This window comes from Haliotis rubra, unplaced genomic scaffold (genome assembly GCF_003918875.1).
Source record: "Haliotis rubra isolate DU_JTF1 unplaced genomic scaffold, ASM391887v1 Scf383, whole genome shotgun sequence".
In the NCBI taxonomy this organism is placed as follows: Eukaryota; Metazoa; Mollusca; class Gastropoda; order Lepetellida; family Haliotidae; genus Haliotis; species Haliotis rubra.
Genome location: NW_025767061.1, coordinates 1 through 114,460, shown reverse-complemented (window position 1 = coordinate 114,460; position 114,460 = coordinate 1). Strand labels below are relative to the sequence as shown.

General features: G+C 39.3%; 3 protein-coding genes and 1 long non-coding RNA gene across 4 annotated transcripts; 2 read left to right on the top strand and 2 right to left on the bottom strand.

Annotated features, from left to right (window-relative positions):
• The first annotated feature begins 22,522 nt into the window (after nt 1-22,522).
• LOC124286432 lies at nt 22,523-24,646 on the top strand. Its single transcript, XM_046722809.1, has 2 exons — nt 22,523-22,831; nt 24,297-24,646. Exons 1-2 carry the CDS (start codon nt 22,523-22,525, stop codon nt 24,315-24,317), a joined length of 330 nt encoding a protein of 109 aa, XP_046578765.1. The 3' UTR covers nt 24,318-24,646.
• A 13,279-nt stretch (nt 24,647-37,925) lies between these two features.
• LOC124286453 lies at nt 37,926-44,404 on the bottom strand. Its single transcript, XR_006901034.1, has 5 exons — nt 43,824-44,404; nt 42,376-43,223; nt 41,783-41,867; nt 39,552-39,650; nt 37,926-39,254 (listed from the first exon to the last, which is right to left on the bottom strand). It is a non-coding gene; the product is annotated as an uncharacterized LOC124286453 (long non-coding RNA).
• Nucleotides 44,405-64,322: 19,918 nt separating this feature from the next.
• Nucleotides 64,323-68,613, top strand: LOC124286456 (carbohydrate sulfotransferase 15-like). The gene is made up of 3 exons (XM_046722833.1): nt 64,323-64,646; nt 65,695-65,980; nt 68,453-68,613. The coding sequence occupies exons 1-3, from the start codon at nt 64,323-64,325 to the stop codon at nt 68,611-68,613; spliced, it is 771 nt and encodes a 256-aa protein (XP_046578789.1).
• A 5,337-nt stretch (nt 68,614-73,950) lies between these two features.
• On the bottom strand, nt 73,951-108,695 carry LOC124286445 (toll-like receptor 4). The gene is made up of 4 exons (XM_046722824.1): nt 108,584-108,695; nt 107,247-107,349; nt 78,150-79,363; nt 73,951-78,080 (listed from the first exon to the last, which is right to left on the bottom strand). The coding sequence occupies exons 1-4, from the start codon at nt 108,632-108,634 to the stop codon at nt 76,731-76,733; spliced, it is 2,718 nt and encodes a 905-aa protein (XP_046578780.1). The 5' UTR covers nt 108,635-108,695; the 3' UTR covers nt 73,951-76,730.
• Between the last annotated feature and the right edge of the window lie 5,765 nt (nt 108,696-114,460).

Sequence of the window (114,460 nt, the reverse complement as noted above, 5' to 3'; positions counted from 1 at the left end):
TTTTACATGATAAAAATATATTACATATCATCTTAGTAAAAAACCCGAAAAATAACAAAATTAATTTTGAAAAAGACGGTAGTGCAGTATAGCAATCAATATATAGACCTACAGAAACATTCACTTCATATATTTTCCATAGACTTACATGTTAATTTAGTGAAGCAGAAATAATTTTCATTCAGGTGATTTCACATTTGACTATGATCGAAAGTAACTTCATGAAAATTGTTTTATTAATTAGTCAATGGAAATTACATGACAACGACACGAGTCTGTGATTATATTCAAAATATATTTTACATATTTATACCATGAAAATATATAAGTTCGGATTAGATTTTTGTCAAAGTATATATTGAAAATATATACAGTCAGTTATTCATTTGGGTTCCCAGTTTTGGCCGTGTGAAACCATACTATCATGCTCCACCAAACCAAGAATCAGAATCGGTTGGCCGTATTTGATACGGACTATAGCGGTTCCACATGCTAATCACAAAATGACTTATGTTCTTCGATGTAGCTGGCGAAATGATGTAATATTTTACAGTTTCGTTTTAGGAACCTTTATCTAGTTTTTCTAATTCATAAAATATCTTATAGCAAGACATATGAAGAATAAAAATCATTTTCACTTACCAACCGCAGGAGTCAAACTTTCATCCGCCATTTTGGAATTGGGCAGCGCATGCGCAGTCACATCGTGATGCACTTCGAGTCTTTCGGAACGCGTCCTCGATTCTTTAAATTTGCAGATCGTCGTATTTTTATGCAGTTTCTATGCTTTCTATTCCGCATCGCTATGTTTGTATGCACATTCGCCTCTTAATGTGTACATTTCTATGCTTTTCCTCGCAATTCGTTTTTTTCTTTGGTAGGCCTGTCCATGGAATATCCCGAGCTAGTGTGTTAAGAATAGTGCTCTGGCCGTGTATCTGGACTTGATTAAAAACCCCTGGGTGCCACAGGGACATATGTCCTTCCTCTTCAACCCTCACTTTGAAGTCCAATAAAATTCTAAATATATCAGACACACAAATATACTTCACAGTTTTGACAAAGCTAAAAGACAAAGCTAAAGTGCTTAAATAACCTTTCAAAATAGGCTTCATCGTAAATGTCGCCATTTTATACACAATACGAAATCACGATTCACAGCATTATTTGCTGTACAGTGTAGACAGTATGTTTTCAAATGTGAAAATTGGATAATTACTGGATGTACTGAATTTCAAAAATAACATATTAATGATAACTGAAATCAGTTTTTCATGATATCACTAATGATAATCTGAAACGCTGCCGATGAACCTAGAATCGGTTTGGATGTTTTCGAAAATATACTTACACGAACGCCGAAGTGCGCTTTCCGCCTTATTGGATAGTGTTTACAAAATCACGTCTCGCAAAGGCCGGTATTGAGACGCCTATTACATCACGCATATTTCATAGTCAGCTGCGACAAATGCATCAATGAATTCCCCATACATTTTAAAATCAAATCACAGTTGGTCTTTGTTACCAATACCAACTGGATATTGGGGTGTGAAAACAAACGCTGTGCTCGGAAGACTGCGCTACTGTAGTTTGAAATGTAAACAAAGAAAAGATTCGATTTATACTGCGTAGCAGCCGGCTATTCATTGCTTGCAATGGCTCAATACCTTTAGAATATGTATGGAAAGAGTATCATAGCAAGAAAGAGGAAATTAAAAATAGATACAATGCAATGATTTGATTTGATACTTCATAAGAAATTGTCAAAGTTTCCGTGCAGCGTGACGCCATAACAGACGCAAAATCACGCAGAACGACAACGGTAATTATCAGCATTTCTGGCTTCTTCTCTTACTTACAAAGAAAACATATAACAATACACAGATAGTCAGAGTCACTCTGATTACTTACATTTCATATTTATGTACAAACGATCCCTGAAGCAAGGGAAGAGTCCTCGCAAAATCCTGTGTACCCTTGTCAGCGAAGCCGCCATTTTGTAAGAAATCGGTCATCGGTTGTGATGTCACACGTCAACATTGTTGTAGTACTACATATTAGGCAATATCTTTGAGGTGAAGGTCGGATGAAAAAAAAGTAAACACAATCGTCCTATCCTTCTGATTACACTTTCAGTACTATGATGTATATTTTGCGTATCATTCAGATATTTTTTTTCATGAAACCAATTTCAGTAGATTCTACCTACATTTAGCCTTGTTCAATATCATATCATACGTGGATACAGGGTATACGTTTTTATTCTTTGAAAGTTTTTGATTGTTTGAATAAAAGTTACAAAAGAAATTGACACATTTAGAGTATCACACCACATTTTAAACCTTTACACAAGTGTTAGTAGATCAAGCGTAGCCATAACTGCAACATTGACTTTAGGTCCTATAGTGTGCAATATTCAATACATTGGGACTAATATTGCAGTTTCATATGAACAAGTTAATGGACAGCGATTTAATTCAAACCTTATAAGTAAAACTGATAATATTAATGGAAATGATTTATACATTTTATCTTGTAATTTTCAATGAAATTTAGTGAGAGAATCCAAAATAATTCATTTATTGATATTTTTTACCATAAGATAACCTGTACATTGAATTAAAAACATAACATTTGCATTGTTATTCAAACTGTTTTTCTATTTTGAAATACTTTGGGAATAACAAGATAAGCAGGTGCCCGTTCGGTCTCGCTTTATGCGTTGCTATGCAACAAAGTACCTCTTATACAATGTACGACATGGATTTAGGACCGCGTCGTACGACATGGATATGACGTCTTTGTGAAACGGTCGTAAAGGAGGTCGGAAGAGGGTCGTAAACAAGGTCGTAGGGTCTACAACCTCCTAAATTTAGGAGGCTTTTGTGAAACGCGGGCCAGGAATTTTAGACATTATGTCGTTCAATGTTGAGACTGTTGCTCTGCAGTCTTTCTGACTGCATCTCCATGAGATCCATTCTCTCCTTCTCTCTTGTTCAGAATGAACATATACCGGTAACCATTTACACATAGATATCTTCAACCACGAAAAGTAGGAAGAAACTTCTAGTCTAACTGTGCATTTACCATAACTGAATTTGTGGAAATAATGGTGAAAACTGTCATTTCCAAAATTCTTATAGCAAGTTTCTGCAAGAAAATGAATAACTCACAACTTATGAATTGAGTGAACTAATTTATAAATCAAAGTGACTGTGTGAACTCACTAACATGGATTCAATCTCATACTGGTAGTCTGGTATACATGTCTTATTTCTTTCCTTGAGTGAACACGTTTTTTTTCATTTTGTAGAATCCCTTAAAACAACACCGTTGTCAAAACATCAAACATCAAACGATTTTTACCTTGACCCAAATGTCTAACCTACCCTTTATCTCGATAATGATACAAGAATGAATATGGGAACCCTTCTCTATGCATCGACAAGAATACCTATCAAACAAGCATGGAGTTGCTATTGGCGTGGCGTCGTGTTCTCATTGCAGGTTTTAACATTTTCAAACGTATATAATTGTCACCACAGCGACAAACCTATTTTACAGTTTAGTAGAAAACTTAACAGAAGCATCCAACCTGACCTTACAATGAGCGGTGTGATAATTCAAGACATAGATAATCACAAGCATCTAGACTTGACCCTTCAAAATAACTGTAACTGGGATATTAACATAAAGTCTATTGGCTGGCTTATTATGAAATTAATGTCTTGTCTAAACTGGAATCTTTCAAATGTATATTTGTCTCTGGAATCATCTGTGAGCTTGTGGGCTGATTTCTCTTGATCTATAATGAATGTTTTATTAAAACATTCTGTAACGTACTTCTTGTAAATGATCAAATTAATCTAGATACACTTATGATTCAGTAAAAAGGGAATTCATTTGAGTATTTGCTTCAATCCGCACATGTTTGGACAACACAACCAATTTTCTATTGACAAGTTCATGAGATTTTCGTGAATACGCAAATTGCACAAACTCAAATGGCCTCTCCCTTGTGACAGGTGTTAATTGGAGAATGTATTCTACTACGGTTAGTTCCCATGAAGCAGAATTGTAAAAACATAGGGTGATTACCTCCAAGACCTGGTGATCTCGAACAAAGGCCAGTTAATGTTTTAACAGGCACAAGGTTGATACGAAAAGTTGAAGGGGTAAAGAAATGAAATAAGCCTAAACTGATATTTGACATTTTCATGACATAATATATTTGGTGTTGCCACAATTAATCATCACAAGATGAAACATATCATGTGAAATATATCTCAACTATCATTTGGAGGGCCTTTTCAACTATCTTCTTAAATCTGCCATGCCAACACGCCAAGTAATAATAAGATACATAATTTGCAAATCATGTATGACCTATGATCAAATTACTGACCCTACGAAGGTCACCCACTCTAGCACTTTGTTAGATCATGTAGTAGAGTAGATTAATCAATAACTTTGGCGAGACGTAGAACGTATCATCCCCGTAGACGTTGAGTGAACACATGAATCAGTATCATTATAATCTCAGTGAGCTAAACTCAGTAAATTAACTCAGTAAATTCGATCATATTTCAAAACAAGTTCAGAATTTTATAGCACCCAGTGTCTTAATCCCGTATAACAACACCGACGCAACATGAACGAGATTATACTGTAATAACAAAATCCTACTTCACGGGAATACCCCATTACGCCATGGCACAGGTTCACTTTTATGGCATGTAATACACTCAGTCAGTCAGTATATCTGTACACTGTTATATAGTCCATATAGCGTAGGTGTATGGAATTTGTATTCATACGAACATTGAGAGGGGGGAAAAATTAAACATATTTGCGCTTTTGTGGATAACAACTAAAACATACACTTGAAACTGACTTTTGAAAATGCTCGCCATACTAGCGGTAAATAGAACAGTCAATATCAATTTTTGACACATAGAACAAGAAGAATGCAGATGAGTGAAGTTAAACTAATATATAGAATTGGTTCCGAGTTGGTCGCATAGGACGGCGAATAGTAAACACTTAATCTAAACATAATCCCAAAATGTATCACTTCAAGCGTGAGACGCAGTTGCATTGATATCAAGCACAAAGGGATAATATGAAAATATGGCTTATTCCTGCAGTTTTCATGAATAAACATGTCACATGCAAGATGCATTATGTATATCAACAATAAGAACTCTAACAGATCAAAAGATTCGTGAAATAGTTCAGTCTATACACTCATGGGCCGGGGATCCTTGGGAAAAAGGAGAAATTGAAAGAAGTAGTGGTAAAATCCTTCCTAAATTTCCAAAAGTTTCAAAGCCTTGGAAACATCATCTTTCCTATTTTTGAAATTTTTGGAAATATGATATTTCCAAATTGGATTTTTTTGGAAATCACCATTTTTTTTCTTCTGTTAACAACAACATACATTCTGGTATGTGATGGTGGAGCACAGTGTGACGTGATGGTTTAATAACAACATACATTCTGGTATGTGATGGTGGAGCACAGTGTGACGTGATGGTTTAACAACAACATACATTCTGGTATGTGATGGTGGAGCACAGCGTGAGCGTGATGGTTTAACAACAACATACATTCTGGTATGTGATGGTGGAACACAGTGTGACGGGTGATGGTTTAACAACAACATAAATTCTGGTATGTGATGGTGGAGCACAGTGTGACGTGATGGTTTAACAACAACATACATTCTGGTATGTGATGGTGAAACACAGTGTGTCGTGATGGTTTAACAACAACATATATTCTGGTATGTGATGGTGGAGCACAGTGTGAGCGTGATGGTTTAACAACAACATACATTTTGGTATGTGGAGGTGGAAAACAGTGTTACGTGATGGTTTAACACCAACATACATTCTAGTATGTGATGGTGGAGCACAGTGTGACGTGATGGTTTAACAACAACATACATTCTGGTATGTGGTGGTGGAGCACTGTGTGACGTGATGGTTTAACAACAACATACATTCTGGTATGTGATGGTGAAACACAGTGTGTCGTGATGGTTTAACAACAACATACATTCTGGTATGTGATGGTGGAGCACAGTGTGAGCGTGATGGTTTAACAACAACATACATTCTGGTATGTGATGGTGGAAAACAGTGTTACGTGATGGTTTAACAACAACATACATTCTGGTATGTCGTGGTGGAGCACAGTGTGAGCGTGATGGTTTAACAACAACATACATTCTGGTATGTGATGGTCGAGCACAGTGTGACGTGATGGTTTAATAACAACATACATTCTGGTATGTGATGGTGGAGCACAGTGTGACCTGATGGTTTAACAACAACATACATTCTGGTATGTGATGGTGGAGCACAGTGTGACGGGTGCACGTGATGGTTTAACAACAACATAACTTCTGGTATGTGATGGTGGAGCACAGTGTGATGTGATGGTGGAGCACAGTTTTAGGGGCGCACGTGATGGTTTAATAACAACATACATTCTGGTATGTGATGGTGGAGCACAATGTGACGGGTGCTCGTGATGGTTTAACAACAACATACATTCTGGTATGTGATGGTGGAGCACAGTGTGATGTGATGGTGGAGCACAGTGTGACGGGTGCACGTGATGGTTTAACAACAACATACATTCTGGTATGTGATGGTGGAGCACAGTGTGATGTGATGGTGGAGCACAGTGTGACGGGTGCTCGTGATGGTTTAACAACAACATACATTCTGGTACGTGATGGTGGAGCACAGTGTGATGTGATGGTGGAGCACAGTGTGACGGGTGCACGTGATGGTTTAATAACAACATACATTCTGGTATGTGATGGTGGAGCACAGTGTGATGTGATGGTTTAACAACAACATACATTCTGGTATGTGATGGTGGAGCACAGTGTGACGGGTGCACGTGATGGTTTAATAACAACATACATTCTGGTATGTGATGGTGGAGCACAGTGTGACGGGTGCACGTGATGGTTTAATAACAACATAACTTCTGGTATGTGATGGTGGAGCACAGTGTGATGTGATGGTGGAGCACAGTTTTAGGGGCGCACGTGATGGTTTAACAACAACATACATTCTGGTATGTGATGGTGGAGCACAGTGTGAAGGGTGCACGTGATGGTTTAACAACAACATACATTCTGGTATGTGATGGTGGAGCACAGTGTGACGGGTGCACGTGATGGTTTAACAACAACATACATTCTGGTACGTGATGGTGGAGCACAGTGTGATGTGATGGTGGAGCACAATGTGACGGGTGCTCGTGATGGTTTAACAACAACATACATTCTGGTACGTGATGGTGGAGCACAGTGTGATGTGATGGTGGAGCACAGTGTGACGGGTGCACGTGATGGTTTAATAACAACATACATTCTGGTATGTGATGGTGGAGCACAGTGTGATGTGATGGTTTAACAACAACATACATTCTGGTATGTGATGGTGGAGCACAGTGTGACGGGTGCACGTGATGGTTTAATAACAACATACATTCTGGTATGTGATGGTGGAGCACAGTGTGATGTTATGGTTTAACAAAAAAATAACTTCTCGTATGTGATGGTGGAGCACAGCGTGAGCGTGATGGTTTAACAACAACATACATTCTGGTATGTGATGGTCGAGCACAGTGTGACGTGATGGTTTAATAACAACATACATTCTGGTATGTGATGGTGGAGCACAGTGTGATGTGATGGTTTAACAACAACATACATTCTGGTATGTGATGGTCGAGCACAGTGTGACGTGATGGTTTAATAACAACATACATTCTGGTATGTGATGGTGGAGCACAGTGTGACGTGATGGTTTAATAACAACATACATTCTGGTATGTGATGGTGGAGCACAGTGTGACGGGTGCACGTGATGGTTTAACAACAACATACATTCTGGTATGTGATGGTGGAGCACAGTTTTAGGGGTGCATGTGATGGTTTAATAACAACATACATTCTGGTATGTGATGGTGGAGCACAGTGCGATGGGTGCACGTGATGGTTTAATAACATCATACATTCTGGTATGTGATGGTGGAGCACAGTGTGATGTGATAGTTTAATAACAACATACATTCTGGTATGTGATGGTGGAGCACAGTGTGACGGGTGCACGTGATGGTTTAATAACAACATACATTCTGGTATGTGATGGTGGAGCACAGTGTGATGTGATGGTTTAACAACAACATACATTCTGGTATGTGACGCTGGAGCACAGTGTGAGCGTGATGGTTTAACAACAACATACATTCTGGTATGTGATGATGGAGCACAGTGTGACGGGTGATGGTTTAACAACAACATAACTTCTGGTATGTGATGGTAGAGCACAGTGTGAGCGTGATGGTTTAACAACAACATACATTCTGGTATGTGATGGTTGAGCACAGTGTGACGTGATGGTTTAACAACAACATACATTCTGGTATGTGATGGTGGAGCACAGCGTGAGCGTGATGGTTTAACAACAACATACATTCTGGTATGTGATGGCGGAGCACAGTGTGACGTGATGGTTTAACAACAACATACATTCTGGTATGTGATGGTGGAGCACAGTGTGACGTGATGATTTAACAACAACATACATTCTGGTATGTGATGGTCGAGCACAGTGTGGCGTGATGGTTTAATAACAACATACATTCTGGTATGTGATGGTGGAGCACAGTGTGATGTGATGGTTTAACAACAACATACATTCTGGTATGTGATGGTGGAGCACAGTGTGACGGGTGATGGTTTAACAACAACATAACTTCTGGTATGTGATGGTGGAGCACAGCGTGAGCGTGATGGTTTAACAACAACATACATTCTGGTATGTGATGGTGGAGCACAGCGTGAGCGTGATGGTTTAACAACAACATACATTCTGGTATGTGATGGCGGAGCACAGTGTGACGTGATGGTTAAGCAACAACATACATTCTTGTATGTGATGGTCGAGCACAGTATGACGTGATGGTTTAATAACAACATACATTCTGGTATGTGATGGTGGAGCACAGTGTGACGTGTGTTTAACAACAACATACATTCTGGTATGTGATGGTGGAGCACAGTGTGACGTGTGTTTAACAACAACATACATTCTGGTATGTGACGGTGGAGCACAGTGTGAGCGTGATGGTTTAACAACAACATACATTCTGGTATGTGATGGTGGAGCTCAGCGTGAGCGTGATGGTTTAACAACAACATACATTCTGGTATGTGATGGGGGAGCACAGTGTGATGTGATTGTTTAACAACAACATACATTCTGGTATGTGATGGTCGAGCACAGTGTGACGTGATGATTTAACAACAACATACATTCTGGTATGTGATGGTGGAGCACAGTGTGACGGGTGCACGTGATGATTTAACAACAACATAACTTCTGGTATGTGATGGTGGAGCACAGGGTGATGTGATGGTGGAGCACAGTTTTAGGGGTGCACGTGATGGTTTAATAACAACATACATTCTGGTATGTGGTGGTGGAGCACAGTGTGACGGGTGCACGTGATGGTTTAATAACAACATACATTCTGGTATGTGATGGTGGAGCACAGTGTGATGTGATGGTTTAACAACAACATACATTCTGGTATTCGATGGTGGAGCACAGTGTGACGGGTGCACGTGATGGTTTAATAACAACATACATTCTGGTATGTGATGGTGGAGCACAGTGTGATGTGATGGTTTAACAACAACATAACTTCTGGTATGTGATGGTGGAGCACAGCGTGAGCGTGATGGTTTAACAACAACATACATTCTGGTATGTGATGGTGGAGCACAGCATGAGCGTGATGGTTTAACAACAACATAACTTCTGGTATGTGATGGTGGAGCACAGTGTGAGCGTGATGGTTTAACAAGAACATACATTCTGGTATGTGATGGTGGAGCACAGTGTGATGTGATGGTTTGAAAACACCAAACATTCTGGTGTGTGATGGTGGAGCACAGTGTGAGCGTGATGGTTTAACAACAACATACATTCTGGTATGTCATGGTGGAGCACAGCGTGAGCGTGATGGTTTAACAACAACATACATTCTTGTATGTGATGGCGGAGCACAGTGTGACGTGATGATTTAACAACAACATACATTCTGGTATGTGATGGTGGAGCACAGTGTGACGTGTGTTTAACAACAACATACATTCTGGTATGTCGTGGTGGAGCACAGCGCGAGCGTGATGGTTTAACAACAACATACATTCTGGTATGTGATGGTGGAGCACAGCGTGAGCGTGATGGTTTAACAACAACATACATTCTGGTATGTCGTGGTGGAGCACAGCGCGAGCGTGATGGTTTAACAACAACATACATTCTAGTATGTGATGGTGGAGCACAGTGTGACGTGATGGTTTAATAACAACATACATTCTGGTATGTGATGGTGGAGCACAGTGTGACGTGATGGTTTAACAACAACATACATTCTGGTATGTGATGGTGGAGCACAGTGTGACGTGTGTTTAACAACAACATACATTCTGGTATGTGACGGTGGAGCACAGTGTGAGCGTGATGGTTTAACAACAACATACATTCTGGTATGTGATGGTGGAGCACAGCGTGAGCGTGATGGTTTAACAACAACATACATTCTGGTATGTGATGGTGGAGCACAGTGTGACGTGATGGTTTAACAACAACATACATTCTGGTATGTGATGGTGGAGCACAGCGTGAGCGTGATGGTTTAACAACAACATACATTCTGGTATGTGATGGTGGAGCACAGCGTGACGTGATGGTTTAACAACAACATACATTCTGGTATGTGATGGTGGGGCACAGCGTGAGCGTGATGGTTTAACAACAGCATACATTCTGGTATGTGATGGTGGAGCACAGTGTGACGTGATGATTTAACAACAACATACATTCTGGTATGTGATGGTGGAGCACAGTGTGACGTGTGTTTAACAACAACATACATTCTGGTATGTCGTGGTGGAGCACAGCGCGAGCGTGATGGTTTAACAACAACATACATTCTGGTATGTGATTGTGGAGCACAGTGTGACGTGATGGTTTAACAACAACATACTTTCTGGTATGTGATGGTGGAGCACAGTGTGACGTGTGTTTAACAACAACATACATTCTGGTATGTGATGGTGGAGCACAGCGTGAGCGTGATGGTTTAACAACAACATATAGGTATGGGGACAGCGAAAGCTGCTGTTTAGGTTGTACACACACCTGTTCACGCCAGACCAGGCATCCCAATACGTTCATAAACTTAATCATTCGTGGAAGCATGTGAGTATCTTTCTATTTCTGCAAATACGCAAATCGTGGAAACGGCTGTACCAGTGGTCAAAGGGTCCGCAGAGGACATTTGCAATTTTGATGCATCAGTGAAAAAATGATGTTCCTTTTAATGTTTGTATGTTACCTTATCTTCCAGGTGAACATTTGACTAGCCCTTGTGCATGAGGAACACAGGTGAGACATTCATCTCGTCGCTCACCTGGTCTCATCATTAAGTCATAGTGATTCATAAACACATGCTCATGATACAGTCGGACTCGTACAATCAACCCTGCGTTGGGAGTGTTTCAGTTTGCAAGAACATGTTTGAAATATAAAACCCGAACAATACATCCTTTACGGCCAGGACGAATAGTGCACACGCCTGTTGACGCCAGATCAGGTATTCCAGTACGTTCACAAACGGAGGCCTTCGTCGAAGTATGTGAGTATCTTTCTATCTCTTTAACTACACATAACGTGGAAACAGCTGTACCGGTGGTCTAAAGGACCTGTGGAGGAATTTCCAAATTGGATTCATCAGTGACAAAAATGATGTCTGATGAAATTCCCTTATTTTTTATGTTACCTTATTTTTTCAGGTGAACAATTGACTAGCCGTTGCATTTGTTCATGACGAGGGACACAGGTGAGACATTCATCTCGTCGCTCACCTGGTCTCATCATTAAGTGATAGTGATTCATAAACACATGCTCATGGTACAGTCGGACTCATATGGTCTAGAAGCCAGATCCCCAAATAGTGAAAATGTGGTGCAGTTCTGGCGACCGAATGGGATGTGATTTTTCACAATCAGGAATGATTTGGCTTTGATTTAAAGCCGGTTGTCATCAGCTACCGTGCGTGACTACCGTACAGAGGCCCTTTTTAAGGTGCAACATGTCATGTCAGTTATGGCAATATTTTAACCGATAACTGGATGGTTTAATTTAATAACTCTGGTTTGGTTTGACCGATTTTCATAACAAAAATAGTTTTGGAATGATCAGACCATGATTTAAAATTGTGGACAATAATATTACATATATGTTCATCGCAAAAATATTTTGGTAAGGTCAAAGGTCAGTTTTAATAGAAAGGGCATTTGATGAGAAAATGTGAGTTGAACTTTACAAATTAAAGGTAGTTTTTCCAAAATTATGTTTTTTCTAATTCAGCTATATCATTTGAAGATCATATAAACCTTTGGTTGGCATTGTATTCATGAAAAACCATTACAAGGAAATAAAGGTTGGTACTTTGTATTTAGATCAGCAAAACATAAGATAATTTCAGCTCCATGCTTTACAAAGTATCAACAATACTAAATATGTCGAAGATACTGTTGAACTATCATACAAATTTGCGTTTATTGACATTCTAGCAGAAACAACAATTCAGCTGATGTCAGAAGGAGATATGTTTTGATAAGTGTCAGTATTGCACTGACATGCCGTGAAACCCTTAAAGCTGATGGATAATAATATGACATCCTAATGGAAGGTTTACAATTGACATTATGGTGTTCCATTTTTTCTGTTTACAATGTGAAATATTACGACTTTGGTTTTCTTTCTTTATTTTACACCGGCAATCATTGATACATTGTAAAAGATATGACACACTCATCAGAAAGGCGTTATGGTATCTTACCACCAAATATACACACAGTCATGTCATCATAACACAAGCAACATTACCTTCATATCAATTCGTATTTATTGTTCTTAATAGTCATAGTGTATTCCCAGTTGACATGTTAGTCAATGTCAACATTGTCAAGATCACGGGAACATGTTTCATGTCCACATCCACATGCCGAAGCACACAACAGGTTCAACCTCTTGCAGCTACTCCTTCCTGTACATTGGCGTTTATATGCACAGATATGTTGAAGAAGGTCCACGGAAACGATTTAGTCTTAACATTTTTGCAATCTTATCACAGAGGAACAGAGGAATATTTGATGAAGATCTATTACGAAAGAAACGTACTGCTTTAAATACAAAACATTAAGTGCCTAGTTTTGTGGACAACTCAAAAAGAAATTCCTAGACAATATTCATATAAACATCTTGCTTCTACTGTAACGTTCATAAAAATATGCGTACCTTGGTTTTAGTAATATGTAATGATATACACAAAAGAGTTACACATAGCATGGTCATGACACTATGAGCATCGATCTTCACAAGTGGGATACGATGGCATGCATCAAACAAGTAAGTGAGAATGACCACCCGATCACATTTGTTCGCTCTTACAACATGGGTTGCTGAAGATCAATTTTGACCCAATTAACATATTTGTGAACCTGCCAGAATGGTTGATGAATAAATGCAAAGTCAGTCTCATGATATCTATTGTAGATCATTCCAAATGCTATTACTGACAACAGAATGTATGTCGCCAATATCTTTTCTGGTCTCTGCATAAGTCGTACCTCAGAGAGCCAATTGTCAAGCTGCATTTAATTAATACCAGCTGTTCCGTACACGCACAGAAGTTGGTATATACGTTGACAGACGCTTTAGAATTATATTTTGCGCGGAAAACCTTGAATCGTCTATACATATTGACAGTAGTGAGTGACCTCGTCTAGATGGATACTAAAAGACCAACTGTCGTTCCTTTCCCGATTTCCATATGTCGCATGACTACGTTGTCCTTCAAGCAGAGAGTGAATGAACTAACAATAGTTATCGTATCATGGAATTGGCTCACGTCAATCACTATCTTCATCAGCTGACGCACGTCGACAGTACAACGTCAGCTCTAACATATTGACAGACCTCACCCAGATGAACATTACCAAGTCGGCTGTAGTCAACTGCATTGTTCCAAAAGCTGTGATCAGCAGAGTGTGTTTCAAATGCTTGCCCAGATCTATATATTTAGTTTCCGAATGCTAATATTACTAGGATTAAGGTTTTTAAATGCGTTTCCCTCCTTGTAAGAACCACATTCGCTCTGTATCGCTGGGACCTTACACATGCCAGTAGTCTGTCTCATACTCCAAACTTTCGGCCCAGCCCCTTCTGTAATGCAATAGTCCAAAATGAAGCCAGTCTAGTTCTGAGTCTCCGAACTCACTCGGGCTAATTCAGTATACATGTATACGGAGTTATATATTGTTATCAAAAGTTCCAATTTTCGGAGGCTTCCGCTTGGTATAACGTGCCAGGATCCTGTAATTATGGACCCAAACATGCTCCGGGTATGCTTATTGTGTTTTCAAGACCATATCTATGTTTCTGAATTTCTCCCACATTAAACAAACTGTTGTTAGATCCAACATTAAACTTGCACGTTGTGTAGCCTTATTATGGCATTGGGTTTTGTGCGTGCGTTTGTTTATTATTTTCTTTGTTGCATTTGTATGGGCTGGGGCTATTCAAGATGAAATCCACCTAAGCAGGATTAATTGATTATTTTCTCACTAACACAGTGAGTAGCGAATGTAGACACCTACTTTTTTTTTGTACCATAAGCTCCTAGTTTTTCCTGGTTGTGTGTGTCAGTGAGTGAGTGTGAGTGAGTGAGTGAGTGAGTGAGTGAGTGAGTGAGTGAGTGAGTGAGTGTGTGTGTGTGTGAGTGTGTGTGTGTGTGTGTGTGTGTGTGTGTGTGTGTGTGTGTGTGTGTGTGTGTGTGTGTGTGTGTGTGTGTGTGTGTGTGTGTGTGTGTGTGTGTGTGTGTGTGTGTGTGTGTGTGTGTGTGTGTGTGTCCTGATTGGTGAAATGCCACACAACTACATCGTAATCACTATATTTATTCATGGGTAAATTTTCATAATGTTTGCACTGTAAACTGATCAACATGTGGATGCTTGATGGGCATTTAGAAGTTGGAAGGTAACATAACAACGTATGGTATGGATTTACAACTTCTTTATTATTTACAACACAACGTTTCTAGGCTGCTTCTTAGTAGCCTAGACACGTTGTGTATGATAATGAATATTTGCTTGATATTGTATGGAATATGGAAAGGTTAATCCAAGTACATTGTATGTACAATTGCTTGTGCGATCTCTTAATCAGGATGACTATTTTCTTCAATTATCCATGGGGTAGTGGAGATAGAGGAAAGATGGGAGGTATATGTTCAAGGCGTTAATGCGTTGATACATCCAGACATCCAGATAACCCGCAGCGTTGCTTGAAATACTAAATCAATACATTTGAAAAATGCTTACCTAAAAGAACTTTGAAAAGTAAAACAACACTGTGTGAAAGTACCTGTGAGTAATGCAGCTTTTAAGCAGGTTTCGATCACAAGTATTTTTTACAGATGTTTTGTTTTGATTGAATGCATGAATCATGAATCAAGAACAGCGCTGTATAATGCATGGATGCGAAACATGTTGCAAACTGTAATGTTGTCAGTGAACTCCCAATAAACCAGGAGAGAGTAATAACATATTGCATAGCCTAAACAACTATCAAACCTCAATGTGAATAACACAATGTGAACCCAGATTTTCTGTGACCATTTTGTTTTAGTACTGGTAACATGAGCATATATAATGTGTTCAAATACATACCCTTGATATCCGGAATGATGCAAAAGGTTTTAAGCCATGAAAACATTTGAAAACTTTCAAATTTACAAATGTTTTCCCACCTAAGGAAATATTCATATTTCGAACCCAAGTAAACTTAGAAAAGAGTCGGAAATTAGATCACCTATATTACAATCAAAAGGAATGCATTGGGAATACTGTGTATTTCAGAGGTATATGACGGGTGTGTACATTTGGTGGTAAGATACCATAACGCCTTTCTGATCAGTGTGTGATATCTTTTGCTGGTGTAAAATAAATAAATAAAACCAAAGTCGTAATATTTCACATTGTAAACAGAAAAAATGGAACACCATAATGTCACTTGTAAACCTTTCATTAGGATGTCATACTATTATCCATCAACTGTAAGGGTTTCACGGCATGTCATTGCAGCTGGAGCGTGAAGTGACACATATATAAACAATATTGACCTTTATCAAAACATAACTCCTTCTGACATCAGTTGAATTGTTGAGTTTCATGCATGCAGTGCCAACCAAAGATATGTATGATCTTCAAATGATATAGCCTGAATTATAAAAACATAATTTTGGTAAAATTACCTTAAATTTGTAAAATTGATAAAGTTGCAAATAAGTTAAGACTAAATGGTTTCCGTGGACCTTCTTCAACTTCATAACTGTGCATGTAAAAGTCAATGTACAGGAAGGTGTCAAAGAGGTTGAACCTGTTGTGTACTTCGGCATGTGGATGTGGACTTGAAACATGTTCCCGTGATCTTGACATTGTTGACATTGGCTACCATGTCAACTGGTAATACACCATGACTATTGGGAACAATAGACACGAATTGATATGAAGGAAATGTTGCTTGAGTTATGATGACATGGCTGACTCATCATTCTTTGATGAGCAAAGAAAGACATCTGGAATAATAGAATTTTACATTTAAGAGCTTTCTGTTATGTTGTGTGATTTTAGAGATAGTCCGACAGTATCATCGACATATTTGGTATCGTTGACTATGTAAAGCATGGAGCTGTTACTGTTGAACAGACATTACATAATATTTTGCTGATCTAGATACAAAGTACCAACTTTTGTTTCCGTGTAATGGTTTTTTCATGCATACAGTGCAAACCAAAGGTATATATGATCTTCAAATGATATAGCTGAATTAGAAAAACATAATTTTGGAAACAATTACCTTTGATTTGTAAAGTTCAACTCAAATTTTCTCATCAAATGCCCTTTCTATTAAAATTGACCTTTGACCTTACCAAACTATTTTTGCGATGAACATATATTTAATATTATTGTCCACAATTTTCAATCATGATCTGAGCATTCCAAAACTACTATTTTGATGAAAATCGGTCACTCCAAAACAAAGTTATTAAATTAAACCACCCAGTTATCGGTTAAAATATTGCCATAACTGACATGACATGTTGCACCTTAAAAGGGCCTCTGTACGGTAGTCCCGCACGGTAGCTGATGACAACCGGCTTTAAATCAAAGCTAAATCATTCCTGATTGTGAAAAATCACATCCCGTTTGGTCGCCAGAACTGCACCACATTTTCACCATTTGGGGATCTGGCTTCTAGACCAATACAGTCAACCCTACCTTTAGAATATATGTCCTACGTTTCGTGTCTTTCATTTGCAGAGTTGTGTCCCTTAGTTGAGCCACAATCCTATGACGAATATACAATGCCATTTAGAAAGTGGTAAAATGTTACATATGCTATATTTGTGATCACACTTTTTCAGTTAAGTACTGATTCTGTTACTTTTATTAGGTGTCTGACTCTGAGAGTTAGGGTTTGAGTCCGAATGGGACACAACTTAATACAATTACTAGAATTGAACATATGTTACATAAATCGTTGATGGATGGTTCGAATCCCAGCGTAATAGTCAGCCTCGGTCGTTAACGATCGAGTGTTTCGTTTTTTCCGCGATCGTTTTCATGTTTTTCATAACATAATTATAAAATATATATTATTACGTACATGTCTTGTATGTAGAAACAATGTATATTGTAGTTAGAAGGTATATAACATGTATAGTTCGCTCCAGTTAACGGCTCGAATAGACCGATCCAGTTCCAGCCGATAAGCCCCTCCCTCTAGCTCTCGTCTTCTTTTTTGACGTTAGGGGGACAGCAACTGACTAATCGCTATGACGTTACCGCCGGCGGAACCTGAGTGCGCGGGTGATGAATTCTGCTTGCGTTTCTTGGGTATCCGTCGTTTGTAAATAATCGAAAAAAGAAAGTTATGCGTATTTTTATTTCAGCCTCATTTCGAATGAATAGTTGTCATACTGTATATGGTGTGTGAAAATGAGTCACAGGTCCGATGTAAAATCGCATCGGCCAGCTGTGCTGATAGTGGGAAGCCTTTTTCTTCGAATCACTTGTCAGGCACTGCACGGGTCCGTCAAACTAATACTGAGATGAAGGAAGAGTAAATACAAGCACATGTGCACGTTGCAGATGGAAAGAAAAACCCTCCCACTCGTGAAAGTGCCCTGTAGCCTTTTGCCTCCTGCAAACTACGTATACTGTGCATGTAAATAGAAACACATTTTCAAAGACCCCTTCCAAATCTAGAACAATTTGTCCAAAACCAGCATCTTAATGAACACTAGTTTTTGGTTAGTCATCAAATATATTGGCAAGCTCCTCAAAACCGGTTGATTTCAAAGAATAAGTACATATTATATAATCCGTGTTGAATATATCAATAATATATATTTATATAAAAAGTCAACTGAGATCTATGTCCCGAACTGAATGATGCCTGACCAGGGTATATAAAAAAGGTAACCTTTGTTTTAACAAATTCTCTGTGTGTTCAAATAACTTGTATGAGTTAAGATGGTAAACACTTTCAGCATTAATCAATCTTTTAAACAAATATGTTATCAAAATAGAAAGATGCCTTAGAGCAAGAGCCAGCAGCTAGGTTCATATTGTGTGGTTGTTATACCATGAGATATCTTTTTAGTGTTCGTTTGTCTAGTTATGCATTTAAGCTCCGTGTTGTTTATGAATTGCAGTGGAGCGTTGACAGGGGGATCTCAGCCGTTCTTGTTCTCTTGGATTTATCGGCCGCGTTTGATACGGTGGATCACCAGATACTTCAGTTATAGTGCGGATTAAATGATACGGCTCTTCTATGGTTTAGGGCCTACTTATCAAACAGGACTCAATCTGTTGCTGTTAATAATGCTCAGTCCGAGGAAGCTATGCTTCTTTGTGGTGTACCACAGGGATCGGTTCTTGGTCCTGTATTGTTCTCTTTGTATACCAAAGAAATTGGCGACCTGCTTTGTGAGAAAGCTACTAATCATCATCTTTATGCTAACGATACTCAGTTGTTTGATGGTATTACCAGGGCCTGTGACAACAATTCTGACTTAACCAGAATTGAAGATGTCATCGACCATATTGGTACGTGGATGTTCAATAACAAACTAAAACTAAACGAACACAAGATAGAGGTTATGATTGTTGGCACAAGTAACATTATCAGTTGAAAGTTGGAAATATGGTCATTCGGCCTTCTCCATATGTCAGAAATCTTGGCGTCCTACTAAAATCTGACCTCTCCATGAAGAAACAGATTTCGAATGTATGCAGAAAATGTTACTTCCATCTGCGTAACATTGGACAGATCAGACATCTCCTGACTCAGGATGTTGCGGCTGCCCTGGCGAGAACACTGATTCTCTCACGACTTGATTATTTCAACAGCTTGTTGTTTGCAGCTTCACAAGAGTCCATCCAAAAGCTTCAATGAATCCAGAACACAGCTGCCCGCATAGTTACTCTCCAACCTAAACATTGCCGCATCACTCCCATCCTGATGTCTCTTCACTGGTTGCCTATTGAAGCTCGCATTGACTATAAGATCCTTACACTTGCTTATCGGTCCATTCATGGTATTGCACCTGTGTATCTTCAAGAACTCCTCTCTCCGTACATACCAACAAGAACTCATCCTCGTCTATAATCTGCTCTGTGTACCTAGTCTTACCAGAACATGGCATCGGTCAATTGGAATTCTCTCCCTGATGAACTTGAGCTGTCTCCAACCCTTGAAAACTTTAAGCATCACCTCAAAACCATTCGCTACAAATAGTTCTATGGACTTCAATAATGCCTTATTGATTGTTAGCGCTATGAGCATACCTAGTGTGGAGTTTGGCGCTATATAAATGGACACAATATTATAATTATTAAATATAAATAAGATTTATCAAACATCAAATTAATAATTGGCAGGAATAATGGTTAATAACCTGATTAGCTTATAATCTATTTCATTACATTTCCACATTTACTGAAGGACATAGAATTCTTCATAAATAACATGCAATCATTTCCAGTAAATTAATCAAAATGTCACATTTAACAGCTGTGTCTTTTCACTAAATCGTATACCACTGGGATCTACTCTATGAATCGAGTCAGGTAATTCAATAGAAAGTCCCAGCTCTTCGTAGATATGCTGAAATATTCAAAGCATTGTCTTATAGGCTCTCATATGAATTAGTCTGAAACCATTTGCGTGGAAGAATACTGTTCACATTGACTATATTTCCGTTAAAATCACATTACTCCCCGAATATTTTGTAATATTAATTGCTTGGCTTTTAAAAATATGATTTTGAAGCATAACAAATATATGAAACAATTTGTGACATAATCAAGAATATGTAAGATAAGAGGGATATTTCGATGGGCCCTATCCAAAACCAGATCGCTGTCAGATTTGTTTACATTGTGTCAAGGCTTTCTCGCCTGTCTCTTTTCAGCATTATGACCAACCAACTCAATGCCTAATATTGACAAAAACGTAAAGCAAAAACAATTTTGTAGATACAAGTATTGTCCGTGTTCATAATACTTGCAAGGTGTCAACTTGCTATTTGTTGTCAGGAAATGTTACGATTCCACAGACGTTTATTTGAGTTTTCATAATGTTATGAGAGTTTTTATTTTGTAATTTGTAATATCATTGATTAAGTGATAGTTATTATGGGTCACAATGTTTAAAGTTTTGAGTGCGGGGTTTTGGTTCGCATCTGGCATCATATATGTTCAATGGCAATAGTATTTGTGGCGCTACGCCTTTTGAGATAGCGTTTCAGAGTTGCCTCCCTTGGCAACTTGTTGACTCGTCATGCTGTGTGTTCCACATGATTCTGTACCGTTCTGAAGCGATAATGATGGAGCCTAGCTTTGTTAGAATGTTCGAGAACTGTGTAATAGCGATATAGAGGCTGTTATGTGATGGGGACTTTTCACATGACTGGATTTCTACACATCTCTCTGTCATCGTTGAGTTTCTCAACATTTCAAGACTGACCGTGCTTGCCTGCTGTCATTGTAAACAAACGTATATCTGCTCTCACTGTAAATGTCAAGACTCTGGTGAGTTAATATTTTATATTTGTGACCCAATATTTTAGATTTGTGACTCAACTGCATTGTACTAGATATCTGTATTGTCATTCATTGTAGCTTGCTCATTGTTTGCTCAATATATTATTGAATATTTTAGGATGTCTGTGTTCTATTTTTCTGGTTCAAAGGGGACTTTTAAACCTTTTGTCACGGCAAATTATTAACCCTAATAATATAATAATTACCATGCAGCATTATTGGCTCTGCCTTTGCACACAGAAATTGTTCATTTCAAAGAAGATTAATTAAAATCTAAAAGTTATAAAAATTAACATAACCTGTCATAACCGACAAGCCGTTACATCAGCAATTAGTTACGTCTTGAAGTTATCTCATCCATAGTTTGCCATTGTAACCTGATCAATTCTGACAACAACAGGTAAAGATTTCCATTTAAAACCATGCCTCTACTCGTGGGGTTGATCACTGGATTGTCTCGTCCAGATCCGATTATTTACAGACCCCCGCTATATAGCTTGAATATTGCTGAGCGCGGCGTAAAACTAAACTCACTCACTCGTGGGTTTCACCATGGCCGTAAGCGTCTGAGACGGTGGTATTCCCCGTGGCATTATCACAGGCTGCGATAAGTCCGCCTCGGAGGTGAATCCAAGTAATTTACTACATAGTATCTAGTTCATTGCAATAGGCCAAATCCATATGCACGCTATTACAAAATATAAGGTTTCAGCAACAGCCCATGGCCTCTCTGTCTGTTTGTCTGTCTGTCTGTCAGTCTGCCTGTATGTCGGTCTCTCTTTTGTGAACTTTTGACTTGTTGCATACAATGTGTGAAGCTCATAAAAGCGGCGTAAAACCATACTCGCACTCGATGGGGCAGGATAGGGTGACCGTTCTAAACGAGAGTAATTCATAAATACATTGTTTATGACACTAATATACTAATTATATGATTATCCGACCTAATCATGTCAATTGAGACTGGTTATTCTTTGGGCTTGACGTTTCTTTCACAAATGTCATAGGTTAGAAAACGAAAACGGATCTAAACGCAATAGCAACCTATCGGAAAAAGTCCTAATCATGTAAATCCACAGGGGTTAATGTTTGGCCTTGACGTTTCATGACGTTTCAAAAAGGTTATCACTGTTTTAACGTACAGTAAAGTTTAAGTGAAATTTTGACAATACGAAGAAAGGGAACATAATATGTTTCATGTTAAAGACATGTTATATTATTCTGTCTACAGAGAGACGACGCATAATGACAGTTGGACTAAAACGTCTGATGGTGGTGTTGATCTGGTCTGTGTTGGTTCTGCTCCTTGTTCTTGGTTACGTCACAGTGACGGACGTGGTTAACCCCTCCCAGCTGATGCAGTGGGAAGGCAAACATATACAAAGGAAAGGGTTACTGGTGCTGGCTGACCAGAGCTCAGCAGCCCAACGTCGGCTTCTCAATCAACTACTCACTCCTCAATATCTCAGACGAGTCCGAATGTATCAGGACGTTCAGAAATATTTGGAAAATGCCCGTTACAACAGGACTCTGTGGAAGGAACTTGATCTCAGGGTAAGATGTGTAGTAGTAGTAGTAGTAGTAGTAGTAGTAGTAGTAGTAGTAGTAGTAGTAGTAGTAGTACTTCTTATTGTTGTGAGACAAGAAACTGAGGGTACTGATACTCTTATAAGAATTATTTCTTCATGTTGAGGCTGCTCGTGAGCATACGTTATTCGCACTTTTGCACAGATCTGCTTGATGATCGTCATGTATGCATGTGGGGCGGTGGGGTAGCCTAGTGGTTAACGCGTTGGCTCGTCACGCCGAAGACCCGGGTTCGAATCCCCACATGGGTACAATGTGTGAAGCCCATTTCTGGTGTCCCCTGTCGTGATATTGCTGGAATATTGCTAAAAGCGGCGTAAAACTAAACCCACTCACTCACTCCTGTATGCATGTCACAACTCATAATAAAAACAATTCCATCCACAGTTTTCTTAAAGTCGCCAAGGATGGTGGACATAATCTCAATGTCAGTACTGATTTTGTTGATAGTTCTGCACTGCTGGACAGTGAGTATCAACTCAGCGAAGTGTCATATTAAATCGGCACAGGCTCGGGTTTTCAAGGGAAGGCTCTCAGAACGATTGGGTTTATGTGCAGTGTCCTGAAAAACGTTGGGATGGAGTCGGCTGGCATGTAAAGTCAAAACCGAAGAGTTTCTCTTTGCTACTCAGGACTTCTCGCTCAAAAACGCCAGTGGGATAAACGAAACGAATAACATGAAATATAGAGTATGCAAGGAATGTAATGTCAAACTTCCCAACATCTTGACACTCAATGCTAGCGTAGGAACAGGATCTCAGGTTGACTAGGGCGCGTTTCCTGGGAGAAGACCCATCTGCTGTCTGAGCTGCTAGTCAAGGGGCAACGACCCAGAGCTGATGATGAGCATAACTCGCCTCTGTCATTATGTCATTCTCATATTCAGAGCTTCCATTGCCGGCCTTATATCGGCCTTTGGTAGAGTTACAAGACCTCTTCGTACATCTGCTGTTTATACTCTGGAAGATATTCTCAGGTGCTATTGACATGACATATCATGTGATGTTCATTCATGCAATTGTCATTATCCAAGACTAACATGCTGAAGGTGTTGGAAAATGAAGTAGGCAGTTATGAAAGACCCTTGCTTTGTAACAGGGTGACAGTAAGTCCTTGTGTCTCGTGGCTAGATGTACTCTTGGCATACAATCAGCAGCAAGACTTATAAGATCTTTGCAGTGGAAAGGATATTTCTCTAATTGCAAATCATTTGTGTCACATTTCTCACAGTAAACTCATCAGCAAAGAGACACAACATCATGCCCCAAAATTAAACAGGGAGAGTGGAACTGAAGTTAGCTGCATCTTGTGACCATGCAGACACACTGGAAACGTACTGGTGCACTTTTCAAACAATGATGGAAGCTTTGTGCTTGCATACTTTATCTAATTCTTCTGTGCTGGCTGCTATGACTGGTGGATCTTGTTTCAGATGCAGTTCAGTCAGATGTAGTCTCCAGATTCATGGTCACTGTGAGAAATATTGATGAGGGTACTTTCGTCATTGATGTGGTTCGACACAATTGACACAACTAATCTGGAGATATTATAAATGAAATGTTAAACTGATGCTTATGTCAACACTGTCAGTAATGATCTTTTCAAAATGTCAACACTGTCAAATGAGCTTGTATTTCAAAAGTGGCTAGTCGTTCAATTTACCATTTGCGAGGACATTTATCTGTAACAATTCATATCTACAATGTATGTATACATTTATCTGGTTTAGCGATACCATACCTGAAATATGATTGGTCAATTTTCAGCTGCATCCATAGTGAATAAAGCACCAAACCTTGTTGATATCTTTTATTGAAATTGTAGCTTGGGTGTAAAATTGCATTTTTCATCATAACGTGCTATAATGATACATCGGATGATCCGCGGGTGATGCATGTCAAGACTCATGATGAAAGCAAGGAATTCCACAGCTATTTTAAGCGTGCAAGGTTGTTGGACAGAATCTGAAATTTGAGGTTGATTTTGTTGACGGCAATATACTGCTGGACGGCACAGCGATGGGAGTAAACCAGGTGAAGATATTCACCAAGTCCTCCCAGAGTCGGTCATTTGTGGAGAAACTTTCTGACAAATCATTGCACTTGCAGTGTGTGGAACAGAACAGTAACCCCACCGACTCCTTCGTCTGGATGATGTCGCTTGGTCTTAAATGTGAAACTGAGGGCTTTCTTTTTGCTGCCCAGGACAGTCTCTTCCCACTCGCCATCGCTAAAATGTGATTCTTAAAGAAAATATCAGTATGAAATGTGGACTCTGCAATGAATTTACAGAGACTGTCCAACAGCTTGTCAGTGGATGCCCTTCCTTGACATAAACAACACACACCGGTGTGCGGTGTGCGGTGTGCGGTGTGCGGTGTGCGGTGGGGGGTCCTGAGCGTGGAGCTCAGGTCCTGAATCAGTTGAAGTTAAGCAAAGTCAAGCTCGGAGAATCCTTGGATGGGTGACCGTGTTTGGCAGCTTGAGTCCTGAGAGTTTCTAGGACTTCAGTCCTGCCCACAACGAAGCACATGTTGATACACGTGGTCTCACCTTCGTTAAGTGAGTTTGTTCAAAATTGCCTCTGTTCACCCAGCAGAAAATGAGTACCCCATTGGATAAAATCATGTGACTATAACCTTCTAGCGCTTAACAGGCAGCTGGGGTTATCCGGAGTAATAATAATAAGATTCTCATTATGGCGTCCGGGGAGCAACTAGTCAGATGGATGTTAGGCACTATATAAATGAATTATTATCAATTATTATATCTTAAACGATGACATGGCTCGTTGCTTCTACTACAGCCTTTGCCATTGCCTGTGGCTTGACTCCTAGGTCCAAACGTGGTACGACCCTGAACATGTCCAGGGCGTCATGTAAAATGATGTTTTTAAACTTCTCTGAATAGGCCCATATACAGCCTCAGAAGAATTCCAGCCAACAAACCTGATCTTGCTCATTGGTAAAAAGCCAATGAATGTTTTCATATAATTGAATTTTCTGTCCCTTTTGGCACCAATGTGATTGGCAAGATTCAGGAAAAGCATGCTAAATATGCAGACCTCGCCTTTGAAATGTCTCGCTTGCATCCCAAGGACACTGTCGTTAGGTTTCCTATTGTTGTCGTGTCCTTGGTTTGGTACAGTCCTTCTGCCACTCTTAGTAATGTAGAAGGCTACAGTGTTTGGGAGCCTTCATATTCTTCGCAAAATTCTTGGTGGGTTCGACAAGGCACTCGCTGTCTGGGCTGCGTGTAGAGGGGCAGGGCCCCTGAGCTGATGATGAGCCTTACCAGCCTGACTGTGCCAAGGTCACAAAAACCCTCTCTGGTGCTTTTTCAATCTGTAACATATAATAATTATCAGACAACGTTACATCCTTGTTCCTGTACCTTGGAGCAATTCCTGTCCCTGTCAATAATCAGAATTTGTGATTATATTTCTTAATATAAGAATAATCTAAAAATTGCTTTTCACTCTAATGTGCTTTAGTGTTCAAGCGTCGTTAATCCCAGTCAGAACGTGGGATTTCAAAAGAAATATGATTAATGACATATGGAAGGAAAATATATAATGTCAACGTTCTTAACAGTACTTGCAGGCAGTCGGGGTGGCAGAAGAGTTTCACTATAATCTTCACCTTAAATAATCTGTGAAGCATTTCTTCAAGCCAATCTACAAACCTGTCCAAGAATTCAAGAACCCATGCTGGTGGGAGGAGCAAGTTCCTGAAAACACCTGTCCTTTGGCTGAGAAATCATTGAAGAAGTCACTCAGATGGATGGAGTCGGGAAGGGGGAAGACCCTGCGCTGCCTTCCCTACTTCTTCATCATAGGACAGTCCAAATGTGGCACCACGACACTTTTCAGTAGAATAGCACAACACCCTGACGTCGCACCTCATGCCACGAAAGAGACTCAGTGGATCGGTCGCATCCGACTACGTACGTTTAAAATTGTTTAGTCTTGTGTCATACACTTCTAATGACGTATTCTTGGGCCAAGGTCTTAGTACTTAGTACTTTGAAACGTATAATGGCACCTGTCCGAAAATGGGCAAATGCAAGGGATAGTGAATCGTTCACCTTAAAGGAAACAAGAAACATTTGGCACAAATCAAACGTGGTCCATAGATCAAGAGTTATGAATTTTGTTAATTCAAAGCTTTCCATTGCATCTATATACTGGCGGTTGGTAAATAGTCCTGACAATAAGGTGAATAATATCATGATTATCCATCTGTGCAATTGTGATACTATCATATGATGAGTTTGATCTCAGTCCCTTCCAAGTAAAAGAATCCATGTTTAAATGGGTCATGGTAGAATGGAGATAAACCTAGTGTGTTTGAAAATGAGAGACATACTTTACTGAATTGATTCGGTTCGGTTCCAATTGAAATTTAGTCGCCATCAATTCAGTAAAGCATGTCTCTCATTTTCAAACACACTAGGTTTATCTCTAAGTAGTCCCAACACGCTACATTGGCCGAACCCCTGCAAGTCAAGTATTACACGTTTAAAATATTCGTCAGGAATTAGATGGTGTTCACAATATAGACATAATGGCTGTAATTACCTTCAGTCTCGACATGGAAATACATTGTGTAGGGTATTTCCACTGTTACAAAGGGAGATGTTCAGGGATGCTTAAAACTATTGTGACCGCTACGGTTGGATTGAGCACAGATCGACAAGCACAAACAGCCTAGATGTTGCTGCTGGAACATAAACATAAAGTGTGCTGTCATTTTGTGAAAGAAATTAACCAGACGTTTTACAATAACAGGACATTGATAATTCAAATGAAATCGTTTTTATCATTGTATTCTCTGCCTCGTTTGACATAAGGCTGATTTAAGAAATAACACAGCAAACACGCGGAGTTTGTCGCTTACATAATGTCACACTTGCACCCCAAGTACCAAACAATTCTAAGTACCAAACAATTATACTGTTCTCCACACTGGGCGAGTACACGGGTTTGCGGTCAGGGGAAGTTGTATGTATTTACGAAGAATTTGCTTAAACTATCCAGGAACTTTACGTACCTTTGCAGTGTTGATGTGTCACCGGTGGAACCCGTCATAAACAATTGCAATAGTGAGATAATTGTCCGTCTGAAAGAATCAGTAGCTAACTTACAAGTCAAAATAGAAAACTGCTTCCAACACACCCGTTTCCTTAAAATAATCAAGTTAAAATATGATGACACTGCTTTCGTGATATCCTTGAAACGTGCAATCTCTAATAGCAAGACCGATTATAAGATATCTTTCAAACATGTATCTCACATACTGATGTGCATCAAACGATGATCACACGTCATTACATCGATTACATTTTATATCCTTCAACAATTATGGGGTTTTGTTTCAGAACCTTCCTGTTCATCGATAGAGACCTACCTCAATCTGCTGCAGACAAGCTCTGCATATATTCAGAGCAGACAAAGACACGGTGAAGTCAGTCAATATGTGATAGGTAATAGCAATATCAATATGTGAAAAGGCACATTAATATCTGAGGCTGATAATGTCATACTTGGAAACGTGGAAATCTATTGCGATTGATTGTTTATTGACTCTCCACAGGTGATGCTACACCAAATCATTTCTCCACGCACGGCTTTTGGGACATGTTGCCTGGCAACGAAGGATGCACAGAACCATGTGCGACAGATGCTGACGTCATTCACCATCTGAACCCTCGTGCTAAACTCCTGCTGATCCTCCGGAACCCAACGACCAGGTAACGTGTAACAGTCCATATCGGAGTACGTCACGTACATTTGCAGCTGTTGTATTCCTGGCTACGGTCTCAATAGTTATTTCTGATGTGATATTGCTTTGTGAGGTGTTCATTGCACGTATGAAGAATGTCATCTCTGGGAGTGCGAGCGGGGATTTTATTTAACACAGTTCTGACAATATTTCAGTTATGTTACTGTCTGTTACCAATAAAAACCTGTATAACAGGCCTTAGACGTTTAACACTTTAGAGAAGCCTCTAAGTGCAAATTTGTTACAGACAAACCAAAAGATATGATCTGGCTGAACGGAATGCGAACCCATGATTATGCGATTCCAGGCTGACTGGGAGACTTGACAAGGTTGATAGAAACTGAGAAAATATAGAACACTGAGCATGGAGCTGTGATTACTAGTGTTGGGAATTGGTTGAAATCTCACAATTGATGATTGGTTCAATACCAACGACCAATCATCGAAAAAAATTGGTTAGCGTCATTTTTTAGATTTTCCTATTCAGGTTGTAGTTGCAGATAAGTAAAAAGACAAAACATTTGGTTCTCTGTTGTTTTTTTAGAAACTGCACAAATTACAATTGCAGATTTCACATCCAGTGTAAAATGATTCAGTTCCAGTGTAACATTAACTTCCCTGATTCTTCAAGAAATTTTCAGTCATAACTTTTCAAAAAGTGAAGTGAGTTTTCTTAGAAATAAACACGTTTTCAGGCCCTGACAACGTCCTAGATATGTTCCATCATCAAGTATTTCAAACTCTATTACAGCGGTTCCAAAATCGTTTGTGTTCGATTATGAGAAAATGTGATCGATTGCTTGGTCATTTGGCCACTGCGACCAATCTTCGATTATTTCAATTAATCGCAATTAATCGGACCACCACTAGTGATTACGCACCTATCTGAAAGGAGAAATTCCCAAAGATTTGAAAGGCAAGCTTGGGATGATTGACCGTTGAACTGAACTGTCAAATTACCTGCTGAATTTGAGTATGAGAAACATCTAGCTGATATGCTTCATTGCCCAAACTGGTCTGTTGTGTGTCGGTATGTTTGACCCTCACCTTGTTTGTCGTCAGATGTCCCTGTGTTAAATTACGCTGCCCTAACGGTACGTTGTGCATTTCAATTCCAAATCTGTCAAAATCAGAAATTTGTTTATGCTTTAATCTTTTAGTCCAAACAATGAATTTCTTTGATATTTTTTTCAACAGAATGTTTTGTATTTTCAGACTCTACTCCCATTATCTGTTCAAAGCCATGCTGCAAAAAAGAAATGTGTCAAAACAGGATTTCCACGACCGGGTTGTCACTGAGATTGCAAAATTCCAAAACTGTCTGACATCACAGTCACTCCGAGGGTGCTGCTACAATTATTCATTATCACATTATATCACATCTGCCGTATGTATCCTTCTTTATGTATCCTTCTTTATGTATCATTCTCTCTCATATTTTCCCAATGTGGTGAAACGTTACCTTGTTGTAGTATCACACAGAGGCTGAACGTAGCCTGTCCATATATCTGTCATATTCGTTCACAGAGGATATAGATATCACTCTTCATATATCATGTTATCCAGACTCGATTATTTACAGACCGTCGCAATATAGCTGTGCGGCGTGAAACTAAACTCACTCACCCATATATCATGTTATATTCTCACACCGATGATATAGAAATCACTCTTCATATATCATGTTATAGTTATAGATGCATGAGTATCACATAAAGCATTTATGTTTTATCAATTTGCTTTAAAAGGTTGATCTACGTGGATGTATATACCAAGTGTTTTTGGCCGACTGGATGGCAAAGTTTCCGAAAAACCAAATACACATACTGAAGTTTGAAGATTTTGTGGATAACGAAAAAGCACATCTTACGGAAATTTTCAAATTCCTCAAATTGAGTGAGTATTTCAGTTGAAGATGTTTTCTTCCATAATGAAAATTCTGTTCACAACTTAACAGTACAGCTGTCGACAGGAGAGTGAATCAGTTGTTGAGAGAAGCCAATTAAATAGAACATAAATACTTTTCTGCAATGGGCTTAGTGTCTAATTGTTCACTATAAACGTTTCAGGTCTTCACTGTATAGATTGTATTACAAATGATATTATTGAATTGATTTTGGCCTTACAGGTAATCTGTCAGACGAAGAGCTGGAAAACATATCGAATATGAAGGCATTGAACCAAAGGGTCTACGGAGCTGACGTCGGGGACATGATGAACTCAACACGCGCTCTTCTCGACACATTTTACAAACCATATAATGAGAAACTTGCAATATTTATGAAAAACGAAAAATGGAATTGGTAAACGTTAATCAATCCACAAAGCAGAAGAAGAAGAAGAAGAAGAAGAAGAAGAAATGATGTACACACTTGATACATATTATAGTATACACATATTATGGTATACACATATTATAGTATACACATATTATAGTATACGCATATTATAGTATACACATATTATAGTATACACATATTATGGTATACACATATTATGGTATACACATATTATAGTATACACATATTATAGTATACACATATTATGGTATACACATATAGTATACACATAGACAAGAACTATATCAGTCATATACTGTTGTTTCACGCCGCACTCAGCAATATTCCAGCTATATGGCGGCGGCCTGTAAATAATCGAGTCCGGACCAGACAATCCAGTGATCAGCAGCATGAGCATGACTTTTAAGAGAATTCCAGAACTTGAAAATGTCTATGATGAAACAATTTGGATTCAGATATATGTACCTGTTATTATGTACTGTATACCGACCAGAGTATAATTCTTTGGACTTTGGGGCTCGCTTAGATAATAGCGTTGAAAGTGCTCTTGATATGTCGTCTAAGGTTGTTATTGTTGGTGATATAAATGAAAATCTCTTATCCGCTAGAAAACTTAATGTAAATGAACTCTTGGTTATGAAAAATTTAAGAAATGTTATATCTGAACCTACTAGAGTTACCAAAACAACCAGTACTTTGCTTGATCCGGTAATTGTCAGTGAAGACATTGGTGTTGTTGACAGTGGTGTTGTTGAGTTTGATAGCAATATAAGTGATCACAGGGGAACATATGTAAACATAAGTACACAGTTATGTAACGACATATCTTATAAGCGAGAAATCTGGTGTTACAATAAGGGTGATTATGAAATGCTCAATTATCTTATAAAAAAATACAGAATGGAAGGATTTATATAATGGATGTTCAAATGTTAATGATGCTTGTTCACTATTTTATACCAAATTTACTCAACATGTGAAATCATGTATTCCTTCAAAAATAGTAACTATTCGTCCAAATGACAAACCATGGTATGACTCTAATTTGAGGAGGGAATCCCGTAAAAGAGACCGATTACGGAGAAAGGCCAAGAAAACAAAAAAAGAGAGCGATAAAAAAGCTTATAAACATCAGAGAAATAGAGTAAACAACATGAAATGCTATGCGAAAGAAAACTTGTACTCTAATATTAATGGCCTACTTTTTGAATTATACTCTGAAAATAAATCTTCATATTGGAAATTATTACGTTATATTGTTAAAAACTCGGGCTCTACTTCGCATATTCCTCCTCTCAAGCAGAATGTTGATAATGAATTTCCAACGCTATTTTCTGATTTGGAAAAAGCTGAAAAACTTAATACATATTTCGAATCAATTTCTCGTTTGAATGATATATACCAAGTGTTTTACCACATTTTCCCTCAAGGACCAATATGCAGTTAGATAAAATAGTAATTTCTGAGAAGGAAGTATCTGATGTTATAAAATGTTTACAGCTAAACAAAGCTTCAGGGCCAAATAGAATAAGTCATAAATTATTAAAGAATACCGTTTATTCCATATCCAAGCCCCTGTGTTTAACTTATCATTGCAATATAGTGTGTATCCAAATATGTGGAAAAGTGCATATGTCATGCCACTGTTTAAGAAAGGTGATCACTCTATTGTTTCCAATTATAGACCTATTTCTCTTATAAGTTGCATAGGAAAACTGTTTGAAAGAGTGGTATACAAACACTTGTATAACTATTTCCTTGTTAACAAACTTTTATATAAGTACCAATCAGGCTTTCAAGCAGGTCATTCAACTGTCCATCAATTAATTGAACTTTACCATCATATTTGTACATCTCTCGACAACAAAGAAAAATATTGTATGATATTTTGCGATGTATCTAAACTTTTGATCGTCTGTGGCACAAAGGGCTTGTACGTAAATTAGAGATGTACGGTATTAGAGGCCAGCTTTTGCAATGGATATCGAGTTACATAAGTGATCGCAGTCAACACGTCTTTGTAAACGGAGCTATATCCAAGCCCAGGTACTTAACAGCTGGCGTCCCCCAGGGATCAGTATTGGGACCCTTTTTGTTCGTGGTCTATGTTAACGATATTGCTGATAAATTAGATTGTGTAACAAGACTTTTTGCTGATGATACCTCGCTTGGAAAATCATCGAAAAATACTAAAGAAATCGAAACTTCTCTTAATACCAATTTAGACATATTATATAGCTGGAGCAAAAACTGGCTGGTCTCATATAATCCTGTAAAAACAGAAGCAGTGTTGTTTTCCATGATTGATGAAACTGAAGAATTGAAATTATTTTTTGACGGAAAGCAAATCAATTTGGTAAACAATCATAAACATCTCGGAATAACATTTGAAGCAAAAGGCAAATGGTCTTGTCATACTAATCAAATTATGAAGTCGTGCTCCAAAATGATATCATCAATGCGGAAATTGAAATACTTACTTAACAGAAATACAATCAATACTATTTATAAGATATTTATCAGACCACACTTTGAATATGCTTGTGAATTATGGGATGGCTGTACTGTAAAACAGAAAGAAAACTTAGAGAAACTTCAGTCAGAAGCTGCCAGAATAGTGACGGGTCTACCTATATATATTTCACGTCAATTTCTATATTATGAGACAGTGTGGGAAAGGCTGGATGAACGAAGGAAAAGAAGAAAACTTTGTCTATTCTACAAAATTCAAAATGATTTAGCCCCTGTATACTTAAAAGATATTACTCCAGATAGTGTTGGATCAAGATCTAATTATAACCTTAGGAATGCTAACAATATTATTCTACCTTCTGCAAGGTTAAGACTTTCATATGATTCCTTTTTTCCATCAACTGTAAGAATGTGGAATAATATTTCTGATACCGAAAGAAATCGACCTTCATTACAAAGTTTCAAGTCGTACTTAAAGTGCGAGCAACCTGTAGCTCCATCATATTACTCGTTTGGAATTAGAAAATTAAATATTATTCACACAAAGTTGAGATATATGACTAGTCAGCTAAATTATAATCTGTATCGTTTCAACATGAAAGATTCTGCTTCTTGTTACTGTGGCAATACTTGTGAAAATGTACATCACTTCCTATTAGAATATAAACTGTACAACATTCAAAGGGAAATATTAATGTTAAATTTAAAAAGTATTGTAAATCGAGACTCTCCAATCACATTTGTCATTGATGTTATTTGGAAGTCCTGATATGACCATTCAACAGAATGAATACGTTTTTAAAGGTGTGCAAAGTTTTATTCATCAATCAAAACGTTTTGTGTGATCACATGAGTTGTATCCCTTCCTCTACTTAACTTTCCTATCTCTTCTCTCTATTCTTTCCTAATATGTATATAATTGAAAATGTATGTATGTAAATATTAGGGAGCGGGTATTTTAAGTTGGATTACTTGTCCCCAATCCCTTTCACTTTTGTGAATAAAATATGTTTAAATCAAATCAACCTATTATAGTATACACATATTATCGTATACACATATTATGGTATACACATATTATATTATACACATATTATAGTATACACATATTATAGTATACACATATTATAGTATACACATATTATAGTATACACATATTATAGTATTCACATATTATGGTATACACATATAGTATACACATAGACAAGAACTATATCAGTCATATACTGTTGTTTCACGCCGCACTCAGCAATATTCCAGCTATATGGCGGCGGCCTGTAAATAATCGAGTCCGGACCAGACAATCCAGTGATCAACACCATGAACAGGAATTTACGCAACTGGATACGATGACATGTGTCAACCAAGTCAGCGAGCCTGACCACCCGATCCCGTTAGTCGCCTCTTACGACAAGGATGTTTTACAGTCGGAGGATCATGAACTTCTTTTGTATTTAATAAAAGAGTAATATAATCTGTTGGATGTGTGGACTGAAGAACTGTTCACAGATTGTCTGAAACCCACATACAACGTAATCTGCCTCGCGGATTGCACTATAAGATGTCTCCATAAATAGATGCGTTTGGGATACGTGTTTAATTTATGTATATAGATGATGGCTTTGTTCTTAGACAGCGCGCTGTGCACGCGAACGCATTATGCTTCGCAGATAGAACATCTTCGTTAGATTTTCATGCATGTTTTTATTTTCTGAACATATTTCGTGGTGCTATCCGGGATATTAGTTGGTTGATTAGATATTAAATATTTAGATGTTTGTTACATGTTAGTAATTCGGTCATAGTAGGACGTTAGTAAGCTACTCCAGGTTTCGTGTAGTGCCTTAAATTCATTAGTGTGTATATAATTCGACAATTGGGGGTAAATAAAAGATGGCTTAAACATTAAGAATTTTATTTTCATTCCACTGCAAAACAGTGTGTGTGCGTATGTGTGTGCGTGCGTGTGTGTTGTGTGTGTGATTTGATAGAATGGTGATAAATGTACGATAGGATGGTCCTACACATTCATGTCTTTAAAAATAAACCCGATGATATATTTGTTTTTTACTAAAACATAACACTGTCCATTTCGTGAACATGTGCGATGTTTGGGATTACACTTTCTCAGTAAAGTATTCAGATTCTGGTACTTTTTTGGTGTTTGGTCAGATCACACTCTCAGATTACGGCCCATATTCCCCAGTACACAAAGCCATAGATCTAACCCACTAAGCCATTGCGACTAGAAGTGGAAGTCGGACAAGAGGTAGTCTGTATCATGTACTTTGTGTATCCCTCTGGCAAGTATAAATTGGCAGGGGACACATTGTCATTTAGAAAGTGTTCAACCACTTAATATATCACACACACATACACACGCAAATAACTGTATCTAAGAATTGACAGCAAAAAAAGGCGTGTCTGCTGATGAGGTTGTCATATTTCGTGTTGAAACGATCATTTCCAGCGATCTTGTTTCGACACTCAGGCGGGTGCCCTCGCTCAACGCGCAATTGCAATAAATAGAGAGGGTGTCAAACTATCATAGAAAGATCTGTACATTTCTAGACCCGTCTGCCAAATGGCAAAACCTGATATAATTGAAAAATAATGAAAATGCGAGGGAAAACTTATCATTACTCTTGCGCCACATGTTCTTCTTTCACTGTCTAGCGAGGAAATGGAGTTGCTTTTGGGGCAACTCCACATTTCTCGTGGGCAGCACTTCCACCCAGTGTGATACCGTACCGTCGCTTTTCTGTTTGTTTTCTCCCTTATATTTATCGTCGTTGAGTATTAAATTTGGCATCTTAGAAAAGAAATACAGTTTTAATGTCTTCAGCATTAAAGAATGAAATGGCAATACTGTCTCTGAAATGTTTTAGGATGACGATATTGACACATGAGAATATTCCAAAAATATTCCATTATCTCAACTGTACCATTTAGACTGTACCAAAAGCTTAATATTCCCATTTTCATTATTAAAAATGCACACTTTGTTCATAAACATCACATAAACACATCACAGTATGAACCCATTATAGTTGTTATGAAATAGTAGTGAACCTTCCACACATGCTAAACATTGTATTCAAAACAAAAAGGTCACTACATGGACGTGTAAGGTGCATGTTTACTTTAACTATCAGATGGTTCATACCTCCAGCAATGTGTGTGCGTGTGGGTGTGTGGTGTGTGGGTGTGGGTGTTGGTGTGGGCCTGGGTGTGGGTGTTTTACACCGTTTCATCAGCTTTATTTTTCGTGTAGGCATACAAGTTCTTCGTGCTTTGAGCCTTCACATTTTTCATTTTGGACACCTTCCAGGTTCCGTACTTCGTGATATAAGAATTACAGAGAAACAAGTTGGTTTAATGTCGACTGATACTTCCAATATCAGATTGTGACGGCTAAGGTTGCCCAGCAACTACCGCCGCACTCCTAGCGGGCAAGGGCCGCAAGGGCCGCAATGTGTCCCATTACGCCAGAACATTTTTCAGTCTGGTATCATTTAACTGACAGCAACACATTTCACTGTAAATGTCCAATTGTATCCTGACCATGTTTCTGTGCACATCATGAAAAACGCGTGCACGAAATTCATTTAATATCATGCATCTGGGTTCCCAAATACATGTATCACTCCAAAGTGGAATATGCCCAACGTTACTATGATTTATAGTAATATAGGTGATTATCATAATTGTTGGGTAATGGCAGATGTTTGTTTGTATAGTCATGATGGGATTTATAGATTGTTTAACATCAGTCAGCATTAATGCAGTTGTAGGGGCGGTGGAGTTGCCTAGTGGTAAAGCGTTCGCTCGTCACGCCTAAGACCCGGGTTCGATTCTCCGCATGGGTAGAATGTGTGAAGCCCATATCTGGTGTCCCCCGCCGTGATGTTGCTGGAAAACGCTAAGAGCGGCGTAAAACAATACTCACTCACTACCGCTGTAACAAGATGATGCTATTACAACCACTGGTTGTATATAACTATAGTAAGGTTTGAGTTGGAATTAAGTGGTTTTGACTTTTGTCACATTGCTGTTTCGTCAGTCATTATCAGTCTTAAACTGTAGCACCTTAACCCACTCCAGAGTCTTATAAGTAGAAACCCATGGAGACGTTATGTTTCATATGAAATCTCTGCTGAATCAGAGCCAATTTTCCGACTATACCATCCGTGATTTGAATTTTGCAACAACTTTAGGAAAAGTCGTAATATGCTTTTAATTCTTGGTAGAAAGATTGTACCCATAATGTTGGGAAATTTAGAAACCGGTATGCTTAATGCTCATGTAATACAAACCAGGAAAATATTCAGGATATGTTTATCTACAACTGCTGTGAAACTGAACAACACTGGCATGCAACTCCAGTCTAAGTCCACGATCAGCAGATCCTGGTACGATTAAGAGACAATTCAGCAAATTAACTGCAGAGTATTTGACAACATTTGAGATTTCCAGTTTTTTTTAAATAGACAACAAAATATCGTATATAGTGAAAGCTTTATTGATAATAAGATTCAACATAACAGAAAATGACGAAGAACAGCAATGTACTATGTACAAAATCGGGGGACGCTGTCAAATTACAGATACTGAAAATACAATCCTATTTATCGGGGATGGGTTGGGGTGGAGGAAGGGCGGGGTGGAGGTATGGTGGGGACTAAAATCAACACAACGGAACACGGAACATGGAAATAATAAGAAACACGTTTGTACATCTTGTGTACACAGCGTTTGAGGGCGTCTCAGCACATCTCTTGTGCTTGCTTAATAATGTTCCTGGCTAAACAGGGGCGGTAGGGTAGACTAGTGGTTAAAGCGTTCGCTCGTCACGCCGAAGATTCGGGTTCTATTCCCCACATGGGTGCAATGTGTGAAGCCCATTTCTGTTGCCCCCCGCCGTGATATTGCGAAAAAGCGGCGTAAAATCAAACCCACTCACTCCTGGCTAAACAACGACCGTTGCTGGTACAGGTTTCAATCTTTCGTTAAACGTTTGCATACATCCCACATATGACAAGTATGTATGCGGAGTTGCCTTGTTTAAACCAAGTATGACACGCTATGTGCGTTTTGTGCATGTACTTCCTTATATTGTCAGTAGAATGTATACATCCAGAGCAGCATGGCTCAACTACGTCTGTATATATCCATCCTCCTGACAGACACAATCAATTCCTATCTCACATAGAGACGCTTTCAAAGATATAAATACACCAAAACTTATACTTTTTTAATGTTTTTCAGAATGCCACTCAAATCTCCTAACAGGCAAAATCAATAACATTCTCAAATGTAGACCATTTACCAGATATCTAAATACATCAAAACCTATGTGCATTTGATTTCCAAACCTGACAAAATATATATTATTAATGTTTTTAGAATGTCACTTGGCTGAATACATCCAGGGTAGCATGGCTCAACCACACCTGTATATATCCACCCTCCTGACAGCCCGAAAGAGACAACGTGTTTAGTAACAGTAAACCTACATAAATGTGTCTGACAAATAGATCAGATATTATTTGGTAATGTAACCCTGAAACAGTTCTGACAGATCTAACACGTTTTCCCAATTGTATTCAAGAAAGACTGCCTTAGGGTACTGCCCAAATGTAATGTTTTATGTTCCAGGGACACTGACTCTTTGAAATGACAGATAAAGTTACACTGAGATCAATTAGTGTACTGATGATTGACAGTTCTTTAAGGACATCCCGGTCAGTGTTCTGTAGCATGTAGGACCTTGGGAGATCCTGACATCCTTCTGGAGGGAAGACGGTCACGGCGTCAGTCAGGTGCTTCATGATGTCTGTTGGATAAAGGTACATGTGTTTAAAGTCTGTAACTTTGACGAATGAATAACAAATTTATGCATGGCGATTATTGCATTTATTTACATGGAAAACCTGTTATAAAAGTAGGAAACACGATGCCGACATCATCATGAAGTGGCTACGATATGTCTTCCTTCAAATGCCTTCTAAGTCTGAGTACATAATCTATTTTAGCTGCCTGATGTTCAGGTGGAAGATAGCTAGTGCAGTGTATCTGTGTTGTATTTAATATATACCAATACATTGCTCAGATCTAAGTTTCAACTACTTACCGTAGAAAACATGCAGATGGTGACGGTGAGACAGGTGAGTTTGATGACAGGTGTAGCAGGTGGGAGACAGAAGAGATCAGGTGGAAGATAGCTAGAGTACTGTCGGGAATAGAAAAAAACAACTATCTACAATTTCGGTAGTTAATATGTGAAATGGTGAGAAATATCTGTTAAACTAAGTTCGGCCTAACAACAGTCTCAGTGGTAGGGAGATGGGAAACATAAATAAGGACTTTACTGTGGAGAGATTAGTGCAGAAATAATCAATCAATCTATTGACTCCAAACCCACCTACGGTGGTACAAGAGCAGAACACCAGATATAATACACATAATACACGCGTCGTTGCTACTATTTCTTAACAGGGTTTGTAAAATATTTATTTATCTAGACAGGCATTTCAGTTCTTTTGTGCATTTAGGTGTCCAAATTTTACAAAAGTTTATACATTTGGGTATTGATAATATAGTTTCGGAATATACAATAATCTGGTTGGGAGAAGAGCTACATATCTAAAGATGTAATGAATCTCATCTCCCATTACATTTTGGTTGCAAAGTATACATAAACGAACTTCCCTCGCAATGCCCTGCCACCGACCAGTCGCTATGGGTAGTGATTAATTGAAGTGCGGAATCTTAGAATAGGGATAGAGACAGAATTAGGTATAGTACGTAAGTATTGTTCATATTGTATTCATTGTTTTCTCTTCACTTTTGGTTGAACTGGTCTGACAGAATTTTCCTGCTCTAGAGACCAGCCAGGGAGTAGACCAAAGCGAGGGATCGACAAATATTTCACTTCGTCCAATATTGGTAAGCACAGTTTGAATAGAGCGTTTCCAGGGATAACCATATAGACACTGTTGATGTTTGGTCAAAATACAGTTATACATGATTTGTGACAGTTTTCGGTACAGGGTTAAGTAGGTCATTCTCAAAATTTACTTAACTTTTTGCAAAGTATACATAAACGAACTTCCCTCGCAATGCCCCCTGCCACCGAAGTTTTATGCCAAAATAACATGCGCTGGAATATCTGTTTTCTCTCCACTTTTATAACTGGTCTGACAGAATTTTCCTGAGAGTTCTACCCAGTTCACCATAGATGATACAATTTGGGGTGGATTCACGCAGTCCAGTCGCGATTTTAAGAAATTTTAAATGTAGACTGCATTTCAATCACTTTTAAAATTTCGTATCCCCAAATTTCTGAACCATATGTTATAATTGGTAGAATCATCGTATCAAAAGCAGATAAGAGACAGTCAAGTGGTAAATTTGTATTTATGATCTCTTAAAGCTGTAGATAGCCTTTGTTGCGTTTGCAACAATGGATTTAATATATGTAACCTTCCTTTTATTTCAGTGAAGTTTTATGCCTAGACAGCAATTATTTGGAAAGCGAGTTATTTGGAACAGACCATGGCTTTATGCAAATTAGTGTGTGATGATATTGTATTACAAAGGACACTTTTTAAATGCCTATTTTGAAATTAGACATAGCCATTATAAACGATAGCTGACGTAAAAATAATTACTTTAATCCTGAAACCAGTAAGGATGTAGCTACCATTAAGTCTCACTATCACTATAAAAACAAATAGGTAGGAGTCGTCGTCTCAAAAGCAAATCCAGGACTGGTGTTGCAGACGGTGGTTGGGATCGGGTTGAAGGATAGAGCTAAGATAACCCTTTAAGGGAATATAAATTAAACTGGGGAAGTAAACGGCATGTCATATTAATTTACAAATAATATCCAGTCCTGTCGATCTTCGGGTGGTCATGCCACTTATATATTTTGAGACATTTAATACGATGCCTGATTTAAGCTTTTCTATGGGTATCATGCGCTTTTACATATCTCAACAAACTTTGACATAAAGACACTTGTCTTTCACGTGGATATAAGATTTAAATGATGCAACAGTCGTAATTTCTAATAGCTAAGGGAATATTATTTCACATTCTAACTGCTGATGGAATAAGATGACGTTGAGCACCCCAGTCTTGTACATGGTTGGCTAAAATTATCGGAGATTCGTAACTCATAACTTGTCCGGTTGCCTACTAAATGTGGGAGTAAATGCTGAAGAAAAACTGGTGCAAGACCGTCTTGGAATATATAGAATAATGTTAAACGCTTCTTCTTCTCTCAGAATGTGTATATATATCAGTGTTTTATTTAAAATGTACAAAGTAATTGCTCAGATCTAAGTTTTAAATACTTACCGTAGACAACATGCAGATGCTGAGCTTGACGTTACAGGTGTAGCAGGTGGGAGACAGGTGAGATCTACTGCTGTAGCAATGGCACCTGTACAAGGACAGACTGGGATCAGAATCACATATACCTGGGCCGACAAACAAATATGCAGACAGTAAGACATGGATGACAGTGTATATCCTTATGATATGAAATGTACGTAGCGCCGAACAAATAGATTCTGCGGGTATTTGAATTATTATAAAAAGCATGTATGGGTGGCTTTGCCTGCAAATTCGTGCAATCTCTGTACCAAAGGCAGAAGATGCTTGGATAGTGCCCGATACAAAGGGAAAGTTGACTATGTGAAAGTTGAAGCCATTCTTCTTGTCAGAAAGTCTGGGATAGGTTTATGAATATATATGAATCGAAATATAGAACACCTGAGGCTGTTTCAAAGTTCACCTTTTCAGTGGTAGGGTATAGGCTATTTGATCGGTTTTTTTAGACAAGATGATGGAAAGAATTATAATTTTGGGAACAAATACGTACACAGAAAAGGCATATATAGAAACTACAATTCCGAATCATATTATTGCATGTATAGTTTGAAACTCACCTTCTGGAGACATCCATGCTTGACATCTGATGTTTGACATAATCTGGCCGAGTCACATGACTAGGTCCATGTTTGTTGTCGACAGAGATCTGGACGTAGATATTAGTGGTTGGAAGACATCGGGAAGTCTATCAAAGTGGTTGGCCAAGATCTGGATTTGAACCATCTCTGGTGAATGATGCCCTAGACTTTGTCCATTTTGGTAGACTGAGGACTGTTCCGCATATCGCACTCCATGAGGCAGTATTGGACATAAGTGGATCCGATAGGTAAGATGAACAAAGCACTTCGTGATACCAGCCATATAACCGCACATGATTAGGAACATACTTCATCATCTATTCCTAGCATCAAGGATGATTAAAATACTACGATAAACCGCGCAACATAATACGGTTCAAAATGTAACCACAATATTGGTATGATCTGACATTCTCGTTGCAGTGGTATTGAATCTCCTGTTGGCAGTTGCCATTAAAACTGCTCACCAAATACAACCAGCCGAGAAGATGCTTACGGATACCACTGAGTCATCGTTCAACTAAAAGGTGTTAGCGGGTGTTTCATGTAGGAGTGTGAGCCATGAAACATGAAACACCCCTCAACACCTCAAAGCTGCCCGGTAATCAGTAGGTACACGATGCACCATCAACGAGTTGGGCGATTTGGCTAAACAAGTAATCCTAAAGAGCCCTCTTGGTTATGAAAAAAGAAGTGGAGATTGATTTCGCATCCTTATCGGATACTAGATCGTGGGAATCATATAGTAGTATATGAAGTGGTATGGTTTCCTGCACATGGAGCGGTGTAAATGGTAAAGGTAAAGAAGCTTTGGACTTTCAACACACCTGGGGAGAAAACGATAACATTTTGTTAGGACTATAATAATTATAAAGCTCTTGTTCAAGATGATGGAAACTTGTTTTGATATTCGTCTGACTATTGAAAAATTGAAGCAATCCTTCATGCATACACTCTGGTATAGGTTTTGAATACATACACATGAAGCAAATATGAAATATCCGAGGGTGATTCAGTGTGCGAGATGTTTCAAATTTTGCTAGCTAGTCGGGCAAGCTATGCCTGAAAGTTACAAGCCCAGCAAATAATTCACTAGCCCGAAATGTAAATGTAGACACAGGTTTCATCATTAAGCTGCTAATATGATGAACATTTATATCAGGTAATAATCTTGCATGATTTAAACGTGCGTTATAACTGAACAAGTCGGAGAGAATGATATATTAACAAAATAACCATATGAAAATTCACTAGCCAATCGGGTCAGTGATTCTGGAGATTTACTGGCCAGACAGGATTTTTACTAGCAACGGGCTAGCGCGCCAGTGGCTATTTCGCACAGTGGGCTGATTCAATGCTTGTTTTTTCATTGGTAGGTTGTAGGCCATTTGGCAGGGTTATTTTTAGATCATGAAAGGAATGCTCACCTTCTAGAGTCAGACATCCATGCTTGAGACCTGATGTGTGACAGCATCTGGCCGAGTTACAGGACTATGTCCATGTTTGTGGTCCTCTAACGTCTGCACGTAGACCTTAGCCTTTGGCAGAGATTGGAGAGTGTGTCGTGGTTGGCCAAGATCTGGAGTTTCATAAAGTGGTGAGTGAGGCATCTCTGGCCGAGATCCTAGACATTGTCCATTTTGGTAGGCCCAGGGCTGTGTGTTCCGCTTATTACATCTGATGAGAGTGTTCAACGGACGTTGATCGGATAACACAGGTTAAATAGCAACACACTTCCTGATACCAACCATACGACCGCACATGATTAGGATACTCCATCCTCTACGCTTAGTATACGGATAAGTAAATTACAACATTAAACTGAACCTCGAAACAGTTCAAATGTAAACGAAATATCAATATGATCTGACATTCACGTGTAATGGTATTAAATCTCCTGTTGCCAGTTGCCTTTCAAAGTACTCAACAAATACAACCAACTGAGACAATGCTTACGAATACCACCAAGTCTTCGTTCAACTAGAAGGTGTTAGCGGGTGTTTCATGTAGGAGTGAGCCATGAAACATGAAACACCCCTCAACATCTCAAAGCGGCCCGGTTATCAGTAGGGACACGATACATCATCAACCAGGTGGTCATGTAAATGGAAGCGGAGATTACTCCAACAATTTCGCATCGTAATTGGATAGCATGATCGTGGGAATTATTATATAGCATATGAAGTTTTAATATTCCTGCACATGTGCGGTGTAAATGGTGGAGGTAATGAACCTCTGGACTCGCAACACACCTGAGGAGAAAAAGATCGCATTTTGTTAGGATCAGAATATTTGAAAAGATCTTGTAACAGATGATGAATTAACTTGTAATGTTCCTTAATGACAGTTTTGATATTCAGAGGGGAATAGTTTTGTGAAAGGAACCAAAGACAGAGCAAGGCAGCTGCCAAGTTAACTACAATCATCTGCACTCAGGAAAAGATTCTGAAAAGTTTTGAGTGGTTTGATGATCATAACTGCGCATACCGGGAGAGGTAGCAGGAGGGTGGTCGCTTGCAGTCATGGAAGACTGATGGCAGCGTGTGGTTGATCACTGGGATTACCGGCTGATGGATGCCAACTGAGGGTGCCAAGTTAGGTGGCTGACGGTAGATGACTGCTAAGGATGGCGACTGATGATTGTTATACGATAATGCCATCTGAAAAAGGTAGGGGTTGAAATAACTTTCAAATTGCTAGTGTACTTAGGTACAGTGGCACATGTAAAATCACTTGCCCTGATAATTTTTGCACTATACCGGCCGTTTTCTTGTTGATTTTTAAATAAACAACATAATTAACATTGGAAAGCCAACGGGACACCGGTACAGTGTGATATACATATTTGCTTGCCTGACAGAAAAAACACTGGACACGGACGTCGGGCAATGAGTTATTTCCACCCCTGAATTATACCCAAGGCGAATGCAAGAACCCATTAATATCAATAAGTTAAACAACGCATGGCATTCAACTTACACGTCACTCTTCCTTGCAACGCCACCTGGACGACACCGGCAGGCTTTAGTACTCTTTCCCTCCTACAAGGAAACAAACAATACTTAGACCCTTTCTCCGATCCGAGTAGTATGGTACATTTACCCCTTGGATTTACTTGGATCCACAGATTCAGCCACGACCTTCACACGCGTGGTACAAAAACAAAATACGAGTGGTCGTATGGGGTCGTTACGAGAAACATTGACAGAATCATTCTCGGAAGTCAGGTAAGAAATCTCACCGAAGTACCCTGGGGCTAATTGAGAATATGCACCAGGAACTCACCCGTGTCTGAGTGCGCAGCTGAAGATTAATCCAGCTATCGAGAATGCATGCGTCTCAATGTTGTTGAAAAACATGCTGCCGGTGATCTACTGGAATAACATACTCACTGCTGAAAGAGGTTGAGTCGCCACATCCATAGTCACCGGTTGTGCTGCTGAGGGTGTTGCTGTGGCCATACCCGTTACGGCGACCATTGGTGCTGCTATAACAGTTGCCGTTCGAGCCGTCACAGATGTGGTCAGGGTTGTTTCAGCCTGGAAAACGAAAATAAACGTAACACATAGGGTGACTTACGTACTTTGCAAAATAGCGAACATCCACACACTCTCGATTCAACACTATGAAACAATATGACGAATCAATACCAGACATGTTGTAATTTCAATGATTTTTACAACGGTTATTAAATTATACATTGCACTTTCAATGATATTTACACAACCATTACTATACATATGATTAATGACGTTACAACTGTTGTCGACCAATACTATATACGTCTTATCCTCAGTGATATAACTTATTGTTTGATAATGAAGAAAGTCTTGACTGAGCACACCTGAGGTGAAATATACTTCCTTTCAAAAGTTTAGACTCACTAGTGTAAATATAGCCACTTACTTCAGACAACTGTTCTAAACTGATTTTTGATAAATATTTCATACTGTTTAATGGTATTGTTTACACATGAATTGATGTAGTGTAAAACAAATTCGTAACGTTGAAAAGATTATTGTCATAATCAGTGAAAACTTGCGAATTCTTAACAAAACTTTACACCAAAACGCAGCTGTTCATATGCACGATATTTGCACATACTTTGCAGCAATTTGATGCATGATCCTCATGCAATTCATGTTGATAAGGTTTTCAGTTGGTATCCCCCAAGTTAGTGGAAAAAATCAATCTTCAATGTAACCATATATATATATATATATAATATATATATATATATATATATATATATATATATATATATATATATATATATATATACATAACATATAATGAGTGTTTTAAGTGAGTCTAAACTTTTGACTGACTGACTGAGTTTGATTTTACGCCGCTTTTAGCAATATTCCAGCAATATCACGGCGGGGGACACCAGAAATGGGCTTCACTCATTGTACCCATGTGGGGATTCGAACCCGGGTCTTCGGCGTGACGAGCCAACGCTTTAACCACTAGACTACCCCACCGCCCCTAAACTTTTGAAGGGAAGTATTCAGAATCACTGTAAAGTCTTTGTTAAAGATGGTGAGTTAGCTTGTATGTTCCCAATTGAATGGTTTTGATATGAGACGCCTAAAGCATTTTTCAAACGCGAATCAAAAATTAGTTCAAAGCAGATCAGCGACCATGGTAAATGATGAAATCATCTGCACTCAGGAAATATTTCTTAAAAGTTTAAAATGGTTTGATGATCACAACTGTATACCTGGACAGCTCGCAGAAGGATGGCGTTGTAGTCAGTGGCCATTGAGGGACTGATGGTAGCGTTAAGGTTGATCACTGGGATTACCGACTGAGAATGCCAATTTCGGGGACTGGCTGAGGAGGCTGGGTGTCGATGACAGCTATGGATGACAACCTGGAGGATGGAGACATAGGGCTGCTGGCGAGACACGAAGAACGAGACATCTAACCATGTCTTTGTCTGATGAAGACCCGTTGTCGTACGGTAATGACATCTGAATGAAGAAAGGTTTCGTTTACACGTGGAGAGACAAAGATGAAAACATCTTCAACATCGTAGTCACCATCATAGGTGTTACTTCATATGGTATATACACAATGCAAAGGCGGGAAGATATTACTATCAAGTTTAGAAACACATGGCGTTCAACTTACTGGTCACTCCTCCTCCCAACGCCACCTGGACGACACCGGCTGGCTTCCGTATTCGGCCCCTTGTCTACAAGGAAACAATACTTAGACATTATCTCCAGTCCATGGGTCAGGGTAACCTTTACCCGTTAGATCTACTTAACATATTGGTGTTCTCCCTACTGCACGTGAGCATTGTTTCATTAGGGGTGTCAGACTGAGGATAAATGAACGCCTTGTATTTGTTGATCTGCGTCTCCAGGAAACTGAAGACTACTTACACAAGGAACATTTTGACGCTTAACTGAGAACAGTTAAGGCCTAACCGCGACAATGGGAAGATTGTTTAATCAACAGATTTGAAGATTATTGGTAATTAGGAGTGAATAGTCTTGTGCTGCAGTCAACAAGGTCTATTTTACTTGATAAGATGAGCAACGACCTGCACCCTCGTGGTACACTAACAACATGGCCGTATTGGCTCTTACAACCAGCATGATCAGTTTGGGAACGTTAAAAACCAGCAATCATTCTCAAAAGTCAGGTAAGATGTCTCACCGAAGTCCTCTTCTCCTCATCGAAAACACGTAGCAGCTCCTCGTATGGGGTTTCTTGATTCTGTCTGTGCTGCTGCTGCTGCTGTCGGTGTTGCTGCAGCTGTTGCCTCTGGAGACGGGGCTGATGCTGCTGTTGGAGCTGTTGCTGACGGTGCTGCTGCCGCTGCTGTCGGTGCTGCCTCTGGAGACGGGGCTGATGCTGCTGTTGGAGCTGTTGCTGACGGTGCTGCTGCCGCTGCAGGCGGGGCTGCTGCTGTCGGGCTTGTTGCTGCTGCCTGGCATGCTGGTGCTGTCGGTGCTGCTGCAGATGAGGCTGCTGCTGCTGCTGTAGGGGTTGTTGCTGCTGTTGTTGTCGGCGCTGTTGTTGAAGCTGAAATCGTTGGCGCTGTTGGAGCTGTTGTTGTCTTTGCAGTTGTTGTTGCCTTACTTGCCTTTGCCTATGCCTAGCATCACGCCTCTGCCTCGCTTCATCAGCCGCCTGAGCCTGAATTAAAACAAGCATGAAAAGGATTCATGAAAGGTTGTTAAAGTTATGAAATGCAATAATGTGGAACTGCTTCAATGTACCAATGTGAAATGGGTTCAGAATTATTTGAGAAGAAAGCAATGTAGAGCAGAATATCAAGCAGTTCTTCTTGGTCAGTTAGAACAGTCATGAAATACTCCGGAGCGAAATAAAAACACATAAATCGTAAACAGCTGATAATATGCTTCATATATATTTGACAGTGCAGAAAACAATTTGCTTCTGGGAACCTAATCTGATGTTGAAGTAGAACTCGTATTAAAGAATAATAGTTGCGGATTGACGGACGAGACACTAAATCTGTGTCAAGCGAAACTAAAGACTTTCAGCTATTGAGGATGCATGCCTCTCGATGCGAGTGAAACAAACTCCAAGTGATGAACTCCAATAGCATACTCACTGCTGTAAGGGTCTGTGTCGCCACATTCATGGTCATCGGAGCTGCTATGGTTGTTGCTGTGGCCAATGGAACTGCTGCTGGTGCTGCTAATGGAGCTGCTGATAGAGCTGTCGATGGCGCTGCTAGTGGAGCGGCTGCCGGAGCTGCTGATGGTGCTGGTAATGGAGCTGCTGTCGGAGCTGCCAATGAAGCTGCAGATGGAGCTGCCAATGGAACTGATGATGGAGCTGATGATGCTGCTGTCGGAGCTGCTGATGGAGCTGCCAATGAAGCTGCCAATGGAGCTGCAGATGGAGCTGCCAATGAAGCTGCAGATGGAGCTGCCAATGAAGCTGCAGATGGAGCTGCCAATGAAGCTGCAGATGGAGCTGCAGATGGCGCTGCCAGTGAAGCTGCTGGTGGAGCTGCTGTCGGAGCTGCTGTTGGTGTTGTGTCACACTGCACAAACAAAACAAACGTAACAATTTGGGTGACTAACGTACGTTTCAATATAGAGGGCATTCACGCTCCCCCATTCACGCTCCCCCATTCAATCCTATGAAACATTTTGACGATTCAATACCAGACTTGTATTTTCAATGATCTTTACAACCATTATAAATTATACTAGATTTGCATTTTATATTACACAACCATCGCTGTACATATATATATATATATACATATATATAAATGTATATAAATATATATATATATATATATATATCAATGACATTGCAACTCTCTGATACTATAATTGTCTTATTTTCGGTGATATTACAACTTCTTTGAACCAATTTTATGTTTACCATATTTTCAATGACATTATAGCGGTTAGGGTATGAAAGAAGGTAAGACTTCCACCCGTATCCCCCCCCTAATTTATAACGATGAGGAAACATTTCTTGAGTGACATTTTTAGAAGTTGGATATATATATATATTCAGGTGATATGATTTGACTAGAAAAAAGTTTAAGAGGGGATACGGGCGGAAGTATTTCCCCCTGGGACGACGTAACTTGTAATAAAAAACGTACATTGTAATAAAAAATGACGTAAATTGTAATAATTTTGGTTGCGGTAAAATGTAATAAATATTTACGTAAATTGTAATAACAGTTTTAATCACTCGTAAATACGCGTGTGTTTGTTTTTCGCTGCATTTCATACATCATACAAGCTTGTTTGGGCAATAACTCGAGAAATAAATGATGGATTTTGTTCAAATTTGGTACCAAGGTATATTAGCGAGATTCACCGACACTAGTTAAATTGAGTGACCTTGAGATAATTTGCAAGGTCCCAGCAATAATCTGTGGGTTTTGCAGATATAAAGATTGTTAGCGCGATAACCCAAGAAAGAATTGACAAATCTTAGCTAAATGACGAAAATGATATTTGTCCTGATATATAATTGATATAAAATCTCTTACTGTCCTCTGTAGCATGTCTTTTCGCAAATATCTGTTGAGGTTTTGATATGTATACATATAAAGTGGGGGTGGGGGGTTTCTAACGGGTATATCTAACACACGTACATGCATGTAGAGCCAGCCTCACCTAGAATATGATACAAATGCAGCTGTTTTTATGTTATATTTTTCTACATATTATCAGTCAGCTTCAAGCAAATTGGTTTTGCTATGTTTCAGCCCCACGATCCCCATTTTGTGTGACTTTGTATCTTGGCCTGGTACTCCGCAAAAAACGTAAAATCTGCAATAAATTCCATCACAAACTTCAGGAAACCAAATATGCAAGAAACATTTTGTACGTTTGAGATTGCTAGAAGACCGCTAGAATCAAACTTAGATATTATATTTTAAAGGTCACAGCGAAGGTGTAACAGTTTTGCACATGCCGAGCTTGGTAGCCGCGAACTCAGGAAAGAATTAATACATTCTGATTCAATTTTATGTAAAGGCGTATTGGCGGGATTCCCCCTAAACCAATTGAAACAAAATACAAGTATGCAAGAAACATTTTGTATGTTGGTAAAGGTCCGCGTGAATCAAACTAAGATATTAAACTGCAAAAAAAAGCTATTTGAAACTAAAATCGCTTGTTCAAGTGACTCCCCCTTCATGTTTACCGAACGAGCTTGTTTTGGAGACGCTACCCAGTACCCACTCCCTTTCAGTTGACGTCATCATAAGAACATAACTTATCCTAATGTTTTCACTTATTCATACATGATGCCAAGGGTTCAAACTAAATACTGAATGGTCACAGGAGTGTCAGCTCTCAATATATTGTATATCTGGACACAGTGTTTTTGAAAAATTAAAAAAAGGGGGTCCTTAAAAACAGTCCCGTCTAAATATAAATCAAGCAATCCAAATCTTTGAATGTTGGTGGTGACGGGAAGTCATCCAATACTATGCTGAACATATTTTATATGGTATTATCCGAGGGCATACCATTATCCAAGAGGTAGCGCAATAGTGCAGTGGTAAGGCGTCTGCCTATCACGCTGAAGGCCCGGGTTCGAGGAGGCACCTTGGTTCGGGTCCTGAGACGGGTACATATACGTAGTATCCTTGGACAAGACACTTAGATCCACATTGTCTCAGTTCATCCAGCTGTAACATGGGTACCCGTGAAGATGTGCTATCAATGTGAGTGTTAAGTTCATTGCGCCTAACAGGCAGCATGGCTGTATGATCCCCAGGGAGTTGAAAAAGTATCGGAAATTACGATAGTGTCCTATGATCGGGGATAGTAATTGTACGTAGCGCCGTAAGCAGGCAATGTGCCTGGATATGAGCGTCATATAAGGGGACTATTTCTAGATACCAAATGGCAGATGTTTTCTATATTCTGCAGATTTGTAAGACATTATACCCCAATATGTTGTGATGACTTATGTCTCGTTAACCACATTACCCACATGGAATTTTGGATATGACTTTGCCAATGATTCCTTCAAAATAAAATGGAAGCTTTTCAAACATGTGACATCAAGAATATAGTTAGACTGACTACTTTTCAACGCCCCTCGTAACATACTTAAAAGAAAAGAGAACGTCTAAGGAAAAATGCATTTCGATCTCTGAATACTTCTTAGCTATTTGAATTATACAAAAAGCAAACGAATAAAGTAAATAATCTAAAAAGAATAGCGAAGGAAAACTTTATATCTAATTTTGATAACTATTTATCATCCCAGTCTGCTCAATCAGGTGGTTACTACTTCATCGGGACCCATTCCCCCCTCTTGTCACTGATGATTCTGGGATACCTTCAGTTTTTACAGATTTGGATAACGCTCAACATTAAATGAATATTTTAAATGTTTCAAATGTTAATGATGGCGGCAAGACTTTGCCACCTGTTAGCCATCGCTGTGTTAACAGTATAACAAATGTCATTGTAACCGAAAAGGAGGTATCTGAGATGATTAAGATCTTACCAGCAAACAAATCTAGTGGACCTGAGGACATTAACATCTATAGCTGAACCTCTTAATATATCACTGGGTGACTATTTCCTACAATGTAATGTCACTCCTATTTTGAAAGAAGGAGATACATCCCTCCCAACTAATTACAGACCTATTAGTTTATTATCTATCCTTGGGAAACTCTTTGAATGAACAATGGTAAAGCATGTACACGACCATTTCCATGAACATAACATTTTAAGTAAATTCCAGTCAGATTTTACTGCTAGTCGTTCTACTACATCTCAACATTTGTCGTAATATACGCTCAGTCCTAGATAATCACCACCTTTACTGTATGCCATTTTGTGATATTTCAAAAGCTTTTTACAGGGCTTGGCATAAAGGTTTATTGCACAAATTACAAAATTATGGTGTTCGTGGAAACGTACTTCGTTGGTTAACTAACTATCTGATAGACGACAGTGTGTCTCTGTTAATGGTACATTATCAAAAGAACTAAATATTACTGCAGTGGTTCCTCAAGAGTCTGTCCTTGTTCAATTTGTATTCCTTGTATATATCAATGATTTACCTGGAAATTTACAAAATATCACAATAATGTTGGCCGATGACACATCAATCGGTGTTGCGGGAAAATATGTAAAATCCATAGAAGCAACTCTCAACTATGATTTAGCCCAATTGAATAAATGGGCAGAAAGGTGGTTAGTTCAGTTTAACCCTAATAAGACTAAATTTATGCTTTTCAACCATGGACATTGGCCAAGTTCCAGACTTGATCTTCAGTAATGAACATTGGAGTGTGTACATCAACATAAACATCTTAGTGTTAACTTATCGGACAATGCAAAGTGGTCTCATTATGTAACTGCTGTACAAGAAAAGGCCACTAAAATAGTTTCCTCATTACGGGCGCTAAAGTACGTCCTACCTAGAAATATTCTATCAAGCATGTATGAAATGTATGCTAGACCTATCTTAGAATATGCTTCTGATGTCTGGGATAATAAATTATTATCCCGCAGATATTTGTGATACTTTAAATGGTTCAGCTTGAAGCAGCAAACATTGTAACCTGTCTGCCAATATTCGCTTCAAGAGCTAGTTTGTACAGTAAAAATGATTGGTTACCTTTATAAATTAGACTTACGCATAAGAAACTTTGAACATTTTACAATACTGTTAACATGCAAACTTCTGATTATCTTATAGACTTATTTCCACCATCTACTGAAACTATTTCTCAATACAATTTGCGCAACAAGTCTAATTTGGCTATTCCAAAGATTCAAACCACAGTTCTTCTTTTATATATGATTGTGCCTTTTATGGAATAATCATTCCTCCACAATACAATGTACCAATTCATTTCCATTATATAAAGTTACATTATCTGAAAAAAATTACGTTCAGACGTTCATGTAGTTCCTTAAATGCTGATCTTTTTCGTGTCAATTTATCTTAAAATAAAGCTTGCCATTGTGGTGCTCTTGTGGAAGATGCCAATCATTTGTTTCCAAAGTACATGCCAGCTGCCAGTTTAATTTGATACAAGGCTTTGAAATCCTAAAAGTTTGCTTAGATATAAACACCATTCTGTACAGCAGCCTTAGTCTCCCCCAACATATAAATGACAATATCTTTAGTCAAGTCCATAAATTCATTGTACGTAGTAAGCGTTTCAATTAATGTGTAATATGTCTTGCCTCTGTTCATTGTCCATTACATGTACATGTATTTTCAATGTTATTGTCGAAATAACGCGATAATCTACTTTCTAACAAAGGCAGGCTCCCCGCCAGCGTTGTATTTAGAAGGCGGCATATTAGAAGCATCGTGACGTCATAACATTGTTCATGATGTCATGTCACCATGACAAGGTGATATTTTACCCGGTGCATATCGTATGAAAACAAATTATCCCCGATATGTTTGCCCTCGTAGGTTTATAAGCATTATTATCATTCTTTGAGGTTAATGTCACCCGTTGATTTCTTTGTTGTATTTTGTGCGGTGAAACTAAATAAAATGATTTCTTTAATATACCCATAACAATTAAGGTGTTAACTTATATTGTATACCCAACAGAAAGAAGTTTGACTTTATTTTGATAACGAGCACAAATAATCGATTCCTTGAAGTAAATGATACAATTCAATACCATTTCTGCATTATATGAATGTATGATCGAAACATAAATCATAATAAATCTCATATGATCAAAACATAAAATTAACTTCAAATATGTCTTTGCGTCAATATTGAAAATAATTCGAAAATGAATAATAAACGTACATTTCAAAGCGCAAACAAACAATATCCGTTATTTTTGGATATGCTATGAAGAACTTCAAATTATAATAGAAATAACATTAAATTATTGAAAGCTATTGCTCGTAACATATGTCCTTGCGTCAACATCGAAAATAATTCCATAATGAAAAAAATTAACTTTAATATTCGAAACATACACAAATACTCTCTGGCTTTTTTAAGACGTGTCACGAATAATTTCACAGCTGGTAAAATTAGCATGAAATTATAGAAACCATTTGCTAAGAAAATTAGAAAATTAGTAATGCATTAGTTTTTGAGATATTGTAAGAATACTCGCTGTGACCTTGAAAATAACCCGAAGGTCACTGAATTCGACTGACGTTAGACGATACTCCCAACGCACCTTGGTACTACCTTTAAGCAAAACATATTAATTCTGTCTTGTGTTTTCGCACTAAAAAGTTAGACATGTGCAAAACAATTTTCACTGAACTCAAAATGAGCTCAAGATCCCCAATCAACTGGTGTTGGGGAAATCCCGCCAATACACCTTTACATAAATATTGGATCAGAATGTATTAATTCTTTCCTGAGTTCGCGGCTACCAAGCTTGGCATGTGTAAAACTGACACCTTCGCTGTGACCTTTAACATGACCTCAAGACCACTAAATTTAACTGATGTCGGTAAATCTCGTCAAAAAAACTTTGGTACCAAATTTGAACAAAATCCATTTCTTTGTCGAGTTCTCTCAGTAAACAGAAGGGGGAGTCACTTGAACAAGCGATTGTAGTTTCAAATTGCTTTATTGTGCTGTTTAATATCTAAGTTTGATTCTAGCGGACTTCTACCAATCAAAAACATACAAAAATGTTTCTTGCATATTCATTTTCCTGAAGTTTGTGATGCATTTTATTGCAGATTTGGAAAATTTAATATAAATTGTATATTTATATACTTATCCTAAGCCAAGATACAAAGTCACACAAAATGGGGATCGTGAGGCTGAAACATAGCAAAACCATTTGCTTGAGGCTGACTGATATGTAGAAAAATAAAACATAAAAACAGCTGCATTTGTATCATATTCTAGGTGAGGCTGGCTCTACATGCACGTACGTGTGTTAGATATACCCGTTAGAAACCCCCCACCCCCAATTTATATGTATACATATCAAAATCTCAACAGATATTTGCGAAAAGACATGCTACAGAGGACAGTTAGAGATTTTATATCGATTATATATCAGGACGAATATCATTTTCGTCATTTAGCTAAGATTTGTCAATTCTTTCTTTGGTTATCGCGCTAACAATCTTTATATCTGCAAAACCCTCAGATTTTTGCTGTGACCTTGCAAATTATCTCAAGGTCACTCAATTTAACTAGTGTCGGTGAATCTCGCCAATATACCTTGCTACCAAATTTGAACAAAATCCATCATTTATTTCTCGAGTTATCGCCCAAACAAGCTTGTATGATGTATGAAATGCAGCGAAAAACAAATTTACGAGTGATTAAAACTGTTATTACAATTTACGTAAATATTTATTACTAACATTATTACAATTTACGGAAATTTTTATTACAATTTACATATTACAATTTACGTCAATTTATATTACAATTTACGTTTTAATTACAATTTACGTCAAGTTTATTAGCAATACAATTTGCTGCAAGTATTACAATTTGCGTTTTTATTACAATTTACGTCGTAACACCCCTGAATATATATGCCTCATCTGATAAGGATGAGTTTTAACACGTTCTATAATTTTATCTATAATTACCCCGGGTTTGATTATCGACATGTTCAAAGCCTCCACGCAAGAAATCATGTCGTGTAACGTAAATTCTGTTAAACGCTGTGTCACGCCTAGATTCAGTAAAATCATTTGACTTACCATTCCCTTTAGACGCCTGATCTCATCTTTCAGCCTTCTGTTTTCCTCACGGAGTCTTCTCAGCTCGGCTGCATCGTTAGCCTGAGACGAAAGACATGTCAGACAGGTCAGATACATGCATGTCAATAACATGATACATCTTGATACACTTCTGTACCTCTGTGTACCACCTTACTGATCACCTGATAGACGGACCATATAGCTACAATGATATAGTGTATTAAAAACATCATACTTTGTTTTATTACGCATTACGTAACCGCTGTTTCGTATTTATTTAATTATTCTATGCCTCGAAATAATCCTAATAAATAGAATACATTTCAAGCGGGGATTAAGGGCGGAACTCTTACCATACATTGTTAACATTGCTTGGTTTCTTTTCACATCTTGGCATAGTTATAACAACGTAAAACCTTCCTGGAAAGTCTAGGCTTGCAAATACAATGTTAGGTTGTAAACTTCAACCGACAACAACACAGACAAAAGACATGGATGCAATCAGCATGCATGTCAAGTTGAACGTGATAGAGTAGATTTAGTGGTAGATTTAGTGGTATAAGGTAGTATCGGTACAAAGACTACACGAAAGTATTATGTTTACTCACGTCCAACTGAGCCGCCGCTCCGCCAGTTGCCCCACTCCCCTGTCTTGGCGTACAGTACGGTGTGGACGTCATTGGGGTGGAAAATGAAGTCGAGGGGGTGGAAGAAGGTCTCTGGTTGGCGACAGGGGTACCTCTTGTCACCTGGCTCGATGGTCCTGCTTGGGGTGCTTGGGGTGCTGACGGTCCGGCCTGTGGAGCTGGAGGGACGCCTGACACCAGGCCCAAACCTTGCAAAAGTCTGTTCATGTTGGCAGAGCGCGAGAATCGGAGAGAATAATACAGCGAGAATTGAAGCGATATGGACACAAGTGAACGATAAACGCGACGTAGCTGCCAAGGCAGCTTTGTTTTATACTCGGCCATTGGACTAATCAGGGCAACAAGCCCTGGGACAATGGGGGTGGTCAGTACCCAGCGGCTGAGAGTTGACGTTGTCTCGTGCGGCTCAAGAACACTGACATGTTCAGCCGCCTGAAACAATGGAACCCAGTCTGAAATATCGCCACGACTCCACTCTGTCGCAAAGGGTTATGTAACAACGCTATAGCTGGCGAACACACACAACTCGTTCAACAAGCAATATCCTGAATTGGGGACAACCCCTGATGTTTTTCCCCTGAAATCAACAGCAGCAGGTGACGTGGAAAGCGTAAACTACTTCTCATATAATCATCATTACGTCCTTTAAAACTACCAACATAGATCCAACATAGAATTTTAGCAATAGAAAATATGTCTGGACACTGTAACTAATATTCACACACGTACACAAAGAATGTATAATCAAAGGACATTAAGTATTGTATAGATTGTACACACACCATATAGAGACAGTCACAGAACGAATCACGGTATGAATTCAAGTATTATGATTCGTACATAATGACACCGACTGTGGTATTTTATTTATTACCCACGTCTTACCTGCATAAAATTGACAAAATTGCATGGTTTCAACCCGAAGACAGGAGGTTTCATAAATAGAATTTCGTTGAGGACTAACCTTTGCACTTGTTTTGACATGGAATGAGTAATGATACCACAGCCATTGATGCCATGATACTATCTGTAATACCCTTTATGAGACGCTGGAGTGTGTCTGTGGTTATTAACTGAGTGAGTGAGTGAGTTGGGTTTAAAGCCGCTTTGGGCAATATTCCAGCAATATCACGGCAGGGGAAACAAGAAATCTGTATCACATATTGTACCATGTGAGCAATCGAACCAGGCCGTGACGAGCGACAGCTTTAACCACTAGGCTACCCCGCTGCCCCGGAGTGTTGTTGAGGCCAGATGCTATTGCTTTGGCGTATTGACCGGTAGCAGCATTAACATCAGCAGAAGCACCAGCAACTGTTGGTAGCACAGGAATATTGTGTAAGTGTGTGAAATGTATCTGCATGTAATTGAGGCATATACAAGTGTTATCCACATGTAGTGAGTGAGTATGTGAACATGGTTTTACGCCATTCTTAGCAATATTTCAGCAATATCACAGAGGGGGACTCCAGAAATGGGGTTCACACATTGTCACATTGTGGGGAATCGAACCCGGTCTCCGGCGTGACGAGCGAACGCTTTAACCTCTAGGCTACTCCACCGCCCCTTATCCACATGTAAGTATTGTTCCGAAAACATATATACTAAACAAAGGTATTTAGGGATATATGTAAATTTTGAAAGTATGAATAATGATCTATTTATTCATTGACGCACTGATAAAATATCAATCATGAAAATATTGATTAAATTAATTAAAATTAATGCATTTTCACACATCGTTTTGACAAGGCGTGATTACTGTGCGGTATGACGGCCAACACTGCACCCGAAGCACTCTCAAAGGCACAATGCCATATATTTTGACGACATTTTGGCCTATATTATATATATTGGGGCATATGCACTCACTTTAGCTTCCTACCGATGCAATAAAATACTTATTATCCCTTACGACTTGCCTGAAATCAATAATTGAAACTTCGAGGCGAACAGCGTCCAAACTCTTGCCATATATGGAATGTAAACAATTGCCCCGTACATCGAAAACTGTCGCACGCGGTGTTGTCGGTGTTTACCGAACTGATTTCAATCACTAGTTGTGCATAGGATATTCGTAAAGAGCACTCCAAGGGACATAACTCTATAGGTTTCGCTTGATTTAATGTTCGGTCGGTAGAGGGCGTGAGAGTCGATTTAATGCAACATCGCATTAATTCATTCGAACTTTTTAATTTATTATTGTAATCTATAATCATACGTTGTTTGGTTTTTGAAAAATAAATTATATGGTAGCTTCCCTGAGGACTGATAGTTAGTATTGTGGTGTGAAAAATGTGGTGTGAAATAGTGCCTTTCAGGTTCCTCTTTTTACAGAACACACTGACGATTATCAAGTACCTCGGCAAAACCTGCTTGACACCTTTGTACTGGTCACCTCACAGGTAAATAAAAGGCACAAACTCCTCTCCACATCCTAAATCTCTGCCAAAGACAATTTACCATCCTACTATGAACATGCGTTCTGAATCACTATGAATAGGTGAGCCTAATCTGTTCCACGCTAGTCTCAGTTGTTATGAGACAATAGTCCGCTATTTTTGAACTGGGTGGGTCCCCTCTGTCACGGGACTGCGAGGTAGTTGAGGCCTCGGCTACACTTAAGCCCATTCTACATTTAAGGTCACAACATACGTATTGCCATTGGGAGCAGACGACAGTTTCCCATTTTGAAAGAACTAATGTTCAGATGGATCCGTATCTTTGCTGTTCTTGATTTCTAGTCGTTGTTTCCATGTAAAATCCTTGGTCGTTCCATAGCCGTTGGCTTTTTATATATATATATTCCTCCAAGAAAAGAACATGGAGTCAACCAGTTCTAAAGTTAGAGATATCGAAGTGGTCTAATAGGACTAAGACAGAAATATTACGATTCAATACCATTCATGGAAAGCTTGTACTCGGGAAACTTTGGAACTTGTGTAACTGGTTTAACGTAAGCAAAAGGTTGATCTATGCTGTTGTCAAGTTAGGCATTTTACGGATAACATCGGGTTTGTTTCTGCTCTGTGGCGATGAGAGTAATGACATTGTGCATCATCAGCCGCTTGTCTGTGATCTAAGTTACAGCAGGAGAGAAATACACTGTATGAGAAACTATGTGATGATCTGACACTCCATCAATATTTGCTTCTGGGAGATTGTGTGAATGATGAACGAACTAAGGATGTGACACTACTCGTAGAATGCATGGACAACACGGACCACGTTCATAAACATCGTCTCCAGTGAAATCAGTTCCTGGGACCTACAGTCCATACTGTACCTGTAGAATATACATTCAGTGTGTCAATAATGTCCCGTGGGACTCTGGGGTGGCTGTATGTCGCCCAGCAAATCTATTGATCTACCATGTCTCTCATTTTCTTTCAGTAGCCACTAAATTGATATAATGTTAAAATATATTAGTCTTTGTAATAATTGTACTCTCCGTAACTAGTGGAATTCATTCATTCAATATTATTAAATGTTATAATAAACACCCTAAATATAATCACCCACTCACTCACTTACTAAAAATAAACTCATGTACATACTGTTATAGACATATAACGCTGTGCGTGCAAGTGCACACTTTGTTAAGACACCCCGTGCACCAAAGTATTAAACGCCTGTCTTGAACAATCCCCAGAACAAGTTATTGTCTATGACACTCTATGTATGTGTTCGTCAACTGGTTCGTAACGAAGGTTTTATCACGAGCTAACACAAGCAGTAACTATGTGCCAGCAGCACCCAAACGGTATGGCTAATGTCTTGTCCTTTCTAACCGATATTTATAGTATTTAATAAAACTGATCTCGTCACTATGTGACTGAAATATTGTAACGTAAAATGGTAACTCAGTCACAATAATTAATTATCAGATATTCAAAGGGTGAATGGAAAACCTAAATCTACGTCGATATCGGTGTTCACAAATCAAAATAGGGCAAAGGGACTAAAGCTACCAAACATACAAATTCACTAAAGTTTATCTTGAAACGTCAGCTCAGCAGCTGTGGCGAGTCTGATGTCGCCGTATATGCTAGGTTGTCACGCCTGGATGACAGATGTCTGGTGTTTGAGGTCGGTGGAAGATGTACCCAGACAGAACCCTGGGGAAGGTGACAAGCCGGGATATCAAGAACATCTATGAACACTTTGACATTGAATATTTAACTTGGGTCCACACATAGAACTGTTGACAGTTACGCCAAATGCGGTTATCCGGTTTCATCATTGTAATTGGAACAAGGGCTATATTTCGCTATTTCTGATATAAGATTGAATTGTGTGAAACTGTTATTGTGTTTAGTAGAATCTCTTTTTATCTAATTGCTCAACAGTAGAACATATGGCAGGGACCTAGCACTCATGAAGAGTGAGTGAGTGAGTTTGGGTTTACACCGCATTCAGTAATATTCCATATATGGCGGCGGTCTGTAAATAAGTCGAATCTGGACCAGACAATCCAGTGGTCAACAGCATGAGCATCTACGCAATTGGGATACAATGACATGTGTCAACCAAGTCAGCAAGTCTGACCACCCGACCCTGTTAGTCGGAAGAACCAAATTCAAAAGGCACAGCATCTCGGAATTAAATCTGTTTACCTTCGTGATGTGACGCATGCGAGGTGAAATCTATAGTGAGGATGATCTAGTATCTAGAAATACCCAGAACATCTTCAAGCGTAAGACAGACGCTTGCCTTTTCACTTCCATTGAACAGTTTGTTTAAAAAAAAATGGTGGTTATCTATATCAGCTTCTCGCATATTATACAAATGGAAACTTTTGAATTTGGAGATAAGTTCAAATTCATAAATAATTTTGTTGGTGTTCCACACAGATCTTGCACCTTGGTCATCTAGTGTCCAAGTGACATTGTGGGCTGCAAGTTTCCCAACAGTAAAATGTTAGGCAGTAGGGGCACTTGACCGGCCCACATGAGGTGATGACAGCATGGCATGGAGATAGGACAGGGCTTAACAGGAGGGCCAATAAATATGCCTTTCACTTATAGCGTTATCTGATGGTTGTATGATGTGACTTCTAATTGGTAATGACCCCAGCACGTGTAGCCCTTAATGCAGATGTTCTTAGTCTCTGAATCTCTGGTCTCCCTAGGGCTCCTTTTCAATATAAATGGGCTTGTTTGTTACTATCCAAATTATATATATTCAGAGACTAAGCCTTAGTCTAGGGTGGCTGTATCTCGCCCAGGAAATCTATTGATCTACCATTTCTCTCATTTTCTTTCAGTAGCCACTAAATTGATATAATGTTAAAATATATTAGTCTTTGTAATAATTGTACTCTCCGTAACTAGTGGAATTCATTCATTCAATATTATTAAATGTTATAATAAACACCCTAAATATAATCACCCACTCACTCACTTACTAAAAATAAACTCATGTACATACTGTTATAGACATATAACGCTGTGCGTGTAAGTGCACACTTTGTTAAGACACCCCGTGCACCAAAGTATTAAACGCCTGTCTTGAACAATCCCCAGAACAAGTTATTGTCTATGACACTCTATGTATGTGTTCGTCAACTGGTTCGTAACGAAGGTTTTATCACGAGCTAACACAAGCAGATAACTATGTGCCAGCAGCACCCAAACGGTATGGCTAATGTCTTGTCCTTTCTAACCGATATTTATAGTATTTAATAAAACTGATCTCGTCACTATGTGACTGAAATATTGTAACGTAAAATGGTAACTCAGTCACAATAATTAATTATCAGATATTCAAAGGAAGCGAATGGAAAACCTAAATCTACGTCGATATCGGTGTTCACAAATCAAAATAGGGCAAAGGGACTAAAGCTACCAAACATACAAATTCACTAAAGTTTATCTTGAAACGTCAGCTCAGCAGCTGTGGCGAGTCTGATGTCGCCGTATATGCTAGGTTGTCACGCCTGGATGACAGATGTCTGGTGTCGCCTTGTTGGTCGGTGGAAGATGTACCCAGACAGAACCCTGGGGAAGGTGACAAGCCGGGATATCAAGAACATCTATGAACACTTTGACATTGAATATTTAGAATCAATCGACATAGAACTGTTGACAGTTACGCCATCTTTTATTATCCGGTTTCATCAAAGTAGTTGGAATAATGCTATATTGTCGCTATCAAAGAAAACACTCCATACTGAATTACTTCTCAACTGTTATTGTCATAGTAGAATTTACTTTCTAGAGCCCCATTCTCTTCCCACAGAGGTTACTCCTGTCACATCTTCCTACGTAGGAATATATGACAGGAGTGTGGAAAGAACTAGAGGTGTGGACAGCGGATGAGTGATAGATATGGGGACAGCGACAGCTGCTGTTTAGGTGGTACACACACCTGTTCACGGCAGACCAGGTATTCCAATACGTTCATAAACTGAATCATTCGTGGAAGCATGTGAGTATCTTTCTATTTCTTCAAATACACATAACGTGGACTCAGCTGTACCGGTGGTCTAAAGGACCTGTGGAGGAATATTTTAATTGGATTCATCAATCACAAACATGATGTTCGATGAAATTCCCCATTTGTTAGGTTACCTTATTTTTCAGGTGAACAGTTTACCAGGCGTTATATTTGTTCTTGACGAGGGACACAGGTGAGACATTCATCTCGTCGCTCAGCTGGTCTCATCATTAAGTGATAGTGATTCATAAACACATGCTCATGATACAGTCAGACTCGTCCAGCCGACTCTGTTTTTAGAAGGTTTTCAGTTTTGCAATAACATATTTGTAATATAAAAAACGATCATCGAACCCCTCTGTGGCAGTTGCGGTGGCTCAGCGGGTTTGGCGGCTGACTATGTAAGCTGGCGTTTAGGTGCCTGACTCTGAGGGTGCGAGTTCGAATCCGGGATGGGAAAAAAAAGTACTAGAATTTGTACTTTACTAAGAAAGTGTTATCCCAAATATAACATATGTTACATTTCAGGTGTGTTTCGACCGGACATTGAGACCGGTTATTCCTTGGCCTGGGTGTTTCATGAAGTTTCAAAAAAGGCGATCACTGTTTTAACGTTCAGCAAAGTTTAAGTAAAATTTTGATAATTCGAAGAAATAGAAATATTATGTGCACAGACATGAGACGACACATGATAACAGTTGGACTAAAACGTCTGAAGGTGGTGTTGATCGGGTCTGTGTTGGTTCTGCTCCTTGTTCTTGGGTACGTCACAGTGACGGGCGTGGTTAACCCCTCCCAGCTGACGCAGTGGCAAGGCAAACATATACAAAGGAAAGGGTTACTGGTGCTGGCGGACCAGAACGCAGCAGCTCAACGTCGGCTTCACAATCAACTACCCACTCCTCAATATCTCAGACGAGTCCAAATGTATCAGGACATTCAGAAATATTTGGAAAATGCCCGTTACAACAGGACCGTGTGGAAGGAACTTGATCTCAGGGTAAGAGGCAGCTGTGTAGTCGTTGTTTTAGTGGTAGTAGTTGTTGTACTAGTAGTAGTGATGTGAGGTGAAAGGGGGTTTAACGTCGTACCTGAGAATATTTCACTCATATGACGACGTGCATGCGTGTGTATGTGTGGCTGCTTGTACTAGCCCAGACTTAAGCTGGTTTTATAGTGCTAGTTCACTGAGAACACCATGCAGCGGTTAAGCATGAAAACCCCACTCAGACTCATTATACTGACTCCGAGCCGACCAGTATTCATTAATGCCGAGCGCCAAGCCGGGACCAAAAAGTCCAAAAACGAAGCGACTCTCCATTATCACGGCATTATCACAGTCAAACATTTACTTACCAAAAGTAACGAATCTTAATAGTTGAAATACTAACAATTTCTTTAAGATTAGTCATGTAACAGTTGAAACTTCTATACATTTGGATGCAAGGTAACAATAAAGTAAAAAACAACTTTTAACCAAGATTCAGGGACAACTAGGCAAATAAATCGACCGAGATAACGAAATATGACGATTGTACAGTTACAGTCACTCTTCGTACATCTACCTCTAGAAGATACGGGGCGGTGGGGTAGCCTAGTGGTTAAAGCGTTGGCTCGTCACGCCGAAGACCCAGGTTCGAATCCCCACATGGGTACAATGTGTGAAGCCTATTTCTAGTGTCCCCCGCCGTGATGTTGCTGGAATATTGCTAAAAGCGGCGTAAAACCAAACTCAGTCACTCAGTCAGTCTAGAAGATACAATGTATTCTCAGGTGCTACTGACACGACATATCATTTAATGTTCATTCTGGCATTGATCAATACTGACATGCTGGAGGTGGTGTTTAGACAATTACTAAAGACCCTTTCTTTGTAACTGGCTCCCAGGAAGTGTAGTTTCAAACTATCCCTTTCTGGTTCTTTCTCACTTATAACAGTTGTAGTGGTAGAATCTTTCAATCTTTGCTAAAGACGACCATGATAGTAGTATATCTTCACCATGTGAACTGACTTCCACTATAATCTACACCTTGAATAATCTGTGAAGCATTTCTTCAAGCCAACCTACAAACCTGTTCAAGAATTCAAGAACCCATGCTGGTGGGAGGAGCAAGTTCCTGAAAACACTTGTTATTTGGCTGAGAAATCATTAAAGAAGTCACTCAGATGGATGGAGTCGGGAGGGGGGAAGACCCTGCGCTGCCTCCCCTACTTCTTCATCATAGGACAGGCCAAATGTGGCACCACGACACTTTTCAGTAGAATAGTACAACACCCTGACGTCGCACCCCATGCCATGAAAGAGACTCATTGGATATGTCATGGTCGACTAAGTAGGTTTAAAATTGTTTTAATAATGATAGTGCACATCTATAATGAGCTAGTTTCCACGCTTGCAGCATGCTCAAGGCGCAACAGTTAAAAAGTACATAGGAAGGGATGATGAGAAAGTTATTATGATTCGTAGAACTGGCGGAAAAGGTTTTGAGGCTCACTTTGAATGACTCAAACGTTGGAGAAAGATTAAGGTCTTGGGGAAGAAAGTTCCATATGTAGGGGGTATAATGTTCAAAAGATCTCTGGCCGTATTGTTGCACTGTCAGTAGGTTCTGGTGTTGAGATCTTAGTAACCATGCAGGGACATATTCTGATATCAGCTCTGATATGTATGAAGGAGATTGCTCGTGCAGAGATTTATATGTCAGACAGAGAATTCTGAACGGGATCCTTGCTCTTATTGGAAGCCAGTGGAGATTTCTAAGAACTGGGGTGATGTGGGATTTCTTGGAGGTGAGGGTCACGATTCGCGCTGTCGTATACTGCACCTTTGAAGTTTGTCAAGGAGTCCTACATAGAGGCTGTTACAGTAGGCAAATCTATTCATTATCAGGCATTTAGCTGGACAGATTCTTGAGAGGCATTTAGAAGTTGGTGAATATATAAGACGAGTATGTGGATGACAACTTCTTGTTTATTGTATAACACAATGTTTCTGGGCTACTTTCTGCCCCTTCTTTATGTCAATCACCTGCAAGAGGGCAAGAAGTAGCCCAGAAACGTTGTGTTATACAATAAACAAGAACTTGTCATCCATATACTCGTCTTATATCTAGCTAGACAATTAGCAGCTTATGTTTTATATCATGTGGAATGCAATAGTTGCATGCATTAAGCAAAGGCAAGGGTCAAATAAGCCTTCTCTTAATAACCTAGATACTTAAAATGTACATTTGGTCTTGGATCGGCTTTGAAAAGCATGTCCTATTGGCATGAGCACAGAACGACAATCACAAATTGAGTGCAGTCAGGCTATATGTTGCTGCTGAGTATAAGTAAAAAGTGTATGAATACTAAGTACAATGTGTGAGTGAGCGATGAAGCTATGAAAAGTAGTACATGTGTACGATTGTCAGCTTGCCATTGGAGGATAACTAGAATGATGCAGGTTTGAGACTTTAAAATGCTTTGACTGAAAACCATCCACACTGGCATAGTGCTGACAAACCTCCAAATCGTTACCAAATCGTTCAAACTATGAAAAGGGAGACAATTCTGCACAACATATTCCGGCGCCTTAGATGACTGTTTTCCCTAATTATGACTACGTAAATGTAGATCAGCACCATGGTGATATGGATAATATGTCTACACTGAACAATTTTTAATTGTGCAGACAACAAACTACCAGAGTAGTTTGAGTACAAAGCAATAGCGTTTCCGATTTTGGGTTACACCATTTTCGTTTTCTTTCCAAGTGTTGTACATAGTGACATTTTGTGAAAGAAATTAACGAGACCTTTCAACATACCTTGAGTACAGATTGAAATGAAATCGTTATATCATGGAATTCTCTGTCCCTTTTTGACATAAAGGATGCCTGCGAAATGTCCCATTTGCACCCCAAGTACCAAATGTTATATTCCCCATTGTTCTTATATGCCCGGGTTTGCGGCCAGGGACACAGTTCCTCAGACATTGCCGGGTGAAATGTTTCCAAGCCCGTCATGTGCTTTTGCAATGTCGACAAGTCCCCGGTTGCGTCCGTTATACTCAAATTCCAAAGCTAGGGAAGTGTTCACCTAAGGAAACTCGATAACGTATGGTACAAGCCCAAATGGGAATTGGTTCAAAATATAAGTTTCCATAAAATATGGTAGCAACTCTCACATGATATCCATCAAACATTTAATCTCAAATAGCAACACCGATTATAAGATATCTTCAAACATTTCATGTCACCTCGGAACACAGATTTCTTGATATGCTTCAAAAATATATCTCACGTACCGACCTTAGGGACCGTTCATTATTTATGGGTGGGGGTGGGTGGGGGGATGATGATGATTTTTATGGAGAAGCATATACAATGTGTATGACCCCTTCCCCTTTAAAACTATGTACACAGTAAGTGACCCCCCTACCTCCACACAACAAAATGGGTGACCCCCCCTTAAAATCACAACACCACCCCTCTAGCCATAAATTGTGAACTGTCCCTTAATGACATAACATGCATAAAATTATGATCACACGTCATAACATCGATTACATTTTATATCCTTCAAGAAATTATGGGGTTTCGTTTCAGAACCTTCCTGTTCATCGATCGAGACTTACCTCAATCTGCTGCAGACAAGCTCTGCATATATTCAGAGCAGACAAAGACAAGGTGAAGTCAGTCAATATGTGATAGGTAATAGCATTTATTAATATGTAATTTAGGTAAAATAATATTTGAGGCTAGTAGTACTATACTTCGGAACGTGGACATTAATTGCGATTGATTGCTTTTTGACTCTCCACAGGTGATGCCACGCCAACCCATTTCTCCACGCACGGCTTTTGGGACATGTTGCCTGGCAACGAAGGATGCGCGGAACCATGTGTGACAGATGCTGACGTCATTCACCATCTGAACCCTCGTGCTAAACTCCTGCTGATCCTCCGGAACCCAACGACCAGGTAACGTGTAACAGTCCATCTCGGAGTACATTTATCGGAGTGAGAGCAGGAATTTGATTTAGCTCAGCTGTAACAGTATTTCAGTTAGGTTACAATCTGTCAACGTGGTGTGGGAGGGAAACCGATATAAAGCAATCCTTTGACGTGCGGCACTCTAGTAAATCCCCCAACACCTACCGACAAACCAATATAATCTGGCTAGGTGGAATGCGAACCCACGACCATCCGATTCCAGGCGGAGAACTGAGGTGAGGTGAAATTGGGTTTTACGTCGTGCTTGAGAATATTTCGCTCATATGACGACGGCGGAGAACTGAAGAACTTGACAAGGTTGAATCATACTGAGAGTGGAGCTGTGATTAAGGACCTGCATTAGAAGGGCATGTATCCAAACCAAAACTTTCAAAGGCAAGCTGGGGGTGATTGGCTTTTTAACCGAACTGTGAAATGGCCTAATGAATTTAAACGAGGCAAGGACCACATGTAGATGGTCCCTTGCATTATGCTATGACGCATGATGTGTTTATACCTCACTCTAGCGTTTAACATTCCCACCTGCCCGGCCGTCCGGAACGGTCTATTTTCATCTCGGACGGTCAAATTTCAAAAGTAGCCTGTCCGGTGGTCTGGTAGATGTTTTTACCCCTAACAGTAAATATTTCATAATATCAGACAGGTTCTCTGGTCGTCAGTTTGAGGCGTTTAAGGTATTATGATAATTATGTTAAACTATTTACGATTGGACAGTTCATTTTACAATAACCAATCACAACACATGTACTTCCAGTTTACCTAAAATCGGTGCATTGCCTGTTAGTGCTATGTTGTTCATTGCGATGCTTGCAAACAGTAAAGTATTCAGAAACCTGATTTTTGTTTTCATTGTTGAAAACAGGGCAGGTAAGTTTGTATCCGGACTGGTAATTTGTTAAAGTTATCAGTCCGGCTGTCTGGCTTGGAATTTTGGGAGTTTTAAACACTGCTCACTCTATTTACTATCATTCCAGATGGTCACAAATATGGTGTTCTAACGGTATATTGCGCATTTCAGTTCCAAATAGGTCGAAATCAGGAACTTGTTTATGCCATAATTTTCTTCTCCACACAATGAATTTCTGTGACAATTAATTTCAACGCGAAATGTTGTATTTTCAGGCTCTACTCCCAATATTTTTACAAAAGCTACATATATGAAAGGAAGGTGTCCAAACAGGATTTCCACGACTTGGTTGTCACGGAGATTGCGAAATTCCAAAACTGTCTGACATCACAGTCTCTCCGAAGTTGCTGCCACAACTATTCATCATCACATTATCTCACAGCATTCGTATGTATCCTTGTCTATATATCATTCTCTCACAACGGTGATATGTACATGTATGCTACATTCTCTCACAGAGGATATGCGTTCCCCTCTTAATATATACTGAACATCATTGAAAACGCACCACCTGTAAATTTTGAAAAATGGTAATAGGATTGTTTTGAGAGTGAAAATGAACGTTGGAAATGTTGTTAATAACACAAAAGACAGTAAATAATGCTGTAAAGAACGGATTTCCCGAACACATCATGGAACACATCACATGACAACAACAAAATTCATGCACAACACACACGAAAAGCACAAATTGCATGCATAAAATATGCTGATTAGGGGTATAAATGACCGTCGGCAAAAAACCGTTCTCATTTTAGCTGTACCTCCGCAGGTAAAGTTTATTTTGCAATGCCAAGATTGTCACCAGAGGAACGAGAACGGGCGTTGGGCATGTTGCAGGTTGGCACATCAAGCAGGATTATTGCCAGACGATTTGGTTGCCATCATTCCACCATCATAAGACTTGCCAACAGGTACTAACAAACAGGAAGCACCAGGGACCGCCAACGTCCTGGCCAGGCACGTGTTACCACCCCTCGCAAAGATCGAGACATTGTTCGGCGCCATATTCGGGATCGTACAGAAGAATCACCATTTTGCCGGCTGGCAGAACCGCCAACGCTGTCCAAGGCCGACGTGGTTTGATCAGATGCTTCCACCGTCCGACCCCGTCTGACTCCCCGTGCAGCAGGATTACGGTGTCGACGCCCTTATGTTGGACCCATCCTGACTGATCGATATCGCCGTGAACGCCGACGATGGGCTGAACAGCATCGTTTGTGGTTGTTACGACATTGGCATGGTGTTGTGTTCTCCGACGAGTCACGTTTTCACTTGCGAAATGCTGACGGGCGTCTACTGGTATGGCGTCGACGGGGAGAACGTTTCCATCAGGACTGTGTTGTGCAAACAGATCGGTGGGGTTGAGTCAGCATTGTGGTGTGGGGAGAGATCAGTTATCATCACAAAACCGCTCTGGTAGTTTGTCGTGGCAGAGTGAATGCCCTTTACTACAGTGACACCATTCTTCAGAACAACGTCGTTCCCTTCTTTAACCAACATCAAGATCTGCACACATTCCAGCAGGACAATGCTCGAGCGCACACTGCACGTGTTGCAACACAGTTTCTGGCAAATAACAACATTCCTCTACTTCCATGGCCTTACATTGTCACCAGATTTGAACAGTCGTGGGATTACATCGGTCAACGCCTCTCACGTCGCCCACAGATCAACAACCTTGGGGAACTTGAGAATGCCTTGCAACAAGAGTGGAATGCATTGCCTCAAAACATTATTCAGAGACTTATCAGTTTAATGAGGAGACGTTGCACAGCTTGTGGTGCTGCTAACGGTGGTCATACACGTTACTGACTTTCCAATTTGACTCCATCTTTATTTCATGGTCAGCTGAATTAAAACGTCACTGTTTTGCTGGATTGGTTCTTGTTTCTTTTCTTTACCAATCATTGGACTACAAAAGTATGTAAAATTTACACCGATTGCTCATTTATGCTCTTGGAAATCCAAACTAATACAGGTGGTGCGTTTTCAATGATGTTCAGTATATTTTCCGAGAGTGGTAAAACGTTTCCCTGTGTTATCCCATCCCTCACAGAAGTGGAACATGCTCATCCACAAGTACCCGTTATAGTCACTCACGTGGAGTGAGTGGGTGAGTGAGTGAGTGAGTATGGTTTAACAGGCTACCCACCGTCTCATACTCCCGGAAGTAGTAGGTGTGGCTGTTATATTCTCTACCAGAGGTGATAGTGTTAGTCTTTGATATAAGCACGTATGTCAGAGGCTGAAGGTATCTCATCACATACCTGCAGCACTTTCGCCTTTAGGGCAGGTATTATGCTGACAAAGGCTCATTATCTGAGAATCGAACCCATGATCAGCTGATCCCTACCAGATAAATTCTGCGGGGGTAATCGCTGCACCTCGGAAGGGCTACCTTTATTACCTACTGTATTCATGTATGTTTTATCATTTTGTTTTGAAAGGTGGATCTGCGTGGATCTATATACCAAGTGTTTTTGGCCGACTGGATGGCAAACTTTCCTAAAGACCAAATACATGTCCTGAAGTTTGAAGATTTTGTGGAAAATGAAAAAGCACATCTTACGGGCATTTTCAAATTCCTCAATTTGAGTGAGTGTACCGTTTCAGTTGCAGATGTTTCCATGATGTATTTTTGTACACAGTCAACTCAACAGTACAACATCTAAATGAAAACACATATTATTGATAACCATAAACGGTTCATGTCTTCATTATATGAATTTTATTACAAATCATATTATTGAATTGATTTTGACCTTACAGGTAATCTGTCAGACGAAGAGCTGGAATACATAACGAATATGAAGGCATTGAACCAAAGGGACTACGGAGTTGATGTCGGGGACATGATGAACTCAACACGCGCTCTTCTGGACACATTTTACAAACCATATAATGAGAAACTTGCATTATTTATGGAAAACGAAAAATGGAATTGGTAAAAGTTAATCAATCCACAAAGAAGAAGAAGAAGAAGAAGAAGAAGAAGATGATGATGATGATGATGATGATGATGATGATGTACAATAGAAGGTTCTACACATTTCTAGAAAATAAACCATTATGCTATATTTGTATGTTACTAATACGAAAGGATACTCATTGTCCATATCCGAAAAATTACATGTCATGCATACACTACTCATACATATATACTATGAATATATTCAATTTCTATATTATATTCGTACATTAAATGTATGAGCAAGTTCTGTAAGTTTGGTGGCGATGTGTAAGAACCAGAGTTCATCATTACGTTCACAGATCTAAACATCCATAACTCATGATTACGTTCACAGACATTCGTGTACTGTGGCTCAAGCGTACATAAAATAACATAATGTTTGATACTTACATAAGATTTATTGAAGGTCCGTCCATCAAACACTACGCCGAATGTACAGCCCAGGAAAGCTATTTAGAACTTCAACTTGAACGTTTGAGAAAAATTTATTTCGAATATCTGCCTAAATAGATTCCTTGACGAGCACATTATGGAAACAAATTAATGGGAAAATAGGTAACATGTTGTTAGTCATATTTATCTCAATTTATTACTTTCCTTTAGCGAATGTGATCTGGCCAGGTCATTGTGACCTTTTCCCTTCAAATGAGACAAGTAACGTCCATACAGGATGTAATGGCTTGACTACAGCAACGGTGTTACCGCCAACACTCACGGCGACCGAAACACTCTTAAAGCTCCTGTTTACAGAATACACTGACGATTATCAATATCAAACCCGGTAATACCTTAGCACGTTTTACCTCACTAGGAATTACCATGAAACAGAGTTGATACAAGGTGTTGATGAGACGGTGAGCCTAATCTACCCCGCGCTATAGCTAATCTCTAGCTGGTTGCTTATATAACCCCAAGAAAACATGGGTACATATACTCATCGAGTCTGAACGTCTCAGCAGTGGCACGAAGCATACCTAGTCTTATCTCGTCTCGGGTTCCTGGATTATCAAAGATATCAGTGGCTAAATCGTCACCAGTATCAAACGTCGTATTCTACTGAGTGTCAACAGGTATTTTCCGTACCACTTAAAAGACCATTGAAATATTCAAACCATTCTTGTAGATCTATATTACATCATATTTCTCAAAAAGTAGGTTTTTTAAGAGTAATGCCAGAATTCTTTTGCAATTTTTATTTAGCATCTCTCTAGTTGTATCTAGAAACCTGTGCCGTTTTTTCTCTACAAGTACATTTATTCGCATTTCTTGCTTTAAGACACACATGTTCATAATAAGATGCAGGCGCGCAGCAAGCCAATGTTTTCGTGTAAGCCCCATTGGTTGCAAGGCTTTAAATTTAGATAGTATTGCTTTTACCTCATGTAAAAGATAGTGAATTATAGTGAAGTGAAGTGAAGTGAATCATAGATAGTGAAGTTTTTTATTCCCAAAAGATATACATGTTACATACAACAGGCACTTATCAAATACATACAAACCGGCTTTCAGTCGCCGTCATCATGAAAGTGATTAATAATCATAATATGTGAATAATAATGGTATATCATCATATAATTATTCTCTGTGGGACCACAGTAAGTCTAGGTAGATTTATATATATAGCAGGTAATTTGTATCCAATACATACCTATATACATAAAAACAGGTTTCAAGTCACGGTCATCATGGATGTGTACAGTAATCATTATCTCACTAATGATAATATCTGATTAGTAATAGTACATAATCATAATATAATTATTCCATGTGGGACCACAGTAGGTCTAGGTAGACTTATATAACAGGCAATTTGTATCGAAAACATACCTATGTACATACAAACCAGCTTTCAGATCACATTCATCATGGAAGTGTATAGTAATCATTATCTGATTAGTGATAATACATGATTATTAATAGTACGTCATCCTATACTTAATCCCTGTTGGACCACAGTAGGTCAAGGTAGACTTGCATATAACAGGTACTTTGTATTGAATACTAGTACATACATGCATACATGCAAACCAACTTTCAGGTCACAGTCATCGTGGAAGTGTACAATAATCATTATCTGAGTAATGATAATATCTGATTAGTAATAGTACATTATCATATAATCATTCCATGTGAACCACAGTAGGTCTAAGTAAACTTACATGTAAACAGGCAATTTGTATCGAATGCATAGATAGATACATACATAAAAACCAGCTTTCCAGATCCATTCATTCTGGAAGTGTGCAGTAATCATTATCTGAGTAATGATTATATCTGATTAATGATAATACAACTTCATGTAATTATTCTATGTAAGACCACACTGAATCTGGGTAAACATTGCATATTGCGTATAATTGTGCTAGGAGAGTGTGGAGAGATGACCAAAATGTAAAAAAAATTAGCTTGGTCAGCGCGTGCAAGATAGTGAATCATGGTGCTTATTTTTTTTCAGAAAAATATGTTTCAAATCACATTGTTCGTTTTAAAGTTATTCACATTCACAATGGAACAAATGTTTTATATTGCTACGGGACTTTACTTCCCTTCTTACAGTTTCCGCAGCAAAGAAAGATGCTGTGATATGCATGTACTTTCATCAAAATTAAAAAAGCAACAACGCCTCTTTCCAAAGGTTCTGATGACGTATTACGTACGAATATGTCCTCCTTATTTTTGTCCTACTTGAATTTAAGACAAACCTGAAACGCGGGGGTGTTGGACGCACGTAACGTCATCACAAGTGGATGATGATGTGACTCGTTGATGGTGACGAGATACGTTTCACAAATACAAACAAATATCTACAGTTGCAATGATGTAATCTATTCCACTAACTCCAATATTACTAATATATGTGAAATCTCCTTTACCCGAGTCACAAAGTCACGTTTCACAAATACAAACAGTATCTACTCTGGCAATGATGTACATTATGTAATTTATTACACTAGCTCTAATATTACCATATTAGCAATCACGTCCACAGTTTCTATTCGTAATGCATACATTTAATACAGAGTATATAAGTTAAATCATTTACTAAACATTTTAAAAACTTTATTAACAGAATATAAGATCCGAATATAATGAGATATTTTGATCATCTGAATACTCGAGAAAATCATCCTCAACCAAACCTAGCTCTGTTCCAAGTCCTTGCATTATAGTCCCTGTCCGATGTACATGATACTTCACCCATCTGGTCATCAATTTCTAACAATATTGTAGTTTAATGGCGTTCTCTGAATCAGCAAACCTATACCATGTAGAATTTTCTTAATGAATGTAAAACATAACAGTAAATAATATTTATATCAAACAAAAACTCGCTTTGTCAATACAGCTGTCTTTCACCCAAGTTAATTATGCCACATTGTTTTTATACAAAAACATATATTCCGCCTGACAATGCTGTTTTACAGCTATGCTACTTTCATCACGTTTGTCAATGCAGGTTCCTGTCAAACAGTTGGTATAAAGTGATTTGAAATATGAAAAACACTCAGAGTCAGCTGTCTTCGATCGCAGTCCAGGTATGTTCCAGAACAGGTTCACATCCACTGACTTACGATTCGAGCACTGACCACACCCCTATTTGTGCCCCTGAGAGCGGCTTGTATTGGTATCCTTGCCCCTGGGTGAGTGGGGTGAATCTCCTCTGTCACGTGACTGAGAGTTAGTAGAGGAATCGGATTGCGTGTTAACAGCTGTTGTTAAAGCGTAGGTAATACGTCTTGGAGCAGACGACAGTTTCTCATTTTGAAAAAACTAATGTTTAGATGGATCCGTATCTTTGCTCATCTTCATTTCTTGTCTCTGTTTCCATGTAAGTTCGTTGACTGTCCCATAGCCGTTGTTTTACAATGTATCTCTCAAACATACCGCCATTATCTTCTGCTCCGAGTGCAACACTTTTGCAATAACAGTGATACGCAAATTACAAGTGATACGAATATGATACCACCATACATGAATATAGAACTTATGATACAAGAATAATCTGATTGCACTCTGAATAAACATAATGAACTCATTGTATCATTCTTCCGAGTACATACGTGTTATAAACATAACAAGCTTGGCGTTTGAATGCAAACTTTGTAACATTAAGGCACTCAAGATATGTATATTTCTCGGATGCCTAAGATTTTGCAAATTTTGACAACCTTCAACCTACAACCTTCTCCAGCTGACAGCTGATAGCTTAGGGCATTTGACAACTTATGGTTGCTTTGAGCCTCTCCCAGAACTCTGGTTTCTCATCCTCAGTTGTAGGATACCTCATGTAGGTTCCATACCTAATCTCATCCTGCAGGTCTCTGCTCAGCCGACTGGTATCAGGCACGTCAGAATACCACACGACACACAGGACGTCCCTACCTGTGTGAATACTCTCCAGCTTGGCCATGTGGACCTCATAGTCGCACCACGCACTCTTGGAGAAGTTAGGTGACAGAAGAATAATGGTTTTCCTGCTCGCCTGAACAGCGTTGATGATATTGGCAGTGATGGCTTCTCCGACCATGAAGTCTCGGTGGTGTATGCAAAGTCTCAAGCCATAGTGTCGCTCCAGCATGTGACGCATGTCTTCAACAACAAACCCTCTGTCCTCATCAGCATATGAAACGAAAGCATCGTAGGTGAAATTTTCCTCCTCTTCTTGTCCTTGAAGTCTCTGATATCCTCTATATTTGCGTCTTGTAGTATAGTACAGATAGCGTATCTTCCACCGGTATCGGTAAATTACACCACCTGCCACTATCAGCAAGAAGATTATGATTCCAGACAGTGTTGCGGCAAATAATGGAGCATCTATTTTACACTGTTGCTGCAGTTTCCATACAATATTGTCTATATTGTGAAATGTTGTTCTTTCTCCATTGGTAAATCGACACCTCGTAACATTAGGTCTTTCGATGGAAATCCGGGCCTTCGATAGTGCTTCTAAGAACTGAAGTGTACTGCAATCACATATAAGATTGTTGCCTTGGATGTTCATGTGAAATGTGTCATTTCTCGGTTTCATTATTTGACCAATTTGATCTGTCAGATATTTTGGGACATACTCAAATTTGTTGTTTGACAAATCCAAAGAAGTGAGAAATGACATATGGCTGATCATCACAGTCCATGTCTTCATAGTGTTCCAGCTTAAATCAAGAATCCGAAGATTGTAAAGGCTTTTGAAAATAGGTGATGGTAAATCAAGAAGGATGTTATTTGAAAGTCGTAGTATTTCCAGTTTTGTAAGGTTGAAAAATAAGTGCCCATGCACATCAGACTGAAGTGAATGAGATAAATAATTTTTACTCATGTTAAGAACTTTTAGATTCGAAGCATACATAAAGAACGTAGGAAAAATTAACTTGCAGTAACCGTCTGTGAGATCAAGGAATTCGAGAAAATCTACCCCACGAATTGGACCTTTCAATTCTGAAAACACGTTCCGTGAAAGATCAAGTACTTTCACCTTATTGTGTATGAAATATATTTCCGTAATGGTATAATCTAACGTACTCATGCTTGCATTTACAAATGTGAGATTGGGAGGTATCGATACATAAGCTGTCGTAGATGATCCCAGTACTTTATCTGCCGTATGTTCTTGTAATTGCTTATCTACCAATACACTGTTCTCAGTCAGAGAGCTGTCTATGTTGATGTCGTTATGACGTTGGAAGACTTCCGGATCTTGTTTGAATACAGGTTTCCTTTCTAAACTCCTTCTCGTCATCAAATGATTCCCTTCACCATCGACAGCCTCCTCAGGTGGAAGTGTGATTTTACTTGATGGGTACTGGTTCATCAGATAAAGTTTACGAAGATTTTTCATTTTAGCAAGGGTGAAAATATAATACCCAAATGTGAATCTATTACCCTGTGCTGATACTATTTGAACCTTGTTAAGTTTTCCGGAACAATTGTGGCCCAAACGCTCAATTCTGTTTGCATCACAGTGCAATTCCATAAGATTCATATTGTCCAAATATCTTAAATGATGAGCTGTCATTTCAATACCGATAGCATGTGGTCTGACGATACCATTAAACTTTAAAACCCTAAGAGGTGAATGCTGCAGGCCGTAGAGAGAATCACCCAGTTTGTCAAAGCCAAGATGAGTGTTAAACGAAAGATCAAGCGTCTCGATGTTCCTCAGTGGACCAAATGCGTTTGGTTCAATGAATGAAATATCACAGTAGCTGATATCAAGATGCCTTAAATTTGGTGTATTCTGGAAGGATTCATTATAAAGCTTATCAATCGAACAATTTCCTCCTTTTCCTGACAAACTAAGAATTGTGAGATTCTTCAGTTTAGCAAACCCTTCACCAAATGTTACGTTCTCTATGCCATCAACGATGAATGTTTGAAGCGCCACCAAGTTGCCTAGACATACATCCGGGTACTTTGCGGCCAGGTCTCTGGCGTTTCCGCTAATATTCAAATACTGCAACTTAGTCTGGTTTTGAAATGTTCTGTCTGGGTAGCTTATGTTGTTCAACAGCAACCCGTTGCCATGAAGGTTCAAGAATGTCAGGTTTACCGCTCCCTCAAAACTGTGCACATCCAGAGACGTCAGTTCGTTGTGAGACAGGTCCAGGTATTCCATTGATGTGAACCTTTTAAACTGACCTGTTTCGTTGATGCTGTTGTTAGACATAAGGAGATGGGATACATTAGAAGTGATGTTTGGAGGAACACTGGTCAGCATTCTGTTGGAACAGTTGGCGATGATTTTGCCGTAAGCAGTCGTTGAGCATACGCAGGGCGGGCAGGTGGAATAGATAACGTGAACACATCCCAGGAGCAGGACGATCCTCAGGATCAGCGCCATGCCTGAAATGAAACCATTAATAACCACCAGACAAAACCATGGTCAGAGAAACGTAAGGGACTGAACAGAGAAAGAAGGTAACTGGACAACAGTACGCAATATATATATATGAAGATATGATAGCCGAAGTAAGTCAAAATGTGCTAAATTTTGTATCACGATTCATTTACAACCTCCAAAACATGAAAACAAATACCATTCATTTGAGCAAAATTTAATATTCTCGCCCATGGGTGAAAAAAAAGAAGAATTCTTATTGATTCATTCTTAGCATATATTCATGAATACTGGGTGTTGGATTTGGTCAAAAGCTTTGTCAGGAACTGGTGACAATGCGAAGAGTTCCTGACTTTTTGGGCTTCCAGAATTCAATTGTGACGTGTTAGTTTCATCTTATTTTTAATATGTTGCTGCCATAACGCAAACCCCTCTATGGTACACAGAATGTTTGTAAAGGTTCTGCATAGCTACACTCCTTGTCCTCAACGAGATCAGTAAATCTGACTAACATGCAGTCATAGTAGCCTAGTGGTGAAAGCGTTCATTCGTCACGCCGAAGACACGGGTTCGATTCCCCATATGGGTACAGTGTGTGAAGTTCAATTCTGGTGTCCCCCGCCGTGATATTGGTGGAATATTGCTAAAAGCGGCGTAAAACTAAACTCACTCACTCATTATTCCCATGAACAGGTTGCAGTTAATGAAATATGAGCAATGTGAAACGTTTAGAAAGTAGACCCTGATCACCTCTGATTGTGGGCAGCCATGTCTTTGTCGCCAATTACCAGTGATATTTAGATACAATTGCATCGTCATACTCTTAGGTGTGAGTAGTTAGTTTAGACGTTTGTCAATAGTTGAACCTCAGGCCGGTTAGAGAGACAGCGGGTTTTCTTTTGTTTTTTTATGAACTTCTGACTTGTGGTTTTCTTTGTGACTCGGCTGCACGATTGTAATGAAAACTGAAGATAGAATCCCACGCGTGCCATTCGTACTTAGCATTTCGACACCAGGATCGACAGAAGTGAGTTCATCACGAGTGAGTGAGTGACTTTAGCACTAATCCAGCAATATCACGGGGGTACATCAGAAATGAACTTCACATATTGTAATACATTGCCATAAAAATACATATATTGCCATAAAAGTACGTATATTTGAAGATGAACTTTTAAGATAGATGTACATTCCGCTATTTGTGATTTTTACAAATGAAACCTGTCCTGAGTACTGTAGTTTTCATGGCTTGAAGTCAGTATCAGAGTATACGTTTACTATATATTGATCATTTTGAGCATGATAACCCAGGTGATATTAGTGAGTGAGTGAGTGAGTGAAGCTTTACGCCGCTTTTAGCAATATTAGTAGAGTAAAGTTAAGAACTTCAGAGCCACCCCATGTGGCTCTATGACGTCACCAAGCCACGTGACCATCGAGGGCTTTCTGACGTCATCATTATGCATGATTAAAAATGCAGAATAACTCATTAATATGCAAATATATGCATGACGTCACAGGTAAACAAAGTGAGGTAACAAGTGATTAACTTATGCACTTATGCAATTTAGGGACCATGCCTTCATTAACGGAAAACAATGCACAGTAATTAGCGTAGTGCCATTCCCATATATGGAAACTGCGCGCGCTCATAAACCTATTTTCGAAAAACGTGCACACTGAATGCTGATTGGTTCGTTTACACACATGGTTTTTTCCCCCTCGTTCATGGAACCATCTGTGTACACAGTCAGATTCACTTAATGAGCTCTCGTATCATTGATATGCAATGATATGGATGATGTCATAGGTCATCTATGATTAAACACAATGACTTAATTAGTTGCAATGGAGCCATTCACTGTGTGATTGTTAATTAAGTCAAAACGAGACATAGTAACGACAACCATATATGGTATTTCTACAACGACTAGGGCGGCAGTGTTTTATGAGTCACCGTCAATGGAATGAATGACTTGAGCGTGGAGAGGGGGAGAGAGTTTGTTTTCTAAACAAATAGACATGAGTGTAAGCGGGAGAAATGGGACGCACGCTGGCTTCAAGTTCTGGAGTAGATGAAAATGTTTTAAACTATTTGTCACAGCAGGTTTAATATTTTGATATTTCACCTGAGCTGCTCATGTTAAAAACTTTTGATATCAATTTAATAAATATAGTTAGTTAGTAGTCTGTTTCACCATGTGAGCATTGTGTTTACAGGCACTTCCAATGATGTTTTCCATATGTGACCTCTTCCCTCGCTATAAGACGTCCAGCATGAGTGTAAGGACCTTTAGGCAGAAACATCTCCTCTGTGCGTTACAATGAAGTCAAGTGGGAATCATAACATTTCCGCATAATGCTAAGTACATTTAATATTTACGTCATAAATGGAATTTTTAAACTGTCTGATAACACTAATGAAGTAATCTTTCCCTCATAACATGTAAACATATGGAAATGATAGAACCTTGCTCTGTGTTTGTTTATGGTATGTCGAGGGAGAGGTGACACATGCCTCATTAAGAGTTAAATCACAATAATGATTAACCCCAGAGCCTTCAAACCCTGCCTCATCTAAAAACACAAAAACAAACAAAAAACAAAAAACAACTTCATCTGTTATTTCACTGTTGTAAATTAAACATTATTAGGAGTCTTGGGAGGGGGTCACGGTGACCTGACCGAGAAGGTGGGAACGAGTTCATTTTTGTTGAGCCCGTTCATTTCTTGGGGGTGGGGATGGTGTGTGTGTGTGTGTGTGTGTGTGTGTGTGTGTGTGTGTGTGTGTGTGTGTGTGTGTGTGTGTGTGTGTGTGGTGTGTGTGTGTGTGTGTGTGTGTGTGTGTGTGTGTGTGTGTGTGTGTTTCAGATAACTTAGTGAGTGAGTGAGTTTAGTTTTACGCCGCACTCAGCAATATCCCAGCTATATGGCGGCGGTCTGTAAATAATCGAGCCTGGACCAGACAATCCAGTGATCAACAGCATGAGCATCGATCTGCGCAATTGGGAACCGATGACATGTGTTAACCAAGTCAGCGAAACTGACCACCCGATCCCGTTAGTCGCCTCTTACGACAAGCATAGTCGCCTTTGATGGCAAGCACATGGGTTGCTGAAGACCTATTCTACTCCGGATCTTCACGGGTCTCAGATAACTTAGTAGTTTTATGGGCATGACCTGTATTCATTGTAGATGGAGATAGATAGATTGGGTTTATCAATTAATCATATTGCGTCAGAATTATTGTTTTGTTAAGAATATGTCCGACTTTGTGTTAGCAACTGTATGATACTCAATCACTAGCCGCTACCACCCGTCACCCCTTTTTTCATGGATAATAGATTGAACAGGTTTCTCAATTACTTTGAGAATAAGTTCCAATAAATGTAATTCCCGGGTTACATATCTGACACCATGCAACGGTAAAAGATAAAGCAGTAGTAAACCATGGGTCATAAGAATGGAAGACACCGTAGAGGCACAGCCTCTCGATAGGACTAGCTCTATAGAGTCCTGGAGACTATTTGGAAGAAGCTTAGCGAAGACAGAAACTGTATTTTTTTCTCAAATTTTTATTATCTATAATGTTGTTATTACTTGCATTGTTAACTTATCCTTGGATAGAGGAAATTCAAATATATGGATAGCATTGTTGAGTAGCAGCTTGGGGTATCTACTACCTAACCCTAAAATCAAGTCGCGCTTGTCACGATCAGTGTGAAATATAGTTCAACCACTCCCATGGCATGTCTGTTTACTTTTGAAATGAACCAATCAGGGGAGGTTACTGTTCATGAAAATGAGAAGATCCAGTCGGCGGAAGACCAGTGTTCGTCTAGCTGTCGCATCTTGTGTATGAGTCAACACATACTGCGCAGATACCATGGGAACAAGAAGCACAGAACGGTTCGTATTCTTTTACACCAAACTATGATCACTTAGTCAACATTATCCTGTTAGAATTGAAGAAAAAATGATATTAAAATTGGGAAACTGATGAAGAAAGGTATTCATAGTGGGGGGAGAGGTTATTTTTTGCTCATGAACTAATTTCTCAGCATCAGTGAATGGGATTGTTTTTATATATATATATATATATAAACAGGACGTCAGACGACCATGCAACCTTCTACACCTGGAAGCAAGTGATGAGAGAGCCACACAGTCTGAAAGACTCCATCATTTCGCAATCCGATGAATGGTTTCAAGACTGAGATGAATGTGTGAAAGATGCCAAGAGAAAATATCAAGATGAAAACAAAGCTACCCAACGAGTGATCATCAAAAAGTCCAGGAGAGTGCCTGTGTGTGCAGATGAAGTAGCCATGGTGAATCAACTAAAACATGCCGAGGGACTTCTGACTTTGTGTTACAGTTTCGAAGTCACTAAAATCGTGAGACGAATGATGAGCATCGTGACTGAGCACGAATTCAAAGTTCAACTCTTGGATGCTTATCTGCAGGTGTGCGAGGTCAAAGTCAACCCGGCATTGATCTTGGCTCACAACACGCTGTTCGAAAAGTCGAACGCTCTCTACCCGTACACCAAAAGCGAAGTCAAGGTGACCAGCATCCCGACCACTCAGCAGACGCACGCCATAGACAACGTCAGCAATCCTATCGCCAATTGATACGTCATGGGTCTGGTGGAAAATTCGAGTCTGAATGGCAGCTACACTGGCAATCCCTATAATTTCAAGTCATCCATGCTTAAAAAGATAACGCTGTACATCGACGGAGTCAGTGTGCCGGTTCAACCCGATGAAGCTGACGATGTCGCCTCTTACGTCAACATGCTCAATGGCATGGGACTGTGGAAGGAAGACAAGGGCAATGCCATCACCAGAAGCGAATTTCTCCTGGGGAATGCCTTGTTCGTCTTCGACATCGACACAATGTGCGCGGAGTCGGAGTACCTGAACTTGGTGAAATCCGGAAGCGTGAGGCTCGAACTGGAATTCAAATCGGCGCTCACCAGCATGCTGAGTTGCGTCGTCTTGACTCAGAGAAATTCCCCTCATCGAAATCGACCAAGCCCGCAACGTGTTTCTCAAGTAATCGCCAGATGATACTGAAAGCTTCACAGCTTCGGTGTGCCATACGATGCGACCCGAGTTTACGATCTCATGTCCTTGGTGTGTTTGCTATGCTCACGACAAGCCTGCGTGCTAAAGGCGTTGTACACCACACAAAATGACTGTATTACCCAAATTTACTAACGTCAGGAAATACTCGTTTCATCCGGCGGCAATATGAACAACGTTTGAAATCTACGTATCATCTGGCCGTCAGATTTACACACGTTTAAAGGGGTGTTAAAATAAACCAAAATTCAACTCTGCATTTACATGTATTTCACAGGTGTGTAAATCTGGCCATTGTTTTCATGTGTTTCCTAACATGTGTAACATATGTAAATGCTGTGATTGTAGGACATGCATTTCAATACCTGAAATCTCGTATGACCAGGGTTAGATTTGTCATATATTTAGTACATGCGTAAATGGTTGGAAATCGTAAATATAGTGTTACATGACTAGCACTACTTTAACATGTATTTCAATGGTTCTGTAATGTAACTGTCACATAGGGTTTGTTAGCGCGTCCGAGCACGCCATGATGTACTGAGATAATTAGAAACACATGGTGAAGTGATACCCATGACGGAGCACCACTAATAACGTGCGTGTCTTTCTTGACATACACGTGGTGTCTGTTTAAAAGGTTCAAATATCGGATCTATGGGCCAGAGCAATATGTATTTTAGGGAGTGTGTGTATGTGTGCGAGGGAGAGGGTGTGGGATAGGGTAGGCATAGGGTGGGGTGGTTGCGGTAGGTTGTTGGGGTACTGATAAGTCTTTCTGACCAGTAGGTAATATCGTTTATACTTTTTGTAATGGAAATTACATAACAAGTTATATAACTGACTTAAGGTACACTTCTTATATATGCTATAGAAGGAGACACTGCTAATTACAATAAAACACAGACAGATGTGTTCACACAGACATGAACCGGTAGGTCCCTAATTTTAGTGCTCACTTGTATGAGTTATCCGACTGATCATAACTGACCACAAATTTCCTTATCTATACTTTCATAAAAGATGATTACAATGTATTTATGATTCCCGGTGTAAATTACTGTTGTAAATGTGTGAACATGCACATACTTGGTATGACCTCTTTTTGATTCGGAATACAGGTATTATCCCGTACGGACGGTTTCTCAAATTTCAGTTACCCGACGGAATATACTGTAGGCATATTTTGTTTCCATCTCTCGGGTAGACTATAGAAAATTGCAGTGATTGCAATTAGCTCATAAGTTTCATAATAGACCTATTTTGTTTCCATCTCTTGGGTAGACTATAGAAAATTGTAGTGATTGCAATTAGCTCATAACTCATCAGTTTCGATAATTATTGAAATCTTACAATATGCTAGCATTCATGTTGTTCATGCGTTTTCTTTTTTGCTTTTGCATTTTGCTGTCTAATTTGTTATACATTATGTAATTATGTTAAATCATTTTGGTATCTCAATATCATGGAATATAATGTGTAATTATTATTCTATCAAAGTACCGAAACGTATTATCTGTATGCTTTACTGTTACTGGGTGAAATTGTAAAAAGTACCTTCGTACAGAATTTCCAGGAAATAGAAACTGAAAATTACTAGATAAATGGAAGACTAAATTGGATAAAGATCGCAAACAATCATTATTTATATTCCTTTTTTTAAATTATCAGTGTGCAGATCATGTCACTATAACATAAAAACTGGAGGATATTTGTTGACAAAACTGGGTTCAATCTTGAATGTATATTCTTTAACAGAATCAAGGAATGATGGGGTACGCTCGTGGTTAAAGCGTTCGCCTGTCAGGTCAAAAACCGGTGTTTGATTCCCGACATAGGCACATTAAGACTGAAAATATATTATTTTGATATAAGGCAAAGATCTTAATTTCAATTGAGAAAAAGAGACGAAGTAATTTGGAAGATTCACAGACTAACAACATCTATATTGGGGCTACATGTGCAGGAAGCATCTTCAATTATAAAATCACATTCCACAAACATCAGATAAAGGTTTAAAGGACAAGCATATTTATTGGTATCTTGCCAAGCTCTGTCCTCTCTGAATGCAGTATAACCAGAGTGCTGTGGTCACTACCTCAGGTGGCCAAATTCAGCCATCCCATTACTTTACAGTATTTTCTTACAGACATATATATGGAAAATTAACTTTTACGGGTATGGAAAGAGTGGGGGGAAACACGTGCAAAGTATTAGTCAGCTGAGATTATCCTTCAAAACCATCATATGTACAACAATCACTTATCATTATGTGCAACCAAAGCATTGCAAAAAAGCCATATTTCCAGACAGCATAACATCACCTTTGGCCGGAGTTTCAAATGATTTGACACCGAAAGCCTGTCAGTTAACGCAAAGGAAATAACCCTTGTGTTTTAAAATGATGCCTTAATCATAGTCACAATGAAGTGTAGGTTGCCATGCATTTTCTAGTCTGTCTCACAGTCCCTGAACCACATTATTTTCCTTACTGCTTAGTCTGTCTCACAGTCCCTGAACCACATTATTTCACCTACTGCCAAGCCCTCTCTGCAATGCTAAAGCCTTTAATGAAGCAAGTCTAGATCTCCTCAGGTCCAGTGTCTGTAACATCTGCAAGAAACCTAACTCACTTTGGGGGTCGTGTTACAAAGTAAACATGTCTAACTGCCATAGCTGGCTGGACTGAATATCGGGTCTCCCTGGGGCTCCTTTCATTTTAGATACGTTTGTTTGTTACAATCAAAATTATATATATTCAGACACTAAGCGTTGGTCTATGTACTTTCCAATATGATGGAAATACTAATACATGTATTTACCAAATAAAATTCTAAAGGAGCCTTTCTTCAAGCAGTGACTTAACACCATGTGACTGTGATACAGACTGGAAACAAGATATGGAAAACCGAATATTTGGACAACAAGCCATTGTTTGGGTGTTTTAATTGCAAATATGATTCAACTAGCTTAACCTAGATTTCGATATCCTCCGAATGACATTTGGTTGAAAATATACATTCATCCCGAGAGAAGGACGAATGTTTATATATAATTATAAATTAGTAACAGCACTAGTATCCATTTTGTCTTTGTCTTCTACCCGTCAGAACTAGATTAACAACTAGTCTCTGATATGAACATATTTTACAGAAAAAAAATTCATAGTATAAAACAATATATAATATGATAGTAGTATAGGGAATGGGGAGAAAAAGACGTATAGGTACACCTTGCTCAGAAGCTTCCATACAGGCTAATTCTGCTACCAGCCTAGTAAAAATGAGTGTTTGCCCCAAACCCTTTGACAAGACCACTTTTTGGCTGCTCCCAATACAGTGCACTGCCGATTAGAGCTATGTGTGTGCATGGATATAGAAACATGCCAGGAACCAAGCTCTCATGCGAAGCCTATACCGAGATCCGATCGGGTCGTTTGTCCCTTCAGGAAGTGAAGAGGAAGTACCACATATTGCAAGCCCAATACACGCGAATCCGAGGTGGTATAGACCCCAAGCCCCAGACGACGACAACTCCCGGCATGGCCGAAGACTTCGAGGCCCTGCTGCAGAAGTGTTGCCCCATGTTGCTTTCCGACCGAGAGAAACAAATCCTGGAGCAATAGGGGCACACCTTCTATGAGCGCTACCAGATCCCCAAACAGTTTCTCGAACTCTACTTGCTGTGCTGTCACCCACTAGTAGAAGCCGGCAAAATAGTCGATTTCGTCTACATCTACCCACCAAACCAATTTCGACCCTCGGCGGGCAAACTCCGAATCATTCTCGCCGACGACTGCTATCCGGGCCCCAAGGACAGACACAACCGATGCACCGACTGCCTTGCCACTCTATCGGAACTGCCTGCTCTCTTCGGACCCAACAACTCTACATGCAAGTGTGGCACCATCGACCACTGCGTCGACAGCAAGAAATGTGGTCTCTGGGAAAAGAAAGCGATAGACTACACACCCCAGGAGCGACTCCCACTCGAGGTTCCAGAAGAGATCATGGTCGACAGCTGTTTCGTGAATATAGAGAACCTGTACGCCTGCGCTTTCTGGAGCATACGGTATGCACTCCTCGTCAGCAAATTGGTGGACCATTGTCCGTGCAAGGAGAAAGAGTCTTGCATCTTCCGGCTGCTATCGGGTGAAGCAGAGGTACCACAGGGACGGGGCAATATTTGGCATACCCCTTTGCCCAACTATGGCGGACCCAAGGATATGGAAGTAGCACCCCCTCCGTGCAGCGAACACAGAAAAGCCGCGGACATCCCAGAAGGAGTCTACTTGTGCAAAAAGTTTGCTGTAGCGAGATACGAAGGGAAGAACCGGCTGTTGTTGCTACTCGATCCCCCGACTGGGGAAACAATTCCAGTCTACGGCTTCAAGATACGAGAAACGATTCGGGCCACCGGTGGAATAGAACGCCTACGGTTGGTGCGGGAACCATTTCTGTGCATGCTCGGCAAAATCTGCCGCTCGCCCATATTGAAAGAGAAAGATGATAGAGAAGTCGAATTGCTGCTTCCAGACCTTGGGCGAGAATAGGTTCTATGGGTCCTTCCAGACACCGCAGGGCTAGGGAGAGTAGACCCTCCGACAGCTCGCCTAGTATTTTTTGCAGATGCAGTCGCAGGCTGGGGGTTGCAAAGGACGAATGGAGTCGTGCACTTGTCAAGGCCCGTTTTCGTATTCCAACTGCTTTTCGTGGAATTCGTGGTACGGAAAGTATACCCTACTACAATACTTTTCTTTCCCCAAAACGCTGCATTCCACACTCTACTCCATATGGAAGGGATCCGCACGTTTGTTCTTGGGTGTTTCTACCTTCTCGGTCGGTGTGTGGAGGGGGTACACGAAGGGGGAGACTGGTTTGCTGTGCTTCCAGGTCTTGTAGACGACCTTCCAGAGAAAAACGGCGGCTAGCGAAAGGTAGGTTCACCTTTGGGCTGTTTCTAGCATCTGTCGCACCTTCTGGATATCCAGGCGGGTCTCTTCTTGCTCCTCCTCGACGTTTTCTATTTCCTCACGGAGTTCTTCCTCGTCGACCTTGTCCAGCATCAACAAGATGTCGACCAACAAATTCGTTGTTTGCTCCACACGAGCCGGCAACGTATTCGTGGTTTGCTCCACACGAGCGGACATTGCCGCAGTTTGCTCCACACGAGCCTCTAGCCTCCGCAAGCGGTCGTAGAAGTCCTGGATGGTGGGCACAGTCGGCTCTGCAGCAGGCAATACGCTGCTGGTAGACGGCTCGCTAGGGGGCAAGATGGCCGCAGGCAATACGCTGCTGGTAGACGTTGCGCTAGCCGGCGAGATAGCCGCAGGCAATGCGTCTGTGCTGGGGGCCAACGCTTCCTCTCCAGTGGTGTCGCTAGACGGTTCCGGGGCCATGTTCCATATTTTGCGTAGTCGATTGGAACCGATGCCGAATCGTTGTCTAGTTTCTTGTGCTGGGACTTTTCCACGCATCTTGCGAATCTCCTCCACTTGGTCTTGCAATAGTTGTCTTTTGGGAGGCATTTGGTTGTGCTATATATCTACATTCGCAAAAAATTGTCTATATGGGAAACTAGGGCACACTAGGTGCAGACTAGACAAACTGGGGCACACTAGGTGCAGACTAGACAAACTGGGCACACTAGACAGAACCTAGAGTTTTGCTTGTTTTGCCAAGCATTTGCTAAGCATTGCTAAGCATTTGCTAAGAAAGGACCCATAGAACCTATTCTCGCCCAAGGTCTGGAAGCAGCAATTCGACTTCTCTATCATCTTTCTCTTTCAATATGGGCGAGCGGCAGATTTTGCCGAGCATGCACAGAAACGGTTCCCGCACCAACCGTAGGCGTTCTATTCCACCGGCGGCCCGAATCGTTTCTCGTATCTTGAAGCCGTAGACTGGAATTGTTTCCCCAGTCGGGGGATCGAGTAGCAACAACAGCCGGTTCTTCCCTTCGTATCTCGCTACAGCAAACTTTTTGCACAAGTAGACTCCTTCTGGGATGTCCGCGGCTTTTCTGTGTTCGCTGCACGGAGGGGGTGCTACTTCCATATCCTTGGGTCCGCCATAGTTGGGCAAAGGGGTATGCCAAATATTGCCCCGTCCCTGTGGTACCTCTGCTTCACCCGATAGCAGCCGGAAGATGCAAGACTCTTTCTCCTTGCACGGACAATGGTCCACCAATTTGCTGACGAGGAGTGCATACCGTATGCTCCAGAAAGTACAGGCGTACAGGTTCTCTATATTCACGAAACAGCTGTCGACCATGATCTCTTCTGGAACCTCGAGTGGGAGTCGCTCCTGGGGTGTGTAGTCTATCGCTTTCTTTTCCCAGAGACCACATTTCTTGCTGTCGACGCAGTGGTCGATGGCGCCACACTTGCATGTAGAATTGTTGGGTCCGAAGAGAGCAGGCAGTTCCGATAGAGTGGCAAGGCAGTCGGTGCATCGGTTGTGTCTGTCCTTGGGGCCCGGATAGCAGTCGTCGGCGAGAATGATTCGGAGTTTGCCCGCCGAGGGTCGAAATTGGTTTGGTGGGTAGATGTAGACGAAATCGACTATTTTGCCGGCTTCTACTAGTGGGTGAAAGCACTGCAAGTAGAGTTCGAGAAACTGTTTGGGGATCTGGTAGCGCTCATAGAAGGTGTGCCCCTATTGCTCCAGGATTTGTTTCTCTCGGTCGGGAAAGCAACATGGGGCGACACTTCTGCAGCAGGGCCTCGAAATCTTCGGCCATGCTGGGAGTTGTCGTCGTCTGGGGCTTGGGGTCTATACCACCTCGGATTCGCGTGTATTGGGCTTGCAATATGTGGTACTTTCTCTTCGCTTCCTGAAGGGACAAACGACCCGATCGGATCTCGGTATAGGCTTCGCGTGAGAGCTTGGTTCCTGGCATGTTTCTATATCCATGCACACACATAGCTCTAATCGGGAGTGCACTGCATTGGGAGCAGCCGAAAAGTGGTCTTGTCGAAGGGTTTGGGGCAAACACTCATTTTTACTAGGCTGGTAGCAGAATTAGCCTGTATGGAAGCTTCTGAGCAAGGTGTACCTATATGTCTTTTTCTCCCCATTCCCTATACTACTATAATAAAAAAAGGAGCCCTGAGACTTTTCTCCTAAAGCTGTGGAAATCTAGACTTGCCACATTTTGTAGACTTGCGTGGGCTTTGATATATTTGCTTCAGGGTCTGTATGACAGACGACGTCCCAACATACGCTCAGTCACATGTGTCTCCAGGTCACGGAGAATCAGTGGTTAGAGGCCCGTATTGCAATTCTCGTGCGTTTGCCAGGCGCGTAACAAGCCTTATTTTTCGTGTAAGCCCTATGGGCTGCAAAGATTTATATTATAGGTGGTATTGAGGGCTTGCCCAACTTTCATTTTTTATGAGACTTGAAGAGTTATCGTTTGACGTTTGATGATTTCAATAGCTTCAAAATATTGTCGAAATTGAAATGTGATTTCCTCAAAAACAAATATGTTTGGACATAGTTTACACATGTCTGCTGCATTGATAAAATACCACACATCGAGTATTTGGTGTTTTTTCTAAAATAAATGATAATCAAATGAAAAATAAACAACTGCATTTCAGTGATGATTCACATATAATCATGACGTAACAAAGCATCCTCAAACATGTCGATGGAAAAGCATTAATCGCTGAAAGTTATGATGTGAAGAATACCCTGTTTACTGTACATGGTAATGCTTTAATCAAAGAATACTGTAGTCAGTATGATTCATAGAGTTATTTCCACGTTTTAAATGGAACGTGTTTGTAGGTATTTTTGGCAAGAATTAGAAGAAAAATTATTTTTTTTGATCATGTGTAAGCTCGAGCTGTTTTTTATAATGGTAGCTACGCCCCTGTTTGCATGTGTTGTTGACGCGCCATGGACGCCTTGTAAGATCACTATTTGATTATGATTCACAAACACATGCCTATGATATGGTCGGAATCGTGTCAAGGATTAGCAGATATTTATTTTGAAAACAGTTTTTTATGTAGGTGGCTTGAAACTCGCTTTTACAAAGGCCTATAGGTTCGATCACAATACATTTCGTTTTACAGCTTCTCTTTTCTTAACATGCTCACGTCAAAACTGATTTAAATTCTAATCGCAGATTAAAGAATAACACAATAAATAGTATGCCAAATTATCGTTACCATGACAACCCTGTAAGAGTAATGCAGATGATACTGTCGGCCGTAAATTTTGATAAGTTGCTTCATCGCTATCAATAAACACTGGGTATCTATACAATTATATATGTGATCAAAGGCCATATGATAGATAATATGGTCTCTGGTGTGATGGAGGAGAACTTGCGTTTTCTCGATAATCTGAACACATGTATGTAGCGTGAAACCGGCAGATACCTTTAGAAGAAAGTGTTTGCCCTACTTGTAACAACGGTGTCCCGTGTCTATAAAAGGGATATAATGTGGGGATGAATGACATGTACTTTTATCTTGGCCCGTTTATGATGATACATACTGCGATCTTTCACAATATTCCCTCTGGCTATCAGATTGAGGGTAAACTTTAAACATAACCTGTATTTCTATTATTGTATTTATAAAGTTCTTCGAACGTTCTCCATATACGTCCGTCAGATACATCGCGCACTACCCTTTTTCTATTTTGATCTTCTCCAACGACTGTTACAAGTTCAAAGAATCGTGGTCAAAGTAGAAAAGTCTCAAGACTATTCCCTACAATTCTGTAACTTACACATTGTACCCTACATGGGTAGAGCTTCCATTCGGGGGAATATCAGAGTGAGTGAGTGAGTAAGTTTGGTTTTACGCCGCTTTTAGCAATATTCCAGCAATATCACGGCGGGAGACACCAGAAATGAGCTTCACACAATGTACCCATGTTGGGATTCGAACCCGGGTCTTCGGCGTGACGAGCGAACGCTTTAACCACTAGGCTACCCCACCGCCCCGGGAATATCAGAAGGACAATGATACAGTTATTTCTAATGTTGTAGAAAGCACTCCTGAACATGCGAGGTCTGCGTCTGTGTCAGACTAAAGGCCTACAAGATGTTTAGCAACACTGGGGCGTAATAGCCATAGATCTTCTCCAAACAAGGGAATATATATCTTGTGAGAATGACTTCTCCGACAGGGAAATTTACAGCAATGCAACGTCACAATTACTTACGTGATATTTACTTGCAATCTGAGTAATTGATCGTCAACTTAAACAGGACAATATAGACGAATTTCACAAGTCACGGAGATCCAACATGCCTATGATATACTCAGAGAACGCACCCGCCTGTGCTATCCGGTCATAATCGCTACACGGTAAAAACAATTTTTCATTTCATGTCTCAAGGCTGAGCGAATGGAGAAATAACATTGTTCAGGCACTGTGAGACTATTAAGGAAGGTCACATGCAGTGCAATAATATTCCAATTATGTACTGCCACAAAATATTTTACAGTAGTGATGCGCGAGCTGAACAGACTTAAGAAATTATGAGTTGGTTCGTGTAGCATATTTGGATGTGCTCCAAAAGTGACAAAGTGCTATTCTATTGGGACAGCTAGGGACACTTGCGAAGACAAAGCGGCAACGCATCGCCCTTTGTTCACCACTGAACCTTTTAATCCCTCGAAACATGCACCTCAAAAGATTTGCCAACACCACAGACAAGGCGTAACTGATACTGGTAGCAAGAGCGAGTGCAGCTTGATAAGGCGTGTGAACTTGCGTAATACTGCTTTCTTTGTCAGGCTCTTTTGGTGATAAGAATATTGAGGTCATGTGAACGTTGATTTCAAACGTACTAAAATGTGTGAAAATGAAATTACATGAACCAAGTAATTCACATGATGGAAACATATGATCATCTTGCTTGAGTACAGGTAAGATGGAGGTGTATTAACCGTTCATATACATACCCCTGAAATCCTGTATGATACATAAATATCTAAGGTGTGTAAATATTTGCAAATTTGAAAATTTACATGTGTTTCCCCACCTAAGTAAATTCACTTGTTTCCAACCCGAGGAAACTAAGAACGAAATCGGAAATTTCAGCACCCATTGAAATTCAAAGGAATGCATTGGAAATACTGTATGATCATATATTTACCAGGGTATCTGTTTTGCAATTCATGTTTGGAAATCCCTGACAATCCGGTCAGGGCATACATGAACGAGGTGCTTGTTCATACGAAAATGTACGATGAGCATATGTTTCAAAGGTATAGATTCATATGAAATATAAGCCCGAAGTTAGGAAATGTCTGAAAACATACGTAAATCCGGTCATGGCATGTATTTCCTACAGTATTTACGTTTATTTCAATGGTTTACTATCCGGCTTTTGGTCCTGTGGGACTCATTGTCAACACAGAGAACAGTTCACACGAAGGTCGTCACTGGATTGCCATGCATTTCAAAGGGAACCAAGCAGAATCTTTTGACAGTTTAGCAGAACAGCCCGTTGATAGGGTATTTAATCACTACATGAAGTACGAGAATACACAGAACAATTACAATCTTCCAATTCAAATACCTGGGGGTTGTTTACATTGTATTATATTTTATGTAAATTCAAAGCAAATTTACGAATGAATTATACTGAAAGACAAAAGAAACGTCGTAATATTAGAAATGACATTTGAGTATCAATGGAGTATTTGAACCTATTTTTTTAAATATACACCAGAAGTCAAGTTTGAGGAAACATGAATCGTGGTCGTATAGCCTGCATTGCCAAATAAAGTATTGTTTGAAATTGAAATTAGAAATGTTTTTGTTTTTTTGGAGAGGGAAAAGTTCCCACAAACACAACATTGAAATCGAGATGCACGTGCATCATAAATGCATACAGGCATAAATTGCCGGCTTAAATGGCAATCGTTCACTTGTTTTCTGAACACAGCAGCTATGACTAGGTTAACTAGAGATCAACCACAACAAGCTATTGGACATCTGCACGCTGGTCAACATGCTCGAGTCATTGCTAATGACTTCAGTTGCAGCGTACGAATGACAGAACGTCTGAGAGTGCGATACAATGCCACCAGCAGCACTGATGACCGTCCACGTAGTGGTCAACCCCGTGTAACAACACGTCGCCAGGACCGTCATATCGTCCATCAACACGTGCAAGACCTATTCACAAGGGCCAGGGAAACAGCTTGGGTGACCATAGGAAACACCAGCGACCAGTCAGTGACCTACTATCGGCGACGTCTCTAAGCCAGGAACCTGTTTTGTCGATGTCCTGCCAGGAAACCCATATTCACCAAACGTCACCGCCGGGAACGTATCCAAGTGGACACAACAGCGGCAAAACTGTCGTGGGGGACAATGGAGAGGGGTTATATTCTCTGATGAAAGACGGTACTGCATTTCAGTGGCGTATTATTTTTAAAAAATAGGTTGAAATGTTCCATTGATACTTAAATGTCATTGCCAATATTACGACATTTCTTTTGCCTTTCAGTATATATTGTACAGCAATTTGATATGAATGATCATGTGTTCAATGATGAATATGTTTCCGTATTTATTTGTAACTACTTCAGATATTGCACTGATTCATGTCTACCTTGTATCTATAAGATGAAATATTAGTATCTGTTTTCAGTGTGGTGTATACCCTCTTTATTACATAAATGAATCATACATAGATTGTAACACATCGATTGAACCGCAATAAAAACTTGTATAAGTGTATAAAATACCTTTTCTTGTCATTTGTAAATGTCTTGCATGATGGTAAGAAAGTAGAATAAAACTCCACTGTAGTGCCGACTGACTTGCATTTTCACTCTTGCCTGCTGATGGGTAAGACGTCATCTTTCAACATGATGAGAGCTTCACAGGATATATTTGGCCCTACAGCCATTTTCAAGTCCATGTCAACAAAAACACATCAGAGAAAACCAAAGGCACCAAAGAGATCGCTAAAGCGACAGGTTACATCTAGCCAGAAAAAAAAGAAGCACAGCTCTAAAGGGGAAAAACAGATTGTATTGAAACTACAACCCATGTCGAAGATAAAGGCTGTTGTGAAACGAACCCAATCAACCTTGAAGCGACACATGTCTGAAGGGAATCAAAGAATGCTTCAGACCCTGTAATGCCACAATTGTGTTTAACCACCATGGAGGTTACTGCCACTTGTCCAGAATGTGACAAGAGGTTTACACGAAAAGATAACCTACAGAGACATCAGAAGCAGATGCATGGATCAACTCGATACTTATCTCCTCCTCCTCCTCCTACAGATAAGCAACTTCCTCTTCCTCTGGATAAACGCTCTCCTCCTCCTCCTGGGAAGGAGCACAAGCAGCATGACCGATTCAGATTTCTGATTCCTTCCATTGGCATCATTGTCGGACCCAGTGGATGCGGAAAGTTGGTGTTTGTCTTCAACCTATTACGACATGGATTCATTCAACCTCTGCCTGATTGTATTGTGTGGTGTTATACCGTGTGACAACCTCTTTACGATAACATTCTTCAAACTTTACCCCAAGTACGGTTTGTTAAAGGAATACCTTACAATCTTGAAGATGAAAACTACTTCAATGCCCACAACCAGAACATGATGGTGTTGGATGATTTTTTGTCCGAAGCAAAGAATGACAAGCGAATTTCTCGTCTGTTTACCCAAACCTCCCACCATAAAAATGTCATTATCTTTTTGTTATTGCAAAACCTCTTCCCCAGAGGTAGGGAATCTCGTGACATTGCCCTAAATTCTCATTATGTAACGATTTTTAATTCACCTGTGGACAGACAGCAGGTGAAGGTATTTGCCAGAAGAATATTTCCTGACGACATAAATAGATTCGTGACTCTTTATGAAAGGGCTGTTGAAACACCCTATGGACACCTCACAGTGGATCTAAAACCTGGCACGAGTGAGAAGAATAGACTGCATGTCAATATCTTGACAACCAGCTACAAAAAACCTGGTCAGAGTGGTTTACGACAACAGCAAAAACAACAACAACAACAGATAAAAGATCTATCGGCAGCATTAGATGTTCAGACAGCTCATGACGTTTGTGCTGATCACACTTCCAAAGAACAGTCTCTTAGCTGTGACGTCGAAACAGTATCCATCTCGATTAACGACACAGGACCTCACACAGGACATATGGCCACTGCGTGTACTGACTGTGGTGTATTGATAGACAATATGCATGATCTACAACGACATATCAGATCATGGTGTCCAGCAAACGACAGTTTTAAATTCAAGAGGAAACGTGTCAGATACGAGACTGACGACAGCAGTGATGATGAGGAACTGAAAAGCTGGAGGTCTTGCTTTCAAACATCTTCGTTGTGGGAAGCCATCAAGCACTGACATGGAAGTTGAAGACTGGCAAAATGTTGGTTTACAACGCATCTGGAATCGTGTGTACAACAACAAACGTGACCTGATGAAACTTAAGAGGAAAAAGTACAGAAAACAAGGTGGTCGTACACATGAATGGATGTACCAAAAAATGAAACAGATGTGGGAACATGAATTGGCTGACAGTCTTAACAGTGTCATAGAGTTCACCAAATACTTTAAACAGTCACCTCTATTTCAGTCCATTCGAGACAGCCTGAACGATATGGATCCTGGCACTGATCAATCTATCATCAAAAACAAGATAACCCGTTTCATGAAAACCATCATGAAGGACATTCTAACTCGCATAGATATGCCCGAAGCTGAAAGTGACACTGAATCTGTCATACCTGCCGATGATGGTAGTGATGAAGATGCTGCTGCCGCTGCTGCTGCTGCTGCTGCTGATGATGATGAGAGTGAGAAAGAATAAAACATGGCGAGGGAATATACAAACCTTGTCTGGTGTTCCAACCCTTCAGTCGATATTTTGTTAGTCATAAGGATGACACGGGAGAATCAATTTCTGAACCAATGTAAAGGAAGGAGGAGATGTGGACTTATTCATATATTAAAAACACAACCTCTCACGAAGTCAAAACAGATTTCTCTCAACAGCTCGTCATCAAAGAAACAGATGGTCCTATACATCAGGAGACCAGCCAAGTTGGGATCTCCAGGGTGCAGATCTCTTTCTGTACCATAAATGTCACGTAAAGATGTTCTTCTCCATCCTATCGCTGCTATATCCGAGTGTCATGTCAAGATGAAACACATTAAACTTTTAACATCATTGAATCGTTAAGATTCCTATTTTTTGTTTGTCAATAACTGAAATTACCCAAGTCTTACACTTGTAACCTTGTGACCTTATGTTGCTAATAAAAGAAGGTCTATCACAATTTTTGTTGTGTTTTTTTTTGTATTTTTTTTTCTCAATTCAGATCTCAATGGTGAGCGAGTTAGTTTAGTATTACACCTCACTAAGCAATATTCCAGCCATATGGCAGCAGTCTGTAAATAATCGAGTCTGGACCAGGCAATCCAATGATCAACAGCATGAGCACAATTGGGATCTGTGCACATTGGAACTGATGACATGTGTCAACCAAACCAGCGAGCCTGACCACCCGATCCCCGATTCCGTTAGTCGACTATCACAGATTTCAATGGTGTTCTCCACATAATGAATATGCTTCTGGAAAACAATTATTGTTATGCTTCTACAAATCGATCACAACAATTTGCTAGCGTTTTGTTTACATCATACATTCACAATACAAAGGCTGACATATGTACACATATAATATGACATATTCTAATGATATTTTAACACAATGTAATGTATATCTTTGGATTTCATATGAAAATAATTATCCACCAGGTTTATTAAAAAAGATCTACAACTGTCATTGTAGCAATTGTAATATCTACAATCATTACACCTATAATGTATCACAACGTTGAATCAACGTTGAATTTTGGTTGTTTGGTTGATCAACCTTTCATAAACGTTGATTCAACGTTTATCATGCGACCAAAGAAAGTTAGTCGAGATTCGTTTAGTTGTCAACGTTGTTTCAACGTAAGGAACCAACAAAATGTCAACTAATTGTTTCCTTTGGCAAATTTGATACATAATTCATATTGGTAATAGGTATCCAACTTAGCAACTATCATTTCGGAACATTAATTTCATAAAAGATCAAGATCGAGCTAGTGACACATATAATCTTATATATTGTTTGATTGTGCATCGATCAACGGACGGAAATATTACGTAAATCGCAATTGAAAATGAAAACATCAATGATTTTAGGTATAAAGTCATCAGTTATCCGAATTGCATTACATTTGATATTTTCCCACAAAACTGTCAAAATTGTATAATTCCCGACAATTTGCTTTCAAACACATGCCAGATCGCCTCGTTTGGCCATATCCGGACATGCGCACAATTATCGCGCGCGCAAAGGCAGCTGATCGTTGTCAGTTTACTTTGGCGAAGTTCAACGCAATATCGTTCTATTTTCAACATCTTCACGGCATGCTGGTGTTTATTTGGTAAGTATGTCCTTCATGTATAATGAAAACGTAGGAATGTTGTTTAAATCTAGCAGGTCAATGTAGCAAGAAACTCCGAATTAGGGCTCATGTTTTATCTCACAAGGGTACCGGTATGTCACGTACATGTTTCTCAAAATTTAGTGGAAGCCCGTGTTTTCCATGAACTTGTTTTGTTATTTTTCAATATATTTGCATGCATATATTTGGCATTTTATTATATAATCGAATAAGATTTCCTTTCGTACCCATCACCTGATTTGAATTTTGCAAATATACATTTTCAAATAATCAATGAAGTACATCAATATAAGGGACCATTCATAATTATATGGCTGCGGGTGGGGGTGATGATTGTAAGGGTGGGGGGGGGGTGTCACCCATTTTGTTCAGGGGAGCTAAGGGGGTCAGCATTTTTGTACACACGCACTATGTTTAATATGATGCTTAGAAATTATGGGAAGGGGAGAGGGCGTCATAGATATTGTACATGACATGCAGGGTGGGGCGTCACTTATTTCGTACATACACTTTACGGGGGGGGGGGGAGGAAGGGTAATTCACATTGTACATGCTTCTTCATAAAAATCATCATCACCCCCAAGCCATACATTATGAACGGTCCCTAAGGGCAGCTATACAAAATCGAATAGAATTTATCAACATTTTATATTGCATCACATTATTATGAACATTTGTTCGTTTGAATAAGTCTATCAGTAAATTATGCATTGAGCACGCTCTGAACCCTGTCAACATATGCATATTATTTGGGGGGTGGGGGGTGGAGAATGGCGAAAGGAAATCTTTCTCAGATCATGCAACGAAAATTCACATCAAAATGTCTTGTGCAAGTCTTTGTTAAGGATGAAATTGCATATAATTTATTTGAACTTTTATTTATTTACAAAATGTGTAACTTCACTAATGATTCTTTGATGGGACAATTAACAAAACTGCACTCACAGACTTTCATTCTTACACTTGTTTGGAAGGGATGTGATGATTCATGTCTCTTAAAGGTTAAAATGTTACATACAAAAGAAGTAATTTAGTAAGGAACATTTAATTATGAAATAAGATATAATTTTAATGGAATTTGCAGAAATCTCATCTTCGAAGACTGGGTGGCATCAATTTTGTGGATCACATAAAAGGAGCAATGCTAAGGTAACAAGTTTTAACATTTCACTTGTTTCCAGTATATCCACCACAAAGGTTGATCATGTAAGAGAATAATTTGACAATGATTTCTCCCGGAGATGTTTAGTTTAATGAGCACTCCCTTGCTTGGCGCCATATTGTTTTTCGCCGTAAAGAGCTGGATGCGAGAAAGCACGCGAGAGGACAGAAGTCATAAATTTATAGAGATATATAGATGTTTATTGCTGGGAGACACACTCTTCAGGTATTTGGTCAGCTGTAGAATTTGAATATGATGTTTCTTTATTATTGTCAAAGTGTAGGTTTTTCATTATTTTGCATTTAAATGTGTGTGCAGTGAAACATACTGAGATTTGGAAGAGTCCATTATTTAGAGTACAGGTATTGTTAGATATCAGCATTTTATGTACATGTTCCCTTGTCAAGATCATCTATCGAGTATATTAGAGAGAAGGTGTATATTTGTAGTGTTTTAAATCAGAGTTATTTTCAGTGTATGACCTACATTTCAATATGTTTTGGCCACCTGTCACCCCTTTGGTCAAATAGAGTAGGACTTCCATTTCTTGGAATTGAGAGTCAGAGATACACTGTTTCCAAGAATTTGCGTGTGCCAGCGATGTTTGTTTACGAGTACATTTAAGTCTTTTGAGTGTAGATTGGAGTTGTAAGAGATGTTATTCAGTGTCTTATTATTCAGGGTATGATAGATTATTTCTGGCAGTGTAGAGTTTAATCTCATTATTTTATTGTTCATGATTCAGAGAAGCATAGTTATGACGTCGCAGATATTATAGGCACACATAATTCATTATATGAGAGATTTTCTAAGCGTTCCTATAAGAGATTAAGTGTAAACATTTCTGAATTATGAAGAAGTTATTTATCTGAGTTTTATGAGTGTACAAAATGACAAAGAGAGACAGAGTAGATAATAGGGAATATATTGTATACTTATGAGAGCTCATTATTGTTTTCAGAACTCCATGATCCATACTTCCTTGTGTTTGGGAATAAATGGTGTTGGAAGACCTCCCACAATAGACTTGTTCTTTGACCTGTGAACCACCACCCATTTTGTTTTCTTATCATTTAATGTAAAATGGCTTTTGTTACAATTTATGACTCCTGTTAGCAAAATTGCTACATCAGTACAACTCCTATTTAATTTGAAATAATCGTTTCCGAGAATCTCTAAAGAAAACTAAATCTGACAGAATAACAACAATCTTCCATTGTTTTGCAGGACAATGTCAAACAATTTGATGTCAAGAATGAATGTTGATGGGCAAAACGGCAAGTTTTTTTTTAAGAATACAAGGTTGTATTCAATCATCTCTGGTAATTTAATTACCAAATGCAGCATTTTCATCATGACCATAGCAAATAATATATGACAGTAAAGCATCGTCTAATTCATCCTAATTCATAGTCTAATTGAATAATCAACTTGCAATTGAGGATTTTCTTTGAAAATGTTTAAGAAAACTTCCATTCCTTTAGTTGAAAATATATAAATTGTTTACATTTTTCGTCACATTTTGTATTGATGCTGTTCATATGTTCACATGGCAAGTTACAGCAGTGAAATGAACTTTTCAAGTGATTGATTAAACAAATACTTGAATCATTTAAGACAATATATCTTCCATATAAAATTATTCATGTATTTAAATATAAAATTTCAGAATGTGTCCTATCTCATGGGAATGAGATGGGAATGCATCCGAAGCAAATTTCAAGAAAGAGTTAGGAACGTTTCTGAAGTATCCACCTGACCGCCAGGCAGGGAGTGGCAGAAAGAAGAGAAGCTGTATGTCAGTTTAATGCTATATGCAGATGATATTGTGTTATTATCACAACAGAGATCACCTACAGACTATGTCATGTGTGATGTTTTACATTATGCTTTAAACCACGTTTCTCTGTGTGCGTTTGTGTTCATAAAGATTTCATAAAAGTGACTGGTTTTATGTGCTGTCTTCAGGTATAGTTCCTGTTCATCTTGGATCCCTTTCATGGTGAAAGTAATTGCATTTTGTTTATTCAGGGGTCTCGGTTTAATAGCTGAAATTCAGACAAAATGTCTTCTCGGGACAATTTCCACCTTTTCAAGATAACAATACAACAGTAAATAGTTTTTCTTAATTTGGAATACTCTTTTCTTCTTACTGGAATTATACGTCCAACTGACATAAAACTTAAATGAACATTATATTGAATGTGGAATTTTAACCAAGTATTTTATCAGGTAAATATTTTTACTGCAATTTTATGTTTGAACACTGTTTATTGCAGGTAGCTTTTTGTATAGCTGGATGCATGAGTTGGGTGCTACTTTAGTGTAGTGCGAGATGAAGTGCGAGTCTATTTACAGGAAAGCGTAATACCTCCCAGACACAACCACTGAACAACCCATTTCCAACGTTAATAATATGTCAAACTTCAACGTTGATTCCACGTCGGATATCTACGTCTAAAAAACTTTCATAAACAACCTTGTTGTCAACGTTGATAATTCAGGTCAAACTTCAACGTTGAGGACCAACCTATTCGTCAACGTTGAAACAACGTTGATGTGCCTGCTGGGTGCTAGTGTTTGAGTAGCATACACTTGCTAACACAAAGTCGGACATATTCTAATGAAAATAGTTCTGACGCAATACGATTAATTGATAAATCCAAACTCTCTATCTCCATATACAATGAATAAACGCCAGTCTACCAAGCCAAATTGTAATATCTACAATCATTAACGCCTAATGCATGTCAAACAATGAACTTGTCAGAAAAAAAAGGGGTGACGGGTGGTAGCTGCTAGTGATTGAGTATCATACAGCTGCTAACACAAAGTCGGACGTATTCTTAACAAAACAATAATTCTGACGCAATATGATTAATTGAAAAACCCAATCTATCTATCTCCATCTACAATGAATACACGTCATGCCCATAAAACTACTAAGTTATCTGAAACACACACACACACACACACACACACACACACACACACGCACCAAGAAATGAACGGGTTCAACAAAAATGAACTCGTTTCCACCTTCTCGGTCAGGTCACCGTGACCAAGACTCCTAACAATAATGTTTAATTTACAACAGCGAAATAACAGATGAAGTTGTTTTTTGTTTGTTTGGTTTTTTTTAGATGAGGCAGGATTTGAAGGCTCTGGGGTCAATCATTATTGTGGTTTAACTCTTAATGAGGCATGTATCACCTCTCCCTCGACATACCATAAACAAACACAGAGCAAGGTTCTATCATTTCCATATGTTTACATGTTATGAGGGAAAGATTACTTCGTTAGTGTTATCAAACAGTTTAAAAATTCCATTTATGATGTAAATATTAAATGTACTTAGCATTATGCGGTGACGGAAATGTTATGATTCCCACTTGACTTCATTGTAACGCACAGAGGGGAGGTTTCTGCCTAAAGGTCCTTACACTCAAGCTGGACGTCTTATAGCGAGGGAAGGGGTCACATATGGAACACATTATTGGAAGTGCCTGTAAACACAATGCTCACATGGTGAAACAGACTACTAACTAACAATATTTATTAAATTGATATCAAAGGTTTTTAACATGAGCAGCTCAGGTGAAATATCAAAATATTAATTACTATGCATTGTTTTCCGTTAATGAAGGCATGTTCCCTTAATTGCATAAGTGCATAAGGTTAATCACTTGTGACCTCACTTTGTTTACCTGTGACGTCATGCATATATTTGCATATTAATGAGTTATTCTGCGTTTTTAATCATGCATAATGATGACGTCAGAGAGCCCTCGATGGTCAGGTGGCTTGGTGACGTCATAGAGCCACATGGGGTGGCTCTGAAGTTCTTAACTTTACTCTACTAGTATTCCAGCAATATCACGGCGGGGACACCAGAAATGGACTTCACACATTGTACCCATGTGGGGAATCGAACCCGGGCCTTCCATGTGACGAGCCAACGCTTTAACCACAAGGCTTGCCCGCCGCCCCAGATGAAAAGAAGAAAAAGTGCATTGTGTGAAATGTAATAAATATGTCAATGCACAATTTCTTTAAAAATAATCAAAATACGTCTGATACTGACTATAAGGATACCCTTAATCCATTTACTGTGTACATCGTATTTCGTTTGGGATTTATTTCTTATGACCTGTAGGTTCTTATTGAGAGTCTGTCTATGTTAACACAGAGGGGATGAGCCAGTTGGGACTATACATACAATCCATCAAAAGTTTAGCCTCACTTAAAGCACTCGCTATATGTTATGTATATATATGTACAGTTTCTCCACTAACTTGGGGGAACCAACTGCAAACCTTAAGGAGATGAATTGCACGAGGATCATGCATCAAATTGCTGAAAAGCATGCGCAAATATCGTGCATGTGAACAGCTGCGTTTTGGTGTAAAGTTTTGTTAAGAATTCGCCAATATTCACTGACTTTCATCATTTATTGAACTCATGACAATAATCTTTTCAACGTTACGAATTTGGTTTACAGTACATCAGTTCAATTGTAAACAGTACCCTAAACTGTATAGAATATTTTGCAAAATCTAATTTAGATCAGTTGACTGAAGTGAGTGGCTACATTGACATTAGTGAGTGTAAACTTTTGATGGGGAGTATAGTTAGTAATTACAAAACAGCGCTGACAGCGTTGTAGTCCCATGATGTTTTACTTCACTGCAGAATACGGTGACAAACACTGACCTTGTCGAATACCTATAGGTAATAAGATATACACACAGAGAACAATAACAAGTGTTATACGGCTGTCGACGTAATTGTACATAGTGTAATCATATATGCTGACACGGCAGTACGTATTGAAGCGGCGGCTGTAGTTGCAACAGCTGAGAATTATGTGACTGATGCTGCTGATAGTGACAACTGGGTGATTATTGCAAAAACGTTTACACTTCAGAGACCTGGACTTAAAGTTGTCCAAACCTGTTTTCTCGGCAAGGGTATGTGAACGCGAAGTGTCAAAACAAGGGTATGAAATGGAATATGTCTACAGCTTTTGAAATCTTTAGAGAGGCCCTGAATGTCGTAACCTTGATCAAACAAATTCTGAATCGAGTCATATGGCGCTCTTTGAAATCTTGGTGAGTTGTACCACAACAGCTGTGATAAGTTTACACTAAAGGTTGGGGCTGTTGGAACAGTGTACGACGTAAAGGGACAGTTTATTATTGGAAGTTGAATTCATCCCTCTTTTTCATATGGTCTTGTGGAGTGTATTTGTAACTCTGAATCTTTATGGATAGATCTAAATTTGAAACACATGAAGCTGTCTCTGTGGCCTATTGCAAGATCCGGTGGGTAAATCAGTGGAAGGGAATTGGCTATTTCAGTGTTATTTTTCGGCAAGGATATGCGAACATATGCCAGAGAAATGAAATGCGTCACGCAAAAAACAAATCTTTTCAAATTGCTCACGAATTCCACGAATGATGGGGGATATTACGTTTCAGCTTTGTTACAGTGATCACCATAGGTCTTGTTCTTTCTAGGGATCTCTTCAACTTGTGGTAGGTCAGGTGAATAGAAGGACAGAAATAGGCTGATGCACTAGCTTCTACCACTTGAAACATTACGTATATTGCTTCATTACTTCTTAGATATTATAACCATATGGTCCCCATCACCTAATCTCTATCACTGTATATCCGTTACTGGCTTCCATCTATGGTCATTCACTCTATGTAAACATGTTGTACAAACAGTATGTATACCCTATTAAACTTAATCCCCTCGCTAATCTATTGTAAAAACAACTCTGTGGCTTCCTGTATATACTATATATACCTCTGTAACTATTCATTGTCATTCACCTGATGAAGGGGCAAGCATTAGCCCAGAAACGTCGTGTGTAAATAATAAAGAAGTTGCACATCCATATCAAGTGTGTTGTATCATATGGTCCATATCAATAACCTATTAATGATGTTAGTTTGACCATAAAGTCTACATCTTCACGGTTAATTCTTCGGCTACTGTATAATTATCCTTGGATGTCCTATTACATATAAAACATAATTTACTCGGAAACACAAGATTCAGAAACCAGACTTTCTGACCTAAATAGAGATTTACAGATATGCTGGGTTGAAAATGTGGAAAAAAATAAATAGAATAAAATATATTTACCTCTTGTAGGTGAGTACACGAGACGGTTGCTCAACGTCGATAACACTGCGCTGTCTGTGACGGTCTGCAACGCCAGAGCTATTTTACTTCCTTCTTGGTCCGGGTATTGAAATGCAAGTACAGAGTCGTGCAAAAAGTATTCGGACACTTGGCGTAATTTCCATAGACTTACTTAGTGTACCATAAATAATTTTCATGAATTTTCGTAAGATACAAGTCAAATTTTGCACATTTGTGAGGAATCATCTTACCTACAATCACATAATTTCTGTTTAATTTTCCGTTGCTTATTTATCGAATGGCAACAATTTAATCAACATGTGTACAGTGCCCTGAACTTATTTAACATGGCGGCCTGTGTACTTGTGTATTGTGGAGCCATACGTCAGTTGATAAATGTGATGTCATTAGTTAAATAGGGGTCGGACAATTGAACTGAAATTATGTGCGCAGAGCAGAGATGTTTTCCTATTTGCCTGTCAAATTTTACAAAGATCCACCCTAAACTCACTTCATGAAAATTATTTATGCTACACTCAAATAACATTTAAGTCGATGGAAATTACATCAAGTGTCCGAATACTTTTTGCACGGGTCTGTACGTGTATCACTTCAGAAGGCCTTCAGAAATTCATAGTCATTGCGTGGGAGGTAGAATAATGACAGCAACATACAGTCGACCATGTTTCATATAAAGCATTGGGAGGGGCAACAGGAAAAAACCCAACATGCAACAGCGTCAGTACAATGTAACTAAATACTGCCTGTACACGGTGTAAAGGCAGCTGCATTTCAATTATACCACGTCCAGCGATCAACAGCATGAGAATCGATCTACGCAGTTAGGACACGATGACATGTGTCAACCAAGTCAGCGAGCCAGACTACCCGATCCCGGTAGTCGCCTCTTACGACAAGCAGGAAGATCTGTTGTAACCAGACCTTCACGGGTCACCACCGCGTGGAAGCTTGATACTGGAGGACTGCCTGAAGTGATGCACGTCTTAGTGTAGTGTGCTGAAAAATCTAGAACCATAATCGGAAGAAACCCAGTGACGTCTTTGATAAGCAGTGACAGGATGGAGCACAAAAGAAGGAATAATTCAATATATGGAGGAACAACTTCTTTATACAGTGGGAATCATCAAAGTTTCATATCAGTCGTGATACTGTGGTTTATACTACATGCTTCACGTGTTAGCGTTTATATACTCTACATTGTGTAGTTAACTGGCTATTCATGCTATTGCTGTCCTTATCCTATTGACTGTAAAACACTTCCTCATACTTGTCTATATGCCTCTCAAACCCTATTCCTTTCTTCACTTGCTGAATACCGATGTTAGAACCCGCATCGAATATCCTCCTGTTATAAGGACGTTGATCATCCTTATGTTGATAATATTCCTTGGAAGAAGCCGAGATTCGAACTGGTGTTCCTAAGGAATGCAGCTTATCTGTATCACTGTATATCCGTTACTGGCTTCCATCTATGGTCATTCACTCTATGTAAACATATTGTACAAACAGTATGTATTAAACTTAATCCCCTCGCTAATCTATTGTAATAACAACTCTGTGGCTTCCTGTACATACTATATATACCTCTGTAACTATTCACTGTCATTCACCTGATGAAGGGGCAAGCATTAGCCCAGAAACGTCGTGTGTAAATAATAAAGAAGTTGCACATCCATATCAAGTGTGTTGTATCATATGGTCCATATCAATAACCTATTAATGATGTTAGTTCGACCATAAAGTCTACATCTTCTCGGTTAATTCTTCGGCTACTGTATAATTATCCTTGGATGTCCTATTACATATAAAACATAAATACGCGGAAACACAAGATTCCTCATACTTGTCTATATGCCTCTCAAACCCTATTCCTTTCTTCACTTGCTGAATACCGATGTTAGAACCCGCATCGAATATCCTCCTGTTATAAGGACGTTGATCAACCTTATGTTGATAATATTCCTTGGAAGAAGCCGAGATTCGAACTGGTGTTCCTAAGGAATGCAGCTTCGTTCGGCGAATAACTGCGCCTTAGACGACTGTGCACCCGTGTCCCCTTGAGGTAACAAGCTGCGAGGTTTAAATTTAAATAAACACAGTAAGCTTCATATGTGCATATAAAACATCGCCTTGCATCAAAGAAATACCACTGTGCACAGTGGCGGATCAGAGGGGGATTGAAACTGCATGTGCAAGAGGGGGCAATAAGTGTACATATGCATGATCAAAGTTCATCAACTTGTAGCAAAAAGAAAGTATAATCCAATAAAGTTATTCAAGTTTGATTACAGATTAAGTCAGAGATTGAAAATTGAGGATAAAGGAAACCATTTCTCTGAAGATTTATCAAAATCATTGCTCCTTCTGGATATGAAATTTTCAACCCTGTTAGTGTCTTTCAAAAAATTTAAGAAGTTATTAACTTTTGTTTAATGCAAGTATATATATGTCTTTGAGAAGAAAAGATTATATGATTTAGTAATGGCCTATTACCCCAAATTCCAAACCAAACCAAACTCTGTTATTTCAAATGTCTGTATGTTTTGGATTATCCAGTTTTCAAGTTCTTTCCAGAAGGTTTGGGTTATATTACATTCCCAATATACATGACATAAAGTTTCACTATCCACATTACAAAAAGCTACATACTGTATTGTTAACAAGTTTCATTTTCGAAAGCTCTTTTTTTATAAATAATTCTGTGCAAAATTTAAATTTAAAATCTAAAAAGTTTTACATCTTTTAAATTGTTTCTGCAAATATTAAAATCATACGCCAATCAAAATCAATATAATAAAATAAGTTTTCCCATTTAGTCAAATATGAGGTTTAATATTGTCAGATAAGAGTTTATCATAAAATAATCTTGAACCTTTTTTCAAATCCATAAAATCTTTATGAAGAAGGTTATTATCCAGATCATTGTTATGTATATTTCTGTATTGTTTTATGGTCCTTTTCCATGATTCAGGTATGATATACAAAACATTTCCAGGATCCTTATATGTTCCTCTATTATCAAATTTGAGCTTCAGATCTTCAAAAGACATAAAACCATCTTCATTACAAAGGTCCTTAATTGTTAAAATTCCATTTTTAGCCCAATGCCTAATAAAGTGATTTGGGTTTTTGAAGTTATCATCATGAAAAAAAAGCCCCTGCTTACACATCGTTTTGAAAATGAAAGTTAGGCAAGGCCTCAACACTAACTAAATATAAAGCTTTGCAACCTATCGGGCTTACACAAAAATTGGCTTGCTACGCGCCTGTTAGTCACCTCTAACTTACATTGGTTATTGAAGACCAATTCTAACCCGGATCTTCATGGGTCTCCAACCTGTATCCAGACTGCCTGGACACACTCCTCTGTTAGCTAAGCTGGTATCATCACTATTTGATTCTGATTCATAAACACATGTCCATGATATAGTCGGAATTGTTCAACCGACTCTGCTTTCAGCAGATTTCTGAAGAATGTGGAAAGGATTTTGTCGCTAGTTTTATTATAGGAATTTCAGTATTACCTCCACCCTCAAACACACCTGTATGAAAACACAAATATGTGAAATGTGGTTTGCACAAAACCTGTTTTCCTTCTGCAATGTATAGGTTAGGTTGTATAATCCGTCAAGCGTTGCGTCAATGCCATATGTAAGTGCAAACGATGGCTGACAAACATCAGCGTAATTATCACACTACAAATTACAATGCATCCGATCCAGCGAACATTTTGACCTACATCCGTTGTGTGTAAAATGTGACTCAAGCCTTTAACGCTTTCACCGAAACCACTTTCAACTGAATAATTCATAGCTAATGTTCTGTTTGAGTGATCGGTGTCCTTCATATTTGTAAATGAGTTTGTAAATGGCTCTTGAGAATTAACCACCTGCACGATTATCATGACGGGAGAATGTCTTCTACATTGTAACATTAGAGTTAGTTATGTAACACCGATCAAGCAACAACTCATGGGGGGTTAAACCTACAAACATATACCACTCCCCAAAAAGGTTAGGGATCACCCTCGTTCAGATTACTACCTGTAATATGTCATGTCAGGTTTCATTTTAGTGTCCATTATATAAAGATGTAAGTTATCATATTTACGTCTTCGAGGACACAATGTCCAACTTTGTCAACCTCTCAAATCATGAAAAATTGTGTGCTCATTAAAACCTGCTTTATCATATTACAACAAAGAAAGCATTTGTGGGTGAATATATATCAGATACCATGTTTTCAATGAGTGGCGCGCTGTAATACCTTCTTATGAAAACCCTATTTTATGACAGGTTTAAAGAAAAAAGTAATGACCGGGGTGGAAATAACTTTAAAATTGCTAGTGTACTCTAGAACAGTGGCACATGTAAAATCACTTGCCCTGATAATTTTTCCACTTTACCGGCCGTTTTCTTGTTGATTTTTTTAAATAAACAACATAATTAACATTGGAAAGTCAACTGGACACCGGTACAGTGTGATATACAAATTTGCTTGCCCGACAGAAAAAAAACACTGGACTCGGACGTCGGGCAATGGGTTATTTCCACCCCCTGAATGACACAAATACAAATTATGTGTATGTGTCCACAATACAGTATATCATGCTCATGGCTTTCCAAATGCTCAGATGGGTTGAAAAGGCTAATCCAAGGATTCAGGGCTGGCCAATGCAGTGTAAGTTGTCTACAGTGGATGAGGTGGGCAGATCTGGTGACTAATGGTGGCATGTCATCGAACCCAGACACCTCTCAACACTGTTCATAATACCACCCAACAGGTATGTCTGGGACACAGGCCACCATGATATCGCTGGTGTACTGCTGACAGCTGCATAAACCACAAACACTGAATACATTCCACTCATGTTGAAGGAGTGGAAGCAAGGATACTTGATAACTACTAAATGCAATCCTAATTTGCAATGTCTCTGTGTTTTTGGAACATCGGCCTTATTTTCAGAAATGATTCAATAATGTTGTTCTATGCTTCAATCAGCCACAATCCTGCTACAACATGGGATCTGGTACACTATCAAGTCTTGGCTAGAGACAAGTGATCGACAAAAATTATAACAAGTTTAGACTCAAGTTCTAGATCTTACCATAATGAGACCCTCAAAGTGTCATTTCTTAGTCTATAGAAGTTATGTTTTCATCCTGCTATTGGTGTTTGATTGGATAAAAACGTAAGATGATAGGGCAGATTTAAGGATATATAGACATCACCCTTTCCCCTCCAGCACCATGATGGGTATAGTAAACATCAGAAAGAACAAGACAAAACCTGTAACACTCTTCACTTTATCAAGCTAGAACAAAGGTGTTTCCACGTGAATACGATGGTTTACGACGTGCACAGTTGATGAAGCTAAAGTATTTCATGAAGTGGTGTATTTCTAATGTAAGTCAGCAATTGATACTCAGCGACTCTCAAACTGCACTTATGAAGACACAACACAATATATAAAGACGTTAAAAAGAGGAATTAAGTTAGGATGGCCAGCCACACCAAACAGTTTTCACATCAACTTTTAAGCCATATATAAATAAATTTTGTTCCAATATAGAAAGATTCCGTCACACTTACATATGTCTAAGGCACTTTGTGCCCATCCTTCACAAGGAGCTCTCTAGAGCTGCTGATAGTCCAACATTCAGACCAATATCTTTAGAAATTGTCAATAAATATTCCAAATGGGCACATAAATATCCCAAATTTATGTTAAAAAAAAGAGAATAACTAAATATGTCATTGTAGAGGTGACTTGTATTTTACCCATAATGATCAATTGTGACAAAAAGACTTTAATACTAAGCTGTACTATATTGAATGTATGTTTAATGTACTAGGTAAAAGTCCTTTGATTTTAAAAAAACAACCTTAGATGTTTTTATAAAACAAAATAACTGTATGAATGAAATACTAATTTCCCCTGAATACAATGGGAACCCGACCACCTCTGAATGGTCCTCACTCATTCATATGCTGCTGAGGACCGACTCCGTGGTGTAGTGGTTAGAGTGTCCGCCCGGAGAGTGGAAGGTCGCGGGTTCGATACCCGACCGTGTCATACCAAAAGACGTTAAAATATGGTACTTGTTGGTCCCTGCCTGGCGCTCGGCATTAATGGGTACAACAAGGACTGGTCGGCCCGGAGTCAGTATAATGTGTCTGAGTGGGGTATTCATGCTTCACTGCGGTATGGTATCTCAGTGGGCTAGCACTATAAAACCAGCTTAAGTCTGGGCTAGTTCAAGCAGCTGCACATACACATACACATGCATGCACGTCATCATATGAGCAAAATATTCTCAAGCACTACGTTAAACCCAATTTAACCTCACCTCACCTCACCTCATATGCTGATGAAGATTTAACATTAATAACAATCACAAAATATTCAGGGTTCATACAGATCTTTTGTGTCACATGCCACAGCGACATCAGAAATTGCAAACTGTACTTAGTAATAATGTGAAAAGAAAGTCATTCTTAATTTCATGACTCATAACTTTTAAATTGTTAAAATGAAAATATAAATAAATGTTCTTAAACTGAATAAATGAAATTGGCCATGAACATTGATAGAAAAATTAAAAATGTTTAATGTTACCTTTCTGTAACAGTGAGACGGTAGACAAAGTAGACACACAGTAGACAGTATTGTAGTGATTCCTCATGTGAAATGAACAGTGCCAAGTTACAACCTTGTATAGTCGCAGCACAACAGGTAGGGTAGTGTAAGTGTAACTCTGGTCTGTTAATAAGGTCTGTCATGATATCACTGTAGATGTAATATTTCTGGCATCATGCAAGTCCAGTACATGTATTTTAATAATTTGTAATGTTATCCTGCAGACTATCCTCATTTGCCGGCTGGACATAATTATCATGATGATGATGTGGTGCTTGAAGATGTCTTTGGTTACTTTCAACTCCTGACTTATATCCGAGTGACAGACAAGAGTGAGTGAGTGAGCACTCAATTAAAACATACTCAATGATATGTATGGAACAACCACATGTATACTTATATTTTTCTGACGAGCCAAATGAGTGCGACTTGACTACTCAAGGGCAATAATCATATATCGGACATACGTTTTGAAGACTATTTAGCAAAAATCGGCGTAAAGAAGTTCCGTATAGCTCTCTCGTTTTCGTTGCTCTTCCCATGAATTATTTAT

Bases quoted from the DNA above. Each gene is read 5' to 3' on its own strand.
- LOC124286456 (XM_046722833.1), top strand. From the start codon at position 64,323: ATGAGACGACACATGATAACAGTTGGACTAAAACGTCTGAAGGTGGTG. The intron at 64,647-65,694 runs GTAAGAGGCAGC...TAATCTGTGAAG, and splicing joins GGAAGGAACTTGATCTCAGG to CATTTCTTCAAGCCAACCTA. The intron at 65,981-68,452 runs GTAGGTTTAAAA...GACTCTCCACAG, and splicing joins GATATGTCATGGTCGACTAA to GTGATGCCACGCCAACCCAT.
- LOC124286445 (XM_046722824.1), bottom strand. From the start codon at position 108,634: ATGATCAACGTCCTTATAACAGGAGGATATTCGATGCGGGTTCTAACA. The intron at 107,350-108,583 runs GTATTCAGCAAG...GCATTTCAATAC, and splicing joins CGATGCGGGTTCTAACATCG to CCGGACCAAGAAGGAAGTAA. The intron at 78,081-78,149 runs GTAGATAAGCAA...GCTTATGTATCG, and splicing joins TGACTGAGAACAGTGTATTG to ATACCTCCCAATCTCACATT.
- LOC124286432 (XM_046722809.1), top strand. From the start codon at position 22,523: ATGACAGTTGGACTAAAACGTCTGATGGTGGTGTTGATCTGGTCTGTG. The intron at 22,832-24,296 runs GTAAGATGTGTA...ATCTTGTTTCAG, and splicing joins GGAAGGAACTTGATCTCAGG to ATGCAGTTCAGTCAGATGTA.